Below are 120,713 nucleotides of genomic sequence, written 5' to 3' on the forward strand. Positions count from 1 at the left end.
AGCACCATGTTCCGGTTACTCAATTCGGATGTCTCTAAGCGGGTTATTTCGACCTACTCGTGATAGCTTGTTAGCGGAGTGAGTGTAAAGAAATTAGGCAGTCACACAAACATTTTTACGCGAGATGTAATGACAACCCAAGCACCACATTCCGGTTACTCGGTCCGGTGTACAACCCTAATTTTTCACTCTTAGCATTCGTATCAGAGGAGTATTTTTTTCTTTTCTCTCTTATTTATTTATTTATTTATTCAAAGATGAAAGGCAAAAAATCGACATGTGGTATAAAGTAGGCAGTCAAATAAACTCATATTTCCTAAAAATTTCTTACCCACTAAGTCTAGGTTATTGAAAAGTTTATGTGTAAAGAACTAAATAGCTAAATGGGTCAAACCATAAGTGTACCATCCCAATTTATCAAAAGAAAAATTTTACCTTTCATGAAAAACATGCAAAAACAGCGACAACAGATAAGCAAATTAGAACCAATTTATATTTCGCTCCCCCTACTTATTTTACATTGTCCCAATGTAATTTAAAGAATAAAAGTAAAGATAAGTAGGAGAAAGAGAAAAAAAGGAAACTCCCCATGTATTTCAACGTCGTGGAGGGTGGTCTCGTAGGTGTATGAGAATGTTTGTCACTAAAGTGCGCAAAGATTCGAGTCCTTCCTCGATTCGGGTCAATCGAGAGTCGACAGAAGTTGGGGTCTCTATTCACTGGTGTCTACGTCAGAACACTCTATTCGACCGATCCGTTCTCGTACCAAAAGGAACAAAATAAAAAGAAGAAGGGGTACCGGCAAGTAACCCCATAGAATCCAAGTAGTACATATCTAAAGATTCCATTTTGTACGCCTAATTTAAAGAACTAAAATTGATAGCTGATGGATTCAAATTGGAGGCCAAACGTGTGATATAAGTACCCAAAATTAGTGGCTGATTCGACTGCAAAACATGCTGAAACTGTATAGCAAGCCAATATCCTAAATTTACCTTCTTTCTCAAATGCATGCACCATAGAAAAAATAATTCAGTCCTAGTTAAAGAGGTAGACGTATCATTATGTCCCAAAAATTGAAAGTAAGGAATCGGTGTATATATCGAAGTGCAGGACTATGAATTCCTATGTCCTTGCAACGTTTCAGATCGTACGAAATCTGTCTCATTTTAGTTAACAATGCTAAAGCTTTATTAGCATCAAAGTCAGGTGGTATGTTGAGAAATGAGTCATAATAGTCATCAGTTGCTAAATAGTCCTCACTAACAAATCCCAAAGCAACATTAAACTCAGAAATAGACAGATTATAATGCACACCTAGCAAGCGAAAATTGACAGCACAAGGCGTGTCCACAGTGTTAGTAGAGCGGTTGAAGTAAAATGTGGAATAAAATTCAAAAACCAACTCATAATATGCAGGCTCATCAATGGCAGCAAAATCAGTCCACCCAATAGCATCAAAATATTGATTAACAGATTCTTCAATTTCTAAAGAATATAATGAGAATGGGTCTACGTGCTTACATACCGTTAGAGGGCGATGTTGGATTTGTTCAAATTGTGCTTGGTGTACCAGGCTCGTGAACGTTAGATTCCCGTTGAATCTATTCTCTGGAGCATGAATCCTCTTCCTTGTCGAAACTGGCTGCGCTCTCGTGGGTAAAAGTCAGTGTCATGGTGATTCATTTCATCTTCGTAATTTTCGGCATCGTCTGCCGTTGGAGTTGATGAACTGGCCAAATCGTTCGGGGATCGCGGAGTTCTTCTCGAAGGCCCCGGTTGTGTTGTTTGATGTGCATAGACGTTTGGTCGAGGAGATGTGCGGTCTTAACTGTCGGATGAGTTTGGTGGTTTGACCGGGCTGTTTGAAAGAAGGTTGGCTGAAACGGGTGGCTCATGGGGCGGGTAGACTACGGCGATCAGAGTTGGGCTACGGTTTCTTCTAGGACGATGCGGTTGCGGCGGCAGAGATGGAGGAGACTCGTCGGAGTCGATGGTGACAAAAGGTGGAGCGGTGAACCAGTTTCGTCATCAATTTATTGTGGACGGCGGTTTATGCGCCGCGCGTTCGCGTGTGCGGAGCATAGTGGGGTGGTGGAATGGTTTTACTGGAGGGATGAGTTATGGTGTTGAAGGTGAAAAAGAAAGGGAAGTAAAGGAAAGAAAGAATTTTAATTTTTCTGTCTTTGGCCGGTCAAATGGGTGTAATGGGGTTAGGTTTTCCTAGGTCAAAAATAGGATGTGATAGGTGAAATTTTTAGGAATTGATGGGTGAAAATTTTTTGGAAGAGTGGACGGTTGGGGGGGAAGTGGTGAATTTAAAATAGGGTAGTAGAGTTGTAGTTTCCTAGGTGAAAAGATATGATTTGATGGGTGTTGTTTTTTTTTAAATTTTGAAAAGCGATGTACGATTGGTGGTGTTAAATTGGGTTTTATTTTTGGTTTTTGTTTTTTTTTAAAAGGGTGGTTGGGGCATTTTTGGGCTTAATTTTGGGTTTGAATTTGGTAGGTATGATGGGTTTGGGTTTTGGTTAATGGGTTAGCTTGGGTATTGGATTGGTTAGATGGTGGGTAGGTAGAGTGGGCCTTGGCTGAAATAAAAAGAATTTTGTGGGTTGTCATGTGAAATTTAATTTTGTCTAGGAATGTTTCCCTGCAAAAATAAAATAAAAATAAAAATAAAATAAAATAGTAAAAATAAATAAATAATAATTATAATATGAAAATTAAAATTAAAATGTTCTTTTTCCAAATTTATTAGCTAAGCTATAAACTCAAGAAATAAATTATCTAAAAAAAACCAGGATTACGGGATTTAGTAAAATAGTCGCGAAAAGTGCACCAGGTAAGTTCCCAGGAAAGAGAGGTGAGTCACAATGGACATTCTTAAGTACCAAGTCTTTCCTTAGACAGAACCGATCCTGGACATGCATTTTCATTTTCCGTTTTACCAAAAATTTTATTTGCATAAAGGGAAAAATTTGGGTTGCCTCCCAACAACGCTTTGTTTAACATCGTTAGCTCGACGACCTGTTATTCAAATTCTGGGTCCTCGAGAACGATCTCTTCAACTGTGTGCGTTTGAAAATTCTCGTAGAAGTGTTTCAGTCGTTGACCATTCACCTTAAAACACTTCCGGGTTTCTTCGCTTTGAATTTCCACTGCACCATTTGAGAATAAATTAGTAATAGTAAATAGACCTATCCATTTGGATCGAAGTTTACGAGCGAAAATTTTTAAGGTGGAGTCGTATATGAGAACTTTCTGTCCTATTGAAAATTGCTTCCTAGTGATCATCTTATCGTGGAACGCCTTCGCCTTTTCTTTATAAACTCGAGCATTTTCATATGCATCGTTTCTAATTTCCTCGAGTTCCTGAATGTCCAACTTTCGAGCCCTTCCTGCAGTCTCCATCTCCATATTACATTGTTTAACTGCCCAAAATGCCTTGTGCTCTAATTCGACCGGGAGATGGCACGGTTTACCAAAAACGAGTCGATAAGGTGACATGCCTATTGGTCTATTGTAAGCTGTCCTATAAGCCCAAAGTGCGTCATTTAGTGTCAAGCTCTAATCCTTTCTATTAGGTTTAACAGTCTTCTCCAAGATGGACTTGATTTCACGGTTTGACACTTCGGCTTGCCCGTTTGTTTGTGGATGGTAAGCAGTGGCAATTCGTTGAGTCACTCAATATTTCTCCATAAGTGCACTTACGTTCTTATTGCAAAAACGAGTTCCTCTATCACTGATTAATGCTCGTGGAGTGCCATACCTGGAAAAGATAGCACTTTTAAGAAAGTCAACCACAATCTTAGCATTATCATTGCGAGTGGCTTTCGCTTCTATCCACTTAGAAACGTAATCAACAGCTAATAGTATATAAAAATTACTGAAAGAAGAAATGAAAGGACTCATCAAATCGATACCCCACACATAAAAATTTTTGCTAATATGAATAGGAGTAAGGGGCATCTCATTTCGACGACTAAGATTGCCAAACTTTTGGCATCTTTCACAGGTTTTGCAGAATAAAAAGGCATCACAAAATATATTTGGCAAAAATAGTCCACACTCGAGAATTTTATGTGCGGTGCATTTAGGTCCAAAGTGACCTCTACATGCATAAGAATGACAATAATTTAAGATAGACTGTACCTCTATTTCTGCTACACACCGTCGAATTACCTGATCAGAGTAATGCTTCCAAAGGTAAGGGTCATACCAAATGTAATACCGAGTGTATTTCTTTATCTTATCTTTTCTAGACCTTGGTAATTCTGAAAGAACAGTACCTGTAACAAGATAATTTACTATGTCTGCGTACCAAGGATGAATCGCTTTTGCTAAAAACAGGTTTTCATCTGGGAAGTTGTCTTTCAAAGGTGTGTCGTCTACTGGAATCGGTAATCGACTCAGATGGTCAGGTACTAAGTTTTCGCATCCCTTTTTATCCCGAATTTCAAAATCAAACTCTTGTAGGAGCAGAATCTACCTAATCAGTCGAGGTTTTGCCTCTTTCTTCCCTATTAAATATTTCAAAGCTGCATGATCAGAAAAGATAATCACTTTAGTTCCCAACAGGTAAGATCTAAATTTATCTAAAGCAAACACAACAGCTAAAAATTCTTTCTCAATGGTTGTGTAATTGCTTTGGGCAACATCAAAAGTCTTCGAAGCATAATAGAGAACATGAGGCTCTTTCCCTATTCTTTGGCCAAGAACAGCTCCCACACTTTGATCACTTGCATCACATATGATTTCGAATGGGAAGTTCCAATTTGGGGGTTGCATTATGGGAGCAGAGACCAATTTCTGCTTCAGTACGTCAAATGCGTCTTTACAAGTCTTGTCAAATTCAAATACTTTACCTTTTGTAACAGACTGCAAAGCGGTTGCGCAATTTTCGAGAAGTCTTTAATGAATCGTCTGTAAAATCCTGCATGGCCAAGAAAAGAACGAACTTCCCTCACAGATGTGAGGTAAGGTAATGACTTGATAATATCCGTTTTCGCCTTATCGACCTCAATTTCTTTCGAGGAAACTATATGACCTAAAATTAATCCTTTGTCAACCATGAAGTGACATATTTAATAATTTAAAACAAGATTAAATTCTAGGCATCTTTGTAATATCTTAGCAAGATTATCGAGACATTCGTTAAAAGAGTTACCGTACACCGTGAAGTCATCTATGAAGAATTCAATGATTTTTTCGACATAATTGGAGAATATGCTCACTATACATCTCTGAAAAGTGGCCGGAGCATTACAGAGTCCAAACAGCATTCGTCTATACGCAAACGTTCCAAAAGGGCACGTGAAAGTTGTTTTGTCTTTATCCTCAAGTGCCACCGAAATTTGGAAAAATCCTGAATATCTATCGAGATGACAATAATGGGTCTTACCAGCTAATCGCTAGAGCATTTGATCGATGAAGGGAAGTGGGAAATAGTCTTTCCGGGTAGTTGCTTTCAACTTTCTGTAATCGATGCAAACCCTCCATCCATTCTAGACTCGGGTAGGAACTAGCTCTCCTGACGAGTTTTTAACCACTGTCATGCCAGTTTTCTTGGTCATGATATGAACCAGGCTAACCCAATCACTGTCGGAGATGGGGTATATCATTCCAACATCCAACAGTTTCTGGATCTCCTTCTTTACTACCTCCATTATGGGTGGATTAAGACGCCTTTGAGCATCTCTCTTGGGTTTCGTGTTATCTTCAATGGAAATTCTGTGCATACAAGTGGATGGACTTAGCCCTTTTATGTCGGCTATTGTCCAACCAATAGCCTCCTTATAATCCCTCAGAACTCGAACTAGGCTTTCCTCCTCGTCTTTGGATTGATGAGAAAATAGAATCCTAGATCGCGAACAGTGATTCAATTGATGATAAAGAAAGAGAATTCTTGGTTCAGTTCTCCACCTTAACGACAGAAAAAAGGATTGATCAAATTCTATTGAGTCTAACTCATATTTATCAAAGAATGACTCTGGTTATCAAATGATTGAACAACCGGGACCAATTTACTTACGATACTTAGTTGACATTCATAAAAAGTATCTAATGAATTATGAGTTAAATACATCTTGTTTAGCAGAAATGCGGATATTCCTTGCTCATTATCAGACAATCACTTATTCACAAACTTCGTGGAAAACCCTTTTCGCTCTGCTTAGCCCCATCTCCCTCTAGGGGTATTTTAGTGATAGGTTCTATAGGAACCGGACGATCCTATTTGTTCAAATACTTAGCGACAAACTCATATGTTCCTTTCATTACAGTATTTCTGAACAAGTTCCTGGATAACAAGCTTAAAGGTTTTCTTATTGATGATATCGATATTGATGATAGTGACGCTATTGATGATAATGACTCTATTGATCGTGACCTTGATACGGAACTGGAGCTTCTAACTGTGATGAATGCGTTAACTATGAATATGATGTCAGAAATAGACCGATTTTATATCACCCTTCAATTCAAACTAGCAAAAGCAATGTCTCATTGCATAATATGGATTCCAAACATTCATGATCTGGATGTGAATGAGGTGAATTACTTATCCCTCGGTCTATTAGTGAATTATCTCTCCAAGGATTGTGAAAGATGTTCCATTAGAAATATTCTTGTTATTGCTTCGACTCATATTCCCCAAAATGTGGATCTCACTCTAATAGCCCCGAATAAATTAAATACATGTATTAAGATACCAAGGCTTCTTATTCCACAACAACGAAAGCACTTTTTCACTCTTTCATATACTAGGGGATTTCACTTGAAAAAGAAAATGTTCCATACTAATAGATTCGGGTCCATAACCGTGGGTTTCATAGTATTACCGGTAATGTGTCTTTCTCTCCCAAAAAGACGTACTTAAGGTGGTTTGGTAATGCTTTAAGCTCAAAGGTTGGTGGCTGCAAAATCGAAGGTAACATTTTAGTTTGGGAAGGTAATAGTTCAAATTGGTTACCTCGATTCGTCAATGATGGTTGCGTCTCCAAGTGTTTGACAATTTCTCGCAACGGATCTTCTATAATTGATAATTCCTCGAGACGACTTAAAACATCCATGTCAATGCTTCTGTAAAGGATATTTTCCAACTCATCAAATTCATGATATTCAGAATAGGTTTGAGTTAAACAATCTATAATATCAATGCTAGAAATATTTGATAGTGAGTTAGGATGACCCATAGCTTCGTAGACATTGAATTTCACGATTTCGTCGTTAAACTCCATTGTCAGTGTTCCGCTCCGAACGTCAATTTTTGCGCTTGCGGTACTTAGAAACGGCCTTCCAAGCAAAATGTCAGACGAATTAGTCGAGTTATCGTCTTCTATATTAATAATGTAGAAATCTACAAGGAAAACTAATTCGTTAACTTTAGCAAGGACGTCTTCAAGCAACCCTTCGGGATAGACGACTGACCTGTCCGCCAACTGGATTATTACTCCTGTCTCTTTCAAATGACCCACGTTAATCGACTTGTAAATAGGATAAGGCATAACATTAATGGAAGCCCCTAAATCACACATGGCTTTCTTAATACCTACATTACCTATCTCACAGGAAATAGCAAACATACCTTGGTCCTTGTATTTGGGAGGAACTTTCTTTTGCAGTACTGCGGAGACATTTTCTCCTACATTTACTCTTTCGTTACCTATTAACCTTCTCTTGCTAGTACACAATTCTTTGAGGAACTTTGCATAATGAGGGGTTTGTTTGATAGCGTCGAGCAAAGGGATTATTACCTCCACCTTCCTGAATGTTTCGAGGATTTCTTTTTCCTCATTCTCTTTCTTATCCTTTGCGAGCCTCCCTAGAAAAGGAGTTGGCATTGTAACAGTCTGGTTTAGACCCCAGTTGGAACAGTAGTTTTGGGACCACAATATAAAGTTAAAATATTTATTTTAATATTTTATTATGGTTTGCAGTATGATAGAATTATTGTGTGAAAATTTCATTAAGAAATTTTACCGTTTAAAGGCTTAATTCGGTAAAAAGGACTAAATCGCGTAAAGTGTAAAATTTATGTTCTATTAATTAAAGGTATTAAATAGCTATAGAACCTTAAATTTAAAGTCCTTATGTGGTAAATATACCATTTCTATGTTAGTGGATGTTAATGGTTTGACATAAATGAAATTTTGAATTATTTTTAACGTTAAATTGGTAAATGGTTAATAAATGTCATAATAATTATAATAAAGCCAAAATATCATCTTCATTAATTCATCCACCACCGAAAATGCTTGAAAAAAACATCCATGGATGACGCTACATTCAGCCAAGCTTTGAAGATTAATTGGTGAGTGGTTTTTGCTCGGTTTTCAATAATTTTTACGTTTTTGAGATCGTTGCTTCAAATACTAGTAGACCCATGCCTTAATTGTTGGATTTAATGAATAATTTGAGATTTTACATTGATATATCTTAATGTTTTTGTTGTTTGATGATGAAATATAAATTTTTGTTGATAGACTATTATATTTAATTAAGTGATTTTTGATAAAAATGTGTATTAAAGACTAAATTGAGAAATTTGTAAATTGAGAGGTCAAAATGTGAAGTAAATGAAATTAATGGGCTGCTAGGGAATTAAGGTAAATTCGGCCGAACATGGGTTTGATGAGATTTTGTGTATTTTGTGTTATTTTGAATTAGGGACTAAATTGTAAAAATGTGAAATGTTTGGGGCTAAAATTCAAAATACCCAAATTATGTGTTCTTAGATGAAATTGAATAAAACGTTGAATAAGTAAGTTAATTTTGATATTTATTAGATTGGAAAAAAAGTGAAATTTGGATCTAGATCGAGGAAAAATCAAAGTATCGGATTAGTTAAATTAATTTGTCGTTACTGCAAACGACGTAAGTTCGTAGTCCCCAAAATCGAACTTTATAAATTGTTTTAATTAATCTAGTTGCTACTTGATGCCTTAATATATATATATCCCTAATGTAATTGTTAATTAAATGAATGAAAGTTTATGGAGGTATAAGTTAATTTAATTGAATGGAGGTTTATGGAATGTGACATTATGGAATAAATTAATGTATGATTAGTAGATAATTGGAGTGGAAGTGTTATTAAATTATGAAATTTGATATTGAATTGTTTGAGAAGCAGAATATATGAATACGAGAAAGTTTAGATAACATGAAGACGTCAGAAAAGTTTCGTACGAACCCTAGGAATGGTATAGGATACATATGTCATGACATAGGATTCTGAGATATGATTTCGTGTAAGACCACGTCTGGGATGTTGGCATCGACTTGTGTTTACGTGTAAGACCACATCTGCGACGTTGGCATCGACTTGTGTTTACGTGTAAGACCATGTTTGAGACGTTGGCACCAACTTGTGTTTACGTGTAAGACCACATCTGGAACATTGGCATCGACTTGTGTTTACGTGTAAGACCATATCTGGGACATTGGCATCGTATTTGATTCGTGTAAGACCCTGTCTAGGACAGTGGAATTGATATAAGATTACATGTAAGACCACGTCTGGGACGTTGGCATTGTACGATATTTCTGTCTATCCGAGTATCGTTATTAATTCCAAACAGTTTAACGGGAATTCCGAAAAATAAGTGAATAAATGAATGACATTCTGATTTAGGTACGTTGAAATAGATACAATATTTGGTATTTAAAGGTAAGTATATATGTGCAAAGAATGTTATGTAATGTGTATGCATATGGATTGTGAATATGTATATATGGAGCATGAACAAATGAATAAGATATGATTTAAAAAGTGACATATGTGAATTGTCGATATTATATGAATGAAAGATGAATTTGGATATAAGTGATGATATGTGAATCATATGAAAAGATATGTGATTAAATATATTATTTCTCATAATGTGCTTAATTGGTTACATGAAAATAAGACTTGAATGTTACATGAGAATCGAAATGAATAAACTTGTAAAAGTTAAAGTTAGTGAGTGAGTAAGTATATTATTAAATGGTGATGATTTGGTATGATATCATGATATAAACTTGAGATAATTTGTGTTTTGACGTTTGAGATAGCATTGTATGCTTATGGCATTGTAATAAATTTATATGTTATATTAAGTTTATTAAGATTTGAGCTTACTAAGCTTTCAAAGCTTACTCCGTGTGTTTTTCCTATGTTATAGAGTTTCGGTGACTTGTTCGGGTTTGAAGCCGTGGGAGATCTCATCACACTATCCAGTATTTGTTTCGGTAAATAAATACTTTAAGATTTGGTTATGTGGCATGTATAGGCTAGTTTTGATGTATTTGGTTTTGAAATTTGTATAAGTATATAGCCATGCGAAAATGGCTTGTTCATGATGCAAATGTTAGTAACTATATTTGGTCATGTTATAAGCTTAATTGAGAGGTATGATTTATGGTAAATATGTTGTGATGTTGGTTATACGATTTAGTAATGAGGAGTGGTAAGTAGGGTATATATATTTGGCTTATTAATTAACTCATTTTGGTAGCATGAAAGTGGTAATAATATGGTTTGGTAAAAGGGTCATTTGAATAGCTATAAATGACATATTGTTTTGATGTTAAGATATGAGATAATATGTTTAGCTTATAGATTGAGTGATGGAAATGTTATGATTTATTGAGTTAAATTTGATAACCAAAAGGTTGTTTATTTAAGTTGTTGGACATTTGAGATATGAATACCTATGCCTATTTAATGTTTGCTTGTAGTTCTTTTAAAAGGTCAAATCGTTGATTCAATGAATGGTTATAAAATGTGTTATATATAAGTAGTTATATGTTTGGCTATGGTAATTGACTATTTAGGCTCGGTTTTGAATGACAAAGAATGTATATGATCTAATTGATATGGAAGTTAAATTGGAGGATTGATTATTGAAAATATTAATTGGTTGTGTATATGAAATATAGGCATGATAATTCGCATGCTAATTAGGTATGTGGTTCATGTGTGTGATTGAATATAACATGTTAGATATGTTATTTAGCTTGCAAATTAGATATTTTATGACTTGGCATTTGACTTGAAAATAGTTAAGTTTGATTTAGTAAAATGTACATAAGGTTATAATGTTTAAAATACTATGATTTGGTAATTGAATTTTATAATTATGAATCATGTACAAATCGGTTTTGATATTTGATTGCTTGGATTGAAAGTTTTGAATTAGCAAACGTAATTGAAATGGTTAGATATTGAATTATAATTCGTATAAGAGAATGCTCGATAAAGCATGATTTGTGTGGTTAGATATATGATTCAAATAGATGCTTTTGACTTGTATGAATAAGAGGTTGGTTTATTAATTTATTTCAGAAAATTTTATAAAGGAGAATACATTACTAGGCGTTTGAATTGTAAAGAATGTCCAATCTAAGCTGTGTATTGTTTGGTAATACCTCGTAACCCTAGTCCGACGACGGACACGGGTTAAGGGTGTTACAGGCATTATGACTGGTTTCTGAATTTCTGATTCCAGTCCGGCTTTTGGATTAAAGATTTGCTTTTCCCATTCCTTGTCTTGCTTATGACTTTTGTCAGGAACTGTTTCCAGAATCTTTCCGCTATGAAGAGTTATTGCACTTGCATTCTGCCGAGGATTCGGCTCCGTCTGAGAGAGTAATTTACCTTGAGATTCCAAATGATTAACTGCCATCGAGAGTTTACTAACCTGATTAGTTAACTCTTGTATTGATGCGTCTGTCCTTTGTTGGTATTTTGCAGCATCGACAGCAAGTCTCTCCATAATAGCTTCTAGAGATGTGCTCGGCTTGGGTGGCGGTTGCGGAGGTCTTGGTTGGCACGATGGATTATATCGAGGATTAACTTCGTAATTCAAGTTGAGATGATCCTTCCACCCAGGATTGTAGGTGTTAGAGAAAGGATCATAACGTCTTTGCGGAGGTCCCGGAAAGCCTCCGACAGCGTCAACATGTGCCGTTAAATTTTCGTTAAGGATTGGACACAAATCCGTTGGATGTTCACGTGTAGTACAAATTCCACACAGTTGGGTCAGATTGTTCTTTTCTGTAAGCATAGATTGAACAATATTAGTAAGCTTATCCGATTTATCTTCTAAGGATGAAGCGTTTACCCCATTAACCCGTCTTGTGGGTTCTGAATTCAGCCGATACTGTTGAGAATTTGCCGCCATGATGGATATCAGTTCTCTTGCCTTTTGAGGAGTCATATTAACAAGCGCCCCCCACTAGCTGCGTCAATCATTTTCATTTCCATAGGGAGCAAACCCTCCTAGAAATACTGAAGAAGTGATTGCTCGGTCAAACCGTGTTGAGGACAACTTGCACACAGTTTTTTGTATCGCTCCCAATAGTCGTAGAGCGATTCACTCTCCATTTGGCGAATTCCCACTATGTCTCTCCTAAGTTCAACTGTTCGTGATGGTGGGAAAAATCTGTCAAGAAAAATACGAGAAAAGTCATCCCACGTTGTGATAGAACCGGGAGGTAAGTAAAATAACCATTCTCTTGTTGTATCAACTAAAGAAAGAGGAAAGGCCCGAAATTTAATTTCATCTTCGGTTACTCCCTAAGGTTTCATGCTTGAGTAGACCATGTGGAATTCTCTCAAGTGAGTGTGTGGATTTTCGTTCTTCAAGCCTCGAAAAGTAGGCAAAAGGTGAATCAAGCCTGATTTCAACTCGAACGGGGTTTCTCCGGCTGGATAGTTGATGCATAACGGTGTTTGCTCGTTGGAAGCAGCGGCTAGTTGACGAATGGTTCGATTTACCATCCTTTCTAGTTCACCGACTTCTGCTTCTTTTGTTTCAAAAAGTGGTTCGGTCTCAGGTTCAACCATTTCCACTTGTTTCCCACATCGAACTGCCTCTGCACGAATTGCTTGGCTCAACCTTTCGACGTCGGATTCTAGGATCCTTTGTCCTAGCTCAACTTCTGTTTTACTTGCACGTTTAAGAGCTTCTGTCTGTTTTCATCGTGCTCGTGCTGATTTCTCAATCTTTGGGTCGTATTCGAGATCTCCGAACGAAGATCTGGTCATGAAGATGATTTAAACAATTATAAGTGTTGCCAGTCATCGGCAACGCTACCAAAACTGATGGGTGTCGAATCCACCAATATAAACCTACGCCTAATTTACAATTTAAACAGTATAGGGAGTAGGGTCAATCCCTCAGAGACTGGGTTTACTGCAAATTGTTGCTCTCATGACCAGATTTACGTCGGGGCATTTGCTAAATTAAGAGCCAACTAGCTATAGAAAATCAAGGAAAAATATTCCATGATATAAAAAATCCCAACATAATCTCCCACTAAGTCAACAAAAATTTCAGCTAATTAATCTTGGAACAATTTTACTTTGGTCCTCCTTCTTTGCTTCTTTCTTCAATCTAACCCAATTGTTTCCTTTTTCTTCTATTTAGCCCCAAATTGCACCCATGCACAAAATTCAACATAAACATGGAAAAATTAGTGGTGCATTCTCATAAATTAACCAATTTAATTACATAAAATATGTAACTTTAACATTTAATCAGCATCTAACATTTATTAACTTGCATTCTATTCATTCATTCATTTTTTTATTTATTTTAACTCTTCAACTTATATTTTTTTGTTTAAATCATCTTCAACTTATATATAATAATAATTTATTTAAAATTATAAGATTCAGTAGTTGATAAAACCAAGATACAAGATGAAGGGGAAAGCTACTAAGGGCCAGTTCTTCATTGCTTTTGAAAAGTGCTGTGGAAAAGTGCTGTGGAAAAGTGCTTTTGAGAAGTGCTTTTGAGAAGTGCTTTTGAAAAATTTGAGTGTTTGGTATTGCTGTCAAAAAGTGCTTTTGAAGAATAAAATGTCCATTTTAGACATGATATATTGTAAAGTAACAAATATGTATTTAAATCATGTTCAAATTAGTTAATATTATGATATTTTAGCAAAAATATAAAAACAATTTATTATAACTTATTTTAATATTTTATTAATAATATTAATTTTAAATATTTCTAAGTAATTAATATTAATTATTTATTAAATTTAATTAGAATATATAAATTATATTTAAATATTTAAATATAATAATTAAGTATTTGTAATTAGATATTGACACAATTGTGTTATTGTAAGAATTATTTTAATTTTTAATTAATGCTTTTAACACATTTGTATTATTTTATTTTAAAATGTATTTGAATATATAACTCATATTAGATATTAACATAACATAGAAAACATAAACCTAACAAATTAAAATATTGCATATATTTGGATTAAAGTTTTAAAATGGATAATATTTATATACCAAATATAAATTCACAATAGACATGTACTAAGCATATACATAGAGTTGCTCTAATCTTGTTCTCAATTATATTATTTCTTTATAATTAATTTAACTTGTTCAAAACTATTAAGAACATATATTATATAAATATGTGGTTTCCAACTAGGAAGCTCTCAAATTTTCAACTGCAATTTCATTGAGCAAATTGAATAAAAATTGCATCCAGAATGGCAAAAATGTCATCAATCTCCAAAGTCTAGTTTGCAACTAAATACTTCATATCTGTCCAGGAAATTTTTCTTATAGAAAGAAAACACTTCAAACCATCTTAAATTAGTAATATGGGGAAAAGACTATTAGATGGACAAATGTCAAACACAGGAAAGACTCAAATGAAGTGAATTTCATAATATAAGATTCTAGGAAGAGGGAAGAGTGTATTGCATTTCATTTAAAGGTTCACTAAAATCTTTAAATGTAATCGCACCTATCGTAATAAAACTAGTACATACCATGATGTAAAAAAGTACAAGAGAAACAGAAGAGTAAATTTTAGTCCACTCAGATGTTGAACATATTTTGAATAGATCAACAAAATCAACTATCCACTTTAACATACTTGAGAACTCAACTCTATAGGGAGTTGATACATATAAAGCATGAAAATGCTGAAGCCTGCATAAAACTGGAAAGCCTTCCACAACCTTGACAAAAAAGAAATTGAACATAAGCTACTAAAAACATTAACCAATGATAAAATCAAATTCATTGACAAAGAAAATGAAATAGAACAATGTACAAAGAGTCAAGAAGCAATCACCTGAATAGTCCTAGAAAATTGCTAGCCAAAAACCAATCCACTAGCCCAATACAACTTCCAATGAAAAATGGCAGAGAAATCCACGAGGGATGGCTAATTCCCACAACCAAATTGAATAGCGGTAGAAGCAAACAGAAGCAACTTTAAGATGGGAACCTTTCATGAAATAAACAATGGAAAAAATTATATATTAGTTTCAATTTAAACATGACTATCTGAGGTAACAAGTAAATTCAAAAAACTCAATTAAAATACTAAGTTCAGAAGCTGAAGCTGAATAAAGATTAAGAAGGAAATGTTTAAGATAGTTTTAACTTTCCTTTCTTTTTCTATAGTGTCCGAGGCCAACAAAAGTACCAACTTATTGTCAACGACATACACTTAATGGGAATTGAAATTTATATATAAAAGTTATAAAGATGACTGCAATGCAGATAAACAACGCGATCATTTCAGTTGGCTAACCAGCGAAATAACAAACTACCAGGTATACACATTATATGTTATTAATGCAGTCTGTGCATACATTGGATATTACTAAGTTGGCAAGGATACAACTCAATACTGCATGAAACACAACATTTGTTCGCAGAGAAAACTCGTTTGTTCTGTTACCACATGAAAACCCTTGACTAGATTGACAAGAACTCTAAATTGAATATTAGGCAAAATAATGCTTTAGAAGTTCTAATAGCTAACTTATAAGCTTTAAGTAGGCTACAGAGATCAATAATTTCACCTCCAATCCACAAAGCCCCAAAGATCACAAGAGAAATATTCCACTGGTAAAACATGTGCTATCATTGACACAAAATGAGAAGAGAATAATAAGGCTTCACTGCTGCTTTAGAAGAGGGACAATTGGGGGAAGAGTGTTGAACTTGATTTAATTCATTTAACAAAGTGAATAAAATCAGCTCTAGTTCATATCCTCTGCATGCAATGAGTTAATCCTAAAACATGCATATAGGATTGCTAAATGGATCCTGTTTTGGGTGGGGAGAGTACATAGTGCAACAATATCACTACATAAAAAATAATAGAAAAATAAGGAAATACTTACAAACCTAATTATTCAACAACTGTTAAGAAATGACCCCAACAAGTATACCGCCAGGGAACAAGACCGAATCTGTTCCCATGTATATCAAGCAATGCAACTACTAGCACTAGAAGTTGTATAACCAAAAAATAGATCACAGTGGGAGATCTCCAAGATTGGATTCTGCAAAAGCATAGCTAAAGGGACAAACTGTCAAAATATGCAGAGACTGAATATATCCTCACATCATAAAACCGATTAGCTTGAGCCACCAAGCATCTCCTACACTCTGTTTATAGCCTCCAACAGCCCATATAACAAGATATGCAACTTGTGAAAGAAAAACAAGTAGGGAAAAGATGATAACAGGCCATAGTAACAAATATTTCCTCCTGAAACGAAATCAAACAATTAATTTTAAGGAGAAAGAATTTCAGAAATCACCAATTAATTTCAGAAATTTCAGTAAAAAATCAAACAATCAGAAAACAACTAAAAACTAAAGCATAATGAATAATTAAAGAGAAGAAAAAAAGAAACTCACCGGCGAAAGAGGAACAAGGAACCAGAGGAAAGAACTTTGAAAGAGGAAATGTGAAAAAAAAATGGGTATAGCCAAAGAACCAGAGGAAAGAACGTTTTCTGGGGAGAATACAGGTTAAAAATGAAAATTATCAGCCAAAGCACTTTTGGCTGAAGAAAAGTTAAAATTTTCAACTTCTCCATCTGCCAAAAAACACTTTTTTTAATTTGAAAATTATTCTGAAATGGTTTTTGTTCTTCATTGCTTTTAAAGAAAAAGGACTTTTTATTGCAAAAGTCCATCTCAGATGGACTGGAGAACGGAGCCTAAGCCCATTAAGCTTCAAACTGAACCCTTGCCGTTCATTTACAAGCTTAAAAACGAAGACACGTTCGGCTTTGTTTTGCCTCCAAAAGCTGGTGACCTCAACTCGTTCTTTCAGGTTTGTCATGGTCCAATTTTTCTTACTTCTACAAGTTTAATAGAAGAAACAACAAGGAAAAGAGAATAACATCTTTATTTGTGATAATTCCTCAAAACACCAGTAATTGTAAATAAGTTTTAAGAAAAATAGAGAAACGAAGAAGAAAATAATTCTCAACCAATTCTACCCTTTTTCTTCTGTATATATTGAACTAATTTATATACCCATACAATTCACAAGTTCATCGTGTGTATTTATTTTAATATGTTACATTAATTTGTTTATTTTTTTAATTTGAAAGTCAGAAGCATTTTCAAAATTAATAGAATTTTATTGTAAAATGTGTAATTTTAATATGAAATTTTATTTAAAACTAAATGAAATTGTGTAGTATGAATAATATAAATCATGAACCAAATAATAATATTTACGTAAAATTCAAATTTGATTAATGCAATAACTAGTTTGTATTTCCATATAATGCACGAGTTAAATATGTATTATTAAATTATTATTTTTAAATATAAATTAATATTAAAAATTGGAACGTCTATTGTATGTCTAAAATATAAAAATAAATTAAATTTGTAATCATAATTTGATATTAATAAATGTTTCAGATTTTAATAACTTGCCCGTGGGATGAAAGAATTTTTGCACGTAATAATAAATTTATATTGAATTATTTCTTTATATAATTTTTTAAAATAAATAATATAAGTTAAATCAAATTCTCAAAAATAAGTTAGATTAAATAATTATTGTCAGATAATTTCTGTTCTCAATTTGTTGTATTTAAAAAATAAAAATATAGTATAAATTACTTTTTTTTTGTTTATAAAATATTAAAATATAATTGTTTCATAATTGACCCTAATTTTAAAGAAAATTTACATGAAGAATTTACATATATTTTTTTAAAAATTAAAAGTTGATTTCATTGAAAAAATATATTTGTAATTATTCTGCGTAAACATAAAATTATAAATTCAAGTTACCTATTCCCGTTTAGAAAAAAAGTGTGACTCACGATGGTAATGCATATTAGTCAAATTTGTGCTTTCCGAGCAATGAACGACTTCACCGGTTGATATATAGCCCGCCCTAGCCATGCCCTTTTTTTTTTTTTTTTTTTTTTTTTACGCTTTTGATTTGGTATCCATTTTCCCAAATGAGTATAAAAATTTCCCACCACTTTTCTCTCACACCTGTAATCATGAAATTGCAGACTTATTGCACAAACAAGGGAACAAGCAGAGTTATACTCTTGAGAGCTATCGATAACAGCCTTGAAAATGTTCCATTAATTGCTATATATACACATACCTAGGCTAGGGGAGGTAGAACCTGGGTGCGAGATGAACTTGATTCTATATAGGATAGCCATATTGGATGAGAATTGAGAACGATACTACAAAGAAAACACTTTCGGACATTTGGTAGGGATCCATAGAGTTTTTGTTTTCACAAAATCTTGACAAGTTGTTTATCCGATGTGGTAGAGAGATTAAAGATTTAAAATTTATGTATTTTTAAAAACACTTTTAAGAATTGATAAAGTCTATATTCGTTTCTGGCAGTTTTTGAAAAAAGATATGAGTGTTGTATAAGGTTCAAACCCTAATCATGAATGTTAACATAGGGCATCTAATGTACCCTCACAATCAATTAAAAAATAGTTATAAAATATGAAATCGTAATACATTACTGTGGGAGAAGGGGAAAAGAATTTATAAACACAGAAATTGAACCCTAGAACTTATGCCAAACAACTTGAAACCCACACAAATTTACTATGATTGATAAAAATTTAATTGAACTAGGAACTTATTCAAATTCAATAAATAGGGCATCTATGTTTACTGTTTAACCATATATATATATATATAACTTTTGAAGTTTATTATAACTAAACTGATGTTGACGCATATATACAAGATCATGTATAATTGCTATATCTAGTATTAAATTAACATCCCTATAAAATGTATCATTTATATATAAAAGATTATAGTTGTAGATCTTAACTACCCTATAGCGAGGCAGTCGATTTTGATGATTAAATGCGCAATGATGAAGAAAAAATAGTCAGTCAAAAAGTAGGAAAAGCAATCAACAATGCATGCCTAATTAATGACTAATGGGATATTTGGGATATGATCAAGTTTTCAATAAGCTCCGAGTAGAGCAGACGCAATTAGTAAAATTAGATGAACCCTATCTTATCATATTGGGATGCCTTCAACAAAAGCAAGTGTAAAAGCTTTGCCTATAGTTTAACCAAATATCTCTGTCATAGCTCGTCCACAGTATCGCTGTGGGTGGAATCACTTTATGTGCCAAAAGCGCCAAGTAGTAAAAAGCAATAAAAAGAATCACACTATTGCTAGGAGGCAAACAACTTAAAAAGATATAGGGATGTTTCCAAAGGTGGGGTTTGAAGTTTTCTTTTTTTTGACTTCTAAAATCTCAAATCTCAAATTCATTAAAGCTGGAATATTTTTGGGATTTATTGGGTGGTGGTTGTTTTTTTTTTATCTCCAAAAGTATAAAAAAAAAAGTTCAAAACAAAGTGAAGGCTTAATGCAAACTTCCAAGCTTTGCAGATCCTCAGAGATATACCTACTAAATTCTCTTGATTTATAGTCTTGGAAGTTTGTTTGAGAAGCAGTAACAATTATTCTCAACATAAAAAAGAAAACTTGTATGAGTCTTGATTTAATTGGAGTATGGTTACCAAGATTACTCAACCTAGGCTATAGCTTTTCATATGATGAACCAGGCCAATGAGTATAGACATGGATGGTCTCAAGTCTCAAAAGCTTTTACTGCAATTGGTGTTCGTTTTCCGGGGATAAATATTCTCACTTTTTATGCGTGCCGGGTACTGACCCACGTCCTAGTCACTTGCAGATGCATGTTGCAGCGAATTACTAAAGCAGAAAAGGCCCACTTAGAACTTTTAATCAATCTACAAAATCAACCTTAAGACTTTGGGAATATAAACAAACTGCAATTTATAGTTAGATTCATTCAATAATAACTCAAATGAATACGACTTAACAATGAAAGGGGATCAAAAGGGATCGGTCAGCTACTCAGCTAAGTACCAATTATTCTTTTAACCGATGATAAAACTCGAACTGTACGATAGATTTTAGATTGACCCGCTCCGAATAGAGTAGATTTTTTTGTTTGAAAAGTGGATGCGAGACAAGTCGGGGTGGGGTGAATTTTTTTTTTTAGATAGTAGGTATGGAGCGGTTATAGTAATTGCTTACTCCGTTCTGACCTGCTCTATTATATAAAATTATTATTTTATCCTTATACATATAAACTATTAAAAAGGTAAAAATATAATATAAAAATCATATATTTTATGCTTAAATTTTGTTAAGAAGTATGTTTAAATATGTACTTGATTTTAAAAAATTGAAAAATTTAAAGATAAATAAATAAAATTAAATTGAATCGAAGCAGAATGAAGTGGGGTGGGGTGGGGCGGGACGATAATGCATGCATCCAACATCCATGTAAGTGATAGTGATTTTCAAGATTATATATTAATAGTAGAGTAGGACGGATAATTGAATAAAACATACTAATTATAGAATGATAGTAAATTTAATAATATTCACACCTAATTTACTTTATTGTCATCCCTACTTAAATAAAAGGGGGGGGGTGCTTTGCTGAATGTAGCCAAGTGAAATATATAAAAAAACGAATAGGACTTCAGAATGAGCAAGCAATGTGAAGAAAGCAGAAGTGCCCATGCAGATTAATGGGAGACCTGACATGACCATGGAAAACAAATTAACAAAGGGACTTCACCTTGTCCGGAAAGTGCTCAACATCATGAAAAGAATAATTTCATGGCATTTCAAGTTTTCAAACTTAATCGATTCCCATTACTATTTCCGACTTCTCAAATTCTTTATGAAATTTGAATTATTTAAGTAAATTTGACAAAAAATGTGTTATATTTGTTGTCACCTTGTAAGTTCGTAGCCATTCCTCTCAATAAAATAATCTTTAATTTTAAAAATACAATATGCACCTAACACTTATTAATATCAATTTTTTTAACAAAAGGATTATCTCGTACATTTAATTAATCCTATAACATATCATGGTAAGAGCTTAGCAAATGTTATTATTACAATAATTATGATAACTATATATTTTACATGATTTGAAAAAGAATGAAATTTTAATTGTTATTCATCGTGTTAATGAGAAATTAGTAATTTTGTCAATTAAGTTTTAGTTGGTTTAATGATAAGATTAAGGTCTTGAAAACTTAAAATTACATGTTTCATGTAAATACATGAATTTTTTAAAATATTTATTACGATCTTAATTAATTGTTGAATTAATTATTATGTTTAATGCTTATAATAATTGATTTTGATCAAGTAATTGATAACATTGTAATTTTTAAAAAATCCCAACTACTAAAATTAATTTTAAACACTTAAAATTAGTTTGAATGAATAAGTACAAGCTCATCTATATATCATCTATAAAAGTCAGTAGTTTGGTGCATATATATGATTAAAGACTAAATAAAACTTATTTTTCTTCAGTCTATTTAAGCAAAGTCTATCGTGTCATGCGTCCTTTATGGACATGTTTGTTTGTGTCACTGTATACCTCGTATCAACATTACTTAAAACAAAAACTTGTTTTATTACTTCAAATTTAAAACATCAACACTAATCTAGTTACTTTTAATAGCTTTTATGTTTTAAACAATAATTTAAATTAATTTATTTGAATAATCAAAAAAGTTATCACATGTATTATTTTTATAGAAAATAACAATAAATTACGATTACAACAAAACAACAATTATCAAAACATATATTCTCATGGAAAAGAGTCACTATTTACATACTTTTTCCTATTTATATATAGGTAAAAAATTATATAATTTTATATTCCCAACCATGATAAAATAAAATAAAATTTATATGCCCTACCATTAATTTTAGTATATTGGGATATCCACTTATTTTCCAATTTTTGATGTATTCCATGATACACTAATGACAGATACTTTCTTTAAAAAAAATTAAATTAAAACATATGGCCAATTGTCATGAAGGAAATAATAATACTAGTACTATACATGGATTTTGGAAGGAGGAGGAGTCGACTCAGTCCTCGACCAGAGTCTGGCATTGAAGATTCTCCCGTGCAAACAAAATCTATTCTAGCTGTCAGTCCTGTACTTAATATGCGACCCCAAAGCGAGAATGAAGCTTCGGCATATGCAAGTAAGATCACAACTGGATTGGTCAGGCCGGTGTCCGACCGGTTCAGATAAGACCCACCCACCCACCCACCCACACCCGGTCCTTCTTACACTTCACTCACCGGTTATCCCTATTAAAAAAATATTAGTACAGGCTAAAGCATTTGCTGTCAGCTGCAAACACTTTTTAATGATGAAAAAAGGCTAATAACATTCTTTTTCTTCGTCCAGGCAGGGCCTCTTCTTTTGAAAATTAGCATGATGGTGGTCTCAATTGAGGGGGGCCAACATGTCTGTTAAAGCAAGGGAGAGTTGAGATAGAACACAGCCCACAAATTGACTATTGAGCAAACCTTGGGAGTGGAAGCCTTAGTGGAAACACTTCATTAGGTTCCTGGTATTGGGTGATCAAATATCTTTAATATAATAAAAAGTTAAACATCATCCCTATGACACCTCTTACTTGTGTCCGACGCTGGAACAGAATACGAGGCATTACCGGGTTTAAACACAATCAACCATTTCAAGCTAAAACATATATATTTCAATATCTATCTCAACCATCACATTTAGATTTACTTTGCATACTTAATCATTCATACTATTACTTTATTACTTCAACCCCTATACATGTCATATAAATTAAAAGGTTGTTTAACAAAATCTACCGGAGTAAATCTGGATAGTGTGATCCTTGATGTAGATCCGATCCTCCGAACATATATTCACATCAATCTACAAGAAGCAACAAACACACACAAGTAAGCTTACAGAAACCTTAGTAAGTTCATAGGCTCATAATAAAATCTCACCAAAATTTCACTAACAATTATAATAAACAAGTATAGTACAACATTTCCTGCCAACCACAATCTCAAACAATGAATTTACTCAATCGAGCTCAATATCAGATATCAACTTATATTCCAACATTTAGCTTCAATTGCACTTACAAATACTTGTTAAATTAAGGATCATCTTACGGATTTGAGTACATCATTTGCCCGGTGCCACGATTTGTTTGAATCCTTTACAATGCTATAACTCAGTATGGTTTTCTTCACTGAAATACCATACCTACTTTTCACAACTTAGTATGGTTTTCGTTACTGAAATACCATACCTACGTTCCACAACTCAGTATGATTTTCTTTACTGAATTACCATACTTGCATTCCACACTTTGCCATGGATCCACCATGGACTTATTCATTAATTCATTACTGGTTACTGAACGTATGTACTCAATCCTGCGTATCCCTTAATTTGAACTTACAATTTGATTTTCACATTTTTACTATAATCATAATTCAACAACAATACACGAATTAATACATTAAATCATTCCCACATTAACAATTAATCACAAAAGTTCAGCCGTATGAACTTACCTAGGCTAATTTATAAGAGTTGTAAAAGTTTAGGGACTAGTTTGATATTTTCTCTTTTCCGTGTTTACCTTCGAATTCCCGATCTATAATATAAAATTTTCCATTCATTAGCATCTAATTCAATACTAATTAACTTCACAATTTATGCCCTTCAATTTTCAAAATTACACTTTTACCTCAAAAATTATAGTTTTACGATTTAGACTCTACTCAATTAACACTTTAATTAAACTAATTCTTCCTCAAACAACACTTTATCTAATCATTTTAGGCTATTATATAGCCTTTGGTATTCAGAATTTTAGTACAAAACTCCAATTCCTAGCTTTTTCATAATTAGGTCCTAAAAATCATTTTCTACTAAAATCACTTAATAAAATCATAATATAATGAAATTAAAGCTTAAAATCTATGATAATTCATCATAAAATTCCAGCACTTCTTCATGGTAACTTACAAAATCACCCATGGAATCAAAAACTAATGAATTCAATAGTTGGACCTAGTTGTAAAAGTCACAAAACATAAAAACTTCAAAGAAAAAGCAAGAATTGGACTCACATGGTATAAAAATATGAGAAACTAGCTTGTTTCAGACCTCCTATGGCGTTTTTGCTGATGAATTATGAAGAAATCTCTAGATTTTTCAATTTTGTCTTTGTTTTATATGTTTAATTTGCAAAATTTCCAATTTTCCCTTTGTTTCTCCTTGTTTTCTTGCTAATTTTCTTGCCCAAACCGTCCAACCCATATAATTTAGGCCTAATTGCCTTTTAAATCTCTCCTTATTAGTCACTTAAGCTATTTAATCATATTTTAACAAATTTTGCACTGTTCTCAATTTAGTCTTTTTTAATTAATTGACCATCCAAACGTTAGAATTTTCTAACGAAACTTTAATACCAAACACTCTATAAATATTTCTAAAAATATTTATGGCTCGGTTTATGAGTTCGAGATTTTAATACCTCGTTTTAGACCCAATTTACATATTAATTTCTTTTTAAATCACAAAATTCACTAATCCAAAATTCTTCTATAATCACACTTGACTCATATGTATTTATTATTTAAATTTTAAAACTCACTGGTCGGATTTAGTGATCTCAAATCACTGTTTCCGACACCACTAAAAATTAGGCTGTTACAATCCCTTTATTAAATTTATTAAGGTAATTACATTAAACATTTTTTTCATTTTTAGTACAGTACTGGAGAAAGAAAAGCTATACATATTGTTAAATTAAAGATGGATTCCTGCAGGTGGCAATTACTTTTTGAATACTATATGCAGTATTGGTCCATGCTCTAGAAAGCCGAAAAAAAGAGAGTACCAAATCGTCTTTTACCAGTAAATTAATTGGCTGTCAAATGAAACTAGATCGATTGTTGAATTATCCCTTTTTCCTTTTCGGAGAGCAAAGGAATTAGGAAACGAATTCAATTGGATCAATCTTGATTGTGTTGTACCTTTTAACACAAAATAAGCCGTTTGCAGCTTGGTTCAACAATTGTTTTACTTAGACGATTATGGGTAAGCAGGTGGGATCTTTCCGACAAGAATTTGTTAATTTATTGAATGGTAGATGTTGATACAGAGGAAAATATGCAGTATCTCCGTTCCTGTACGGCGAGGAGGAATTGATTTATTGAAATGTCAAAAAACCAAGCAAAGGAATAATTGTATGTATTAAAATAATGAAAAATACAAGAAATATAAAGCTTAGTATTATACATGTGAGGTGGGGTTGAAGGGGCATGGGGTAGGGTACCCACCTTCCCCCTCGTGCGTGCAACTGCGCCTATCTATCAATGGCGGCTCACTCTCTCCATCATCTGCTATTATCGTCATTAATGGCATGGAGCCAAAACAAAACCTCTTAGATAACAGTGTAGTAAATAATCATCCGTTTTCTTTTTCACTTTCCTCTCCTTTTCTTTACTGTTCATGTCATAGTGCGTTTGAAGTTGTCTCGGAGAATGTGGGAGACAGCCAAAAACATTCCAAGGGTTATTAACAGTTGACATAACGTCTTTCTAAGGACATTGTGGGTCACACCATCCACATTCGAATCTCCTTTATTTTATCTTTCTCCCTATATTTATACCACCGTTTCATTCCCTATCTTCGCATCCTCAGCTTTAGCTTAATCTCTTGTAAAACCCATTTCTTTAGCTTGTTTTTTATCTAAGTTTTTGCTCCAATGTCTGACTCTGGTGGTTCAGCCTCTGCTAACAGGATGTTGTGTTCGGTTCCTGAAAGGCTACAGCTGCATATGGCCATGTTAGCCTTGCAGTTTGGCTACGCAGGGTTCCATGTGGTCTCCAGGGCTGCCCTAAACATGGGAATTAGCAAACTTGTATTCCCAGTTTATAGGAATATCATTGCGTTGCTTCTGCTCCTTCCCTTTGCATATTTTCTTGAGAAGTAAATCATACAAAACATAACCACCCCATTACTCTTTGATTTTGAAAACCCTTGATGTAGTACTAAACCCTAACTTGTTTTTTCTCAAACATTTTCTTCTTTATACAGGAAGGAGAGACCTCCCATTACTCTAAATTTTCTTTTACAGTTCTTCCTCCTCGCTCTTGTTGGGTACGCATGATATTGGTCCCTCTAAGACTCTAAAATATAAAGTTGAAATAAAAAAACTAACTGGTTCCTGTTTCAATCTTGTTAACGAGACAGAATAACAGCAAATCAAGGTTTCTACTTGCTGGGCTTAGATAACACATCACCAACCTTTGCATCAGCAATCCAAAACTCCGTCCCAGCCATTACCTTCCTAATGGCAGCCATACTACGGTAATTAGCACACATTTCCTCTTTTACTGTATACATTAATGCACGTATGAAATGTGAGTCTGAGTGTCTTCATTTGCATGCTATTGTATTTCCAGGATAGAGAAAGTTCGGCTAAATCGAAAAGATGGGATATCGAAGGTTGCAGGAACAATCTTGTGTGTGGCTGGAGCATCAGTGATAACTCTATACAAAGGTCCAACGATATACAGCCCAACTCCACCTCTGAATAGACCCACCCCGACGTTCGTTTCATTGGGAGATGCAGAGGGAAAGAACTGGACCCTTGGTTGTCTCTATCTGATTGGTCATTGCCTATCCTGGTCTGGTTGGCTGGTGTTGCAGGCACCGGTCCTGAAGAAGTACCCAGCTAGACTCTCCGTGACGTCCTACACATGTTTCTTTGGTCTCATTCAATTCCTCGTCATTGCGGCCTTTGCTGAGAGAGATCCTCAAGCTTGGATGTTCCACTCTGGCGGAGAACTCTTCACTATTCTCTACGCGGTCAGTATTTCATCAGTCAAAAACCATTGACATATTTTTCTTCTTTTTTCTAAAGGGAAAGTATCCTTTGAGCACAACTTTATATAGGCTCAAGTAAATTAATTAATTGCAGTGTATATGAAATCATTCATTCAATAACATTTTCTTAATTGAACATCAAACTTGATTGTCTAGCAAATAAATATCTGAACCATCCAAAACTTTCTTCTTATTAATTCATTAAGCATGTCAAAAACATTTTAAATGGCCGGTGAGAGAAAAGATATTTGGCAGGAATTCTTTATTGATATTCTTGCCACACATTTGCTTTTTTACTAAAAGCAAAAACGTGAATCCTTCTGCATCTTCTTTTGTAATGTGTTGTGGATTTTATAAAAGCAAATGTAAAAAGGTTTTTGATAAATCTATAAGAAAATAATTAAAAGAAATTTATTTAAATATATATAAATTCTATAAAATAATTTAAATCCAAAATAAATAACTCAATTTTGTAATTTCAAACAAATTCTCATTTATTTCTTACTTAAAGTTTTTATAACTATATTTTTATATATTATTTCAGTAGATTTAGTGTTTATTAATTTTCTAGAAAGTTGATATTCTGTCTTTTTCTTCATGAAAACGCCTACTTATGTTAAGACCCAAAGGGGGAGGCTATGTACTAATCGTGGGGAATGTCTAACATCAGAAAATAAGAGCCTAAATTCGTACCTTTTGAACCTGCACAAATAATTGCTTATAGTGCAATATTTGAGTCCAAGTTCATGGGATACAACCCCTAATTTTATTCGATAAGATTTCTTCTCATTGTAGTTGATAAAGCCGTAGCAATTAGAAAAAGTGGTTTACACAATAATGCGGGGGGTGGATCTACGTGGTGGGTTATTGAAAATGAAATAAGACCAAAACATTTTGTGTGGAAAAAATGCAGGGAGTGGTGGCATCCGGGATCGCATTCGCTGTACAGATTTGGTGCATTGACAGAGGGGGCCCAGTCTTCGTTGCTGTTTATCAACCAGTTCAGACTCTTGTTGTCGCCATTATGGCTTCCATTGCTTTAGGGGAAGAATTCTATTTGGGAGGGTAAGTGGGTCCTTTTCATCCCTACATTATCTCTCTGCTCCTTGGTTGAAAACTCATCAACCATCCATCCAATAAAGTTGGTCCCCGTATGTTCCTCGCTAGGATCAAAATATCTAGCATTACATTAATCTTGTGATTAACTTGGCAATTTCGTTAAACACAGGATAATCGGTGCAGTGTTGATCATAGTAGGATTGTACCTAGTGCTATGGGGAAAAAGTCAAGAGAGAAAGTTTGCAGCTCAAGAAAAGGGTGCAATTCAGTCCACTCCGGAGCACAGCAACATCAGAACCTCAAGCCAAATCAAGGCCTCCCTCACGAAGCCACTTCTCCCTCCTTCAACTGAAAATGTTTAACTAGAAGACCCCCCCCCCCCCAAGACTTTTAACCACAATGCTGGCTACCTGGAGACAAAAAGAACAACTATAGCAGCAAAGGAAGGATAAACGAATGGGAAGCACTACGCCACGAGCTATATATATCCGAAAGTTTGTGTGTATGATTTTCTTTAATTTCTTTCTTCTTTCCCTCATTTTTAATTAGTCAAATGGCTTTTTCTCCAAGTAGCTGAGAGGGTTAAATGAGAAGCGTTTTTGAAGGGGTGATGATGATGATCACTGTCAAACCTGCGTGGCCTATGGGAGCCTGAAACTCTCATATGCTTTCTCTATGGTATAATTATATGGTTTTATTTCAGATAATTATCAGCTAAAAATCATTATCTATGTACGGTGTGATGGGACCCTAAGATTGAATCCATGCTTATCGATACTTATTAATATTAAATTGATAATTGAAAACCTTATTCTAAATGGTATAATAACACATTTACTCCTTAATATTTATATATTCTATCAATTGATCCTAATTCTAAATAATTCAATAAATTTAACCCTTCATATTTACAAATTCTATCAATTTAGTACTCAAATTTTCTAACCAAAGCTCTCAACTTTTAAAGCAGAGGCATGTCACATCTATTAATTGTTTTATTTATGATCGAAATAATCCAATTTGGTACATAATTATTTTTAAATTAAATGTCATCTTTACCAATAAACTTTCTATGTCAATGTGCGTTCTTTTTTCTCTTTGCTAAAAGTATTATATTTTTTGTTTTCATATCCTTAAATTCTCATTTTGGGAGGATTTTAACAAATAGATACTTAATTGCTAGGAAACCAGAGTACAATCACTTAAGCTTATTTTTTCATCATCATTTTTTGGTGCAAGAATTTCAAGATATTTATTTTATATGCCTGAGTTTGAACTTTTAGGCATGTAATTCTGATATATTATTTTCCAATCAAAAGTATTTTGCTATTTCATATGACTAATAAATATAGTTGGTAACTAGCTTTAATCATGAGTTTGTTTGTTGAACCTAGAAATTAAATTTTAAAAGCTTGATAATATTGATTTTTTTTTTGTTTATTTGTTTATGATGTGAAAATAGTATAAAGTTTTGAAGCTTATGATAAAACGACTCTTAAATAGATGTATTTATAGGCCGGGCCGGGTCGGGTCTCAATAGAATTTTAGGTTTGTTTTATAGGCACGAGCTCAGGTTAGCTCGAAAAAATGGGCCTAAAATTTTACCCAAGTCCAACTTGGATAAAAATGCTAAAGCTCAAGCCCGACCTGCCCGTATTAAATTTTTTTATATTATTATTTAAAAACAAATTTAAAAAAATGTAATAAATCAAATACACTAAAAACATTGAACTAAATATTTCTCAACAAATTGGAAATAAATTTAAAAAATTATTTATATTTAAAACACTAAGATAGGTGCAACTTAGCAAGCAAATACCTCTAAACTGATAACAAAATTAACAATAAAACAATAGTTATACATTATCCTAATAATAACAACAAAATAGTAGCAATATCATAGTGAAACAACACCAAAACAGTAACAAAAATAGTAAAAAAGCAACAAAAAGCAGCAGGGTTTTTTTGCAAATTCGAGCTAGGCCGGGCAAAAAAAAAGCTTATTCGAAGCCTAACTCGTTTAGAAAACGAGCCTCAATTTTTTGCCCAAACCCATTTTCCTAGCCAATATGTTTGCCCAAACCCTCTCACTTTTCAGGCGAAACATCGGGGGCAAACATCGGGTAGGGCTAGGTGACCTAATCCATGACCAACTCTACCAATAAAGTGGACTAATTTTTTCAACTTTGTGTTTTCTATCTTGGTTTGCATATTTTTGAAGTAAAATGTTCAAATTTTGCATTTTTGTTCAGTGAAAATTGCTTGATTTTGCACTGTTTAGCTTTATTTACTATTTGCCTTCTTATTTGTATTGTTTTCTTGATAAGTATAATATTTCCTTCAAGGTACATAGAAATAGTCTTTGAAGTTGGTTATTGAAATTGAAAAAATTATGAACATTTTATTTTTCATAAGAAAAAATATGAAAAAAATTAATTCAGTTTTCTTTTGTTACATTGATAATATATATATATATATATATATATATATATATATATATATATATAAACTGATTAAGAGAATATTATTTGTTCTATTTATTTTTAATTATTTGAGAAAAGTAAAACAATTAATAGATATTGAATGCCTGTATTTTAAAAGTTGAAAGCTTTGGTTAGAAAGTTTGAGTATCAAAATATGAAGTGTTAAATTTATTAAATTATTTAGAACTAGGATCAAATTGATAAAAATGTAAGTATTGATACCAAATGTGTTATTATACCAGTTAAAAAAGTTTTTCGTTATCAATTTAGCAATTGGTGACCAAAATAGTAATGAATTCAAATGTTAGTGCTTAAAATTGAATTTTGTTTAAAGTTGAATGACCAAAATAGAAACGTAGACATAATTAGGTACACATTTGTATATATATTTTTGTAATTTTGATAATCTTATTTTTTTAATGCCATAATTGTCACTCTTCTTTTCGGCGTACTGGTTTTTTTCTTATAAAACCCTTATTTCAAAATTAAAATTTCCCCTTGTCTTTTTCATCCGTTCATTTCTCTTTGTTTTCAGTTTTTGTAACACAACCCTTACAGATGAGAAAAAAAAAATCTGAAAATCAAAAATCCATCAAAAAGATGTTATTTAAAAGGTTTTGCTTCATAAGTTTAAAATTAGTGTCGAATTTTGTTCAGCCGGGTTGGTAGGGCTCAATGAATTTTTTTCATATTTAAAACTTTTAAAGATTTAAATTAGTAAAGCTAAAATTATACTTTAGCCCTTTAAAACTGATAAAATTTAATTTAATTTATTTTTAAAACTTGTAAATATATAAAATATTAAAATAGTGAAATTACATTTTAATATCGTAAAATTACAATTTAATTTCGACCCTAAAAATATATTTTGGAAATAAAATCCATAAATTTAAAACTCAAAATTATAATAAAAATTTAAAATAAACCGAACCAAATTATCATAAAAAAATCTAGTTTACTCAACGCTTTTAAATTATGTACTTGTAAAGCGAAATAGAGGCATAAGATAAAACTTTATGGATGTATAGATTAAAATTACGGAATTAAATGAGAAGTAATTTGAAAACAAGGTTTTAGATAAATAAAATAAACGAAGAGTTTTCAAAATTTTGGATAATGTATATAACTACGAAGTTCGAAAATCTAAGAAATTAAAATGTTCAGAATATTTGCAATAATTATGGAATATATTGAAAATAATTTATAGTTGCCCATCTTTATCCATCGATTGAATAAATAAAATGAATTTAAAACTGAGAATCCAAAAAAAAAAAATCAAAAGATAAGTTTCCAGTGCCTTAAAACTATATACTTTAAAATTTACTTTACATAATCAAAATGAATGTCAGACATACCATACCATTATAGAGAGAGTAAACCTTTTGTTTAGTAGTTGAAATTTTCTAAGCTATTGAAATGGTTCAAACTACACTAATTTTATGCAAAACTCAAGATTTTAAACTTACAGCTACTTTCTTCCTTGTTCTTAGGATTTACTCTTCAAAAGTCCTTTCCATAAAAATATAACACGTAAAATTTCTCTTCTTTTTGTTCTGCAAGTAGAGGCTAGAGATACGAATGAAAGAATAAATTAAAATTCACTCTTATCTTGAACTTTTATTTTATGCATGGCAGCGGACCTAGGCTGTGTCGTCTGAGGTTGATAACGTCAGCAAGCTAATACCCTGAGACAACAGGACATCTTTGAGATTACATGGCCAACACTAGCAGATCCAATATGGGCCAATTAATTTAGGCTGTAGGCCTAATCTGGGTTCTTAACCATGGGAATTAGGCCACCATCCTGACTAGGCTCGAGCGTCTTGCATATGGGTTCATTGTGATAGATTTTGTGGTATGTTCGTTTCAAATTCTTAGCAAAAGGATAAAAGGTAAATGGATCTACGCAATGATCAATATATTCGGACCTAAGGAATGGATATTCCTTTTTGAAGGATTTTAATTGGATGGCTCCGCCTACCAAACCAAACCTTTTTTTTTAATTACAAAACTGACCGAAGAAGTGGAGGCAAAACAAGCTGTCTCATCTCTGCAAGCGTTGTAACCATTTATATCTTGTAAGAAACTATTCACAAATCAACTACCGGTCTTAGAAACAAAGAAAAAACATATCAACTATCGGTCAGTCTTTCGAGTTATAAAAACAAAAGCTGTGCAATTGTTATACGCTTGAAAGGCGGCGCATGGGAAAATAAATGACAAGTACTATTTAAAAGGCATCAACCTGTGAATATTCCCTTCGCCATTTTCTTCTTAATATAATTGTGGGAGATCCTTCTAGTTTCCACCGCGAGTGCTTTTGGAGTTGCTGGTGACACACTGGTTTGGGATTTAAAGATGGTTGCTGCGAGGTGGAACTGTTTTAGTTTTCAGTTGGTTTTTGCGATTAGCTTTATTTTTAGTATAGCTGAGGTTTGCAATGGAGGAAGAACCAGCAGTTTCGTAAGGAATAGTGACTTGTCTCGTGATATGCCACTGGACAGCGATGTGTTCCGGGTGCCTCCCGGCTACAATGCTCCCCAACAGGTATGTTTTCTCTTTTTTCTTTTTTTTTATCTATTTCCTGTTCATATAAATTTTCTGCTTGTTAAATGGTTAATCTTGTGATAGGCAGCTGAAGTTTCTTGAAGAACCTTTTTCCGTTTCTAAATAATCAGTTTTAGGAATCTATTTCAAAACTGTGAAGCCTTTCTTCCAATTGATTTAGTTGGGTTAATATTGTTTGATGATACAACTGAAGGTTCATATAACACAAGGGGACCATCTGGGGAATGCTGTGATCGTCTCTTGGGTAACTCCGGATGAACCTGGTTCAAATTCAGTCTTTTACTGGGCTGAAAACAGTGAACTCAAAAACAGTGCACAAGGCATTGTTCTTACTTACAAGTACTTCAATTACACTTCTGGTTTCATTCACCATTGCACCGTCAGGGATTTGGAGGTTTGTACTTCCTCTGCTTTGTTTGAAATCTATGACATGAAAATATACTAGATTCTGCTTCTGGTCGGCCTAATTTTAGTTAGGTTTGTAGTTTGATACCAAGTATTACTATGAGGTTGGGATCGGGAATTCATCGAGACGATTCTGGTTTGTAACTCCCCCTGCAATTGGCCCTGACGTACCATACACTTTTGGTCTCATAGGTATTGTTAATGACTTTGTACGGAGGATTTAAGCCATAAAGTAACTTGTTGATGTGATTTTTACATTTCAGAATTTATCATGTGGGATGCTACATGTGTATCCTGGTCTTACAATGTTGAGCATTTGAGTAGGTGATCTCGGGCAAACTCATGATTCAAACAGCACGCTCACCCACTATGAGTTAAACCCTGCAAAAGGACAGACACTATTGTTCCTGGGAGACCTCTCCTATGCGGATGCCTATCCATTTCATGACAACGCAAGATGGGATACTTGGGGAAGGTTTATTGAGCGAAATGCGGCATATCAACCTTGGATATGGACTGCTGGAAATCACGAAATTGATGTTGTTCCCGCAATAGTAGGCAACTTCCTGCTTTCTCCCTTGTCATTTTCTTATGAGTCGATGCATTAAACTAGTTAACTAAAGTTTTTTTTCCTTTAACTTTCAATTAATGCTTGCCTTTTATCAGAACCGTAATTAGCATAAGCGTATTAATTAAGCAATTGTGGTTTTGTTTCAGAGGGAAGCTATACCTTTCAAGCCCTACACACACCGTTATCATGTACCCTATACAGCATCAGGGAGTACATCTCCTCTTTGGTACTCCATCAAGAGAGCTTCAACATATATCATTGTCTTGTCTTCCTACTCAGCTTATGGTATTAATTTTACTATTTAACTTATTTGTGTGTTGTCAAACAGGCAATAGCAGTCTATAACACATAATTAAATGATGAGCATATGGGATTCCATTTTAGTGGACTTTTCACTAGAACTTAGGGTGATTCATCTTATTACATTAGTGGAAAAAAAAGCTTCATGAGGAAAACTTGGTTCATTGTTTTCTGCCTCATGTAAAAGAACCAAGAAGTTGTATTTAGCTGCCTTTTAAGTTTGAACTGTTTTTATGCATGTAGCTGATGAAGATATCTGGAAATATATCAATTATCTACTGAAAATGCCTATTGCAGGGACATCCACACCTCAGTACAAATGGCTTGAAAGGGAGCTTCCAAAAGTGAACCGGACAGAAACACCATGGCTCATTGTCCTTATGCATTCTCCTTTTTACAACAGTTATGTACATCATTATATGGAAGGGGAGTCCATGAGAGTAATGTTTGAGCCATGGTTTGTGGAGTACAAGGTTGATGTTGTATTCGCTGGACACGTCCATGCATATGAGAGATCCGTAAGTTCACATCCTCTGTTCTAGAATTTTTCTTGGAAAAATAACTTTGCGAGTTATTGCAGTTACATAATGGTCCTTTGGCCTTACAATGCAGTATGTTTCTCCCTAATTTGATACTCACATCGCTTTGATATGATAATTTGTGTAACACTGACTGCAGGAACGCATATCGAATATTGCGTATAACATTGCTAATGGATTGTGCACTCCCATAAAGGATCCATCTGCTCCAGTGTACTTGACCATTGGAGATGGAGGAAATCTGGAAGGATTGGTGACAGAGTATGCAATCTCGTTTTAAGATCCATCTCTCCTTGAATCAAAATTCTCTCTGTTGTGATCATTTATCAGTGTTGGTGTTATTGAACAGGATGACAGAGCCACAGCCGAACTACTCGGCGTATCGTGAAGCCAGTTTTGGTCATGGAATACTGGAAATTAAGAACAGGACTCATGCTTACTTTGGTTGGCATCGAAATCAAGACGGTTATGCTGTGGAAGCGGATTCCCTATGGTTGCACAATAGATATTGGAGCGTTTCAGATTCAGAAGAATTATCTGTAGCCACTGCCACCATATGATTTTACATTGTGTCGCTTTAGCTAGCTAGCCAGCCCAATTATATCTGTCAAGGTGTTTTTATTCATTGCAAAACTTACAAGTTTTACTTCCAGTAAATGTAAGGTATTGGGAATAAATGGCTAAAACTGGAATAACCATTAACCAAGCACGTGGTGGTTGCCTTGCGACATGGAAAATGGCGCCCCAGGAATTCTATATTAGACTCGATCTTTGTAAAAACTCTGGAAACAGCCAAAACATTGTAGAATCTCTATACTATTGGGGGCGGGGGGTAAAGTTTTATTATAAAGATAATGCATGTGGGTTTGGAAATGTGAGGGAGATCTCTATTAATGAAGTGAGGGAGGGTCCCATGATTGCTTTTCTTTAGACTCATTAGGGAAATTATATGTTGGCCGAGTTTTTTTAATCTCCAACTTTTAGTTAAAAGTAAACAAAAAAAATGTCACTTGTCGTTGAATTAGTTAATGTATCATATTAATAATTTGTTATTGATTAACGACAGTTTGAATAATAAAATTAAAAAAACAATTATTTATAATTCACTATTTATAGATTTGACATTGGTGCTTTTATATGTTAGTTAGATTATGGTACTTAATCGTGTCATAATTGATGCTTTGTTCCTGTCAAAATACAACAGAAACTATCCGTTCATCTATTTTTGTCCTTTTGTTTCTCTCTTTGGTTTATTTTAAAATTTAATGTGTCCAACATATATTACATGCATATTGTTGTCTGTTTGTTATTTCACATATTACTTATAAAAAAGTAGTTAATAGATTTAACCATTATCGTTTGTATCAAGATTAAAATTTTGAAATTAAAAAAGTAAAGCTATTAAGAATGATCCAATTAGTAAACATGAACTAATCTATAACTTTACACATAATACAAGACTAATAACATAATTTAACCAAACAAAGTTAACTGTTACTATTGGTTAGGACTAAAATTTTAAAAATAAAAAAGTACAAGGACTAAAATTGATCAAATTAAAGGAGAGGTACTAAATTTACAATTTACACAAAGTATAGGGTTTAATAGCAGAATTTGACTATAAAGTTATGTAGATCAAAGCTAAAGTTTAACATATTTAAATGAAATTAAAGATTTAAAAGGAAAAAAACGAGGGGACAAATACAGAAAGCAACTAGATTGAAATATTGCAGACATATGTGTTCAATGATTGTCTGCACATAACTGCAGGAGGTTGTAGTTCAACCCTCCATCAGTTATTCCATTGGTTACTTTCGGCTTATCACTACGATTTTATCATTTTTTAAAGAATAATCAGATCATATTTTGGTATTAAATTAATAAACTCACTCATGTCTGAATATAAAAATGGGTGGGCATAAGGTTTAATGAGCAGACCTTCCTCTAATTAGCGGCAGTCGACTGTGGTTCATATCATGAAACCACTTAGACAACTCTTTAATCATGGTAAACTTTTTACCTCATAACCCAAACCTCCGAGAATAATAAAGAAGATAAGAATATTATTTAATTCTTACTTTTTTGAGGTGTGGCAGATCCATTTTACAATTTCCTCAGTTTTATGTATTGTATTCTTATAGAAGTTATTCATTCTATTGAAAGCATATTCTAAAAACAGACACTAGTGAAGGGAATTTTACCAAACAGTCAAAATATACATGAACTAGAAACCAAGGGTCAGTTTCAGTAGGTATGTTGAAGAGATTCTACAAAGATGGCCTTGCTGAAAGTCTTTGACCCTTGTGCTATTTGTCTCCTCTGTTTGGTATTGAGTGCATCTGAGTTGTGCAATGGAGGAATAACTGGTAACTTTCTAAGGAAAGAGTATTCTCCAGATATGCCCCTTGACAGTGATGTTTTCCAAGTTCCTCCTGGTTATAACGCACCTCAACAGGTAACGCTTATTTCTCTTATTAAACTTCTTCCAATATTTTAATGGGTTGTTTTAAACCTTAGATAGCTGGTTTTCTGAATCATGATAGGTCCATATAACACAAGGGATACTGATGGGAGGGGAGTGATCATCTCTTGGATAACTCCTGATGAACCTGGCTCTGACACAGTTCTCTACTGGTCTGAAAATAGTAAGCATAAGAATCGTGCCGAGGGGATTTTTGTCAGATATAAGTTCTTCAATTACACTTCAGGGTACATCCATCACTGCACCATCAAGAACCTGGAGGTATTCTTTCTCTCTTTTTAGTCAGGTTTTTCATCTTAAGAAGCTTAATTTAGTTTATTTATTAGTTAATATGACCATAAGCCAAGTTTAAGAGAAATATCTGGGTATAATTAGAGCTTCATTTCACATTCTGCAGTATAACACCAAATACATGTATGAGATAGGAATAGGATATACTATCAGACGATTCTGGTTTAAGACTCCTCCAAGAACTGGCCCTGCTGTTCCTTACACTTTTGGTCTGATAGGTAACATCTATGTCACCGTCTTATTAACTTTTGGTCTTTGTCGCCTCTGATTTGTCTGATTATACTCTCATAAATTGATTACAGAGTATTGCATGGATTATTTTGATCTGAATCCTAATTGAGCACTTTGGAACAGGGGATCTTGGTCAAACACATGATTCAAATGTTACACTCACATATTATGAATCAAATCCAGAGAAAGGGAAAACAGTCTTGTTTTTAGGGGACCTCTCATACTCAAATGACTATCCGTTCCATGATAATACTCGGTGGGATACATGGGGAAGATTCCTAGAGAGGAATGCTGCTTATCAGCCTTGGATTTGGACTGCAGGGAATCATGAACTTGATTTTGTCCTCAACTTGTATGTCGTTTAACTCTTCTTGCACTTACTGGAACTGCATATTATTCATCTTCCATCTATAACCTTTTACCGATTCCACAACCATTTGACTGTAATCTGCTTCCCTGTACTGTTGCCTATGCACACGAGCAGAATGTCCTAAAACGTCGTTATGTTGCAGGAAGAAACTACACCCTTTAAGCCATATATGCACCGTTATTATGTCCCATATGCATCATCGCATAGTACATCTCCATTATGGTATTCGATCAAGAGAGGCTCAGCTTACCTAATTGTTTTATCGTCTTATTCAGCATACGGTAAGTATTTATGGAAGACAACAATGGTTACAGACATTTTTGTTTCTTGTACAGCTGATTTCCAATTTTGATATCGACAGGAAAATCCACTCCTCAATACAAATGGCTAAGAGATGAGCTACCTAAAGTGGATAGAAGCACGACCCCATGGTTGATTGTTCTTATGCACTGCCCAATTTATACTAGTAACTGGCATCATTTTATGGAAGGAGAAACCATGAGAGTGGTGTTTGAGTCATGGTTTGTCAAGTACAAAGTGGATGTTGTATTTTCAGGCCATGTTCATGCCTATGAGCGATCCGTTAGTACCATCCATTTTTTAATCCAAGGCGGTTTTTTCCCCTTCCAAGCTCTGTTTTGTGCTTAGCTTAGTACCTCAATGCTTCCATTTGACTCCCATTGTTTCGGGTTGCAGAAGCGTATATCAAATATTGCATATAATATTATGAATGGAATGTGTACTCCTGTTGATGACCAGTCTGCACCAGTCTACATTACCATTGGAGATGGAGGAAATCATGATGGACCAGCTATAGGGTAAATATTAATGCTTATTAATTTGTAGATATTAATGCTTTTATTATATGATCCTACTATGATATTGACTGAGCATTCTGTGTCTGGATTAAGCAGCATGGTGGAACCACAGCCCAGCTTCTCAGCCTATAGGGAGGCTAGTTTTGGTCATGGTATATTCGATATCAAGAGCAGGACACATGCCTATTTCAGTTGGCACCGAAATCAAGATGGATATGCTGTCGAAGCTGATTCTTTCTGGTTTCACAACAGTTACTGGAATCCCTTAGGGAAATCCTTTGTAGCTCAATACTAATAAATCATTCATCCAAACTAGTTCTTACAATATAGTAGTAGTTAAACTGTAACGTGCCTCTGTCTGTCATGAAAGAAAAATATATCTTGGATTTTAAGATCAGTGTGAACATAAATTGTCAGCAGAAAACAAGTGTGTGAACACAATTTAAATTTGTCATTTTGTTGGAAAAACATAAAAAACCAAATTAAGAAATATCTTTTCTTTGCACGTATACCAGGAAAAATAAAAACGGATGTTATGTGCACGAAAAAAACTGCGCTTGCTGACAAGAGAAAATGGAAGACAACAAAGGTTTCATCAATATTAAAGTGCGCAGTCGCAGACGTTTCTTACCAACCATGGATTCTTGGTTTTTTCTTTTTCACCTTAATTTTTATTGAAAACGTAGTGAATTCTTCAACATCTGCAAATAGTACTTAAGGATGACGAACGCTGATTTATACAAACTTGAGTTGATTAAGTTTGGCCCTTCCATTGATGACCGAAATCAAGCAATGATATAGAAGAAGTACTTACTACTAATGGTGGACAATAATAATGTGACATTTTTTTTCTATATAGTTTCCACTAAGTAGTCTTAGAAATTATTCTATGACAAGACATATATTGCACATGTTGATTTTATACAAACGTTATACGCTTCGACACAGAAGCCGGCTAGAACAGCACGTGACTTATATATATATATATATATACACTTACAGAAACAAAAACGTAAAAAAAAAAAAAAAAAAAACAAAACAAAACAAACCCCTTAAGCCAGGACAAACCCAGAAAAACCCATGATGTATTCATGGCTATTACTGTATGAGTATAGACTGTAGAGTGTAGACGGTAAGGACACAACATTTATAATATCTATATACACACTTATATATGCACCCTATCCCTAAGTATGTATAGTTTCAGATTTCCACGTAAGGTAACATCTAGCTTTGGTTTACATGCACCAGGGGGTTTGCAAGGCGTCCCAGCCAGTTACATCCACAAGGCTGCTTGCGAAACTGCCAGGATCATCCATCACTGGAAAATCTAATGAGATAGCAGCTTCAGCCCAAATCGATTCATCTAAGACGGGCAAGTTCACACACATATTTTCCCAAAACCCATCAATTCCATCTTCATTTTGTCCAAATTTTGCATTGTTCTCCGCCGGGTTCCCTTGAGAATCAATGTTCTCGTTGGGGAAAGAATCGAAAGATATGACCGAGTCATTGTTGTACACAGGTTGTACATCATTGGTCCTGATAATAGTTGGGCTATTTGATGAACACGTACCTGAATTATTCAGGTTTTGAGGTTGGTTCCCCATTGCAGCAGCCTGAGTATTGGTTGAAGGTGGTGGATACCGAGGGCCGACACATAACTCTGGTAAGTTGAGCTTGGCTTCAGAGCCGTAGAGTTTGCGAGCGGCAGCATCATAAGCCATTGCAGCTTCATGAGAGGTGTCAAAAGTTCCAAGCCAAAGACGAGCACCACGGTTGGGTTCACGAATTTCAGCCACCCATTTGCCCCAAGTTCTCTGCCTGACACCTTTGTAAGTGCAGAGAGCATTCTCTGGACCTCCCTTGCCTCTCATGCACCCTTTTCTCGAGCTAGCTTGAGCAGGCCTCCTTATTTGTTTTCGCTCTCCAAACCCACCCATCACTGATGTTGACATTATTCCAAGAGAGAACCAAAGGGGAAGCAAAATAAAAATGAGGAAAGTGATTTGATAAGCACATTGTCTGAAAGGGAGGGTGAATGATGGTATTTATATGACAGTAAAGGGAGATAAGAGCTCCAACGGGTGTAATTAAGCTTGACCGAAACGTGTCTTAAGATGGATTTGGGATGAAACTTGGCATGGAGACCCTGTTTGCTCGTGTCGACAGCAAAGCTCACTGTCATTTCTCCTAGACACACTTGGCCTAGACTCTTGTCTGTACACAAGCTCAGGTGGCAAAGAGGAAGGAGAATAAAAAAAACAAAAAAAGGGGGATGGATAATGGTCAATGTAGGGAAATGGAGATCACGGCGTGTTTGGGTGATCGGTTGAAGATAAGAACATGGGGGAGGGTTCCGAAGAGGAACACATGACAAATGACAAACTAGAAAGGGGGATTTGATACGTGGGGGCTCCCAGGTACATTGAAGTGGTGGGGGCTTTGGCAGTCAGTGTGAACTGTGAAACCAGGTTCAACAATGGCTTTGCAATGCATTCATGCATCAATCGAGTGGGGCCCATGCTACCATAACTTTTTCCCACAAAGATCCCTTCGTACACTGAATCATTCCCGAGTCGGAATATGAATATGAACTCAGGGTTACAACTCGGTTGTCTTCATCCTATTTCATCTTGTATCTAGACTAGAAAGCCCTGCTCCTTTCTCGTGTCTTGTTACTCTTTTGTCAGAAATTCCCGGTATACTATCTCTCTTTCACTTTTTTAGTCGTCGTTCAAACTCAATTTACGTTTCACTCTTATTATGAAAATACTTCTAAATTGGTTTAACTTATCTAAAACTCTATTGTACTATTTAGAATATATATTCAATATTAAATTTTTTTTATAAATTTAAGTAAATATTTTATTAGATAATAATTTACGCTTTCAAAAACCAATTTTCTTTTTCAGAAAAAAGGAAAGTATTTTTCAAAATATGGGAAATAAGAAAAATGCAAAAGCCAGCGTTGCTATCAATACAAATCTTTCCAAGTAAAGCAAGCTAAAAGTGGAGCATTCCAGTCACATATGGTAAGAACTAAGAAGTCTAGCATCTTCCTTGACGCGATTAATAAAGAATTGCACTTTCTATCCATTTTTTCATAGAGTTATTACATGCAAAAGCAGCCCACCAAGACCAACTTCGCGGGCGGACTTCCATTTGAAGCCAAAGAACAAAATTAGTAATTATATTAGATAAGAATGGAAGCAATTGTTCAATATGTTGAGATGGCCGAGTTGGTCCAAGGCGCCAGATTAAGGTTCTGGTCCGAAAGGGCGTGGGTTCAAATCCCACTCTCAACATAAATTTGTTCTTATTTTTCAGCTTTTGTTCAAAGCTTATTGGTTTGCACGGCCATGAGTTTTAGCAAACAAGCAACTGGGCTAAATCGAAGAATGATTAGGAATTTTATAACACCCAACCCAATCATCCCCGAAAAATATATTAGTTATGCTAAGGACTAAGAAAACATTACTACTAAATATAAATGATTTAAACGCTGCTTCACGAGAAGATGCACACTTCAATAAGGGCATGAACATCCAGATGCACCCAAAATGAAGGCTACATTCAAAAAAAGTTCAAAGTGTAAGTCCTTATTTTTCTCAAAAGCAAAATGAGAATTTGCTGTTAATTTTTAATATATCATTTTTCAATTTGGTACCATCAAAACTTAGGAACGGGCTTTAAGGAGCTTAATACTTGATTCAGATTTCAGGCAAAGATTGGTCTTACGCGGCTTACTCTATAGCCCGTCACTTGTTTCAATTTGGACCAATAAATACACGACGTAGTTGAAATTAAAGGAAAGAACCAAGAAGAAACCGACAAAACACAAGCCCGAAGCTTTGGGAATTCATTTTTAACCTAGTCATCCGATTTTACTTTTTTTTTTTTTCCGACAAGGCGAAGATGATAAAGGAGGGTGTGGTCGTTTCGGACAATTTACTTACCCATGTTTTCAATTTCTCTTTGGTTGCCCATATTTCTAGGCAACTTCAGTCAGCTAAAAGGATATAGACCATTTAAAAGACCCAGATCACCCCCCTTCTTTTTCTCAAACAAAAAATAATGGAACCTCTTTTGGCTTCCTTTCTGCTATCTTTCCTTCTTTTCTTTGACCTTTCTTCTGCTGCTGCTTCTCCCTCCCATATCTCCAAGATATTTGAAACTTGGTGCCATCAACATGGAAAAAGTTACTCATCCGAGGAAGAAAAATCTTACAGGCTTAAAGTCTTTGAAGACAACTATGCCTTTGTTACTCAACACAATGCTATGACCAATTCTTCTTATTCTTTGGCTCTCAATGCCTTTGCTGATCTCACTCACCACGAGTTCAAGGCCTCCCGCTTGGGTCTCTCCGGTGCTGCCATTCAGTTTAGGTGCTCCAACCTTCGAGAGCCGCGCCTTGTTCGGGACATCCCGGCTTCATTGGATTGGAGGGAGAAAGGCGCCGTGACTCAGGTCAAAGATCAAGGGAGTTGTGGTATGCTCAATTTTTTATTTTCCTTTTTTGGGTGATTAACAAGCACTGATTTAAGCTTCATCTAGATCACATAGCTTATTTGGCCTATTTTATAATTACCAGAAAATTGAACATTCCATTTGTCTTAATAGACTGCTGTATGATTATTTGGGAACTTAGATAAGCGATGATCCCTCTGGTTTTGAATGATTCTTAGTTCTTTCTAGACTTTTGCAGTTTCCCTTTTAAATACTTAGATTTTATTGGATTAATTTTAATACATCCATTGTAATGCGAAAAATTCTCTCAAGTTTATGTAAATATATCTCATTTACTCTTCCTGCTTAATTTGAATTGATTATGTTATGTGCAATTGAAAAGAAACCACTCATTTGATTTCTCTTCCTTTTGTTTCCTGTTTTCACTCTTCTGTTTTATGGTTCTTAGAGTTTGGTTCAAATATGTATTATGATTATGAATAGGTTTATTCCAACATCATAAGTCATACATGGCAATGTTACAGAGCAATCTTTTAAGTCACAAGTTGTGGCTTAAACTTGTTTTTAATGTAATTTAGATGGAAACAAATCTTATTATTGTTCTTGTTTAGGTGCTTGTTGGTCATTCTCGGCAACCGGAGCTATAGAAGGTGTAAATAAAATTGTCACTGGATCTCTTATCAGCCTCTCTGAACAAGAATTGGTTGATTGTGACAAAACTTACAATACTGGCTGTGAGGGTGGGTTGATGGATTATGCATTTCAGTTTGTCATCAATAACCACGGAATAGACACTGAAGAAGACTATCCTTATCAAGGTCGGGAACATACTTGCAACAAAGAAAAAGTAATGGTTTTTCAATTCCTTAAATCTTTTACTCTTGTCAAAAAGTTTCGTGTTTGTTCAATAACCTCAGTTTTGATATATGTGGTAATTTGTTACAGCTGAAACGACATGTGGTAACAATTGATGATTACACTGATGTGCCTATGACTAATGAGAAGAAACTGTTGCAAGCGGTGGCAACTCAACCTGTGAGTGTAGGTATATGTGGGAGCGAGAGAGCATTTCAATTGTACTGCAAGGTTGGTTTTAAGTTTTTAACTTCTGATAGTTTTCAAAATATACTTTTGTTGATCTGTTATAGTTATGATTAGTGATTATTTATGTGACAGGGGATATTCACTGGTCCATGCTCAACTTCCTTGGATCATGCGGTGCTGATAGTAGGTTATGGTTCAGAAAATGGAGTGGATTATTGGATTGTGAAGAACTCATGGGGTACGAGGTGGGGAATGAATGGCTATATTCATATGATACGTAACACTGGCAAATCTGAAGGGATTTGTGGCATTAACATGTTGGCTTCCTATCCGATAAAGACTAGCCCAAATCCACCTCCTTCACCTCCTCCGGGGCCAACTAAGTGTGATTTCTTCACTTACTGTTCGGCTGGGGAAACCTGTTGTTGTACGCATCGCATATTCGGAATATGCTTTTTGTGGAAGTGTTGCGGGTTGGATTCAGCCGTGTGTTGCAAAGACAATCGTCATTGCTGCCCTCATAATTATCCAATCTGTGATACAAAGAACAATCAATGTCTCAAGGTTAGTAACAAGTTTTTCATTTCTATCTCAAGTAATTGAAGCATGGTTTGAAAAAAAGTCATTTGATTTGTAATGTCAAAGTGATACTTGAAGGGCTCTTTTATGGTTGCAGAGGGGTGTTTTTTTTTGTGTGTGTGTGTGTGTGCGTGTTTGATTATTCCATACTAACCGGCATTTTTATGCTTGCAGCGTGTTGGAAATGCCACAATAATGGAATCATCTAATACGAATCTCGCTTTTAGGAAGATCAGCAGTTGGTGATCCTTTGTTGACAATTGGATTCTATAGAATATATTCGGAGTTGTATTAGTAACACATTTTTCATTGGATTTTCCTTTTCATAACGCTGGAAATTTCTAAGTAGAATATCCACTTTTAACCGATGGATGTAGGCGCCGACGGTAGATATAATAGTCTGTTTATTTTATGGATGTAAAGGCGCAATTTTACGTGAAAAAGAAGGGGAGCTTTTTATTTTTATTTTAAAAGGAAACAATACATTGAAGATAATTGGTCTGGCAATGCCGGCTACCTTGCTTAACTAGTTGATGTTGCTGCAACTGCACGGTTCAATTGGTGTTGGTTTATACGTTTCATTGAAATAAGACTGAAATTGCAGCGATAAAGTCTAACTGCATGCTTCAACCATGTTAACATCAATAATTCATTCAAGTGGCTAACAAGGAGCAATAGCTAATTGAAAAAACAAGCAGAGATTCCATATCCGTAATTTACAGTTCGTGTATAACGAATTACGCATCAAAATATCTATATATTCACTGAAATTTTTCGCTTGATTAAAGTCCTCATCACGAAGAGGGAAACACGTCTTTCACGGCCGAGGCGGCCGACAAGTAATTAAGGGTGTTCCTTAAAGTTTCCTTCTCTCTTTTTAACCTGGTGGCAGTGTCTTCCAACTCCAGTAAAGCCTGTTGCTCTCTCGGCGCCCCTTCGAATGTGCTCCCCACGAAGAAGGAAAACGGGGTCGGAAACAGATTCCTCCTCAAATCCAGCGTTTCCTTTTCCGGCTTCCCGTTAAGACGATTCGATAACCGAATCACGTCTTTCATGTAAGTCTCCACTTCGCTGGCCAATCCTTCCAAATCTTCGTCCCCGGAGGGTCGGTCTTCGAGCCAATTGACTTCTGCGACAAGATAAGGCTTCGTACGGACGACGTTGGTGATACGGAACCGTTCCTGGCCTTTACATATGAGGAAGAAGCGGTCGTCGACGAGACGCTCATGTTTGACGATCTCACCGACGCAGCCGACGTCGGTGGTGCCGGTGACGGAGTCGGAGTAAATGACGCCAAAGCGGAGGTCGGTGTGGAGGAGCGTGTGCATCATAATGCGGTAACGGAACTCGAAAATCTGGAGAGGGAGGATAGCGCCGGGGAAGAGAACCAAGGGGAGAGGAAATATAGGGAGCTCTACGACGTCGTCTGGTTTAGAAGGATCGGTTTGGTGATTATCGGGGAAGGAAGAGGCCGAAGCTCGAAGAGAGCTGAGCCTGTGAAACCTGCGAGATTGAGAGAGAGAAGATGGCTTCAAAAAGGACTTCAACATGGGGTATGGATTGGCTGCGTTAGGGTTTATGGAAGGCTGGTGAGTGAGTGAAGAAGAAGAGTGAGAAGGGATTAGCTGAGGGAGAGCCATTGAGGTAAGACCAGAAGCTGTTTGAAGTTTTGCGTAAACGAAAAGGATAAGAAGAAACTAAAACTGAGAGTACTAGTTTGAGTTCCCCATTGTTGAAGAGAAGGAAAATACTTGCTTACAAGTAGCTCCGATGTTTGTTTTTAGAAGGGCATTTGATATGTTGAAATGTATTCTGGAAAAGCTTAAGCTAGGGAAGAAAAAAACCAGTGGTATATGTGCCATGAAGGAGTGGATAAAATTGTGGGGTAGTGGGAATTCGGGGCTGAAAATGTGGATTGGAGAATCCCACGTGGGAGTTTAGTTATCTGGATTTTTGTGGCCCATTTCTTCAACTTTTGGACGTAAATTTTTGCATTGGACAATTGTGGTGCTGCTGCCTGCTGCTTCATCATTTCATCACAAATGCAAGGGGAAAATAATATCTTTCTCAAGACTTGGATTTATCATTGATACAAAATTTGGGATAATGACTAAGAATTTTAACTGTTATTGACGACATGTGTCGTGATTTTATTTGTTTCCAAATTTCCTGAAACTAATGAAAATTTATATATCTATCTACATATATTAATGTCAACAGATTTTTACTTTTTTATATTATATATATAAAATCTAAAAGCTACAAGAATTAAAGAAAAAGAGTTGGAGCCCAAAATTACATGACCTTTCATCATTCAACCTTACCCTTGTAGCATTGTGCTAAATCATTATTTCAACCTTATAAATCTGTTTGATAATTACTTTCAAGTTATACCCACAATATGAATTTATTATAATCTAATAATATATCATTGTATACAATGGCACGTTCCACGTAAAGCAAATATGGCCGAAGATGTTATGAAAAAGCTAGCGAGGGACAGACAAGTTGCGCTGCGCTGTGGTGGCAGCATTGATTGAGCAAGACAGGGAAGGTGCCGCTGCTGATGGCTGTTAGATAATTTGGTTGGGTTTTATCTAGACTTGTTCATAGGTCGGGCTACCCGTTCAGATTTTAAGGCGCGTTTAAAATTTAGAAGGATTTGGAAAAAAATATTAGGCCCCAAAAATGGGTTTGAACAAAAAAATTAAGACTGTTTAAAATATGGGTCGAGCTTGAACATTCAAGGCCAAATCCTGGAAAGCCTGACCCGACCCGACTCGACTCGATCCATTTTTAAGTTTATAATATTTTATATTATGTTATTTTTATATATTATGTAATTTAAAACACATTAAAAAAATTAAACATATACTAAATATATAATACTACTCTAACATAAACGTTAAAATAATTTTAAAATGACTATATAAAAATTTTCAATAAATAAAAAAATATTAAATATAAAAATAAAATAAATATTTTTTAAAAAATAATATGAGCGAATTTAAAATGGGCTTGGGTGTAACACCCCCTACCTATATTCGTTGCCGGAATAGGGTATGAGGCATTACTGGAGTTTTCCGAATTAATTTTTCCGTTATTACGAGTTAAATATTATTCTTTTATTGAAACATATTATGACGTCCCTTAGATGGGCCTCCGAAACCCAAAACATACACCGATATCAAACCAAATCAACCAATCCAATTCAACATATTTTCAAGATAGATTTACGCATATCCATAAGATAACCTCGTCACATACCAAAAGCATGATTTGATAGCCATACCATACCAATGGCTAACTTTACATTCATCCCACATTAACATTTACTTTATCAACTTATACACGCCATTGATTCCAAAATAAAGTTCTTGATATACCTGTAATGGCCTAAATTCAAGATTATCGGAACAGTGGTTTCGTAACCACAAATCCGAATTAAAGAGAAATTTATTTTAATATTTTTGCATGAATATTGATATGATATGAAAATCGTATGAAAATATCGATAGAAAAAAAATTATCGATTTAGTAGTTAGTTAGAAAAAGAAATTATTGAAGAAATTGGGTAAAAACAAGGTATCGAGACCTCGATCTCGTAAAACTGAGTCAAAAATATTTTTATAAATATTTATGAAATGTTAGTAATGTGGTATTAAAATTTTGTTAGAAAATTTTAATGTTTGGGTAGTAAATTAAATGAAAAGGACTAAATTGGAAAAAGTGTAAAAGTGACTGGGATGATTAAATAGCTTAAGTGTCTAATGAGAAAGGATTTAAAAGGCAATTAGACCCAAAATTTATTTGGGCTGGACGGCAAGGGCATGAAATCAGCAAGAAAATGGATGATTTAAGGGCAAAATTGGAATATTGCATAATTAACTAAATAAATTAAGACTAATGTAGAAATATCTAGATTTCTTGTGATTTCTCTTCATTCTCATCAGCCAAAACGCCATAGGAGGGGTTCTTTAAGCTGGTATTTCATAATTTTTGCACCAAGTGAGTTAATTCTTACCTTTTTCTTTTAATTTTTGTTTTTTTAATACTTTTACAACTAGGTTCTACTATTAAATTCATTAGTTTTTGATTTCATGGATGAAATTGAAAGTCACCATGGTTGAGTGCTGTAAGTTTATGATGAAATAGCATGAGATTGAAGCTTTAATTTGTTTATGAGATGATTTTATTAGGTAATTTCAATAGAAATTTATTTTTAGGACATAATTGTGAAAAAGATGGAATTAAAGTCTAGTGCTCAAATTCCGAGTCCCAAAGGTTATAAAGTAGTTTAAAGTGATAGAATAAAGTGTTAATTGAGAAAAATCAGCTCAATTGAGAGATTAATTAAGCAGGGACGATATTACCATTTATTAAAAGCTTAGGGGAAAATGGTAATAAACATCTTATACTAAAATAGTTTTGGACAGTAGCAGTAGACTAACTTTGAAAAATCACCATAAATTATAGAAATCGAATTAGAGGATGAATAAAATATGAAATTAAATATTATTGAGTCTAGTTTTTTATAAAAGAAGCGATGTAAGTAATGAAATAGTAAATCATGAGATATAATAAATTTTGCGAGATAAGGTCAGAATGAATTCGGGTTCCCCTGTTCTGACTTTGGAAAATCATTAAAAATTGGAGAAAAATAATTAGGGGTTAAAATTTACATGTTTAAATTATTAATGAGTCTATTTTCAATATAAACAAATGGAAACATCATCAAAATTTTGTACTAAGAGATAATTAAATTTTGGCAAAGAAAGGTCGAAGCTGTCAGACAGCAGAACAGGGGTAAGTTTTAAAATTTTACTGTACTTATTGGCTAAACCAAAAATTCTGAAAATTTTATGGTGGAAAGGTATTTGAGTCTAGTTTCAGAAACACAAAACTTTTTTTAATTTGGAATTCTGTAGCTTGAGATATAAATAATTTAGTGACTACGACTCAAGTAGACAACTTTGAATGAACTATAAATAATAGTGAAATTATAGAGAATGTTACATATGAACATGAAATGTATTAAATTGATGATTAAGCTTATTTATTTAGATCCAGAAAATTCAAATCTGAAGCTAGATCGAGGAAAGGAAAAAGTTCGGGATTAGTAGATTTTTATATACGAACAAGTATCAAGGTAAGTTCGTGTAACCTGAATTATATTCTTAAATGCTTGAAATGTATGTTATTGATGTGAATATGATTTAAATGTTAATTGTATGAAAATTTATGAAACATTGATATATTTGATAAAAAGGGGAAGAAATCCTGATTGAATGAAAGGAAAATTCGATTGATCTTTAAAAAAGAAATTGACAGTAAAAAAAAGATCTAGTCCTGACGGGTGATCCTATCTTGATATAGCATTCCCGAAGAATGTAAAATGGATTTAGCCTGGACGGGTAATCTGAATTAGGGTCTGAATTTAGCCTGAACTGGTAATTCATATCCAAACTCATTAGAGTAAATTGTCGTTGAGGATTTGACTGAATCGGTAATCTATTTGTAAGGATGAGGTTCATGAGTGTGCTCTCTGAAATGGAAATGTGCGCACATGAATATGAATTGACGGACCCAGAATAGTATGCTAAAATTGTACCTTTGAAAATCCATTGAAATTTCGAGAAATTTAACGGGATAAATACGAGAAATAATAAGGGTAATAGAAAACATGGAATTGATAAGCTCATCAATCATTAATCTTTATATTGAATTCATATGATGCTATTTGATTAATGTTTTGGTTAAGTTTGTGTGTGATAAGTAAATGGTAAATTGAATGGATGTATGAAAATTTATTGTATTGTATTGAAAATATTAGGTAAGTATAATTCTTGTTACATGAGCTTACTAAGCATAACTTGCTTACCTTGCTTCCTTTTTCCCTGATTTGTAGTATTAAGAGCTCGGAGGTAGGATTCGGTCGGAGACACATCACACTACCAGCTTCAACATTTTGGTATGTTAAGAACCTTTATTTTGGAATCAATGACGTGTATAAGTTGATAAAGTAAATGTTAATGTGAAATGAATGTAAAGTTAGCCATTGGTATGGCTATCAAATCCTGGTTTTGGTATGTAATGAGGTTATCTTATGGATATGCCTAAATCTTCTTGAAAATATGTTGAATTGGATTGGTTGATTTGGTTTGATATCAGTGTATATTTTGGGCTTCGGAGGCCCATCTAAGGGACGTCATAATATGTTTCAATAAAAGAATAGTATTTAACTCGTAATAACAAAAAAATTAATTCGAAAAACTCTGGTAATGCCTTATACCCTATTCCGGCGACGAATATTGGTAGAGGGTGTTACATTTGTTGGTATCATAGCTACGATTTAGCTGGTTCTTGGGCTGACATAGCAAATATAGGATTAGCTATATACGTCATTTAAATTATTATTGATAGTGTGATATCTCCTGACCATTTAAATGTGTTTTTTTTAGTAAATGTCTACTAACCGAGCTCAATCCGAGGAAGCCGGGCGTCATGCTCTGGCCCTAGAAAGGGAACAAAGAGAAGTTGAAGCTACTAGTAGTAGAAGGTCCGAGACAGGGGACCAAAGTGAAGAGGCTAAACTGGCTTTCTTTCAAATGATGAATGAATAGTTTAATCAATATGTGAGAACTAACCCTGTAATGCAGCAAACTCAAGCTCCTCTTTCTCCACCGGTTTTCGAGATTCCACAGGGTACAGGTACTGAATCTATCAAAAAAGGGAAAGCTCCAGTTGATAAAATCAGAAAATATGGGGCAAAAGAATTCAGAGCTGCAGTTGATGATGATCCTGAACGGGCTGAGTTTTGTTTAGAAAATACTACTCGAATTTTGGAAGAATTATCATGCACACCAGAAGAATGTCTGAAATGTGCTATTTCACTGCTAAAAGACACAACTTATCATTGGTGGAACACTAAAGCTTCGGTAGTTCCGAAAGAAGAGATTACCTGGGAGTTCTTTCAGAACGAATTTAAAAAGAAATATATCAGCCAGAGGTTTCTTGATTAAAAAAGAAAATAATTTTTTGAGTTGAAATAGGGCAATATATCGATATCTGAGTATGAAAGAGAACTTGTTCGGTGGAGTAAATATGCTCGGGAATGGGTATAATCAAAAGCTGAGATGTGCAAGCGGATTAAAGAGGGACTGAATAAAGATATCAAGTTACTGATTGGAATACTTGAAATCCGGGAGTTTGCTACACTGGCTGAGCGAGCTTATAAAATAGAGGAATTGAGTAAAGCGAAGAAATAAGGTGAAAGGGAAGCTCGGGTTTTCAGCAAAAGACCGATGGGAAAATTTCAGTCATCTTCTGTTACAAAGAAATTAAAGAAGTACTCTGATCGATCTATTTCTATGACGGGCTATTTTAGAAAAGAACGAGACTTTCAACGTACTAACCCGAGATCTCTCATTCCGTTTGTGACTATATGGGTAGTGTCAGCAGTCCTAAGCCGAGATGTCAGTACTGTAATAAAGCTCATTTTGGAGAATGCCGGCTGAAAAGTAGGGTTTGTTACCGATGCGATTCATTTGATCATTTCCTCAGAGATTGTCCAGAAAGGGGTGAAAAAGAAGCTGAACAGACATCAAAGCCGAGTAATCCAGTTTCGAGGGGTAGACCACCTCGACCATTCGATAATATCAGTGGTAGCCGAGAAGCTACGAAAGATACTGCAGGCAGGCCTAAGGCACGAGCATCTGCTAGGACATATGCCATTCGTGCCAGAGAAGATGCCTCAGCACTCAAGTTATTACTGGTACATTTTCTTTACTTGACACTGATATTACTGCATTAATTGATCTCGGTTCTACACATTCATATACATGTATAAAGCTTGCATGTGTTAAAGATTTATCTATTGAACTTATTAGATTTGGGGTTAAAGTCTCGAATCCCCTGGGTCAATCTGTTTTGGTGGATAAAATTTGTAAAAATAGTCCACTAATGGTAAGAGGTTATTGTTTTCTGGCTGATTTGATGTTACTACCATTTGATGAATTTGATTTGATATTGGGCATGAACTGGCTAACCTAGCATGATTATCATTTATTAAAAGCTTAGGGGAAAAATGGTAATAAACATCTTACACTAAAACAGTTTTGGACAGCAGCAGTAAGCTAACTTTGAAAAATCACCATAAATTTTGGAAATCGAATTAGAGGATGAACAAAATATGGAATTAAAGCTTATTGAGTCATGCCCAATATCACATCAAATTCGTCAAATGGCAGTAACATCAAATCAGCTAGGAAATGATAACCTCTTACCATCAGTGGACAATTTTTACAAATTTTATCCATCAAAACAGATTGACCCAAGAGGTTCGAGACTTTAACCACAAATTCAATAAGTTCAATAGATAAATCTTTAACACATGCAAGCTTTATACATATATATGAATGTGTAGAACCGGGATCAATTAATGTAGTAATATCAGTGTCAAGTAAAGAAAATGTACCAGTAATAACATCGGGTGCTGAGGCATCTTCTCTGGCACGAATGACATATGTCATACCAGGGCTCGTGCCTCAGGCCTGCCTACAGTATCTTTCGTAGCTCATCGGCTACCACTGACATTACCGGATGGTCGAGGTGGTCTACCCCTCGAAATTGGATTACTCGGCTTCGATGTCTGTTCAGCTTCTTTTTCACCCCTTTCTGGACAATCTCTGAGGAAATGATCAAATGAACCGCATCGGTAACAAACCCTACTTTTCAGTCGGCATTCTCCAAAATGAGTTTTATTACAGTACTGGCATCTCGGCTTAGGACTGTCGACACTACCCATACTAGTCACAGACGAAATGAGAGATCTCGGGTTAGTGTGTTAGAAGCCTCGTTCTTTTCCAAAATATCCCGTCATAGAAGTAGATTGATCAAAGTACTTCTTTAATTTTTTTGTAACAGAAGATGACTGAAATTTTCCCATCGGTCTTTTGCTGAAAACTCGAGCTTCCCTTTCAGCTTGTTTCTTCTCTTTACTCAATTCATCTATTTTATAAGCTCGCACAGCCAGTGTAGCAAACTCCAGGATTTCAAGTATTCCAATCAGTAACTTGATATCTTCATTCAGTCCCTCTTCAAACCGCTTGCACATCTCGGCTTCTGATTGTACCCATTCCCGAGCATATTTCCTCAACCAAATAAATTCTCTTTTATACTCAGATACCGATCTATTGTCCTGTTTCAACTCAAGAAATTCTTTTCTTTTCTGATCAAGGAACCTCTGGTTGATATATTTCTTTTTAAATTCATTCTGAAAGAACTCCCAGGTAATCTATTCTTTCGGAACTACCGAAGCTTTAGTGTTCCACCAATGATAAGCTGTGTCTTTTAGCAGTGAGACGACATATTTCAGACATTCTTCTGGTGTGCATGATAATTCCTTCAGGACCCAAGTAGTATTTTCTAACCAAAACTCAGCCCGTTCGGGATCATCATCAACTGCAGCTGTGAATTCTTCTGCCCCATATTTTCTGATTTTATCAACCGGAGCTTTTCCTTTTCTGATAGATCCGGTACCTGTACCCTGTAGAATCTCGAAAATCGGTGGAGAATGAGGAGCTTGAGCTTGCTGCATTACAAGGTTAGTTCTCACATATTGGTTAAACCATTCATTCATCATTTGAAAGAAAGCCATTTTAGCCTCTTCACTTTGGTCCCCTGTCTCGGACCTCCTACTACTAGTAGCTTCAATTTCTCTTTGTTCCCTTTCCAAGGCCGGAGCATAACTCTCGGCTTCCTCGGATTGAGCTCAGTCGGTAGGTATTTACTAAAAAAATATATTTAAATGGTTAGGAGATATCACATTATCAATAATAATTTAAATGACGTATATAGCTAATCCCGTATTTGCTATGTCGGTCCGAGAATCGACTAAATCGTAGTTCTGATACCAACAAATGTAACACCCCTTACCTATATGCGTCACTGGAATAGGGTACGAGGCATTACCAGAGTTTTTCGAATTATTTTTTTCATTATTACGAGTTAAATACTATTCTTTTATTGAAACATATTATGACGTCCCTTAGATGGGCCTCCAAAGCCCAAAACATACATCGATATCAAACCAAATCAACCAATCCAATTCAACATATTTTCAAGATAGATTTACGCATATCTATAAGATAACCTCATCACATACCAAAACCAGGATTTGATAGCCATACCAATGGCTAACTTTACATTCATTTCACATTAACATTTACTTTATCAACTTATACACTCCATTGATTCCAAAATAAAGTTTCTTGATATACCAAAATGTTGAAGTTGATAGTGAGATGATTCTCCGACCGAATCCATCCTCCGAGCTCTTAATACTACGAATTAGGGAAAAAAGAAACAGGGTAAGCATGTTGTGTTAGTAAGCTCATTAACAAGAATTATACTTACCTAATATTTTCAATACAATACAATAAATATTCATACATCCATTCAATTTACCATTTACCTATCACACACAAACTCAACCAAAACATTAATCAAATAGCATCATATGAGTTCAATACAAAGATTAATTATTGATGAGCTCATCAATTCCATGTTTTTTTTTACCTTTATTATTCCTCATATTTATCCCGTTGAATTTTCTCGAAATTTTGATGGATTTTCAGAGGTACACTTTTAGCGTACTATTCTGGGTCCGTCAATTCATATTCATGTGTGCACATTTCCATTTCAGAGAGTACACTCCCGCGAACCTCATCCTTACAGCGGGATTACCAGTCCAAGCTAAATCCCCTATAATATAAACTTATAGAGTATTGTTGGGATTACCAGTCTAGGCTAAATCCCCTCCAACGACAATTTACTCTAATGAGCTTGGATCTGAATTACCAGTCCAGGCTAAATTTAGACCCTAATTCGAATTACCCGTCCAAGCTAAATCTATTTTACACATATTATTCGGAAGGGCTATATTAGGATAGGATCACCCGTCCGGGTTAGATTTTTTTTTTTACCGTCAATTCCTTTTTAAAGATCCATCGAATTTTTCTTTCATTCAACCGGGATTTCTTCCCCTTTTTTATCAAACATATCAATGTTTCATAAATTTTCATACAATCAACATTTAAATCATATTCACATCAATAACATACACTTCAAGCATTTAAGAATATAATTCAGGTTACACGAACTTACCTTGATACTTGTTCATATAAAAAAATCTACTAATCCCGAACTTTTTCCTTTCCTCGATCTAGCTTCGTATTTGAATTTTTTGGATATAAATAAATTTAATCATCAATTTAATACATTTCATGTTCATATGTAACATTCTCTATAATTCCACTACTATTTATAGTTCATTCAAAGTTATCTACATGAGTCATAGTCACTAAATTATTTATATCTCAAGCTACAGAATTCCAAATTAAAAACCGCTTGGTGTTTCTGAAACTAGACTCAAATACCTTTCTACCATAAAATATTTAGAATTTTTGGTTCAGTCAATAAGTACAGTAAAATCTTCAAACTTACCCCTATTCTGCTGTCTGATAGCTTCGACCTTTCTTTGCTAAAAATCAATTATCTCTTAGTAAAAAATTTAGATAATGTTTCCGTTTGTTTCTATTGAAAATAGACTCATTAATAATTTAAAAATATAAATTTTAACCCCTAATCATTTTTTTCCAATTTTTAATGATTTTCCAAAGTCAGAACAGGGGAACCCGAATTCATTCTGACCTTTTCTCACAAAATTTATTATATCTCATGATTTATAATTCCATTACTTACACCATTTTTCTATGAGAAACTAGACTAAATAAGCTTTAATTCCATTTTTTTATCCTCTAATTCAATTTCCACAATTTATGGTGATTTTTTTAAAGTTAGCCTATTGCTGCTGTCTAAAACTGCTTTAGTGTAAGATTGTTATTACCATTTTTCCCCTAAGCTTTTAATAAATGATAATTTCATCCCTGCTCAATTAACCTCTCAATTAAGCTAATTTTTCTCAATTAACACTTTATTCTTCCACTTTAAACTACTTGATAACCTTTGGGAATCAAAATTTCAGCACTAGACTTTAATTCCAACTTTTCACAATTAGGTCCTAAAAATCAATTTCTATTGAAATTACCTAATAAAATCATCTCATAAACAAATTAAAGCTTAAATTTAATGCTATTTAATCATAAACTTACAGCACTCAACCATGGTGACTTTCAATTTCATCCATGAAATAAAAAACTAATGAATTTAATAGTAGAACCTAATTGTAAAAGTCTTAAAAACACAAAAATTACAAGAAAAAGGAAAGGATTAACTCACTTGTTGCAAAAATTATGAAATACCAGCTTTAAGAACCCCTCCTATGGCGTTTTGGCTGATGAGTATGAAGAGAAATCACAAGAAATCTAGATATTTCTACATTAGTCCTAATTTATTTAGTTAATTATGCAATATTCCAATTTTTCCCTTAAATCATCCATTTTCTCGCAGATTTCATGCCCTTGCCGTCTAGCCCAAATAAATTTTGGGTCTAAGTGCCTTTTAAATCCTTTCTCATTAGACACTTAAGCTATTTAATCATCCCAGCCACTTTTACATTTTTTTCAATTTAGTCCTTTTCATTTAATTGACTACCCAAACATTAAAATTTTCTAACGAAATTTTAATACCACATTACTAACATTTCATAAACATTTATAAAAATATTTTCGACTCAGTTGTACGAGATCGAGGTCTCGATACCTTTTTTTACCCAATTTCTTTAATAATTTCTTTTTCTAGCTAACCACTAAATCAGTAATTTTTTTTCTATCGGTATTTTCATACTATTTTCCTATCATATCAATATTCATGCAAAAATATTAAAATAAATTCCTCTTTAATTTGGATTTGTGGTTACGAAACCACTATTCCGATAACCTTGAATTTAGACCATTACATTGGGTTAGTCTTTTACAAATATAGACAGATTTATATAAAATTTTAAACCTATATTTTGGGTCGGGCTGGGCTTGGACAAATATAAAATATGTTAATATCATATTTAATCCCTGCGGGAACCTGGTCCACGGGCACCTCTAGTCTTATCTCCTGGTTATCTCATTTATACAAAATATTTATATTTTTAATTATTTATTAGTGAATTTGACCCAATACAAAGAAAATGGATATTGTAAACAAAAATTCACAAGTTGGGCTTGTAAAGATAAACTCCAATCCATATACAATAGGCCTTCAACAACGCTTGGGCTTGAGCTTTGGCAAAGCAAGATGAGTTTCCACGTATAAAACTATTCACTGTGAAACCAAAACAAGCACGTGGGTGCTAGCACCGAGGCAATATGGTTTTTTACCGTCGTGCAACATGTTGGGTGTCAGTGTGTCGTGCTCTTATCCAAAGTCAAAGGGGAGAGGGCGTTTCACTTTCCCTTTACGCGATACTGGAAAACACAGTACTATCGACAGCCGTTGTAAGGGATAAGTATGGTAAGTGATTATGGGAGATTGAGAGAAATATTGAAAGATATGTGTAATAGCCCGATTTTTATTTTAATTGGACAAAGTGGTTTTGGGACCACAAATCCGAGTTAGAAAAATATTTTAAAATTATTTTTGGCATTTATAATGAGTGAATTACTATGTGTGAAAATTTTGTATAAAAATTTAATTGTTCGAGGGTTCAATTTGATAAAAAGAGCTTAATCGCGTAAAATAAAATTTAGGGGTTAAATTTAAAAGTACCCAATTGTTGTTGTCTTTTTAAATGGGAGAAGTTAAGAAACAATTAGCCCATAAATTAGATAGTGGGTGGCAATGGTCAACATTGCCCTTGTATTATGTGTTTTATAATTTATTCAAATAAGGTTAAAATAGTAAATTAAAATACATGTTAATATAGGTTAATTAAAACAAAAAAAAATTAAATTCTTCATCATCTTCCTTCTATTGTAAAATTTGAAACAAGAGAAAAAGAGTAAAACCTAGCTATATTCGGCCATTGATGAGCTCAAATTAAGGTTAGTTCTTTGTTCGGTTTTTGATAATTTTTACATTTTTTGAGATCGTTGCTTTGTGTACTACAAGACCCATGTTTTAATTTTTGGAATTGGTGTTAATTTTGTGATATGCCATTGATGAGTTCTTGAGCTTTGTGATAGTTGATGATGAAATATGAAAGATAAGTGAAAGATTAACATGTTTTGTCTTTGAATTTTTGGTGAAATTGAGTAATTAGGACTAATTTGTGAAATTAAATTTTTGAGGGACCAAAATGTGAAATAAATGAATTATGTGGACTTGTATGAACACTAGGGATATTCGGCCCTTGTATATTTTAGACAAATTTTGTGTATTTTGTGTTTTATGCAATATGGACTAAATTGCAAAAGTGTAAATGTCAGAGGCAAAATGGTAATTTATCCATTTATATGTTTTTGGATTAAATTGAATATAATAATATTTAAAATAGCTCATTTTGAATATATTTAGATCAAGAACCAAAGAAATCAGAGTTGGATCGGGAAAAAACTAAAGTCGTCGACTAATTGCCCGGTTTCGATTTTTCACTATCCGAGATAAGTCTACTAGTTATTTAACGTATTTAAATCAATATATATTTATGTATATCTATTGTATTTTCGTTGAGCTATAATTAAAAAAAATTTGATTGAATAAGTTTGAAATATAAATGATATATATGTATATACCATATTCGAATATATGAATATATGCCTATATAAGTCTTTAAATTAAATGTAAGTACTTAATGGTATATAGATAAATATATATACATTGTTTGAATATTAAATATGTATCTATATGTTTATGTTATTGAAAATATTTGATGTATGAGGATTATAAATGTAAACACAAAATTGAATATATATATATATATATGTACATTCATGTATAATCTTTGAGTTTGATTAAATGTATGTATATTGCATTTGCATAGATAATTTCGAATAAGTATATATATATATATATATATATATATATATATGTGAGTTGAAGCATATATGTATATATGTTTAAATAGGTCTTGAACATATTTCGAGGTGTGAATGTTATATATATATATATATATATATATATAGGTAGTATTGCATATGTACGAATATATATGTAAAAGTTATTTTCTAATAGGTGTATATGTATATATAAATATATGTTAAGTTCTTGTATTGAATTTAGTTAAGTAATAATATATAAATATATATGTGTGTTTATAAATTTATAAGTGTTTGAATTGAATTGAAGACATGATTTATAAACTTTTATTTGCTTGGACATGAACTACAATGAACATGTGTTTGTTATAAAGAATTATTTGAGGAAATATTTTGTATATGTGAAATTGAAATTTTCAGACTTAAAGTCTAGCAGGTTTAATGCCGGTGATATAATTCAGACTTAAAGTCTAGCAGGCTTAAGGCCGGTGATATAATTCAGACTTAAAGTCTAGCAGGTTTAAGGCCAGTGAAATAATTCGGACTTTAAGTCTAGCAGACTAATTGCTGGTGAATTGAATCAGGTTTTTTTTTTTTAAACCTAGCAGGCTAGTTGCCGGTGAACTTGTTTAAAAATGTGTGAGTTGTGCAGACTTAAGTATTTGAAGGAGTTTGTGTTTTTATTCGGCATAAGTAGTTGACAAATTTATGTATATATCTATGCATTTGTTAATGTAATTGGAAGTTATATATATACGTGTTAATGTATGTGTATTTGGCATAAGAAATTGAGGAAATATACTATTGCGTATAGGGAACTTAAATATGTATAGTTATTGTATGCAAGTAATTGTCGATCAAGAAAGCATTGACTTATCATGTTTAAGTATGAGTTAGGTAAAAAAATTTATGATTAATATACAAATACGTGTGATGGGTTATGAAATGTGATTAATGTATCCATATTTATATTCAAGTATATGTACAGGGTAAGTTCACATATACCTTTAGTTATATGTTTATAATAAATACATGTACCCACTCGGTCTTTATATTTGTTAAGCATATATATATATATATATATATATATATATATGCATTTCATATATATAATTATTATTAGGTTTCTATGAGTTTAGTGATATGTAATTTGACAGGTAAAGAAGTGTTCTATTATATTAGATTGACATTTACATGTATTTGTATAAACACATATGTATATTCGGTATTGATAGTTATTGAATATATATGTATATAAATAAGTATTCGGTTATACACCACTTCATGTGTATGTATATTTAATTATAAGTATTACATAATAGGATATGTGAAGGTTAATTACATTGTATATTTATGGAATCAGAAATTATTTGGTATTTATGTAATGTTTTAATATTAAATTTTTGGTTTACTATAGACTTACTAAGCTATAAAAGCTTACTTCATTTGTTTATGTCTTTCTGTTTTATAGTTTTAAAGATCAAGCCTCAAATCGTAAGCAAGTTCATCACCCTATCTGCAGTCTCGGTATTTAAAATGTTTAAATTCTAGCTATGGCATGTACAAACTAGATAAATGTGTTGAAGGTCGTATTTTGTAATAGTGTATATGAATATAATAGCCATACTAATATGGTTTATTTACTTATGAATTTGCTAGTTTGTAATGTCTTTGTTTACTTTAAATGGTTAGAAGGGAAAATTTAAAATTTGCATATTTAATTTTAGGCTCTAATTATCATATGTAACTGTTAAAATTATTGAACTTTAATGAATGTTTGCTCTGTGTTATGCTTAGTAATGCCTCCTAACCCTAACTTGGCGACGGATACGGGTTAGGGGTGTTACAATATGATTGTTGAGTAAGCTGAGTTTTGAACCATTTATGACTGTGTTAAATTAGTATGGGATGTTAAGTGAAAAGAAGTTATAGTAGAAATTGATTGTGTTATAATTATTAAAGATATTTTTGGTGGTCTTAAAGGACAAAAGAATAAAAATTTGATCTCAAGAATCAAAAAGTTATATAAGCGTGATTAGCTTGTGATCATTAAACAGATTCTAAGTAAAATGAATTTTACTTCCTACATTTTGGCAGGATTAATGAAAGAGTTTTCAATTGATCCCCAAGTATTCCATGTAGTTCTTGCTAAAATTGTTGATCAGATTCAATTAGATAATCAATCCTTACAATCTAATTCTAATGGCGCTTTTATTAGTTTGTAATTGCTTCAATCCTATTTTTACTAAAATAAAAAAATATGGTACTATTTTCACTGTTGACGATATAACTATGTGTCATTGGCATATGAGAATACGCACGTGTTTCCATAACATTTACTGAGGGCATTCTCGCTACAAGATTATAAATTCTGTAACACTCTTATACTCAACCTGATCGCCAAGTTAAGATATCGAAATGCTACATTTGTTGCCAAAGCAAAGATAATCAAATTCGTTTCATTCTGAATACTTGTTTAATCACATTGATCAATTTAAGCTTTTGATATGCCTTAGTATCATTTTCGAGTCTGATACAGGTTTATTGCAGCCTTTAAAATAGTCTAAAGAGGAACAGAGACTAGAGTGAAAGGCTTTCAAAATTTAGGGGTGACATCACGATGTTGGGGTGTTCCTTGCTACGACTTCACAAACTGACTTATGTCGTCGCGATGTGGTTCCTTCGTCATCACGTCAAGAATTCTATTTCCCATGTTTTTATCATATTTTTAAGTTTTTAACATCCAAGTCCCTTTTCAAAGCTCAAAATTCAATTAATTCGACTCATTTCACATAGCAAATCATTCAGATTTAAGTATTTATATTTTCAAATCCACATAATATAACACGATATTCAAACAAAAATAACAATGCTTATAAAATTGACACAATTATCAAAGTTTTACAAGTAAGTCCATTAGAGATTCACACTTACAAATACAATTTATTTTTTCTACATACCATGACCCATTAATTTATTAATTAGGACTTCATCAAATCATTTTATGAGAATCACTTGCCTAGTACCATAACAAAGCATTTGAATTTATTTTATGTATTTTCAAGTCCATTATTTGCAACAATTCCTTAGTATTATCACTCTTCTATTATTTTGCTTCCTCCTCTCTTCATTCCACATCCTTAATATATATTTTCTTCTACATAATTTTTTCTCTTAATGATCATGCCTATGTGTGACATTAATTAAGGTTTTTTTAATTACACAATACTCTTATCAAGGTTGTACATTTGAGTGTCAGTCAATAAAATTATTTATATCTTGGCCTATAGGATTCGAAATTAGAATATGCTTTTTATTCTTGAAACTACACTCGATGAAATTTTTACCATAAAAATTTCAAAATTTTTACTTATTCCAATTAATACAGTAAATTCTTTAAAATTTTCCCTATTTTGTTGCTAGGCAACTGTGACCCTTCTTCACTAAAAATTAAAGTTCTTAAGTTAGAACAGGGGAATCTGAAATCAATCTGAACTTGTCTCACAAAAATTCATATATCTCATAATATAAAATTCTTTTACTTACACCGTTTCTTCTATGTAAAACTAGGCTCAATAGGATTTAATTTCATACTTTAATTAACCTCTAATTCGGTTATACAATTTTTGGTAAAATTTCAAAGTCAAACTACTACTACTGTCCAAAATTGTTTTAGTGCAAAATGTTGGTAACAAAGTTTATAACACCCTCATTTCCTTTCTCTACAATATTTCCCATCACTTCCTCTTATTTCCCTTCACTAACATATTAAGAACATACAACTTTATATAAGAAAATTCACTTTAACATCATTTTCATGCTTTTTTTAATAATATCAAACTTAAAATATATTGAAATCTTGATGTTTTTACATTGTCCTATTGACTTTAAACTTTAACTTGTTTTCTCTTTCCTCCAACTTCTATTTTTTTGAATTTAAGATAATATTCTTGCTCTCCATAGTCTCTCTATCACTTTTATCTCTTGGTGATTATGGAAATTCCTTGAAATTCTAGGTGAAAATGATGGATTTTTGGTGGAAGGATCAAATTGTAACGAAAGAAAAGTTTTTTACATCTCTCCCCCTCACTCACATTAGAAAGATGGGAGGATCATCTCTTTTTTTTCATCATCTTTCTCTCCTTTTATACTAGCTATTTATAAGAAAATATTAATAAAATATCTTATTAAAATATTAATAAAGTAATATTTATCTAATTAAATAATTATAAAATATCATCAAAATATCCCTACATCATCATTGCCTTCTAGAGTTCTCTCTCTTTCTAATTGATCATTTTGTCCTTGAATAATCACTTAATTTGGTAAAATTACAATTTAGTCCCTTATACTTTTTTGCTTATTCAATTTGGTTCTTATTAATCCATTTTCCTAAATTTCTAGATCTTTCTACCTTTAGCATATTTGCACTATTGGCTTTTCACTTTAACTTTTCCATATTTATACTTATGCCACAAAACTTTTTGCATATATACAATTTAGTCCCTTCCTTAATTTAATACATTATGTTTTGCTTCTTGATTTAACTTTCTTTTGATATCTTGCAACTTTCGTTTTCTTTGATTTTATAGATTTTTTTGCTAAGATTTTATCTCATATTATTTACTACAAATGGAATTTTGAAGATGTTACAAATTCCCTATATAAAGGAATTGCAAGCAGTAAACCTCTCTCGCAGAAATCAACAAGCAAAGGAAAGGAATCCAATTTTGCCGATTTACCAACTTTGACTTTGGGAGGAAGGAATCAGAGGGAAAAACAACGGTGGAAGAGGGACAAGTAATCAGCTGCCACACTGTTGAGTCATGGAAAGAGCAGCTTCAGTTGGCTGAAGAGTCCAAGAAACTGGTAAAAATCCATGTTTTGTTTGTTTATTTGATCATCATGTTTTGACTTTTAAGACCCTCAATTGACTTGAATTTGGATTTTGATTTTCAATAATTAAGTAATTTTCTGTCCTGTCTCATTAAAGGGGACAATTGAATATTTATATACATTGTTACTATTCGTGGAATTGACGTTCTTAGTAGACTCTATGCATGTTGGACACGTATACTGTTTTGGGATGCCAGTTGGATTTTGTGGTCCCTACATGCGAACTCCTTAGGTATATGCCAGCTGAGACCGCGAGCTCCCCTTGCGAGCACCTCGTGGCATGTGTGAGCTGAGACAGTGAATTCCCGTTGCTGACTTCTCACTGTAAAGCTTGCGCATATCCATCTGGTAGGGCTTAACCGTGTGTCCAAGCTATGTGGAATGGTCCAGCCCGTGTGACTCCTGTACCTTGCTCCAATTTTCCGTTTTTCACTCCTTTTGCTCCCAAATGCTCTCTAAGTATAAAAACATGAATTTAAAGGATTATGAGCATAAAATTCACCATTAACATCGAATAATCACCCAAAAACGCATTAAGAATGAGACTAAAACATGTTATTTTTAACACCTATCAATGATATTTTAAAAGCTTTATCATACTCAAGCTAAGATTTTCTTGGGTTGGACGTGGTGCATTTTACAGCTTCATGGAGCGGGACATGTCATGTTATTGCACCAGTCCTGGCAGATCTTGCTAAGAAGCTGCCTAATGTAACATACTTGAAGGTGGATGTGGATGAATTGAAGGTAGCGTTATGTAATTAGATTTTGATTTGTATTAAACTTTGACTGAATAAAAGGATGGTAGAAGTAGTTATTGTTTTCTTGACGAATTCATTGTTTTATTTATCTCTCAGACCGTGGCGGAGGAATGGAATGTGGAGGCCATGCCAACTTTTATCTATCTCAAAGAAGGCAATTTGATTGACAAAGTTGTGGGGGCAAAGAAAGATGAGTTGCAACAGAGAATAGTCTTGACCAACTTGGTGCACAAGTATGAAATAGAACTTGTATTCTACTGCTTCAACTTTGTTTCTGAAACTAGAATATCATAAAGATCTGTCTTTGGACAGATACGAAATAATATGCCGTTCTTGTGTTCTGCTACTATTTGCTTCAGTATATTAAAATTGCTTGTTTTTCTGAGCTCAGGAATTGACTTCCCTGTTAATAGCAAATAAAATCTGGAAACAATAATGATCCATTTCTTGAAATCAATGTTGAACAATACTGTTAACTGCTTTGCATTTTGAGAATGAATTTGGCGCTCCTCTCAGTAGAAAGAGATGGCCAAAAATGGGATTTCAAACTCAGATATTAACAGGCTAGCTTGCCATCAGCCCCCATTTCTTTACAGAGCATTCTTTTCATGCATGGTGAGTTTAATGACGGCTGCCTAAGTAACACAAATAAAACAATAGTGAAATAGAATTTAGACAGTGAAACTGGGATGTCTTCTCCACCTATTTTCTTGCACCTTGTTTTCCTTCCCAGCTCTCGGACTTGTGGTGTTGTCTAGGCAATGTTTATAAAACTGATCTCCTCACAAGAGATATTTTTGATACATCTCCACCAAGTTCTTCAAAGACTACCAACAAATTTTTTGTTGGCTTTAGCCATGATCTTGGAACGTGGTACCTAAAAGGAATCCAGAAGATGAGGAGTTTAGAAGTATTCAAATATAATCGTATTTTATGCTAACTGCATAATGAGAATTTCACTGAGCTTAGACGTATATGGAGTTTGAGGATATACCATCTTTGGGTTGGCTGGTCACAACCACTCTGGCACTTTGTAGTTCGGAATGTCCCCAAGTAACTACAAGTACCGCAGTTACCCTTTGCATAAGCCATCCAATATCTTCCTAAGCTTTGTCCATTAATCCATACTTGACCCTTTCCCATACTCCGCATATCCAAAGCCAATGGTTCATTACCTCCTGGGGCATTGAAATACGTCTGCAATTTCCAGGACACGGTTTAGCTTCTAACGTAAGGCCAACAAAAAATAATGACAAAATGCCTTATTCACCCCTTACCTTATACCATGTCATAGACTGCCGGCTCCGTGCAGCTAGTGAACCTCGAATCCATTCACCTCGAATCCATTCAACAGACGAGGCTCCATGGGGAGAGACCAAATTCATTGCTTCTCCTCTTAAGCCAACCTGTTTGAGAGTGGTTATGTGAGCCTAAGCAACTTTTTCCTGGAATTTAATAAAGCATTATCGAAACAGGCCAATTTTAGTTTGTGCAGACCAATGCAAGTTGTCAAACCTGGTATGACCATTTCTGCCACGTCAAATCCTTCTTTCCTTGGTTAAGGCCATGCAACAATACACTTTGGATTCCAGTTTTCCATGTCTCGAAATGCAGTCCATCATTCTTCACACCACCATAAATTCGTGTCAATAATTGTAAAACTTTATAGTGTATTGAGTTTAAAGTGTTGATTGGGACAAATTCAGTTCACTTTCTCTGCCCCATCCCATCCTAATGGACCCGGATGTAAAGGAAATGTCTGAATTATGTGATAGCTAACATTTGCATCCAGATAAGCATGGTCAAGAGCAACTAACCGGCAATCCAACAGCTACGCTGAGGAGTGCAATGTGATTTGTTCCAGCATGTAGGTTCACTGGTCCTGTATATGTGAATCTCCTGTTTTCCCTAGTTCCATATGCTGACCCTGTAATGTACTATACGCCTTAGTATGACTTAAGCAGATACAAGGCACAGTGCCCTTAGTATGTAATGTAGGTCAATCATATTTCTTGCGAGTAAATCTACAACCAACCTGAAAACTGTCCGTTGACAAAAACATGAAGAGCATGGCCAGCTGAATCCACATTGAGAGTGGGTTTTTGTCCTCCTCGCAGAAACGATTCTGATGGACTAATGTCAACACTGGGGTGACATTTAACCAAGAAGAAATTATTCATTAGCTAATCACCTCGATCAATTTAAATTAAATATTAAACCTCAAGTGTCTTGAAATGCAGTGCCTCACCTGGTTGTGTACCACAGGTAGTCACTATTATCTCTGGTAACATTCATTTGCTCCAAGAGTCCAGGAGCTGTGATTCTTGAACTTGCTCCTAGAGAAGAAATGTCTTCATCATAAGCCTCCCATGGGAACATCTTGGTGTTTGCTGGCAGCATTTGAATCCGTGAGGTTTTAACTCCAACCTTGATGCACATAGGATAGTTATATAAGGATTTCCGTAGGAAAATCGAAAGGTTTAAAGAAAAAAGCCTTAAACTACGCTAAAAAGATCTGAATTCACTTACTAATGCAGTGTTAAACGCCACATTTTTGCAATCCGGAAGAATGCTAATAGACCAAGGGGGCAAATCGTAGTGCCTGTTATTAAACGTCACCCTTGCAGCAGATTTCATATGGAAATTTGAGAGAAAAGCAGCACAGCCTCCTTGCCTTGAAGAGAATACATGGGCCTGAAAAGTAATCATGATTAACATTATCAGTTGAAAGTTCTTTTTGCAAATCATCCTACTATCAACATATAATAAGAGTAATCATTGACCAAAGAAAGCTTACTTGATGATAGGTTCCTAAGGAAGTAACAGTAGGATCTGAGGAAACTAAAGCATGTTCACATAGCTTAATAGCCCTATGAAGCTCCTTCAGATGATCGTATTTAGGCTGTCGGATTAAACCTAAACGAGGAAAACTTGTCAGTCATATCCATAACTCAGAGTTCAAAGACAAAACCCCTAAATTATTTCGTTATATGTACAAAAGTCAGATCTAACTGCTCCTGTAAAACTAAGATAAGGCTCGCTTAGGTTGTGAAAGATTAAGAGAACTTCACAAGTCGTGGTTTTAACTGCAATGAGATTTAACTCAGTTTCTCACCATATTCATCGATTGGAGCATCATAGTCGTAACTGGTTGTAATAAACGGTCCTCCAGCAGTCCGTCCAAAGTTGGTTCCTCCATGGTACTATCAAAAACAAAAGGAGCTAAACTGGTAAGCTTAAACTTGTTGCTATTACCGTGAGTATTTTTGAATTAAAACCAAAATGAACATGGTAACTAACCATGTAATAATTAACATATGAGCCACCCTTTTGTATGAAACGAGCAACGCCAAACGCCAGGTCTTGAACCGGGCGGTGGTGAATTGGGCCACCAAATTCTGTAAACCTTTTCAGTATCGGGGGAACAAATATCAGATAAAGGAATGGAGAAATCAGCATTTCTAACGTTAATCCACTATCAATTCCAAACATCAGCCTAAAAGATCGGCAAAGAAAGTACTAACCAGCCACTCCAAGCCTCGGTCCACATGGTGGGCTTGTAAGGTTTGTTGGGTGAGAATCCATCACAGTAAAAGCCATTACACGCATTTATCTGGAATCAAGATACGAGGGTAAACAGAGTCAAGGGCTTTTGAGATGACATTAAACTCGGTAAGGATGAAAAGTAAAAATGATTGAAGTAGATCATTGCCTACCACAGGGTCTGGGGCGTCATCTTCCTTGCACATTACCCATGGGACCCCTGTATTAAGTTCAACAGCCATTTTTGCAGCCCAATTAATGTATGCATGACCAGCTGCTCCAAGTGCCCTACTCTCAGGTCCATATTCATTTTCAATCTGCACAAAAATGAATTAGTGTAAAAGAGATTAACAAGCTTAAACATAGTCAGTCAGTTCGTTGCTGATTTAAGCAATATACAAAGCCCCTAAAACTAGAAACCATAAATGCCACAAATAGCAAGAATCTCATACCTGAGACAAGATGATGGGGCCACCTTGCGACGCAAAAAGTTTTTCATTCTTCATCATTTGTACAATTTTCTGGGTAAATCCTTGCATCGCCCTCTGTAAATAAAATGAAAAAAGTTTTCCATTTTAGTAAGTAACAGAAAGAAAACAAAAAGGTATAAATTAAAGGGAGAAAAAGAATACCTTGAAGGGCTCATTATCAGTTCTGAAGCTGATACCAGGAACATACTTTAGCCAAACAGGAAATCCTCTGTAGCAGAGCGAGAATGTAAATTGCAAAGCACTCAATTAAACAAAATAAATAAAAATACATTAAAATATAAAAAATCTTTTTATCTAGCCAAACGATATAATAAAAATAGTAACTACCCAAAATTCCATTCTGCACAAATATAAGGTCCAATGCGAAGATGAACATATAGTCCGAGTTTTTGCACTGTCTTGATAAACCGTACAAGATCATATCTTCCCTCGAAATTATACTGAAAAAAAAACAGAACTCCAAATGAAATGTTAAAAGAAGTTACACTAAAAAAAACATAGAATTCAAAGATAAGATGAGCCATTTGAGATCTAAGGTAGTACATTGCCAGGAGAAGGTTCATGGCCATTCCAAAAGACATATGTGTCTATGACATCCAAGCCTCCATCTTTAGCTTTCTTAATAAGATCCTCCCACATCTAAATACAGGGGGGAAAACACCCAAAAAATCAGTCCTTTGCTTCTAAAAGTTTTCAGCGATTGTTTTTTTAAAAGTGAAGAGACTATACCTCAGGAGTGCTTCTGGGATAATGAATGGAGCCGGAGATGAGGATTCTCCTTTGTCCATTGATGAGAATGGCTTTCTTATCATAGGTAATGCTGCACTGGATTAGCTTAGAACTCGCTAAAAAGGCTGTGAAGAAGAAAATCAACAGCTTGGAAACTGAGCTAGTTTCCATTTCTCTTCAATGCAAAGTCAACTTGGAGGGAAATTTTGAAACCAAAAAAAAAAAAAACTTGAATTGGTTGAGCAGAGGGAAGTTGGTAAAGACACTGATCTGCTACTCTGAAACTAGCATTGTTCTTTTCACAGTTCACATAAAAGCTCTGAACTCTGCTTGTCTTTATATGTACTTGGGATATGTTAGTCGCAGTTAAAAAGTAATGGAAGAATCCTCTACATTAAAATAATGGAGAAGCAAACAGTAGCAAAGAAAAAAAAAGTTTGTATAATTATGTTTCCATCCCTGGAGTTCAGTTTAAAAACTTAAAATGTTTTGGGAATTTATTAAAAATAAAGTGTAAAAATCATTTCTATGTATTGATAATTGGATATATATTTATAGGAGTTACTATCATTGAATGTGATGATGAATAAAACTTGAAGTTCAAGTGAAGTATAGTAATTTAGGAAATGCTAATAAATGAAATCCTCCATTCAAAATCATTAGTACAAAAGAAAGACAAATCTCGAAAAAAGTTACTATCCCCAGTTTCTTCTAATATGTAGCTTAAAGCAGAACATTTTAAATTTGTTTTATGATGGATTCATTGCAAATTTTTATTAAAGTCATATGGTTTGAAATTCAAATCCTTGAACTACTTTAACTTTTCACTTATTTCGAGTTAAAAGTTGTTATTTTCTTAATACTCTTAATTATTCATTTTATATTGAAACAATAATTAAAATTCTCCTTCTCTAATATTAAAAAAAATTATTTATGAAGGAAATATCTAGCTTAATCAGTGAAATATCACAAATCTAATTTACCGTCCATATCCCAAATACAAAGTTGCAATAATATTGTACAGCATGTATTGCTCAAACTTTTATGTGTGGTGTTTGCATGTGCAAATCATTTCTTTGTGTCGTTTCATTTCATTTTCATTAGAGTCCCTTTTTCGGATAATGCAATTCCTCAACCACACCCTCAAAAAATTATAAATGAAATTAAATACTATGATCGCGACGGTGGCATGCGACATACTATCGTGTTTTTTGTCACTTCATGTGCTGCAGACTCTCTTCTATCCCATCTGGCATGTGATGTGTTTTGTTGCCATTTGATCATTCATATTAATTACTCCAACAGTGAAAATTTTAGCTTTAGGGTTTTCATGTCTTTTGTTAACCCATTTCGTAAATAGCTTTCGTTTTCCAAGTTAAAAGATAGTATTGTGCGGATTTGAGCTGTACTGTATGGAAGCAGATTAGTTGCAGAATCAAGAAAAGTTTGTTGTCTTCTGCTTTACTTCATCTTGATGTTCTGTCTGTGTGTGTTATCCCTATTGGTTCCCTTAAAGAAGAATCTTGACCAAAAGAAAAAACACAGTTGGCTGGCTTAGAACATAAGGTACTTAATTAATGTTTTAGGTTGAAAATTGGTTTAGAGCCAATGTGGATTGGTTGAGCATGTTCACCTTCCTTGCCCATGTGCACCATGCAATTATATATACAACAAAATCTGACCCATTTCACTTCTGTCGTTTACAATGTTCCATAGGAAATTAGGAAGATCTTAGGTGACCAAAAACATAACCCTAAGACATCGGGCTCTTATTTTTTATTTTTCTAGTGCAATCACAACTTTTCTTGCACTTTAAGTTGGGAGGAGGGGTGTGAGGTTACATACAATGTCGAATATTGGTCATAATGTCCGCGCATTATTTATCACTAAACCAAGTTAATGTTTAATATTATTATTATTATTTTATATAAAAATGTCACAATCTGAAAAAGCAAAATAGGCACTGAGATTCAAACTCATAATTTTTAAATATCATGATTGATTATAAAAATCAATTTATGATTAAACTTTATTTTAAACCACCTCTTCCCTATTGGTATTTTTTATTTAAAATATTAAATAGCAGTACACAGTAATTAAGATAAAATTGTATTCGAATTTGTATATTACTTTCATTATTACGTCTACTCAAGCTTCTATAAAATATTTGTTAAAAGGGTGTTTTTACTTTCAATAACCTTTTTAATCATTTTGTATTAATCACTTTTCGTTAAATAGTTATGAAAAATATAACGCGACTTTTTCTACTTAGTATAATAACATAATTAGTCTTCAATATCTACTCACTCTATCAATTTGATCTTAATTCTAAATAATTTAATAAATTTAACCTTTTACATTTATAAATTCTATCAATTTGATCCTCAAACACATAAATAAATATAAATATAATTAAATTTATAATTAAAACCTTAATGACCGAAAACATTAAAAGGAAAAAGAATTGAATGAATCCCGGGAAATATAGTCGGTGACCCAGCAACCCTTCCTGGGGTCTCCAAAAATAATGGAAAAGGAGACCCAAAGAGATTAATGCAATGCAATTTTCTTCACTGCTCTCAACATTTTGTCAAAACAGAGCAGATCAATTACATGCCATTCATGCAGTAGTGGAGTCGGGTGATGATGATGATGCAGCCCTCTTCTTGGCAAAGTATTCCTTAGCTCGAGCAAGGTTCTTCGCAACCGATGGCTTAACCCACTTCTTTCGTCCCGGCAGTTCAGTGTGAGAGCAACCGGCAGCCTCAAGCTTTTCCCTTAGCAGATGTTGGGAAAATCATAATTACATGTGTTTGAGAATCAAAATTCATAAAATTTGTAAATGTGGAGGGTTAAATTTATTGAATTATTTAGAATTATGATCAAATTGATAGAATGTATGAGTATTGAGGAATAAATGTGTTATTATATTAGTTAGAAAAAAAATCACATCATCATTTTCGTTCACCGTTTAACAAATAGTAACCAAAATAGAAACAATCTAAAATGCTAGTGACGAAATTAAATTTTTTATAATTTGATAATCAATGCAGAAACATTGTAATAATTGGGTGACTAACTGTACAATTTTCCAAATAAAACTTTTATAAAATATTTGAACCAAATTACAAGGCTCTTTAAAGAAAACCTCTATGTTCAAATCAAACCTCTTAGGTAAGGGCATTAACTCACCCTTACACCTTGAGATAATTTAGGCAGCTTAACAATTCAAAACCAAACCCTGTCTTTATATAATTAAATTTCAGTTTTTTATATATATATATATATATAGGGGGATTCTGAAGTTAAGTTTTAGGCAACTAATAAAAATTTCAATTTTTTTTCTTTAATTTAGATGTCTAATTGAAAATTTTATGAGATAAATGAGAATTTTTTTTAAAAAATTTAAAAACTTCAAAAAGAAGAAAATATTTTAAAAAATATTGGAGGACCGAAGCCCCCATAAAGGTCGACCTCTGTGCTTATATCATGTGTTAATTAAATTGGAGTTACAATTTGACACAAGCTCAATTAAAAATTTTATTTAAAATTGATTTTAATAAAATAATAAATATTAATAAAATAATGTTTTCATCTTTTACTATTTAATAAAAAATAAAGTTAAAAGATTACTTTAAAACCTCAATTTTAGGTTTCAATCAAAATGTCATTGACAACTAAATAAATTTAATAAAAAAAATTGAAGTAGGGAGTTTTGGGTTATTAGTTAATAGTTAATAGTAGTGTTTAAGAGATGCACATATTCGCCTCCTCATGTGGATCCTGACAGTTACCTAATATTTGTAATCTTGTGTATGGTTGTTGCATGATTAATTAAAGTAGCAGTACTTAAGGAACAATTATATACAACTCAGCAATAAAGCATGCATATGCAGACATACAACCCCGATGCTCATTTCTCTTTGCTTTTCTTTCTTCAAAATCACTATATTTAATTCTTCATGTTTTTTTTTCCAAACCCAAATTAACATTTTCACTTGGTGTTCTGTTTTAACCTCAACAGATCCGATACGTATATATATTTTAAAGTGTGAAAAAAATAGCAAGTAAATCAAGCTAATAATAACTTGATTGTCTTTGTTGACCTTTATAGAGTGAGATGGCTTCATCTTATATAACGGCAAATTGAAGATAATATAAAGTGAAGATTGAGGATGCTATCAATCCGGTGACGACTATGGCGAATGAATTAGGCAATAAAGTTGATAAGGGATTTGGGACCTTTATGTACTTGTGTGGATGTAGGGGGCACCGTTAGTTAGCCGTTTGTTTCTTTCCATTTTTCAAGTGACGTTGTGTCCCGCTAGACCTCCGTTCCGTTAACGTCGGTGAAAGCAACATATTCAAAGAAACATGCCTTTTCTATTTTGGTATGATTTAAAATATTTGTCCACTTTTGATAATAACAAATCTAACAACCTCTTAAACTATTGTTTACAGCTTAACGTGATCTTTGGATCACATCACATGAAGTTTAATAACTAATAAACACTCGTTTCTATCTCGGTCCTCCTCACCATCATCATGCACTTAGAAATGAAGGGCCTTATTAGTCCCACATACAGTTGGAAAACCTTTCATAACAACATTAATTCAAACTAACTCAACTCTATATTTTTTTAGTGTAGTTATTTTTGCGTTAGTTTAGTCAAACTCTATGCTTTTTAGTTTGCCCCATTAAGTTAGAGTAATAATGTTTGAACCGAATTAAATTGGCTGATTAAACAGATTGAAATAGAAATCGATTAGAGGATTGGTCCGGAAAATAATTTTAAACTAATTAGATCGAGAACCAGTTGAATTGAGGGTTGAACTGAAATTTTTAAAAATTTTTAATTTGTAATAATTTTTTAATTAGATTGATGAATCAGTAACCTAACTGGTTCGACCACTGATCCGATTTAAAAAAACATTGAGCTAACGTCATCTGGTTTATACATAGACTATGGTCATATGTTATATATCTGATTATTAATATTCATTATACATTTAGTCGATTAAGTTTTAATTTGCTTATTATTATTGTTATCACAACATTTTAAAGATACAAGTTTAAAGGTACTAAATGCATAATATCGATAAGACTGAATTCAATTTAAAAAAATTTAATGGTTCGTGATAATTGTTTTTGGTTTTTTAACATTAATTTTGAAATTTCAAACATAGAATGAGTTTTTGTTTAGATAAGTAAATTTCTTATTCATCTAAAAAGAGCAATATTTTGCTTAAAAAACAAATAAAAACTTCAGCCAATTGCATAACCAATCCCGATTTTTTGCCTCTCATATTTAAGTTATTTACAGCAGTACAAGTTTTAGTAAGCCTATCCCTAACTAGATTCTTCAACTGAACAAACAGCGACTCCACAGTTTTCCCCGTATAACCATGAGATCTCCTATTTCTCTCTTGCCAAACCAGGTAGATCTTTGCATTCCAAGCAATCTTTAGTATAGCTGCAAACAAGCTTTTACCCTTAACAGCTTTTTGAATCCATTCCAGTTCATCCTGCCAAGAAGCAAACATACAAGCTTGCAATTCACAAGACAGCATTATCAAGCCCCATAATTCTCTTAAATAGGATCAACGCACAAAAAGGTGTTCCTTTCTCTAAACTATCATGACAGAGAACACAAACTGAATCAACTTGTAGACCCCATGCCAACATTCTGCTCTTTGTAGCCAGCCTATCATGCATCGCTAACCATGCGATAAAAAGAATGTCGTGGAATTGAAAAGGTTCCCCATATTAATTTATGCTAGGAAACGTTATTCTGCTTAGTAACTTCCCCCACGACCAACTATGATATTGCTTGGCCTGAACTTGAAAAACATTTTCTCCTTTAAGAACATATGCTTCAATCCCGGCAACCCAAAGAGTCCCTGCCTTCATCCAAACTGCCCACAGATTTTGCAGCATACACACTTTGTTCCAAAGATGTAAATCCCTCACCCCAAGTCCTCCTACTTTGGGATGACATATCTTCTCCCAACTTACTTTTACACCTTTAGCTTGCCCTTCATAACCTCTCCAAAGAAAAGCATTGCATAATTGAGTGACTTCTTTTACCACACTTGAGGAAATGAGCAGTACCCTGAACCAGAAGTTCTGAATGCTAAAAACAACCGACTGCAAAAGCTGCAGTCTTCCTGCAAAAGAAAGGTGTTTAGCTGCCCAACATTTAATACTCCTTGTTATCTTATCCACCAAATTTTAAATTTTTACAATCCATACTCTTCAACCCTTTTGCAATCAAGGGCACTCCCAAGTACCTTACAGGCAGATTGCCTAGTTTGACCCCAGAAAGCCCTACAATTCTTTATGATTGTTGAACACATAACAGAAAAGTTCACTCTTGGCCTTATTCATCTGCAATCCAGAAATGCTATAGAAAAAATCCAGAATATTGTTCATAGCAAAAACAGTCAGCTGATCCCTTTGCAAACACAAGCAAATCATCATCAAAACATAAATGTGTTAGCTGGATTTCCCTACATTTGGGATGATATTGAAAGACTCTCTTCTGCAGCAATATTCAATAACTTACATTAGACATTTATGGCTTTATTTTATTACTTTTGGAGTGAAGTTCAACGCCTTTGTTTTTTAAATATTTATAAAAAACGCTATCTTTTCAAGTAAATGGAAAATATAAATTAATGAATAACTTTATAAACTTTTAGGTAGTTTTTAAAATTATTTTCTCTATTTCAAATATAAAATTCTTATTTTACACCATAAAAATTAAATTAATTATAAATTAAATAATAATTAAAATTCGATTGTGTTCATATAACCACAACTTTTTAACTTGTAAATCAAAACTATTAAAACATCATCGGGTTAGATTGGTTTTTATTTTTCAATATTTTTGTAAGTCCTACTTTAGGAATTTTCATGACAAAGACGAAGTTAGTAAAATTGCAAATGAAGAGGACGCCCGATGAACAGTTTGATTCTTGTTTATTTATTAAGCTAAACAAATGAACATTAACAAGATTTTGAGGTTTATTTATTAAATGAATCGAACACAAATAAAGCTTATTTAATTCATTTATGTTTATAAACAAACTTGTTTGTGTTCGTTTAAAGCTTGTTTACTGTTCCATTAGTATATATTAATAAAATTATTTATAGTTTGTGTGCTTGATTTTATTTACAATATAATTATTAATATTAATATTTAAATATTTTAATCTAAAAACAATATATATGTATATATGCTTATGTTTATTTATTTATTGTTTGTTAATTGTTAGTTATTTATGAACATTGTTAGTAAATATATTCAATTATATGTTCATGTACATGCTCGTTTAATTTAAACGAATGAATATGAACACACATAATTTTAAATAAATGAACATGAATAAATATTTTGAAATTCATAATAAACTCGAACAATCTTAAAAATAAACAACCAAACATAAACAAAAATTCACTCATTTCAAACTCGGTTGATTTATTACCCTAGAAGTTAACAGCAAGCAAAGGTCTTGATTCTGGTAAAATAAGATGATTGTAATTGTAGCTTCTCCCAATAATTAATCAGTAAACTTAAAGTCTTTTTAACTCTTTGATTAATGGAAAAAATACATGTTTGACCTCTCCAAAATTACGAAATCAATTTAAGTTTTTTTAACAATTTTTTAATTTTAATCCTTTAGAATTTTATATTTTCTCTCAGCTTTTTTAAATTTCCGACTTCATCTAAATAGGCAATTTAAAATTTGTGTTAATTCATTTAATTAATTATGTAAGTGAAAAGAGGTTTGAACTGGATTGAATTGGTCGATTGAATTAAGAATTGAATCAACAATTAAATTGTTTTTTATTTATTTTAATTAGATTGGCGGACCAACGAATCAATTGCTTGATCGATTTGATTACCAATCAAAATTTTTTAAAAAAGGGATTGAATTTAACAATTTAACACTATTCAATATAGAAAGGAACAATTAAAATATGACATAAAATAATACATAGATATAGATGTAAAATATTAAAAACTATATAATATAAGGATATAAATCTATAGTATTTTAAACATCGTTGTAACATAAAAGTAAATTAAATACTGCACAAATATGTGGATTATTACATTTTTTTTTAAGAAAAGAAACAAGTTCAAGGAACTAGCTACAATAAGGCTCTATATTAATCATTGTTCGATGAGCATCTTCTTCAAATAAATATCAAGTATGACCAGATAGGTCTTCAAAAGCCGATAACCTGTTAAGATAATTAGGAACAACTTTGGCCATGTAATTTGTCAGTTTATTATGCTCTCGTGGGACATGTCGAAACTTAAGTTGTCAGATTTGCTTGCATAAATCATGTATTAAACGAAGTTCAGAAAGATTATTGTCAGCCGCATAATCGTTCCCAATTATGTCAATCAACAATGCATTGTCACTTTTGATCACAACCTTACGAAACCCTTTTTTCCAAGCTAGAGTGAGTCCTCTATATATAGCTCGTGGTTTAATCTGAAAAATGTCAGATACATAGACCTTCTAATACATGCACGGATGGGGTGAAATTTATTAAATTTCAATCACCAAAGATACCAATTTTTAAGCTTGAGAAATCAGTAGACTTGCGATGACTTTTTGAATGAGATTCTGGCATTTTTGAGTCGAGATGTCACATGGAGTTTGAAGATCTATCTCTTAGCTTCGAAGCGTATTTTGAATCACTCGATTTTGAGTTCGGGAGCTCAAGTTATGACCGTTTTAGTGAAGACTGCGTGAGCAGAATTTCTGAACGGGATTATGACAGGAATTATGAATTTCGGGCTTTTAATTCGAGTTTAAATCATATTGGGTTCAGGTTTTAGGCTTAATTTTTATTATATATGAACCCAATATTGTATTTATCAGCTATTTTAAGTTATTTAAGAGTTTTTTTTAGAAGAGTTTTAACAATCTTTTTAGATTGTGGAGATCATTTTTAAACTTTTTCTTGCCAAGGTATTTATCTTGGAGGGGAATTAGAGCCGCTTGAAGGGAGTTGTGAATTTTTCGTGTTTCCAATGCTTCTTAGGACTTCTATACGACATGTTCTATCTTTCCATTTATCTTCTGTATTCGCTTCCTTAATTTTTGATTTATTATTTTATTTTAGTTAATTATTTTAATTATTTTATCTGACTTGGATTCAATTTCGTTTCAGGTTGTGTCAAAATCCAAGTTTCTTTCCAAATGTCTAGAGTCCTAAGTCAAATCCGCGACTTTGACAAACTTTACAATCCACTATCGCGTTCATCCTTCTCATCCTTTATCATTTGGAATCAGATTTGGGCGTTTTAGGTATTCTTTTTATTTTTATAAACTGATTTTTAGCAAACAGCCTCAAAATAATTTTTTTTACCCCGACAGTTTTCGGAAAAAATATTTTTCAGTGGGTAAACAATTTTCAAACGATTTAAAATTTTAGAAACTATTTTTTGGCACTATTTTAGAGTATAAAAAAATATTTCTCACAAAAAAAAGTGATCGAAAAGTAAAAAAAATACGAAAAAAATAAAAAAAATATTATGTGGGTTGAATTTTGTGCTGAAAATTTCCAGATCAGATCTACATTATTTGAGAAGGCTCCAGTTTAAATTTTGTAATTTTTGGAAATTGGGAACACCTCGAACGAAGTTTGTTAAGTTATTTTGCAATTTTTCGGGTTTTTGGGTTTCAACAACTTTCATTGACTCTTAGCCTTAGGTTTTCATTTGTTTTTTTCTTTTTATTGTTCCGTTATGCATTCTAACACTTTATTGTTTCTTGTGTTAGTAGGTTAAAGCACGTTGCACATTCTTTCCTCCGTGCAATAAAATTATTTGATGTCTAGCTGATTTTGGACTCATAATGCTCTTAGGTTTGCTTTGTTAGTTTGATTCTAATACATTCTAATTGATTGATATCGACACTTTTTAAAAGACTCACAAGATTAATTCTTACCTCATTGAGAATTTGATTTTTATTTCTGAGTGCATAACAATGACATTTGCTTAAATTTTCTTTTCTTGAGTGTTGTGTTCTTTTCAGGCTTTCATAATGATTCGCAATACTATGATGGGGAAGTTGAGAAGGGATCAAGAGGTTCGAAATGCTCGAGATCAGCAATGTGACACTATTTTAAACACGATCAACAAAAATTTAGAATGTCTAAGTACAAAAATTAAGCTTCGAAATCGTAATTGGGGAGATAAATTGATTAACCTCGTCTTCGTGCAAATAATGCTCGACATGTCTCTTGTGCAAATGATGAGACTTTGGTTAATAATGACCATAGACAACATTTTTTAGCCAAACCAAAGTTCAACATTCCACCATTTCGAGGGAAGTATGATCCCGAAGCATTTTGTGATTGGGAATTAAAAATTGAACTTATGTTTCGTTACTATAAATGCCAGGAAGAGGAAAAAGTCCAATTGGCAATCCTTGAATTTTCAGATTATGCATTGAGTTGGTGGATTCAACTTGGAATTGATCGTTAAAGAAACCGTGAAACGGTAATTGAAACATGGGACGAGTTTAAGCAAATGATGCAAAAGCGTTACATTTCTTCTCATTACTATAGAGAGGTCTCAACGAGACTTCAATGCATTGTTCAAGGTAATCAATCTATTGATGAATACTTTTTGTTTAGATTAAATTATAATTCTAGTATACTTAAGAGTTTTATTTAGATATATTTAGCTAGCCTATATATTGGCCTTTGCATTGTACACAATTTAGACAAATTCATTATTATTCTATTTCTCTTTTGAGTTAATAAATTTTCTCTAGGTTTTTCTTTTCAAGAATTTCTCAAGTTTCTTTTAGAAGAGTTTTAATAATCTTTTTAAATTGTGGGGATCATCTTCAAACTTTTTCTTGCCAAGGTTTCTATCTTGGAGGGAAAATTAGAGCCGCTTGAAGGGGGTTGTAGATTCTTCGTATTTTCAAGGCTTCTTAAGACTTCTACACGCCAGATTCTATCTTTCCATTTATCTTCTTTATTCGCTTCCTTAATCTTTGATTTATTATTTTATTTTAGTTATTTATTTTAATTATTTTATCTGACTTAGATTCAATTTCGTTTCAAGTTGTGTCAAAATCTAAGTTTCTTTCCAAACGTCTAGAGCCCTAAGTCAAATTCGCGACTTTGACAAATTTTACGATCCGCTTTAGCGTTCATCCTTCTCATCCTTTATCACCTTCATAGCAAACCCAAACAACCAGCCTCATGATGAATCTCGAAGAACACCACCAATAGTAGGATTAGAGTACTGTAACGATAGTGCGCCATCTGTATTAAACTTAACCCATCCTTACTCAGATGGATACCAATTATCACGAGTGATTGTGCTGCACATAAGTTGATCCATACATTTATAATTAATGATATTTCTTATCCAAGCCATGTATTTCGAAATCAGATTGCTACTGTTACTACTTGCTTGTTGGAAAATGAATTCATTTCAACCCTTCCAAAAGTAGCCAATACATGATTATTAAGAAAGATGGCCATTCGCCATCAATTTTCGTGATGCCTTCCCTCATTCATGATGTTCCATTTCAATCAAGTTTCTAACAGATAATTAAATAAAGAAGTCTAAATATTTTTAGGCACAATAGTCTTCCAAACCGTGATAGAAAATTGGCAATCTTGCACAACGTGAATTGGTGTTTTCACAAGTCCACCACACTGCACATAGTGAGCATCATCAACCATTCCACGTCTCACTCTCTCCCCATTAGTAAGCAGCCATAAGAAGACCCTTACTCGTTGGAGAGTATTAACTTTCTAAATCGAGTTATCCTTTTGTGGTAGCAAATCTCTTCTCTCAACAAGTTTGTAAGTTTCAGAAGAAGAGAAACATCCTCCATACAAGTTGATCAGGATCTGCAGCTTGGTGTAGGCGGTAAAATTGTTGCAATACAAGCTAAAATGTGTCGAGGAAGAAGCAATTCAAGTCGATGCCAATTCCAAGTTCCACCAGCTTTGACCAAATCATAAACATGGAGAGTTTCATCGATATATACTCTGCTTATATGATGCATTTAAAGAGAGCCAATATCTTTTACCCAATGATCATTCTAGAAATTTGCTAGCCGTCTTGATTAAGAAGAAGAATTCATAATGGAAATTCGTTCTATATTTTTATTGAACAAGTGGAGAGCTGGAATTCTATTCTTTGTGTAAAAATCTTAGATTTTGCTAAGTTGCAATAACAATTAACTATGAAACATTTTGTGATTTTTAGGTTAGATTTTGAAAAGGGAATATATTCAATTAGCTTGGGTTGTATGGCTTAGGCCTAAAATGAGGTTTTTTACGCAAATAGGGTAAGAAAAAAAAATCCACTGAAATAGGGTGTCAGAAAAAATATTTATCAAAATGGGTTACTTTTTTCATTGGTGCCTATTAGATAGGCGCCAATGAATAAAAAAATAATATTTTTTGAATAAAATATATTTTTATATTTTTTTAATAATTTTTAAAAAAATACGGGTCAAAATACGGTCAACGGGACGGGTCGGGTGGCGCCTATCAAGTAAGCGCCAATGAAGGTGCCTCATAGAGAGGCGCCAATGGTGGCCTCTACCCATGCATTGCAGGCTACTCCAAAGACATGGTCTTATCCCCTCATGTTTGTTTTTTTTTTTGCCTATAAGTAAATGGTCCCAACATGCAATGGGCACGGTAAAGAAAAAAAAAAGAGAGAAAGGAGAAAAGAAGAAGAAGAAAGAAAGAAAAAAAAGGTAATGTATTATTTTAGTAAATAAATTTGTTTATAATTTAAAAAGTTTATAGTTTGTGAATTTTTTAGAAGATATTTTAGAAGATATTGTGAATTTTTTTATTAATTACTAATTATAAATTATCTATATTTAGTGTTTATAGTTTGGATTAGAATTTTGTATGAATATTCTAATTTTTTGTATGAATATTGTAATTTTTATGAATATTATAATTATTTTATAATTAAATTTGTATTTATAATTTTGCATTAGTATTTTGTATGAATATTGTAATTTTTGTATGAATTTGTAATTTTGTATGAATATTGTAATTTTTTGTATGAATATTGTAATATTATAATTTTATATGAATATTGCAATTTTTTTGTATGAATATTGTAATATTGTAATTTTGTATGAATATTGTAATGTCGAGATATATTGTAATATTGTATTTTTTGTATGAATATTGTAATTATTTTATAATTAATTTGTTAGTAATTTAGGATTATGTTATAAATTTTGTGTTTGTAATTATTTAAAATTTAATTTATTAGTAATTTAGGATTAAGCTATAAATTGTTGAGTTTAGTTTAGTATTTGGTGAGTTTAACATATAAAGTTTATAAAAAATTAAAATCATTTTATTAAAAGTTTAATTATAAAAATTAAAATCATTTTATTAAAAGTTTAATTATAACTGACTTTTTAATCATATAGTTGTTGTTAACTCATTTAATTTTTATATAATGTAACTTTTATATAATTTAATTTTATTTGATTTTGTATTTATTTAACAAGAATTATTAATTTTTGAAACAAATTAATGAATTCATTTTTTGATTGCGATTTGTAGGAAATGAGTTTTCTAATTAATAATAATAATCACATATCAAGTACTATTAATGAGATGGTAATAAAATTTTTATTTGATATTCATGTTATTTGCTAAATTAAATTATATTGCATTAACTATTTTGCTAATTTAATAATGTCAGGGTCCGTACCGCGTACTGAGGGGCCGTGTTAATTGTGTAGGGTTTCAGCCAGATGAACGCCTAATACCATACTTAGAGTTAGCCAGGTTCGGATCAGCGGCATTGATCCGGACTTTTGATCTGCGATATGACTTGATTTTCACTTTATTCGAGCGATGGCGTCCGGAGACCCACACATTTCATTTGCCGTGCGAAGAGTGTACCGTCACTTTAGAGGATGTCGCAGTACAGCTCAGGCTTCCCATAGACGGGAATGCGGTCACGGGCGTAAGTTCAATCTCTAGGCCGGCTACCCTTTGCAATGAATTACTTGGACGCTCGCCAAGTCAGGGGAAATTTACCAGTTTCAGATTTTCATGGCTAAAGGCCAATTTTGAGTATTTGTCAAGTACTGCTAATGAATGGGAGGTGATGCAAGCTGTTCGAGCTTACATTATGCACCTTATAGGGGGTGTACTCATGCCGGATGCAAACGGTAGTAAGGTCCACTTGATGTACTTACCCCTATTATCCAATTTGCATAACACTCGTTCATACAGTTGGGGGTCCGCAGTTTTAGCCATGTCAGATCGCGAACTTTGTTTGACGACGCCTCCTTCTGCGGTTGACATATGCGGATGCCTCATCATCATGCGATCGTGGACACTTTACCTTAATTTGTTTCAAAAATCAATAATTATTGTTAAATAAATACAAAATCAAATAAAATTAAATTATATAAAAGTTACATTATATAAAAATTAAATGAGTTAACAACAACTATATGATTAAAAAAGTCATTATAATTAAACTTTTAATAAAATGATTTTTAATTTTTTATAAACTTTATATGTTAAACTCACCAAATACTAAACTAAACTCAACAACTTATAGCTTAATCCTAAATTACTAATAAATTAAATTTTAAATAATTACAAACACAAAAATTTATAACATAATCCTAAATTACTAACAAATTAATTATAAAATAATTACAATATTCATACAAAAATTACAATATTACAATATATCCCGACATTACAATATTCATACAAAATTACAAAATTACAATATTCATACAAAATTACAAAATTACAATATTCATTACAAAAAATTGCAATATTCATATAAAATTATAATATTACAATATTCATACAAAAAATTACAATATTCATACAAAATTACAATATTCATACAAAAATTACAATATTCATACAAAATACTAATCCAAAACTATAAATACAAATTTAATTATAAAATAATTACAATATTCATAAAAATTACAATATTCATACAAAAATTAGAATATTCATACAAAATTCTAATCCAAACTATAAACACTAAATATAGATAATTTATAATTAGTAATTAATAATAAAAATTCACAATATCTTCTAAAATATCTTCTAAAAATTCACAAACTATAAACTTTTTAAATTATAAGCAAAATTATTTACTAAAATAATACATTACCTTTTTCTTTTCTTTCTTCTTCTTCTTCTTCTTCTTCTTCTCCTTTCTTTTTTTTTTTCCTCTACTGCGTGCTGTTGCATGTTGGGACCATTTACTTATAGGCAAAAAAAAAAACATGAGGGACAAGACCATGTCATTGGTGCAGCTGCAAATGATGGGCGAAGGCCACCATTGGCGCCTCTCTATGAGGCACCTTCATTGGCGCCTACCTGATAGGCGCCACCCGACTCGACCCGACCCGTTAACCGTATTTTGACCCGTATTTTTTTTAATTTATTAAAAAAATATAAAAATATATTTTATTCAAAAAAATATTATTTTTTATTTATTGGCGCCTATCTAATTGCCACCAATGAAAAAAGTAACCTATTTTGGTAAATATTTTTTTTGACACCCTATTTCAGTAGAATTTTTTTTTCTTACCCTATTTGTGTAAAAAACCCCTAAAATGTATTGGATTGAGGCAGGCTTGAATTGGGTCCATTTGATTTCGGATTCGATATCTATTCCGACGTGGCAACTTACATCCAGAGTCTGCTTCTACGTGGCTTTATTCAATTGGAGGTCACATTAATCACAAAGAAGCCAGTTGCGGAGGATTACACCCACTGCCCAGCAAGGCATAGCCTTCCTCTTCCACACACGGCTCTGGAAATTGTTATCTTTCAATCCATCCCATTATCTTTTAACCTCTAAAAACACACTGCAAAAAATGAAAAATTAACAGAGAAAAAAAGGACATAGAGAGGCAGAGATTATTCAGAAATTAGTTTTAAAAAATGGAGAATCTGATGATTACTTGTATTTCAAAACCTCCTGTAATAATCCCAACAAAACATGACAACTTATCTGAATTTTCTCAACCCCAAACCAAGCTCTCCTTTACTTACACAAAAAACAACAAAAACCCAAAAATCACCGACAACCATGTAAAGTACCTCGCACGAAGCGGCCGCCTAGCTGAAGCTGTAGCCGCTCTTGATTCAATTGCTCTCAGTGGGTCTCAGGTAAGACCCAATACCTTCATTAGTTTACTTCAGGCTTGCATTGATTTCGGGTCTCTCGACTTGGGTCGAAAACTCCATGCCCGAATCCATTTAGTTAAAGAAAGTGACCCGTTCGTTGAAACCAAACTTGTCAGCATGTATGCGAAATGTGGGTCCTTTGCTGATGCTCGTAAGGTGTTCGATGAAATGATTCAAAAGAATTTGTACACTTGGTCTGCTATGATTGGTGCCTATTCCAGAGTGTCGAGGTGGAAGGAAGTTGTGGAACTTTTCTTTTTGATGATGGAAGATGGTGTTTTGCCTGATGAATTTTTGTTTCCGAGAATTTTGCAAGCTTGTGCTAATTGTGGGGATGTTAGGACCGGGAGATTGCTGCATTCTTTAGTAATTAGATTGGGGATGGTTTGTTATACACGTGTTAGTAATTCGGTTTTAGCTGTTTATGCAAAGTGTGGGAAATTGAGGTCTGCGAGGAGGTTTTTCGATTACATGAACGAGAGGGATAGAGTGACTTGGAATTCAATGTTATTGGCGTATTGTCAGAAGGGCGAGAATGATGAAGCTTATAAATTGTTTAATGGGATGTGGGGTGAAGGAATAGAACCGTGTATTGTTTCATGGAATATATTGATTAATAGTTATAATCAGTTAGGGCGATGTGATGTGGCTTTGGGGTTGATGAAGGAGATGGAGAGTTCTAGGGTAAGTCCTGACGTCTTTACTTGGACCTCAATGATCTCGGGGCTTGCACAAAATGGTAGGAGGTGGCAGGCCTTGTTTTTGTTTAAGGAGATGCTTTTGGCTGGGATCAAGCCTAATGGTGTTACTATCACAAGTGCAGTTTCCGCTTGTGCATCCTTGAAAGTATTAAAGCTGGGGCTTGAAATTCATTCAATTGCCCTTAGGATGGGAATAACTGATAATGTGCTTGTTGGAAACTCCCTTATTGACATGTATGCTAAGTGCGGGGAACTGGAAGCTGCGAGGCAAGTCTTTGATATGATTGAAGAAAAAGATGTTTATACTTGGAATTCAATGATTGCTGGATATTGCCAAGCTGGGTACTGTGGGAAGGCTTATGAACTCTTTATCAAAATGCAAGAATCTGATGTGAAGCCCAATGTGATTACATGGAATACAATGATCTCAGGATACATACAAAATGGAGATGAAGATCGAGCCATGGATCTTTTTCAACGAATTGAACAGGATGGAAAGATTAGGAGAAATACAGCATCTTGGAATGCTCTTATCGCTGGTTATGTGCAACTTGGGGCTATAGATAAGGCATTTGGAGTTTTCCGACAAATGCAATCATGCTCCATTAGTCCAAATTCAGTAACTATATTGAGTATCTTGCCTGGTTGTGCGAATTTAATTGCTACGAAAAAGGTGAAAGAGATCCATGGTTGTATTTTGCGGAGGGATTTAGAGTTTGTAATCTCTATTTCAAATTCTCTAATAGACACTTATGCAAAGTCAGGTAATATATTATATTCTAGAAACATATTTGATGGAATGTCGACTCGAGATATTATTTCCTGGAACTCAATAATAGGCGGTTATGTTTTACATGGTTGTTTTGATGCTGCCCTGGATCTCTTCGATCAGATGAGAAAGTTGGGGATTAAACCTAATAGAGGTACCTTTTTAAGTATTATCCTTGCACGTGGTATTGCCAAAATGGTGGATGAGGGAAAACAGATTTTTTCTAGCATCAGTGACAACTATGAGATTATACCAGCCATAGAACATTACTCAGCTATGATAGATCTCTATGGCCGCTCTGGTCGGCTTGGAGAAGCAATGGAGTTTATTGAAGACATGCCTATAGAGCCCGACTCCTCTGTTTGGACTTCCTTGTTAACTGCCTCTAGGATTCATAAGGATATTGCTTTGGCTGTCCTTGCAGGGGAACGGTTACTTGATTTGGAACCAGGAAATATTGTGGTTAACCAATTAATGTATCAGATATATAGCTTGTGTGGGAAATTGGATGACTCTTCAAAAGTGAGAAAGCTTGAAAAAGAGAGCACATTACGAAGATCTCTTGGGCACAGCTGGATTGAAGTCAGGAATACGGTGCATGCATTTGTCACTGGTGATCAATCTAAGCCATCCTCAAACCTTCTGCATTCATGGGTTCAAAACATCACTAGAGAAGTGAACATAGATGACCATCATGGTGGATTTTTCATCGAGGAAGAAAAGAAAGAGGAAATTGGCGGCATTCATAGTGAAAAACTTGCAATAGCTTTTGCCTTGATCAGCTCACCTTCTTCCCCTCAAAGTATAAGGATTGTTAAAAACATCAGAATGTGTAGGAACTGCCATTTAACTGCCAAGTATGTTTCCTTGAGATTTGGGTGTGAGATATATCTGAGTGATACAAAGTTCTTCCACCATTTTAAGAATGGGCGCTGTTCTTGTGGAGATTATTGGTAGAGTACTTATGCTAAACGTAAGAATTATTTGCATGGATTTGTCATATCCAAATGCAAAGAAATTATCATGGAAGCTACAGCAATCTTCTATGCTAGAGCGCATATGTAAAAAAGGTGCACTCATATGACTTTTGGTTATTTACTTTGCTTTACCGCATATCTTGAGAACTTTGCGTATCATGTTTATTCTTCTGGCAATTAATTTGTATAATCATTATTTATATTATATAAATTATTTGTGTAGCTTTTGTGAGAAGCTTAAGCTGATGATTTGATGGGACGCTGGTCGCTGAAGAATTAAATTTATTTACACTCATGAGTGGCTAATGGGATATTCTTCTATCCCATCCAAGTCCTGCTTTTGACAGAGAAAGATGTAGAGCATTTGCAAGGATTTTTACTTTTTTGCCGGTATGCATAACATCTTTTATATTATCCCATTATTAGTTGAGATCCTTTTCATGCCCTTCTCACTTAAAAATCATTTAAGCCTACTGCATTTGCTTAAAACTTAGTTGTTACTTTTGCAGAAGCTTCAGGAAGTCCTGCAAGGACTTGGAACTTGAATTCGTCCAGTTTAATTACTGCAGTGGATCATGTCTTCTTTCGAGGACTCTTGGCTAGACCTACTAAATAGATCTTAAAAGGTACTCTAATTACAGGCATATTGCATTCAGAAGTGGGCTTACGGCGTCTTGTTACAAGAAACTTCCGATTGTCCCTTGCGATAGGCCTTGCCAATTGTAGAGCATCACGGTCATAAAGCACGGCGTATTTTCCATCCGTGCTTAAATCAACAAGGAATAATATACTTCGCTGAATGAAGGGTACTTGTCAAGATGATGTGAAATATATCTTTGTCGAGATTCAATTTAAACCTGGAAATTCCAGTGAAACATATATTCCAAGGTTGTGCTGCCTGCATTTGGCTTTGAATTTCACCTATCCTGTATGAAACCTCACGTTTTTCTTTTCCATTATAAATGATGAATTTACAATTCTAATTTCCTGAGTTGATCTTTTACGGCGTCCTAATTGTTGATGAAATATCCTCCATCGAAAATCTTAATTTGCGATCCAATGCAAAAGGAACAGAGGCGGTAATTGGGACTGTTTCCATTGGCTCATCTAATGATGACAAATTTTCTCCCGTCTGTCAAACAAAAATATTCGAAGAATATTTGCTGCTGCAGAGATTAGAAAGAAAGCCCTGATAGACTTGGAATTTGACGAGAGTGGCTGTTTGAGTGGATACTAAGATGCTGAATTCCACATTATCTAGCAATGCAATCTGGCAGAAGATGCGGCTGCAAAATAACTTTATCAACAACGACCAGGACACAAAAATGTTAAAGCTGATTTGCCTCATTTCTAATATCACTCTCAAAAGGTGCTTACATAACATAAAAGAGCAAGCTTATCAGTTACCATCGAGTGTACCAGAAACTACATTGGCAGAAAGTTTTCTTTGCATCAAATCACTGTCAGAATCGCTGCCAATTCGGTATATTGGTTATACTATCTCCTGAAATGGAAAGAAGAAAAGAAACGGAAAAAATGTTCCATGAATTGGATGCAGTTGCTTGACAAAGCAGAAACCCGCTGCTTAACCATTAATAATAAGCAATAATCAACGTTTCAGTTAAGGTTCTTGACATGACTGACAAAGGAGAAAGTTAATTTGAAATCGATTTTAATTGCTGACGAGGGGGGAAGAACGCATCTTCAAATTCAGGGAATTCATGATTTATGATTCTCCCCCATGTCCGTGCACAGTTTCCCGAAATTTCGCATCTCAATATCCTGACCGTCAAAAAGGGTGGAACATTTCTTGGCAGAAGATAAGAGCTCTTTTCATCAAGACACTGCTTTTGGTGCATCTGATTCCTTTCCTTTGAATTGTTTCCCTTCAAAGTGGAAAACAGAATAAGCTTCTTCAGCAGTATGCAGGCTTTGAAAACTATATTTTTAGTCCATAATATTCAACTCAAAAATACCCCCTCTTTTCTGCTTATAAATACATATCATATATCTCAGCCACTTACTCAGTGCCGTTCTAAACCAACTTCTTACGCCTGTACTGGTCACCTTAACCTGCCAAGTCTTTGCTCCTTCAGAAATGGTAACCAACAGTATTTAAGTTTTACCATTGGTTTTCGATTGATTGATTGGTTTTCTGGTTAATTAAATTCTCCTCCACGATGTTGGCAGAGTACTGAGGATGATAAGAAGCCTGTATCAGTTGGACCATGGGGAGGCCAAGGCGGCACTTCTTGGGATGATGGAGTTTACTGCACGATAAGGCAATTGGTGATAGCTCATGGATCCGGCATTGACTCGGTCCAGATTGAGTATGATACTAAAGGGAACTCTCTTTGGTCAAGGAAGCATGGAGGAAATGGAGGCTCTAAGACAGATAAGGTCAGTGTTTCATCTCTTGATTTGGCTAACAAGTTCTTAAGCACTTTTTAAGCTTTTCATATGAAGCAAGTTTACAATTTTCCATGCATTGAAATTCCTCAAAACAACTACTGACTACTGTACTTAATATCAAGTTTACATTAAATGGTAATTTAACAAACTTTAGTAAGTGTTCTTTAGTCATCTCAAGCTTAGGTTGATCGAAAAAGGTATGGTTCTTTTAGATTTTCCTTCAAATTTTCTGGAGATGTTTAAAATACATAGCATTCATTGAATTCTGTATTGAGTTTTGAGGTTCAGCATGAAGTGGCAGATCTTTCTTAATTCTTATAGATTGCTATATATATAGTTCACAGCAAAATTCAGTTGGCTGATATTCGTTGTGCAATATAAATTCCTTTAGGTCAAACTTGATTTTCCAGATGAGTTTCTTACTTCAATCCATGGGTACTATGGGAGCCTGAACCAACGAGGACCAATTATTGTTCGTTCGCTAACTTTCCATAGCAACAGGAAAGCATATGGACCCTTTGGTATTGAACAAGGAACTAGTTTCTCAATGAACAAAGGCAAGATTGTTGGATTCCGTGGGAGGAGTGGTTGGTATTTGGATGCAATTGGAGTGTATTCAAAGCCAGTCCTAAAACTAAACCCTTCAAAGCCTATTGTTCATGCCCAAAGTGTAGCTGCTACCGGACCTGAAAAAAGTGGCTATTCAGTGATCCAGGGAAGTGTTGGAGAAAGCTACGACATTGTTCTAGCTGTGAGGCAGAGGGATGGATTTGTGAATCCCCAGCCAAGGGAACTCATAAGGCAAAATTCTAGCTCTAGTAGCTCTGACGATTCGAGTGATGTAGAAACCAAAAGCAAGGTAAGAAATACACTATCAGTTATTGCTTTCGTATGCGCAATGATATAATTTCTTTGTTCTTTTTGCATGTTTAAGGTTCCATTTCGGACTCCTATGAAAGTCCCTCCAAGGTTACCGGAAGGAGTGTTAACTTATGGACCCTGGGGTGGCCAAGGTGGAACCAAGTTTGATGATGGAACCTATACTGGTATAAGGCAAATCGTTTTATCACGCAATGTTGGAATTGTATCAATGAAGGTTTGCTATGATCGTGAGGGACAAGCAGTATGGGGAAGCAAACATGGAGGGACCGGAGGATTCAAAACTGAAAGAGTGAGTCTGGCTTTTCTCTTATAGACTTAATATCAATATTGCCAGTTCTTTTAATAGACCTTCTGTTGCATTATTTGCAGATAATGTTCGATTATCCATCAGAAATTTTGACACACATCACAGGAACGTTTGCGCCTTTAATGTATATGGGGCCTAATGTAATAAGGTCGCTTACATTCTACACCAACAAAGGAAAACATGGACCATATGGAGATGAACAAGGACCTTCTTTCACCAACAAAATGAATGAAGGCAAGATTGTTGGATTCCTTGGCAGAGAGGGTTTATTCCTGGATGCTGTTGGTGTACATGTAATGGAAGGGAAAGTACCACCTCCAAAACCATCTTATTCCCAAGCAATCATCCAAAGTGAAAGGCCTATAGCTGAGATCGATAACTCTCCATGGTCTAACAAACTAGTTCTAGCAAGGCGAGGACCAGTTGAAGAGGTAACTCATCATACTTGTACATATGTTTCATTCTAAACACATACTTTAAAATTAAATGTGTGGTGCCTAATTCCGGAAAACTTTCTCAGGTTGCTTGTGGTGTTGTAAAAGAACCATCACCATGCGGACCTGGTCCTTGGGGAGGGGATGGAGGGAGAGCATGGGATGACGGAGTGTATTCTGGGATTAAGCAAATATTTATTACCAAATCTGAAGCTATTTGCTCGATTCAAATCGAGTATGATCGAAATGGACAATCTGTTTGGTCTCCAAGACATGGAGGCCATGGAGGCACCACCACACATAGGGTAATACTTAAATATCTTCATTACCAAATTTCAACATGTGCTTTTGTTTCCCCTCTTTTTTTGCCTGACGATAATCTTTGATGTTGCAGGTAAAACTGGATTACCCGCACGAGGTACTTATCTGCATATCAGGCTATTATGGCTCCATAAATGAAGAAGAGAAATCCAAAGTTATAAGGTCGTTAACATTTTATACCAGCAGAGGGAAGTACGGTCCATTCGGTGAGGAGGTAGGCACATATTTCACTTCAACTACAACACAGGGGAAGGTGGTGGGGTTCCATGGGAGATGCAGCTCTTACTTGGATGCTATTGGAGTTCATATGCAGCACTGGCTGGGAAATCAGAAAGCCTCTAAGATGTCACTCTTCAAAATTTTCAGTTGAATATCTATTGCTCTGCTCTTTTGGTTTAGTATAACTAAGATGAAACTGGTACCAAATAATGAATTAGTACTATCTTGATTCACACACACCAAAAAGGAAGCCCAATCCAATTCCAGGTTCACTCTGGTCCTGTTGACTTGAAGGATTGTTATTATAATCTCCATCTCTGAGTTGATAAAATAAACGAAAGTGTATGCTCTATGTTTGTTAAATAATAGCATCTTTTTTTTCTTTTAATTAATTAAACAATTGCATAAGGAGATGAGAGCAAGGAGCATAAAACAAAAAGATGCACATCAAACTATGGGCCTCTTTGGCTACATATCTGACTCCACCGGCCCCAATTCCGATTTCTTTACACAAGCCTTTTGGAAGCACATAATCCGGTTATTACTTAGGTGTATTTAAACACTAAGTTAATTCACCAACCTTCCTAAATTATATTGGTTTTTAAACTTCAAATTATTCTAATTACATTTTTAAATTATCAAGTTTATATCAATTAAATCTTTTACTACTAAATTGTTAATTAATTGTTAAATGACGTGTAATATTTTATGTTACATAATTTAAAATAATTTTAAAAAATGAATATTGTAAAAAATATTCTAAAATATTAGTTTTGAGGTTTTCAAAACTTTTACATAAGTTCTATCATTTCTTTCTTTCTTTTTTCTGTTTTACTTTATTTTTAGTTTTTACTTTTAAAAGTTATGCGACAATATTTTATTTTATTTTTCTTTTTAAATTTAGTTACATAAAATTAAAGTGTCATTTGACAGTTAAATTAACAGTTTTAATAACGAAAGGACCCGATTGATATAACATTATATAGTTTGGGGATGTAATTACAATGTTTTGAAGTTTAGAGACCAATTTAGAATAAGGATCATAGTTTGGGAGTGTTTGATGTAATTAACTCATGAAAAACACGGTTAAAATAAAAAATGATAAATTATTTGATAAATTGTTTGACGAGGTTTTAGACTTTCGAAGTTGAGTTTAAAGGGTCGCACAAACCCCTTTAAAATGTAGTTAAAAAATAAAAGAAAAGTGACATGTGACAATATTTGAGCGTTGATTGTAGAATTAAATTTTTTCAATGTGAATGTATCAAATACTAACCTTATATATATATTTGATAAGGGGGATCGGAATTAAGTTGTCGGGTTCCAACCCTTGACCTAATGTCAATTAAGATATTAACTCAATTAAAGTCTTTTACCGTAATGACAAAAGCACTATGTTGTAGATATGAGAGTTTGAATTTGATCCCAAATCTAACCAACAATTTGATAGATTAAAAAATAAATTTGATAATAATGCATTTAAATATAATAAGTGTATGATTGAGTATTGTTGGACCCCAAAAAGGATTTAACGGGCCAAGAGTATTAGTTTAAAAGTACCGCAAATATTTAGTGTTCATGCGGTAAATAACTTGAAAACCATTTCAGATTTACAAAAACTTGGAAAATCACACCTATCATATCACTAAAAATGGGTTATGGTCCCATCGAAATTTTGTATCATCTCTTCTTAAATAAATTGAAAAGATGGATTAGATAATGATCGGAGGTCAATGTGTTGTGTACAGGGAGTATATCATATGCATATTATGATATTTGTCCATATAAATTTCATATAAAGCCCAGACATCTTTACACTATAATTTTACCTTTCAAATCAATACTCAATGACTAATCGAGGTTTAGGCATGAATCTAAAGTAGAATCTATAAAAGAAAAGCCCAGCTGGTTTCGAAGGTGGAACCCATATGCAAAGATAATATGGGCACCACCAACAGATCTCTCCCCTAAACTATCGTTTTCATTTAAGTACTTATTATTAAATAAAAATGAATGAAATGAGCATGAGCATGAGCATGTAAAAGGTTTGAAAGTAATGCCCTATCCACTACTTGTCGTGTTGCTTCAGTAGATGTGTCTAAGTCTTGGGTAATAATTGCTAAATGCTCGAAAGCATATCTAACAAGCAAGGAAATGGACGATCGAAAGGTGGTGGTTCGCTACAAACCTAATAGCTATTATAAGTATAGAGTATAAGACCTAAGTCAATAATTAGAGTGGGTGTGTGCCGGATTCCAATATAAATTAATTTTTCATGGTGTGTTTGTTTCTAGGGAAATACTAGGGATCATCAAATTCGAAACCCCATGAAAAGGATTAATGAGCCAGGGCCCGTATATATCTTCTCTAAGATAGTGATGTAGCAACCATATCATCAGTCAGCTGGTAATAATGGAAACCAGATTTTGTGTTAGATATTATTCCTTTGCCCCTACCGCATTCGGGTTTCACTGTACTAATTAGCAATTACTTATTACACAGCATACGTCAAATTAAGCACAGCAGTTGCTAGTTAGCTAGTCCATATGGTGGTACACTTGGACATGAACCTCCTCAATCACCTCTTTGTTGGTTTTCAAAAAATGGAAACAAATTCGCAATGCCCTTGTCACCTCAAAACATTGTTGCCTAATAAAGAAACTTGCTAGCTGCTATACAACTTCATTCAGTTCAGCTTCTACTTTAGTGAAAAATTAAAAAAGAGAGAATTTAAAAGCAAACCATCATGTCAAATTTGAACATCGATCATACGAATTCGTCATCCTTATCGAATCCAGCTGAAATGGTTTACTAACATACAATTATATATGGGCCGCCTCTATTGCAAGTTGCTATCACGCATGCTGTACGACTAAGGAAGCACATATAGGGTGGATTAAGTTATGGCCCCCTCTAAGTGCTTTGTTCTTTTCCCATTTTCATGTCCTAGGTTACAAATTCAATCTTATATCAGAATCAATATTCACAAATTACATTTTGGGTTTGCTTCTGTTGCCTAACTCTCTATATTACTTACGAATATTGGCATGGAGTTGAGCTGCTATATCATTTGTCCATGGACATGTTAGTACAAATCTCTAGTGAAGAAAATCTCGAACACACGAACGAAAATCGAACAGAAAAAGAAGAAATAGGACAAGGCTCCAAGGCGTGTATCAAGTCACTATCTTTAAGGTTATATTCGCCCCCACCTATTTTTTGTGTGCAAATGAGTTCCAAGCAAATTAACCTCAAGGATACAATGAAGCCAATGATTATTTGCGTTTTGCATTGACGAGAATACACTACACACTGAGCAATATATGACAAGAAACTCAATTTCTATAAAGGATTTTTGCAGTAATACATTATAAAATACTCTAATAATATTAGAAAATGAAGGAAAGGAAGAAAGAATATTAGAAATGTGTTTTCCAAATGAAATCCTATTCCTATTTATAGGAATTTTCATGTCTCTTCATTCATCAATAGGTGTCTTTCGAATAATAATGTCTTTAAAATAAACACATAATTATTCATTTAATATTATAAATATTCCAATAATATTATGTAAATAGTTATAATTCTTTTCAAAAAATCAAATAATATAACTTCGATTAATTACACCTATTCATTTATAGTTATTGGAACACTATAAATATTTGAAAATGTTCCAACAATCTCCCCCCATTTTCAAAATATTTTGGATTTTGATATTCTTGGAAATCAATTTGCATAAATGAAGGTATTTTACGATTGAACCTTCACTTAGTGAAAACATGTTAAAGTTAATCGAAATTACATGGTAGACTAAGCTTTGAACCAACTATTCCATTTGATTAACTGAACACATCTCACACAATGATTTCAACATCGGTTAATGCATAGTATCTAGGGACACTATTATGACCATGTGTCTATGTTCACTTTTCATGAGTGTTGTCAGAGCCAAACCCTCAAGCTCCTAAAAGCGGCCACACTTCTACTCACATAGGTAGATCCCATCAAGAGTGTTCCCGTAATTATAACACTCTAACATATTTATGTTATGGGTCCATTAAGAGTACATTACTCATCCTTCCCTTATCATTATGGGTACCTAGCACTTTAATCTTAGGATGGATTTATTTATAGTGCTAACAGTCACATACTAATGATGTTGTCTCATTGAACTCAAGACTTAACGTTATACCAAGCGTTGAGTCTAGTTTCCATCATGGGTGACTCTAATTAATGGGCTTGAGTCCCATCCCTTTTGAGGTCCTTTTTACTGCATCTCTAGCAATACTTTTTGTCAAAGGATCCGCCAAATTTTCACTTGGCCTCACATAATTAATAGTGGTCACTCCATCAGAGATTAATTGCCGGACATAACTATTTCTTAATCTAATGTGTCTAGACTTTCCATTATATACTTGGCTATATGCCTTTGCCAGAGTAGCCTCACTATCACAACAGATAGAAATAGGTGAAATTGGCTTAGGCCATAAAGGTACATCATAAAGCAAATTTCTTAACCATTCTGCTTCTTTAGGTGCAGCGGCTAATGCAATAAATTCTGCTGCCATGGTGGAATCAGTAATACATGTTTGTTTCTTGAAACACCAAGAAATGACTCATCCACCAAGAATGAAGATTCATCCACTAGTAGATGCATGATCTTCCAAACTTGTAATCCAACTAGCATCCGAATACCCTTCTAAAACTGGAGGATATCCATTATAACACAATCCATAGTTAATAGTTTTCTTTAAATACCTAAGGACTCTATTCAAAGCTTGCCAATGCAAACTACTTGGAGTACTTGTGTACCTACTCAATTTTCCAACAGCATATGCAATATATGGTCTTATACAAGTTATTATGTACATAAGACAACCAATTAGACTTGCATATTTCAATTGATCAATTTTCCTACCAACATTAGATTCTAATTTTATTTGAGGATCCATGGGTGTAGATGCTGGTATACAGTTGAAAAGATCAAACTTTTTAAGCACATTTTCAATGTAATGTGATTGTGATAAATCTATAGTGCTTTCATCTCGGGTTATTTTAATCTCAAGAATAACATCTGCTACACCCATATCCTTCATAGCAAAGTTGTTTGACAAGAATTTCTTTGTGTTTTCTATTTGTTTCAAATTCATGCCAAAAATGAGCATGTCATCTACATATAAGCAAATTATGACACCTTTTCCATTTTCAAATTTACTATATATGCACTTATCAGATTCATTTATTTTATAGCAATTAGCTAAAACAACCTTGTCAAACTTTTGGTGCCATTGTTTTGGTGCTTGTTTAAGCCCATATAAAGATTTAACAAGCTTACATATCTTATACTCTTATCCTGGAATAACAAATCCTTTTGGTTGCTCCATGTACACTTCCTCTTCCAATTCACCATTTAAAAATGCAGTTTTAACATCTATTTGTTGAACAACCAAATTATATATAGAGGTAAGTGATATTAAGAGCCTAATTGTAGCAATTCTTGCTACTGGAGCATAGGTTTCAAAGTAATCAATACCTTGTTTTTATGTAAAATATTTGGCTACCAACCTTGCTTTAAATTTATCAATGGTTCCATTGACCTTCATTTTCTTTTTGAAGATCCATTTACAACCTATTGGTTTGGAACCTGGTGGAAGATCAACTAAGATCCAAGTTTGATTTCCCAATATTTAATCCATCTCATCATTTATTTCTTCTTTCCAAAAAGTAGAGTCTTCATATTTCATTGCCTCTTCAAATGTAATAGGATCATATTCTGTATTTTAACAATAAGGTATCTTATTGCATATACTTTCACATTTTCCTTCTACAAGAAACATAATGAAATCTAGTCCAAAACTTTTGAGCTTTTTAATCCTCTTACTTCTTCTTAATTTTTGACAAGATTCATCATTATTATCAATTTTTTCCAATGGAATCTCATTCTCAATTGAAGAATGAATCAATTGTTGTGGCTGTAATTGTCTTAATATAGAATTAAATCTATTTTCATCAAAATAACATCTCTTGATTCAATAACAATATTAATTGAAATTAAATCATTTGGTTCAATTACCATGAACCTATATGCCTTGCTATTATGTGCATAACCTATAAATATGCATTCAGTTCCTCTTTCACCTAACTTTTTACTTTTAGGTGTTGGAACTTTGACAATAGCTCTACAACCCCAAACCTTCAAATAATTAAGGTTTGATTTCATTTTCTTCCATTGTTCATAGGGGGTTATTTTAGTTTCCTTATTAGGAACTCTATTCAATATACGACAAGTTGTTAGAACAGCTTCTCCCCAAAAATATTGCCCAAGACCTGAATATGATAACATGGAATTTACCATTTCAGTAATACTTTATTTTTCCTTTCAGCTACACCATTTTGTTATGGTGTTTAAGGGGCTGAAACTTGATGGACAATTTCAGTGGATTCAAAATAACTTGGATTATAGTATCTCCACCTCTATCTGATCTTAAGCACTTGATAAATGATTGACACTGAAGTTCAACTTCAAATTTATAAACTTTAAATTTATCAAGCGCTTCATCTTTTGAATGCAATAAATATACATAACAATATCTAGAACAATCATCAATAAAAGTAACAAAATATTTCTTTCCACCTAATGTAGGAGTATTATGTATGTCACATAAATCACTATGTATCAAATCAAGCAATTTTGTTTTCCTTTTAACCTTAGGGAAAGAGTTTCTTGTAATTTTAGTCAACATACATGTATTACATTTTTCAATATTATTATTAAAAACAGGAATTAAATCTAAATTATACATGTCATTCAATTTTCTATAATTCAAGTGACCTAATCTATAATGCCACAAACAAAAAGATTCAACCATATAAGCAGAATTAGTGTGTAACAGCCCAATTTTTGGGTCTAGTCCGAATAGTGGTTTCGGGACCACAATTTCGACGAGGAAAATTTTATTTTTATGGTGTACAATTTCACAGAATGATTTCGTGAAAATTTCGTTCGAAAATTTTGACGTTTGAGCACTCAATTTATTTAAAAGGTCTAAATTGATATGTGATCCCGAAAATTATTACAGTAAGAGAGTAGGTATTCTTGATATAGTAAAATAAGGAAATAAAGTGATAAAAAGGGTAATTTTGAGTTATTTCAACATTGGGAAGTATATTATGACATATTAATTCAAGAAAGGATTAAATCGCAAAAGTGAGAAAAACTTTGTTGCCCAAGAGTAAATACCCAAAATTTGAGGGTTAATGTGTAAATATGAAAATTTTGAAGGATCAATAGTGTAAATATTTTAAGGGTGGAATAATTTATAGAAACTAAGGAAAATGGATGAATTAGGACCAAACTGAAAAGGTAAAAATTTTGAAGGACTAAATTGCAATTTTACCAAATTAAGTGATGACTCAAGGACGGAATTTCAAAAGATTATAAAGGGAAAAATGGTCAATTATAGAGAGAGAATTCTAGAAGGTAATGATGATGTTGGTGATATTTTTAATTAATTAATTAGATAAATGTTATTTAATTAATATTTTATTAAGATTTTTAGTATTATTTTATTATTAAATGATTAATATAAAAGGAAGCAAAGATGAAGAGAATTCATCATCTTTCCCATGCACCAACGTGAGAAGAAGAAAAAAGAAATAAAATGCACCATTTTCACCTAGAAATCAAAAAAATTTCCATAGCTTCCAAGAGAGAAAAATATTAAGGAGACAATGGGGAGCTAGAATATCAAGTTAGATTCAAGAAATAGAAGCTGGAGGAGAGAGAAAATCAAGTTAAAGATTGAAGCCAATAGCACAAGGTAAGAATATTAAGATTTCAATATATTTTTGAGTTTGATATTATTGAAAAAGTAGGAAATTAATGTTCATGTAGAGTTTCCTTATATAAGGTTCTATATTCTTGTTATGTTAGTAAAGGAAATAAGAGAAAGTGATAGAAAATATTGAAGAGAAAGGAAAGGAAAGTGTTATAAATTTAGTTATCAACATTTTACATTAAAACAGTTTTGAGACAGCAGCAGTAATTTGACTTTGAAAATTTTCTAAAAACCATAGAAATTTAATTAGAGGATGAAAAAAATATGAAATTAAATCTTGTTGAGTCTAGTTTCTCATAGAATAAGCGGTGTAAGTAATGGAATTGTAAATCATGAGATATAATAAATTTTGTGAGACAAGGTCAGAATGATTTTGGGTTCTCCTGTTCTGACTTTGTAAAATCATCAAAAATTGAATAAAAATAATTAGGAGCTTAAATATATATATATATATATTTAAAATCCTGAATGAGTTTATTTTCAATAGAAACAAACGGTAACATCATTCAAATCCCGTATGAGGAGATAATTAAGTTTTAGTGAAGAAGTGTCGGAACTGTCAGACAGTAGAATAGAGGTGACTTTAAAGAATAAACTGTACTTATTGAATAAACCAAAAATTCTAAAAATTTTATGGTAAGAAGATATACGAGTCTAGTTTTAGGGAAAATTTGCGGATCCTTATTTGGAGTTCTGTACTCAAGATAAAAATAATTTAGTAACTATGACTCAAATGGACAACTTTGAATAAATTTACAAGTAAATAGTGAAATCATAGATAATGTTACTTATAAGCATGTTATATAAATTAAGGATGTGGAATGGAGAGGAGGAGGAGGAATATATATATATATGAATATTTAGCTAACATGGATAATTTACAAGTTTTAGGCTCGGGGACTAAATTGAATAAAGTAAAATTTTATGGGTAATTTTATAAAATGTTAAAATGACCAAATTGCATGAAATGGATTGTTTATTCATTTAAATTACAAGAATTTATTTTTCTGAGCCTAAGGATTAAAAATCGTCATTAATTAAAAGCTCAGAGGCAAAATGGTAATCTTGCCTAGAGCATTAATTGAATGTATCAGAATATGAAATGAATGAAAATGATGATCAAACTTATTTATAAAGATCCGAATGACTCAAATATGAGACTTGAACGTGGAAAAGAAAAGACATCGGATTAGTGAAATAGTAAACATGAACAAGTAACGGGGTAAGTTCGTATAACTTGAATTATATTCTTCAATGCTTGAAATGTATGTTATTGATGTGAATATTATTTTAACATTCATTGTATGAAAATTGATGAAACATTGATATATTTGATAAAAAGGGGAAGAAATCTCGGTTGAATAGAAGGAAAATTCGATGGATCCCTGAAAAGAAATTGACAGTAAAAAGGATCTAGCCCGGACGGGTGATCCTATCCTGATATAACCCTCCCGAAGAATATGTGTGAAAAAGATCTAGCCCGGACGGGTGATCTTGATATATCCCTCCCGAAAAATATGTGGAAAATGGATTTAGCTCGGACGAGTAATCCGAATTAGGGTCTGAATTTAGCCTGGACTGGTAATTCAGATCCAAGCTCATTAGAGTAATTGTCGTTGCAGGGGATTTAGCCTGGACTGGTAATCCCGACAATACTCTATGAGTTTATATTACAGGGGATTTAGCCTGGACTGGTAATCCCGCTGTAAGAAATGAGGTTCGCAGGAGTGTACTCTCTGAATTAGAAAATGTGCGCACATGAATATGAATTGACGGACCCGAATTTGTACACTAAAGTGTACCCTTGAAAATCCATCGAAATTTTGAGAAATTCAACGGGATAAAAATAGAAAATGATAAGTACTTAAAATCATGAAATTAAACTTGAAATACATAGAAATGATAATTATTTGATATACTGAATTATGACATGGAAAATACATGCATGTGAAACTTGCCTGATAATTATGCATATTCAAGATTATGAACTGCTACTGGAATAAATATACACTGAACTTATAGAAAATTATGGTACATGAAATATTGTCATAATGAATTTAATGATTTATATTTAAGAAGAAACAATAAGAAAATTATATGTATCATGACATGTAAATATGAGACTATCTTTGATACATTGATACAAGGAAAATTATGTGTATTAAGACAAGTAATAAATTTAAGCGAGACATGGCGAGAAAATAAGTTTGTTAATATTAAAGTACGCTAACCAATGTTGTTGCTTGATGTTTAGGCAAGTGCCAAATTACTGTTGAATGGTAATATGTTTAATTATAAGGTGCTGTAACAGCCCGATTTTGACCCAAATCGGAACAGTGGTTTTGGGACCACAAATCTGAATTAGAAAAATATTTTAATATTATTTTTTGTGTTTATTATGTGTGAATTTGATTGTGTGAAATTTTCGTGTTTTAATTTCATCGTTTAAGTGTCTGATTTAATAAAAGGGTTTAAACGCGTAAAATAAAAATTTAAGGGTTAAATCTAAAAGCACCTAAATATTGTTGTCTTTTTAAATGGGAGGATTTATGATGCAATAAGACCAAAAGTTAGATAGTGGGTGGCATTTGACAAGAATAACCTAATATATATGTTAGACATAATTATTAGTAAAAGGTTAATATAGTAATAAGGTAAATATTAAATTTATAATAAAAATAAGTTATGAAAAGATGAATATGTTCATCTTTGTTAGCCGAATATTGAAAAGGAAGGAACCATACACGGCTTTTTAAGTTTTGGCACTTCTTTAGCTTGGTTAAGGTATGTTTTGATTTCAATTTTTGATGATTTTTACGTTTTTGTAATCGTTGCTTCGTGTTCTATTTAGCCCATGCTTTAATTTTAGAATTTGAAGGAGATTTTGAGATATGCCATTGATGAATACTTGAGTTTTATGATAGTTAATGATGAAATATGAAAGATATGTGATAGATTATAATGTTTGTTTTTGAATTTTTGATGAATTTGATTATTTTGGATTAATTTGTAAAAAACTATTAAATTGAGGGACTAGAATGTGAAATAAATGACAAGCAAGGACCTATTTGAGTCTAGGGAATATTCGGCCAAACTACATTGTGATTAATTTGGAATATTGTGTTTTGTGCAATTTGGACTAAATTGTAAAAATGTTAAATATTAGGGGCAAAATGGTAAATTACTCATTTATGTGTTCTTGGACAGAATTGAATGAAATTATGTTTGAATGAGTTAAATTTGAATGTGTATAGATCAAGAATTAAAGAAATTGGACTTGGATCGGGGGAAAAATAAAGTCGTCGATTAATCGTTTCGTTCCGGTTTATCGCTGTTCGAGGTAAGTTTATAAGCAATTAGATGTTAAAATTTCTGAATAAATGTTAATTATATATATGCTGAAATGAAATATGCAAATATATATATAGCTGAATGCGTTTTAGTTCGGAAAGTAGAAATAGATGTAAATGCAATTTATTGATATTTAGCACTAAGTGTGCGAGTATGGAATAGCTACGGCTATATGAACGGCACTAAGTGTGCGAAATTAAAATAATGATGTTGGATAATGGGCACTAAGTGTGTGAAATTAAAATGATGATGTTGAATTACAGGCACTAAGTGTGCGATACCAAGAGCAACTTGGTTAGATGAGAAAGAGCACTAATTGTGCAACTTCATTATGACCTCGATCAATTATTTAGTACATGATAGTACAAGTATACAATGGATGAATAATACTTGATATCAAGGTAAGTTAGTTATTTCAATTGTGATGAGAAAAATTTACACGAGGTAAATGAAAGTATATGAGTATATGAAAGTTTATATTCGGACAAATGGCAAATATATGTGATATTATAATTATGTTTTATATGCATTTATTTATGAAAGAGTACATTTGGTAAAGAGTGGGTATATGAAATGAATATGGGAATAACTATGTTATTATTTAAAGACCTATTCAGCCAAGCTGAAATTAGTTCATAGTTACATATTTGATATTTAAGTTTTGCAAGCTCGAATATGTATATATACGAATATGATTGCATTATTTGATTTTGTTATTGAATTATTAATGTCATTAAATTGTACAATTGCTTATGACTTACTAAGCTGTGGTAACTTATTTTATATATGTGTTTTTCTTTCGGTTTTATAGATTTTGGAAGCTAGTTACGGGTTCGGGGATCGCCAACGTAGTTAATCACACTATCGTCTGTTCATCGGTAATTATAGAAGTTAAATATAAAATCTATGGCATGTATAGGCTATACTCCCCTTTTGAATATATTTTGAACGAAGTGTGTATATATATATATAATAGGCCATGTGAAAATGGCTTGTTTATTTTGACATGAATGGTTTCATGCTTTGAATATTATTATGGTTGATGTTTTGGCTATGTTTTATAGATGGTTAAGACTAATATAAATGATGTTATGCTTTGGGAGATTTTCAATTTTGATGATTATGCATATTGGTTGTGATAGACAAGTAAAGATGATTGATATGATACGATGTAAGTATAAGTTACAATTGAATTCATGGATGGAAATATTTTAGTTTTTGGCAATTGAGATTGAATTTGAATTATCATATACTATGTGAAAATGGTATATTGATTTACTATGAAAATTGAATGGTTGAAATTGGTAATTTGCATAATGAACATTGTTTATGGACTTGGTCTTGTAAACGACCTTTGATACAATTGAGGGATAAATATTATATAGTAAATATATATAGAATCGGTCTTGGTATGTTGTGCATGGAATTGTTTGAGTATTGATGTATTTGACATTAGTTAAAGTATAAGTATTTAAGCGTAATTGTATTCGGCTAAAGCTTGAGAAATTGACCGTATGAATAGTAATTATAATTATTTGATGAATAAATATTTGTATGCAATTTGATAGGTAGTTTTGATTGTTTGAATAATAATAAGTGAATATACTATAAAATTATACAAATGCTTATGGCATATTCGGTCCAAAGTTTATAATCGCTTGTATTTAAATGTGAGTTTTATATACACATTTGAGTCATTGTTGTTTGTAATTGATTTGTTAGTCGAGTAGGCAAAATGAGTATGACCTAAAGTGGTGTTTGAAATATTTTTCATAATTTTTAATTATGAGTTATGTGTTTATGAATATGTTCGATGCATGATATGAAATGACTCGTAATAAGTTGATATTACCTTTTTTATTTAATACTGGGTTGGTTCAGTAGGTTGAACATGTGTACATCTATGATTATTTGAATTTGAATTTGGTTCGGTAATACCTCGTAACCTTATTCCGGTGACGGACTCGGGTTTGGGGTGTTACAGGTGCATTGGAATGGTAAGTGCTTAGATGAAAATATAATTGAGTTTATGAAAGAGTGGAAAGGTTTCAGTTATGTAATTTCTTATGAAAAGATTTGTTATGTAATACGCCCGTATGAATCCTGCACCTAATTCGGAAATAAAAAAAAAATTAAAATCTATATATATATTTAGAATTCTGCGAAAAATTCCCTATGATTCCGATTTAATCCCAGTAGGTTCCTAATGAATGTTTTGAGCTTCGAGGGCCCAATAGAGGGACGTTATGATTATTTTCAGAATATGAATAATAAATGACTCGGGATTATTGAAAATGTTCAGTAAACTCCGATAATGCCTCGTGCCCTATTCCGACAAAAGATACGGGTAGGGGGTGTTACATAGTGTTTTTATTCTTATTAATAATATTGAGTTTGAACATACTCTCATACATATACCCTTTCCTCACAAAAATTCCTCCCTTAGACAAAATAAACTTATCTGCCTCAAAAACAAGTTTGAAACCAAACTTATTCAACAGACTTTTAGACACTAAATTCTTCCTAACTTCTAGTACATAATATACATCATTTAAGGTTAAAACCTTTCTAGAAGTGAATTGTAGTTCAACAGACCCTTTGCCTTTGATTGCTGCAGTGGAAGAATTTCTCATGTACAAGACCTTGTCATTTTCACATTGTGTGAACTTTGTGAACATGCTTTTGTCTTTGCACACATGTTTGGTTGCTCCGGTATCAATCCACCATGTATTATCATCTTGTGCCATATTAATTTTAAATACTATTGCAACGAACTTTTCGTTATTATCAGCCTTAGAAGATGATTTCTTCTTTAAAAATCGACATTCATTCTTGAAATGTCCCGGTTGTCCACAATGATAGCATGAAACCTTTTATTTCTTTTTGAACTTAGGTGCTCTATCAGTCTATTTGAACTTTCTCTTGAATAACTTAGTAGTCTGTACTTCCTCAGTAATATGCACTTTGGCATTTTCAGAATTTAGGTTCTGATCTTGTTGTCGATATTCTTCTTCAATACGAAGATGATTTGCCAAAGCTTCAAGAAATATTTCCTCTTTCTTATGTTTTAGACTTCTTTTAAAGTCTTTCCAAGATGGAAGAAGTTTGTCTATTATGGAGGATACAACAATAATTTCATCAATTTTCATATCATATTGCTTGAATTGATTTAGTATCTTTTCAATATCACGGAATTGTTCCATAACAGAATGACCATCAACAATTTGATAATTATTGAAACGACTGACAAGAAATTTCTTACTTGTAACATCTTCGGTCATGTATCTTGTCTCCAATTTGTCCCATAATTCTTTAGCGGCGACCTCGTTTTGGTAGGTGTCAAATAAATCATCAGATAAACCATTCAATATGTGGCCCATGCACATGTAATCAGCATTGTCCCATTTTTGTCTTTCTCGGGTTGCAGCAACAGATTCGTTATCATTCTCTTCAAGCCTTGGAGTATCCAAAACATAAGCAATCTTCAAAGTTGATAATAAGAAATGCATCTTTTTCTGCCATCGTCGAAAATTGTCACCATCAAACCGATCAAGTTTGACAAAGTTGGAAGCCAACTCCCTTAGTGTTCCACTTTCATGTGTTGTGGTAGTCATCATGAATTATATAACCTTAAAATTGTAAGTACAAATCTCCGGTAAAGAAAATCTCGAACACACGAACGAAACTCGAACAGAAAAAGAAGAAATAGGATAAGGCTCCAAGGCGTGTATCAAGTCACTATCTTTAAAGTTATATTCGCCCCCACCTATTTTCGGTGTTCAAATGAGTTCCAAGCAAATTAACCTCGAGGATACAATGAAGCCAATGACTATTTGCGTTTTGCACTGACAAGAATAGCCCACTAGACACTGAGCAATGTAAGACAAGAAACTCAATTTCTATAAAAGATTTTTGCAGTAATACTTTATAAAATAATCTAATAATATTAGAAAATGAATGAAGGAAATAAAGAATATTAGAATCTGTTGGTGCGTTTTCCAAATGAAATCCTATTCCTACTTATAGGAATTTTTATGTCTCTTCATAGAGACATCTTTCATCAATAGGTGTCTTTCTCAATAATAATATCTTTAAAATAAACACATAATTATTTATTTAATATTATAACTATTCAAATAATATTATTTAAAAAGTTATAATTCTTTTTCAAAAAAAATCAAATAATATAACTTTTGATTAATTACACTTATTCATTTATAGTTATTAAAACACTATAAATATTTGAAAATGTTCTAATAAGACATATGATCTTATTTAAGTGCATTTTCTGTTTACTACTTAATCGCTAAGGATAACAACTTTAAGTGAAGCAAACGAAATCACGTGGTTGGATTTGGCTTCATTTTATTATGTAGCTTAATTTGTTAACCAGAATTCCCAGTACTCTAGCGTTATTGTACGGATACATTTGCTAAAAATGAGACTAACCTTTTTATATGGAAATTTGAAAAATAAAATAAAATAAAAGATAGAACAAAACAAATTTCATCAGCTGGCTTCAATCCTCCAGCTCATTCTTCATTGTAAAAAAAAGAGAGTTTTGGCGGGAGTAATTCTAGTTTACTCATATTGGAAAGTAAATATCTAATAAGGATGTGTTGAATAAAAGTATGGTAATTTTTTGAGTTTTAATTTTCATATATGATATATTGACCGAGTCCTAACTTAGTTCTGATAATTTAAAATTAGTGATTTGAACTTATACTATATAAACTACGTATTGTGGGCTCAGCTTAGGGTATATAGATGTATAAGTAGTGATGCTGAGAAAAAAAGGTTTGAGGAGCTGTAAGTAGGGAGAAAAGCAAGAATTATAACTTCACATGATATTCCATGCACCTTTTCTCCATCGTCTTTTTCTAAAGGCAACTGGATCCTGAATCCCTTAAATAATAGTAAATTGGATATATATATATATATATATATATATGCGTGGGTAAGCCTACCTTAACTATAAACTGGAGGGAGAAAAGGATAAAAGAATCTAATCTAAGGAATAATTGGTGACTAGTATATATCGAAAAAAGAGGGTGATACTTCCGTCTCTCCTTACATTAAAAACAAGGTGCAGGGGAGAAAAGAAAAGTGGATTTGTTTGCTGCTTAATTTCCACAGCTTTGTGTGCAAAGTGACAGTTGTTGTAGGTCCATTGATCGCCCACTCACATTGCACTTTGAAAGCGAGTTTATATAGTTTTAATTGGTCATTCTAATGGAATGTCCATGTGCACGGGTTAATTAATGGAAGATGTTATCATTCTAAAAGCCAAGCATTTCAACTACATACCAAACATGAAAAAAGCCGCTTTTTGGGGTTAAATTTAGAGTTTAACATTAAAAAATCTTAAATATAACACAACTGATCCTTAAATTTAACCATTTTTTAATGTGAAAATTATGATACAAGTGCAAAGGGCAAAGACCTCGAAAATGCCCACTACCAGAAGGTAAAACTCCGGGTGTTTATTACTTGGAAAAGAATAACTATGGCCCTGAAGTTTAAGCATTGGACAACACCAATTCCAAGTGTGCACTTGCATGCTCTTTATTTGTTGCAGCGGAATCGATTGTGACACCAAAATAGGGACCCATTGATTTTGTTTCCTACAAAAATGGTGTTTTATTTTCTAACTCCTTAAATAAAATAAAGTGCTTTTTTTTTCATTTATAAAAAATAACCTATTTTAACTGCACGTGCTGGCAGCTAGCACCAAAATACAGTAAAACCGTGGTGGTGCAAGCCAGTAGGAAGAAAAAGAAAATCCATCCCAAGACTCTCATTCCAGTTCATCAGTGGGCCTTCATGTACCCAAAAATTGCAGCAATTCCAAATGATTTAAGGCTTATAATAGAAAACAAAATTTTACAAGTACACTGCAAATCTTTCGAGTCTGTCTATTTTTTGGTATGTTGATTGAACAGTCAAAATTGGTCATCATCAAGATGGATACACAATTTTATAAATTCGTAACTAATACATTTCCCACTTGTTTGAAATAACTATTATATAATTATTATTGGCAAATCATTCTCAAACAGTTGCCACCAGATTGTAGTTAGGAAACTGACAGAATTAAATGTATATAATAAATTGCTTTGGATTGTCTGAGCGCATCCGTGTAATATTTATTATTTTCTTTGTTAATTTGTTGTGTATATGAAACCAATAAAATCTAAGGCCAAATTCTTCTATGTATTTGCATTGCTGTTTACCTTCCCATCCTTAAGGTAGATATATATATATATATATATTAATCATATTATGTTACCAAATCGTATCATGAACTTCTAATAACCAACTTGATTTTCCTTTTGTTCAATTGTGTCGCTCATGCCATGAAAAAGGTAACAAAAGAACACAGTTACATTTGTTTGAAGCGAGGATAAGAGACAAGGCGTGACAATAAAATCTGATTTTCTTTTTAAATGTCTGAATGTCATTCACTTTATCCACACACACACACAAAAAGAAGTCATGTCATTCATGGTTCTTGGTCATATTTGAGCTGGAAAGTTGAATATTTTATGCCAGTTTGTAAGGTGAAAATGGTGTAAAAGAAAGGACATGTAATTAGAGACAAATTTTGGGATTCCTTACTTTCGCCTTAATTTTTAGTACTTTGGTTTTTTTTTGTTTAAATTAATAATTTTTTTAAGTTGAAATTTTTGATTGGACCATTAGACACACGTCATTTGACGTTCACTTTATAGAAAATTATTTTTTAAAAGTTACACAAATATCAAGAAAATAAAAGAAAACCATCCACATCAATAATCAACTATCATTTTAATGTTATTAAAATTTTAATAGTTTTCTATTTTTTTAAAAAGCATTTGATTAAATTTTAATATTTAAGAACCAAAGTAAAAAATAAAGCTAAAACAACAAAATAATCAAATTCTAAGTGTTAAAATATCATTACTCGTTTAGAAAATTATATTTTACATTTTTTTGGTACATTATATTTTCCCATAATTTGGAACATTGATATGAGCAAAAAGAAGACGTGTTAACTTGAATGCAAGATTTTGGATCCCAAACGAATTGTCCGAGAAAATAACAACCAACTCGAGTCTATAAATATTCATTTATCATTTCTATAGAGAAATCAAAGTAAAAATAAAAATTGAATATTAATTTAGTTATTATAATAATTTAGAGATTGTAGATTCAAATGTATATTATTTTCTAATTTAAAGTTTTAAGAGTTTATGAGTTGTATAAAAATGTTTAATTACAATTTATTTAATGGGTTAAATCAAAATTTTAATAATTGAGGATAGAGATGAGATTACTAGAAATTGAAATCAAGCTCTCGTGTCACAATATAAATGTTCTTGTCACTAATTCAAAAGGTTATTTGCATCTAACCAAAATTGTTTATTGTTGATATATATTTTCTTTTATTTTCTTAAATAAAGTCTGATGGCTAAAAATGAAATGAAATCTCAATTGAAAATTGAAATTAATCATTTTGGCCGAAAGTATATAATCAAGTTTGAAATTGAGTAAGAAAAGTGGGTTAACTTTATCAAACGAATTTTAGAAAAAAAAAAAAGAAGGATTTTCAATATAAAATTAACCCATCTTGAATCAAATTTGAAGTCGTAAGTTGGAATTGTAGACATGGGTGAGAGACATTTTATATCAATATAGTATAGCAGTAGCAAGTGATAAATATCCCTTAAGTATATATTAAAGCAGAAAACTATTCTTTTAAAGAAAAAAAATTTGTAGTAAAAAGTATTCAAAACAAAACAAAGAAAAAACACCGAGAGTTATCAGATATTAAACAAAATAAATGTAAGCTAGGCATGCAAAGTGTGCGTGATTAAATAATCAACTTCAAATTCGTTTGCCACAAAGGTACTTACTTGCTTGTGATGACCCAGATTAATTCCAACAATACATTAATATGGAAATTACATGATAGTAAAATGAAAATCCCATCTCAAAATTGGCAAATTTCATACAAGACTTGGGGTACAAAAACTGTAAAATTAAATTCTCAAAAACAACCACCCCACTTGTCGTTTATCCTTGTTACACTCCACAGGGGAAAGGCATGATTAGAAATATCATACATTATTATTGTTATTAGGACTACTACCACAAATAATAGCAGATTGGACTTGTATTACAAGTATTTCATTAAATTCCAAGTTAGAAATAGGAGAATCTTATCTTTGCGGGTATTAGTATATGTATGTATGTATTTGAAAAATTGGAAATTAAGAGGGCGGGGATGGTGCTGAGTGGAGAGGGGCGAGGGAGTCGACGATGCATGACACGGAAGTCAACAACTATTGATTGGTAAGACTAAATGTAAGTTTAAATGGATGATATATTTATCTACGATTAGTGTAAAAATAATAGTGACAATAAAATTAAATACTATTAACATAAAATAAAGAGTAAACTAAACGCACTGCCCATCCAAACTCAACTTAACATGTTGGAGGCATTCGCTCCATCTGAGCTGAGCTGAGCTGAACAGCAACCACGTGAAGCATCCACAGCTGGTGACCCCATCTCGATACTCCGTATCTTAAGTGGGCCCCACACCTATTCCCCTTCCAAGGGGGTTTCTAAGGGAAGGGGGGCACCCCGCACCATAACCCTCTCCCTCTCACCACCACCTGTATTCCCACTTCTCGCACGTGAACGGGCCACGTGTCCCCCTTCTGGCCCCCCACCTCACGCCACCCTTTTGTCTTATAAATTTAGAACCTCCATGTATCTCATATCCTAGACACATCAACGGGCAACCTATAATCAGACTCCATAGGTTATAATTTACAATTTCTTCTACACAAACTCAGACGCTTCTTCATCAACCCCGCCTCCCTCCCTCCCTTTTCCTTGAAACCCACCATTTCTATCTCTCTACTTAACGTGTAGAAAAGAAAAAAAAATCGCAAACAGAAAATACATGCGCATGTGTTATCTGGGCTTACGTTAACTCTGCCACCAAAGATTTTGTTCCTTTTCTCATCACTCTCCGCCGGCTTCCCTTCACTTTCCTCCCTTCAACTCCTTGTATCTTTTTCTTTCTCTATATCTTCATTTCATTGTTCTAAAGAAACCATATTTACTGCGGCAGCCAGAACAAGCGGAAGCAACATTAATTGTTTCTTTGATATGGCAACTAAGCTTCTTCTAACATTCGCTATTTGTAGATTGATTGTTACTGTGGGATTGACCTTGGACCCCACGGAGCTTCTCCTCCTGGGAGTTGACGCTCAACTCAGTGTCGACCCCACCGACGTTAAAGCCGCTTCTCTCGATTTCGGCTTGCTCACAGGAGCTCAGCCGCCGCTTGCTGTCATGCATCCGGCTTCTTCTCAGGACGTAGCTCAACTTGTAAAAGCAGCCTACGGGTCAAATTTCGGCTTCACCGTGTCAGCTAGGGGACACGGCCATTCTATAAACGGACAGGCTCAGACCGCAAACGGGGTGGTGGTCCAGATGAGTGGGTCGATAGGAGGAAGTGGGGTGGCATCAGGGAGGAAACCACCTCATCCTCGAGTGTGGCCTCAAGAGAGGTTCGTGGACGTGTGGGGTGGTGAGCTTTGGATAGATGTGTTGAGGAGTACCCTACAGCATGGACTCGCACCAAAATCATGGACGGATTACTTGTACCTTTCTGTTGGTGGAACGTTGTCAAATGCTGGAATTAGTGGCCAAGCTTTCAATCATGGTCCACAAATTAGCAATGTCCACGAACTCGACGTCGTTACAGGTTAATTTCTTTTAACTTTCTGCATGATCGTTTTCTCTTGTCACAGTTCCTTTTCCATTTTGTAAAACAATTAACTCCAAAGAGTTTAGGTTTTTCCAGGTCAAATTATTTTCTTTTAATGTCTTTCAAAGTCTGGTGGTGGCATGGATTTTGTCTGACTTTAAAATTTTTCTGTTTGTTTTTGCATATGAAATACTATTTAGTCTTGTCAATAGACTCTTGAGCATCATGCACAGAAATATTAGGTATATTTAGCATGCATCATTATTTTTTTGCACTTTTTACTTTAAAAAAAAAACCGTTGACATTGCATTTGTATGTCGACGGGTTTGGGGGTACGTTTTTATACTGTATTTGAGCTTTTACACATATATCTGGCGAACAGGGAAAGGTGAACTTTTGACATGCTCAGAAGAACAAAACTCAGAGATGTTTCATGCTGTTCTTGGCGGTTTAGGACAATTTGGAATAATCACCAGAGCTAGAATTTCTCTTGAGCCAGCTCCACAAAGGGTATATATCTCGCTGTCTTTGTCTTTGAGCATTATTTATGTAAAGACTTTAATAACTGTGTATAAAATGGTTTCTGGTTGGTTCTAGATTGCGATGCGAGACTTCTCTAATTTTCCTAGTACCAGTTATTGTCAAAACCTAAAAGGCAAAGTATCATTCATGACCTAACTAAGTGGCAAAGGGGTCCATTTTCAGCCTTTCAATCCCATTTCAAACGGCTGTCTGTGTCTAAAAGCTGGAAACTGCAGTGTTGTTGATTTGTCGTTTTTTTCCGCCTCTAAACGTGGTGTTTTCTCTCTTTCATTTCTTTTTCTTTTAAACCACTGTAGGTGAGGTGGATCAGGGTACTGTATTCCAATTTCTCGACTTTTACCAGGGACCAAGAGTATCTGATTTCACTGCATGAACAACCAGCTAGCCAAAAATTCGACTATGTTGAAGGCTTCGTTATTGTAGATGAAGGTCTCATCAACAATTGGAGGTCATCCTTCTTTTCCCCTCACAACCCTGTCAAAATTTCTTCTCTTGAGCCTAATGGAGGCGTTTTGTATTGCTTGGAGATCGCCAAGAACTACCATGAATCTACTGCTTCTACCATCGACCAGGTACATATATGTATATACTGCACACAGACACAGCTCTCATTAATTTATATGGATTACTTTCTTATACAATCCAAAGTCAATGGATTTTGTAAATCCAAAGTCCTAGATTTATGTGATTGATGAGATTATTAAATACACACGATCTATCTCTGGTAGTAAATATTTTATGAAGACTACTTAAAAAATAATATAATACCGTAACCAAATAATAATAATGCAATACATATGCAAGATCTTGTGTAATCTAATCCTAAGATTGATGAACATTACTTTATAATTGTATAATATTATATTTTTAGATATTAATAAAGCTGAGCCTTCCAGTCTATGACTCACCAAATTATTCTCCTCCTAATTAATCTCTTTCTCCGGAGGTAATTGAATATTAATTGATTGCGGTTAAACTTATCCTGACAAAAGCAACTGTTTTGGTTTGGTGGCAGCCTTTTTCTTTTTTGTACTCCTCTTTGGGGAAGGTTTTCTTGGTTTTTGGTACTTCGGGTATATCTTTTAATGTTTTAAACTCGAAGCTTTGGTTGATGACTGAAATGCAGGAAGTAGAGTCGTTGTTGAAGAAATTAAATTTCATACCGGCATCCGTCTTTACAACTGATATGCCGTATGTGGATTTCTTGGACCGGGTCCATAAAGCGGAGTTGAAACTCCGATCTAAAGGTTTATGGGAGGTTCCCCACCCATGGCTAAACCTCTTTGTCCCCAAATCAAAGATTGCTGACTTTGACAAAGGAGTCTTCAAGGGTATTTTGGGTAATAAAACAAGTGGACCGATTCTCATCTACCCGATGAACAAAAACAAGTAAAAATTCTGGACAATGCTCTCCTTATCAAATGTCATTTCCTCATGTCCTTTATACACCCACATCCACTCCATGCATGAAACATGCATATATATAATTATCTTCGGTTCTTAATTCTTATGACCCCATGCTCACCACCACCATAGCTTAGACATGGCGCTATATAAACTTTCACATACAATGAAGCTATACAAATTTAAGGGTTTTTAGCTACCCTGATATTTAGAACCACCTATATAGTGCAAAAAATTGGGGATGAGTAATTCCACTGGCCTCGAACTTTTCACTTTAGAGTATTTGTAGGAACCATCATCCTCACCCATAATTCACAAACACTCAAGTTCACATTTTCTGAAAAGGAGAGGCATCTACTTCATTAGGTAAATCCGTGGTTCCACTTCCACATGTTGAAAGTAGAATAGAAGATGATGAAAGAGGAGGGTGGGTGGTGTGGTGAAAAACAAAAACAAAAAAATCAAGTAGAACCATGAGTAATTCAATAATGGTGGTCCCGACGTAAGATGATGACACATTAGGAGTGGTGAATTGAGAAAGGAAAACACGTGGGGGAACATGCAGATGCTCCCAAGTCCCAACGCCAACAGATGAAAGGCAGAGCCAGGTAGGAAAATTGAACACTTTAGCTCTTTTGTTAACCCCAACAAATCGACGGTAATGAAGATGATGATCCAAGTGGGAAGATTCTCGTGTCAGAAGATCATCTCCCGGGGAGCCACTGATGGGAACTATCCATGTCTTTGTTAGAAGGTAGTTCCAGAAACATGGCCGTTAGTACAGGTTAACGACCAATCACCCCGCCATGCCTGGGTCCCTTTGATTCCTTCAAAACCATCAAATCTCAACTACCATTTCCTCATGCACACACATAATGCTCTACCAAAACATCTTTTTTTTACCATGCAAAAAAAAAAAAAAAAGGGGTTTTTGCTGCAATTGGGCTCATGCGTGCATGTTATTGTAATATGGTGCAGATGGGACCATAGGAGCTCCGCGGTTACGCCGGATGAGGATGTGTTTTACCTGGTGGCATTGCTAAGATCAGCCTTGGATAATGGGGAGGAAACCCATAGCCTGGAGTACCTAACCAATCAGAACCGTCAGATTCTCAGATTCTGTGATGAAGCTGGGATCACAGTGAAGCAGTATTTACCTCATTACAAAACACATCAAGAGTGGGTGGACCACTTTGGAAATAAGTGGGATCGGTTCTATCGATTGAAAATGGAATTTGACCCTAGGCACATTTTGGCTTCAGGCCAACAGATTTTCACACCCACCAATATGGCTTCATGGCAATGACCACTGCTTTTACAAAACTAAGCTAGAAACAGATCATATTAACGTACTACTGACCTAGGAATATCCTTGTTCTTGTTGTACTGTAGATAAAGAATGGCGTCACAGGGACAAGGAGGAAAATTAATGGATGATATTAAGGTTAACAAATTAGAAAAAGGTGATGAGGAAGAGAGAGGGAATAGTTGGTGCAGTTGAGAAGTTGCTTTCTCGGGGAGGAATTTGATGCAGACAGTGGAAAGAGGAGGATCCATCCGTATCTATTTGCAGGGCACATGTGATGTTATTGTAATATAGCAGTGCTCGTGATCCCGACCGCCCCAACTGATAGCCTTCTGCATCTTGTCTGCAGCTTCTTCACACTGCTGGTTCCAGTTCCATATCCAGCATGGATTGGCGATTTGCTGTTTTTTTACCCTTCTCTTTTACACCTGTAAATATAGAACTAGCTCTATATATGCAGTTCCATAAGTTTGAAATGGATGACATAGTCACTACAGAGTAGTGGATGATCTGCAATGTATCTTTGTTTTGGATTCTCCCATTTTTTTTTCCTCTACTTGCAGGATTCACTTGATTCCGACCCAAGCTTTTGTCGCGTTCCCCGGGCACACTTGCAAGCACAGAGGGGATTGGCAACGTCAAATCAGAAATTAAAAAAAAAAAAAGAAGCTTTTATGAAGTTGTAAAATTCGTAAGACATGACATAATAGAAACGTGCGATGAATCCCTCCCTATCATAATCAGTAGGCGGATAATGTGACTTTTAAAATGACTATCACTTTGGTTTTTACCCTCCACAGAGACAAAAACACAAAAGAAATAGAATAAAGTGGACTGCAGATAGGTTTAAAAGTGTGAAAAAGAATATTAAATGGTCTAGCACTGGAATTTTTACCTGTTCAATCAAAAAAGTTATGAGCCATAAACATATAATGGCTCTCAGCATGATTGGCACTAATTTGGATACTCTGCCTCAACTCTGTTTGCAAATTTTCTTAAGGCGAGTGAATATATCGTTTTCTTTTTCCGTTGAGTTACTTTTAGCTCAGTCACCAATTTAAGTAGTTACTGCCTGCAATGCGCATCATGTTTTCTTCATCACTAAAGCAAGGATTGTTTAAAGAAATATCCACAAAGTGAATCAAGGAGACGCTGGGGTAATAGATTTAGCACAAACTTCATCCAAAAATGTTGGATTAAAAAAAGGTTTGGCATATGCTTACTCTATCATACATACGTACTTTAATTGTATAGCCTGAACCAGACCTTCAAATGTCGCACAATGGTGGAATGGAGAAGTAATATTACACCATGTGGCGGTGATTGGCGAGCTACTGGGGCAATCTCCACACATAGGGTTCAAGTTTATAGGTCAAACCACTCAAGATACACACAGGGTACAACATCAATGACAGAATGACTGCTTTTGGTTGTTAAATCAAACAGGCTTTGCAAAACCGGAGCTTGTCAATAATAAGTCTTTCCACGGCCATAGAGCCATTTGGTGTCACTGTCAATAATAGCATAAAACCATCTGCCTTCTTTTCTTTCAGAATGTTGCACACTCACAAATACCAGAAAACGAAACAGAGCTAGTTACTATCCAAATAATTGGCAGAAATATTGAGCCGACCCAATGCTAACAGGGACCATGAAGCGCACAGATCACCGATGCCAAACACCTGGATACCACTCATATATCTTTGGTTTACTTCCACAAACAAAAGTCGTGGGAAAAATATTTGTGCCAAACAACTAGGTGAATTCTGATTAAATTTGAGAGGCTAAGTTTAGGGTTAAAGGATTGAAGGCGATACCGTGTAGAGACTAGAGAAGATAAAGCAGGATGCAAACGGCGGTTGAAGGCGGCAGCATCACTCCGACGTTTTTCATCGGAAACGTACAAATAATACATAACGACTAAGATCGGATGGGCAGGGCTTGACCTTTTGAGAACTAGGTCCAAACCCAACTCGAGCGTCCTACAGGGCCTGAACTTTAAAGAATAAGATCTAAACCCAACTGAGACATTCTAATTTGTAATTTGTCCATCACTGGCCCGTTATCTAGGGCTGAGTAAGGAAATTCAAAGTCTCGAAACTGATTCCAATTTCCAACCATACTACTCGGTTTAATTTTTATTTAATTTTATTGTATTTAGGTTACACCTGTCCATGGGCTGGGCTTTAAACAAAATCTAGGCCTGGGCCCAACCTGAAAACAAGATTAATATTTTGCCCAAGCTCAGCTTGGAAAACTCAGGTCCGTATTAATTTTTTTATTTTTTATATAAAAATATATAATAAATTAAAAACACTAAAAATATTAAAGTAAATATTTTCTAACAAATTGAAAATAAATTAAAAAAATATTTTATACTTAAATAACATTAAAATAAGTGCAACTTAATAAGTAGATGCCTCTAAAATAGTAACAAAATTAACAATAAAATAAGAATTATACAATATCCAAATAATAACAATAAAATAGTAATAATATAATAGTAAAATGAGAGCAAAACAATGGGAAAACAACAACAAAACAACAGTCTTTTTTTTTTTGCAAATTCAAGTCGGGCTTGAGCAAAAAAATCTTACCAAAAGCCCAACCTATTTTCTAAGCAGGTCATTTTTTA

At 33.6% G+C, this 120,713-nt stretch overlaps 9 protein-coding genes, 1 long non-coding RNA gene, 1 other non-coding gene and 1 pseudogene across 13 annotated transcripts; 9 read left to right on the top strand and 3 right to left on the bottom strand.

The window, feature by feature from the left end:
• The first annotated feature begins 25,870 nt into the window (after positions 1–25,870).
• LOC105769000 (protein WALLS ARE THIN 1) lies at positions 25,871–28,949 on the top strand. The gene is made up of 6 exons (XM_012589333.2): positions 25,871–26,172; positions 26,281–26,343; positions 26,437–26,553; positions 26,649–27,054; positions 27,986–28,137; positions 28,301–28,949. Exons 1-6 carry the CDS (start codon positions 25,949–25,951, stop codon positions 28,491–28,493), a joined length of 1,155 nt encoding a protein of 384 aa, XP_012444787.1. The 5' UTR covers positions 25,871–25,948; the 3' UTR covers positions 28,494–28,949.
• A 3,701-nt stretch (positions 28,950–32,650) lies between these two features.
• LOC105768998 (purple acid phosphatase) lies at positions 32,651–35,777 on the top strand. Its single transcript, XM_012589331.2, has 8 exons — positions 32,651–33,161; positions 33,376–33,576; positions 33,668–33,779; positions 33,912–34,141; positions 34,305–34,443; positions 34,756–34,976; positions 35,137–35,258; positions 35,347–35,777. Exons 1-8 carry the CDS (start codon positions 32,973–32,975, stop codon positions 35,555–35,557), a joined length of 1,425 nt encoding a protein of 474 aa, XP_012444785.1. The 5' UTR covers positions 32,651–32,972; the 3' UTR covers positions 35,558–35,777.
• A 1,263-nt stretch (positions 35,778–37,040) lies between these two features.
• On the top strand, positions 37,041–39,643 carry LOC105769003 (purple acid phosphatase-like; annotated as a pseudogene).
• Positions 39,644–40,064: 421 nt separating this feature from the next.
• LOC105769002 (dehydration-responsive element-binding protein 2D) lies at positions 40,065–41,333 on the bottom strand. Its single transcript, XM_012589335.2, has one exon. It carries the CDS (start codon positions 41,145–41,147, stop codon positions 40,428–40,430), a length of 720 nt encoding a protein of 239 aa, XP_012444789.1. The 5' UTR covers positions 41,148–41,333; the 3' UTR covers positions 40,065–40,427.
• A 1,083-nt stretch (positions 41,334–42,416) lies between these two features.
• Positions 42,417–42,497, top strand: TRNAL-AAG (transfer RNA leucine (anticodon AAG)). The gene has a single exon. It is a non-coding gene; the product is annotated as a tRNA-Leu (tRNA).
• Positions 42,498–43,100: 603 nt separating this feature from the next.
• On the top strand, positions 43,101–45,808 carry LOC105768999 (zingipain-2). The gene is made up of 5 exons (XM_012589332.2): positions 43,101–43,681; positions 44,271–44,506; positions 44,605–44,745; positions 44,836–45,267; positions 45,457–45,808. The coding sequence occupies exons 1-5, from the start codon at positions 43,267–43,269 to the stop codon at positions 45,526–45,528; spliced, it is 1,296 nt and encodes a 431-aa protein (XP_012444786.1). The 5' UTR covers positions 43,101–43,266; the 3' UTR covers positions 45,529–45,808.
• Positions 45,809–45,964: 156 nt separating this feature from the next.
• LOC105769001 (uncharacterized) lies at positions 45,965–47,122 on the bottom strand. Its single transcript, XM_012589334.2, has one exon. It carries the CDS (start codon positions 46,920–46,922, stop codon positions 46,077–46,079), a length of 846 nt encoding a protein of 281 aa, XP_012444788.1. The 5' UTR covers positions 46,923–47,122; the 3' UTR covers positions 45,965–46,076.
• Positions 47,123–49,220: 2,098 nt separating this feature from the next.
• Positions 49,221–55,893, top strand: LOC128041301 (uncharacterized). Its single transcript, XR_008196076.1, has 3 exons — positions 49,221–49,290; positions 50,347–50,431; positions 51,191–55,893. It is a non-coding gene; the product is annotated as an uncharacterized LOC128041301 (long non-coding RNA).
• An 8,965-nt stretch (positions 55,894–64,858) lies between these two features.
• Positions 64,859–66,163, top strand: LOC128040994 (thioredoxin H1-like). The gene is made up of 4 exons (XM_052630239.1): positions 64,859–64,894; positions 64,977–65,083; positions 65,735–65,855; positions 65,966–66,163. The coding sequence occupies exons 1-4, from the start codon at positions 64,859–64,861 to the stop codon at positions 66,161–66,163; spliced, it is 462 nt and encodes a 153-aa protein (XP_052486199.1).
• Positions 66,164–66,293: 130 nt separating this feature from the next.
• On the bottom strand, positions 66,294–71,051 carry LOC105769811 (beta-galactosidase 5). The gene is made up of 18 exons (XM_012590698.2): positions 70,633–71,051; positions 70,447–70,542; positions 70,231–70,343; positions 70,045–70,111; positions 69,865–69,957; positions 69,586–69,729; positions 69,394–69,482; positions 69,170–69,275; positions 68,985–69,072; positions 68,667–68,785; positions 68,399–68,563; positions 68,118–68,296; positions 67,905–68,014; positions 67,687–67,796; positions 67,385–67,492; positions 67,147–67,275; positions 66,864–67,066; positions 66,294–66,746 (listed from the first exon to the last, which is right to left on the bottom strand). The coding sequence occupies exons 1-18, from the start codon at positions 70,801–70,803 to the stop codon at positions 66,635–66,637; spliced, it is 2,202 nt and encodes a 733-aa protein (XP_012446152.1). The 5' UTR covers positions 70,804–71,051; the 3' UTR covers positions 66,294–66,634.
• Positions 71,052–86,468: 15,417 nt separating this feature from the next.
• Positions 86,469–94,258, top strand: LOC105769207 (jacalin-related lectin 3). Of its 3 annotated transcripts, none has more exons than XM_052631097.1 (7): positions 86,479–88,507; positions 91,495–91,695; positions 92,099–92,566; positions 92,642–92,878; positions 92,959–93,327; positions 93,417–93,635; positions 93,725–94,258. In XM_052631097.1, the coding sequence occupies exons 1-7, from the start codon at positions 86,603–86,605 to the stop codon at positions 94,019–94,021; spliced, it is 3,696 nt and encodes a 1,231-aa protein (XP_052487057.1). In that variant the 5' UTR covers positions 86,479–86,602; the 3' UTR covers positions 94,022–94,258. The 3 variants fall into 3 exon arrangements, 2 of the variants coding, with proteins under 2 accessions (XP_052487057.1, XP_012445136.1); XM_012589682.2 differs by lacking the exon at positions 86,479–88,507 and adding an exon at positions 91,159–91,396 and having other exon boundaries at positions 91,486–91,695; XR_008196075.1 differs by lacking the exons at positions 91,495–91,695; positions 92,099–92,566; positions 92,642–92,878; ... (1 more) ...; positions 93,417–93,635; positions 93,725–94,258 and adding exons at positions 89,519–89,685; positions 89,805–90,278 and having other exon boundaries at positions 86,469–89,388.
• A 19,567-nt stretch (positions 94,259–113,825) lies between these two features.
• Positions 113,826–118,598, top strand: LOC105769336 (cytokinin dehydrogenase 5). Its single transcript, XM_012589893.2, has 5 exons — positions 113,826–114,822; positions 115,208–115,335; positions 115,665–115,940; positions 116,495–116,757; positions 117,751–118,598. Exons 1-5 carry the CDS (start codon positions 114,222–114,224, stop codon positions 118,076–118,078), a joined length of 1,596 nt encoding a protein of 531 aa, XP_012445347.1. The 5' UTR covers positions 113,826–114,221; the 3' UTR covers positions 118,079–118,598.
• The last annotated feature ends 2,115 nt before the right edge of the window (positions 118,599–120,713 follow it).

This window comes from Gossypium raimondii, chromosome 5 (genome assembly GCF_025698545.1).
Source record: "Gossypium raimondii isolate GPD5lz chromosome 5, ASM2569854v1, whole genome shotgun sequence".
NCBI lineage: Eukaryota > Viridiplantae > Streptophyta > Magnoliopsida > Malvales > Malvaceae > Gossypium > Gossypium raimondii.

What these genes read in the sequence shown, in the direction of transcription:
- LOC105769000 (XM_012589333.2), top strand. Translation starts at nt 25,949, where the DNA reads ATGTCTGACTCTGGTGGTTCAGCCTCTGCTAACAGGATGTTGTGTTCG. An exon ending in TTCCTCCTCGCTCTTGTTGG is followed by an intron (nt 26,344 to 26,436) that starts GTACGCATGATA and finishes TTAACGAGACAG; the next exon opens with AATAACAGCAAATCAAGGTT. An exon ending in TCTTCACTATTCTCTACGCG is followed by an intron (nt 27,055 to 27,985) that starts GTCAGTATTTCA and finishes GAAAAAATGCAG; the next exon opens with GGAGTGGTGGCATCCGGGAT.
- LOC105768998 (XM_012589331.2), top strand. Translation starts at nt 32,973, where the DNA reads ATGGTTGCTGCGAGGTGGAACTGTTTTAGTTTTCAGTTGGTTTTTGCG. An exon ending in ATACACTTTTGGTCTCATAG is followed by an intron (nt 33,780 to 33,911) that starts GTATTGTTAATG and finishes GCATTTGAGTAG; the next exon opens with GTGATCTCGGGCAAACTCAT. An exon ending in CTGGAAGGATTGGTGACAGA is followed by an intron (nt 35,259 to 35,346) that starts GTATGCAATCTC and finishes GTTATTGAACAG; the next exon opens with GATGACAGAGCCACAGCCGA.
- LOC105769002 (XM_012589335.2), bottom strand. Translation starts at nt 41,147, where the DNA reads ATGTCAACATCAGTGATGGGTGGGTTTGGAGAGCGAAAACAAATAAGG.
- LOC105768999 (XM_012589332.2), top strand. Translation starts at nt 43,267, where the DNA reads ATGGAACCTCTTTTGGCTTCCTTTCTGCTATCTTTCCTTCTTTTCTTT. An exon ending in CAAAGATCAAGGGAGTTGTG is followed by an intron (nt 43,682 to 44,270) that starts GTATGCTCAATT and finishes GTTCTTGTTTAG; the next exon opens with GTGCTTGTTGGTCATTCTCG. An exon ending in ATACTTGCAACAAAGAAAAA is followed by an intron (nt 44,507 to 44,604) that starts GTAATGGTTTTT and finishes AATTTGTTACAG; the next exon opens with CTGAAACGACATGTGGTAAC.
- LOC105769001 (XM_012589334.2), bottom strand. Translation starts at nt 46,922, where the DNA reads ATGGCTCTCCCTCAGCTAATCCCTTCTCACTCTTCTTCTTCACTCACT.
- LOC128040994 (XM_052630239.1), top strand. Translation starts at nt 64,859, where the DNA reads ATGTTACAAATTCCCTATATAAAGGAATTGCAAGCA. An exon ending in GAAGAGTCCAAGAAACTGGT is followed by an intron (nt 65,084 to 65,734) that starts AAAAATCCATGT and finishes TCTTGGGTTGGA; the next exon opens with CGTGGTGCATTTTACAGCTT. An exon ending in TGGATGTGGATGAATTGAAG is followed by an intron (nt 65,856 to 65,965) that starts GTAGCGTTATGT and finishes TTTATCTCTCAG; the next exon opens with ACCGTGGCGGAGGAATGGAA.
- LOC105769811 (XM_012590698.2), bottom strand. Translation starts at nt 70,803, where the DNA reads ATGGAAACTAGCTCAGTTTCCAAGCTGTTGATTTTCTTCTTCACAGCC. An exon ending in CTGATAATGAGCCCTTCAAG is followed by an intron (nt 69,958 to 70,044) that starts GTATTCTTTTTC and finishes TTTTATTTACAG; the next exon opens with AGGGCGATGCAAGGATTTAC. An exon ending in ACCGAGGCTTGGAGTGGCTG is followed by an intron (nt 69,276 to 69,393) that starts GTTAGTACTTTC and finishes GATACTGAAAAG; the next exon opens with GTTTACAGAATTTGGTGGCC.
- LOC105769207 (XM_052631097.1), top strand. Translation starts at nt 86,603, where the DNA reads ATGGAGAATCTGATGATTACTTGTATTTCAAAACCTCCTGTAATAATC. An exon ending in GAGGATTCAAAACTGAAAGA is followed by an intron (nt 92,879 to 92,958) that starts GTGAGTCTGGCT and finishes CATTATTTGCAG; the next exon opens with ATAATGTTCGATTATCCATC. An exon ending in GGCGAGGACCAGTTGAAGAG is followed by an intron (nt 93,328 to 93,416) that starts GTAACTCATCAT and finishes AAACTTTCTCAG; the next exon opens with GTTGCTTGTGGTGTTGTAAA.
- LOC105769336 (XM_012589893.2), top strand. Translation starts at nt 114,222, where the DNA reads ATGGCAACTAAGCTTCTTCTAACATTCGCTATTTGTAGATTGATTGTT. An exon ending in CGAACTCGACGTCGTTACAG is followed by an intron (nt 114,823 to 115,207) that starts GTTAATTTCTTT and finishes TCTGGCGAACAG; the next exon opens with GGAAAGGTGAACTTTTGACA. An exon ending in TTGAGCCAGCTCCACAAAGG is followed by an intron (nt 115,336 to 115,664) that starts GTATATATCTCG and finishes AAACCACTGTAG; the next exon opens with GTGAGGTGGATCAGGGTACT.